Source organism: Cyprinodon tularosa, unplaced genomic scaffold (genome assembly GCF_016077235.1).
Source record: "Cyprinodon tularosa strain WSP-4 unplaced genomic scaffold, ASM1607723v1 ctg731, whole genome shotgun sequence".
NCBI classification, from domain to species: domain Eukaryota; kingdom Metazoa; phylum Chordata; class Actinopteri; order Cyprinodontiformes; family Cyprinodontidae; genus Cyprinodon; species Cyprinodon tularosa.
Genome location: NW_024039487.1, coordinates 1,741 through 132,183, shown reverse-complemented (window position 1 = coordinate 132,183; position 130,443 = coordinate 1,741). Strand labels below are relative to the sequence as shown.

The 130,443-nt window shown below is 38.9% G+C and overlaps 3 protein-coding genes across 11 annotated transcripts; 1 reads left to right on the top strand and 2 right to left on the bottom strand.

Annotated features, from left to right (window-relative positions):
• Positions 1-8,886: 8,886 nt before the first annotated feature.
• Positions 8,887-56,416, bottom strand: arhgap4b (Rho GTPase activating protein 4b). 6 transcript variants are annotated; one of them, XM_038269611.1, is made up of 25 exons: positions 56,176-56,415; positions 43,063-43,184; positions 42,868-43,016; positions 35,528-35,699; positions 35,207-35,369; positions 32,505-32,567; positions 32,226-32,399; positions 31,891-32,019; positions 31,442-31,663; positions 30,824-30,925; positions 30,465-30,650; positions 30,257-30,341; positions 29,584-29,611; positions 28,953-29,052; positions 24,944-25,004; positions 24,705-24,782; positions 21,914-22,042; positions 19,505-19,610; positions 19,167-19,394; positions 16,080-16,135; positions 15,806-15,977; positions 14,761-14,853; positions 14,402-14,512; positions 11,849-11,951; positions 8,887-10,302 (listed from the first exon to the last, which is right to left on the bottom strand). In XM_038269611.1, the coding sequence occupies exons 3-25, from the start codon at positions 42,935-42,937 to the stop codon at positions 10,099-10,101; spliced, it is 2,835 nt and encodes a 944-aa protein (XP_038125539.1). In that variant the 5' UTR covers positions 42,938-43,016; positions 43,063-43,184; positions 56,176-56,415; the 3' UTR covers positions 8,887-10,098. The 6 variants fall into 6 exon arrangements, with proteins under 6 accessions (XP_038125539.1, XP_038125538.1, XP_038125540.1 ...); XM_038269610.1 differs by having other exon boundaries at positions 42,868-43,184; XM_038269612.1 differs by having other exon boundaries at positions 29,584-29,608; positions 42,868-43,184.
• Positions 56,417-59,145: 2,729 nt separating this feature from the next.
• Positions 59,146-68,736, bottom strand: zgc:103759 (U8 snoRNA-decapping enzyme). 4 transcript variants are annotated; one of them, XM_038269617.1, is made up of 5 exons: positions 68,625-68,736; positions 64,171-64,302; positions 63,947-63,987; positions 59,834-60,086; positions 59,146-59,758 (listed from the first exon to the last, which is right to left on the bottom strand). In XM_038269617.1, the coding sequence occupies exons 2-5, from the start codon at positions 64,300-64,302 to the stop codon at positions 59,513-59,515; spliced, it is 672 nt and encodes a 223-aa protein (XP_038125545.1). In that variant the 5' UTR covers positions 68,625-68,736; the 3' UTR covers positions 59,146-59,512. The 4 variants fall into 4 exon arrangements, with proteins under 4 accessions (XP_038125545.1, XP_038125549.1, XP_038125546.1 ...); XM_038269621.1 differs by having other exon boundaries at positions 59,834-60,077; XM_038269618.1 differs by lacking the exon at positions 68,625-68,736 and adding an exon at positions 64,434-64,538.
• A 260-nt stretch (positions 68,737-68,996) lies between these two features.
• gss (glutathione synthetase) lies at positions 68,997-93,672 on the top strand. Its single transcript, XM_038269616.1, has 13 exons — positions 68,997-69,130; positions 72,089-72,221; positions 72,665-72,810; positions 72,930-73,005; positions 74,292-74,431; positions 74,683-74,799; positions 78,126-78,206; positions 81,048-81,125; positions 81,533-81,602; positions 88,559-88,753; positions 89,230-89,311; positions 89,908-90,097; positions 92,485-93,672. Exons 2-13 carry the CDS (start codon positions 72,090-72,092, stop codon positions 92,606-92,608), a joined length of 1,431 nt encoding a protein of 476 aa, XP_038125544.1. The 5' UTR covers positions 68,997-69,130; position 72,089; the 3' UTR covers positions 92,609-93,672.
• The last annotated feature ends 36,771 nt before the right edge of the window (positions 93,673-130,443 follow it).

Sequence of the window (130,443 nt, the reverse complement as noted above, 5' to 3'; positions counted from 1 at the left end):
ATTAGTAATTCTACCAAGAAGTCAGAGGATAACCTGGAATTTCTAATGTCTTACATGGAGAGGGTTCTGCTGGTTCATAGTCAGAGGCAGGATAGGGCGAGAGGCAGGATAGCCTAATATAGAGTCATACATAAAAGTAATTACATCAAAAAAAAAAAATGAAATTAAAAGAAGTTTTCTCCACATCTGTTGGAATATTAAAGTATAAAGTGAAAAATCAAAAGAAAAAATCTGATTTACAACAAAGATTTAACTTTCCATTTTAAAAACAGATGCTTATATAATTGGCAAAATGTGTTTATAGAATAAAAAAATAAGAAAATACTTCTAAATAGAAGCACTCTGCCTCCCATTCTCCCCTTTCTTACTCCAAATATTTTGTTTTTACTCTTACATTCATACAGTGTCTTTGTCTTTCTTTCAATCATAGTCGCTGTTTGACAGTGAGACGGAGATCTGAGTATAGCAGAGAGCCAGAGACATACAGAAAGGAGAGATGAAGATGTTTACAGCACACAAGAACATGGAATGCAAGCAGGGCTGGAAGGTGTTGCTGAGTTATATGCAGGGAACCAAAAAAAAAAAAAGCTTTAGAAAAAAAAATCATAGTTTAAGCTACTTTCACCCCAGCTCACTTTCAATGTTGTACAGTTTGCCTCCTAGAATAGCTTCTTTAATTAAGCCAGGTTTAATTGCCTATCTAAACGTCAGATGTGGAAACTCAGGTGTGCCTGGAGACACGTGTCTCTGTTCAAAAGTGTATTCTGTTTGGATTTCAGGATAAATACAATTGGACACACCTTCCACACCTTAAGTTTTCTTTATTTTCATGACTATGAAAATTGTAGATTCACACTGAAGGCATCAAAACTATGAATTAATACATGTGGAATTATAGACTTAACAAAAAAGTGTGAAACATCTGAAAATATGTCTTATATTCTAGGTTCTTCAAAGAACCTAGAATATAAGACACATTCTCTTGATGAGTTTTAAGAGGTAGTCCAGGGGTTGACGTTAAGGATTTCGGGCAAGTGGCTTTCATATTTAATTTGCCCAGAAACAATTTTTACTTACCCAGAATAATGTTTGATAAATATAGTTCCTAATATTCATTTTTGTATATATATCAATGAAACATGTTTGTTTTTTAAATGTTTTTTTGTAATTCTGTAAGTTTACATGTTCCTAGTTTGTATATGCATGCATCAGATAATGAACTCAAGCCTACATTACCGTGTTAACATGCTTTTCCGTCCTTCCTGCACATTCTTTTCAAACTAAACTTTGCTTTAAACTGTTGTGTGATTGGAAAAATATAAATTGTAATATTAAAAATCTAAAAAAAAACTTGACAGGTTAAAAACTTAAGATAAATCACAAGACAGAAATCAATGTCACAAATGAATAACTTTTATTTTAGAGTCACGGTATGTTTATACAAAATAATACTATTAATATCATTATACATAGTTATTTTATACAGGGTTTCCACAGTCTTACATGATTTCAGAATTCCCTGACTTTTAACTGACTCAGGATTAGTTTTCCCAGACAAAATAAATGCAGCCGTTTGTCGTTTTGGTAACTACATCAAAATTACCGCTAGGTGGACAAAAATCACGCCATCTGGCCGAAAATCACTCATCCCTTTTTCAAGTCACGTGCCTTTTTCAAATCATGCGAGAATATGTACAAAACAACAAAAATGGCGCCGGCATGCTTCTGGGTCGTTTCCAGCAAATGTCGGTGATTCTAAAGTAATTTTAAGTGATAAATAATTTTTCTTTGCGATCATTGCACTTGCCCGCGGACAAATGCAATGAAATTTGTACTCTCCCCACAATAAAAACTACTTGCCCCAGGCGATCGGGCAATGGTTTACATCGAGCCCTGTAGTCACATGAAAGGGTCTTCCAACAATCTTGAAGGAGTTCCCTGAGATGCTTAGCACTTGTTGGCCGTTTTGCTTTCACTCTGCGGTTCAGCTCACCCCAAACCATCTCGATTGGGTTCAGGTGATTGTGGAGGCCAGGTCATGTGGCGGGCACCCTATCACTCTCCTTCTTGGTCAAATAGCCCTTACACAGCCTGGAGGTGTGTTTGGGGTCCTGTTCCTGTTGAAAAATAAATGATGGTCCAACTAAGCACAAATCGGATGGAATGGCATTCCGCTGCAAGATGCGGGGTTAGTAATGGTGGCACAGTATGCCTTCAATTTTGAATAAATCCCCAACAGTGTCACCAGCACAACACCGCAACACCATCCCACCTCCTGCTACATGCTTCATGGTGGGAACCAGGCATGTGGAGTCCATCCGTTCACCTCTTTAGCCCAAGCAAGTCTATTCAAGTCTCTTCTTCTTTGGTTGTTGCTTGTCCTTAGCAGTGGTTTCCTAGCAGCTATTTTACTATGAATGCCCGATTCACACAGTCTCCTTTTAACAGTTGTTCTAGAACTGTGTCTACTACTAGAACTCTGTGTGGCACTGACTTGGTCTTGAATCTGAGCTTAATGCCCCATCTGTATCTACCTCATAGATACAGGTAGATTTTCCTATTTGACCTTTTAACATTAAATCAGATGAGTGTATGCTCTACCCATCACTAAAACTTGGCATTCTTATCCCACTGGCCTAGCGAGAGCATAAAAAAAAAAGAAGCATTAATTTTGCCCTTGAGCACATTGCCTGTTTGTTTGCCCTTGCTCTTTGATAATTTTCCATTGTCCCTCTGATCTGAGAAATACATTGTTCAGGAAATTCTAATTCAGATAATATAATGCTGGGAATGTTTGCAAATGTCGCTAGTATTTTAAGAAATCAAAGCCTTTGGACAAGGTGCATGAGGTATCCATATAATTGAGTTCAGCAAGATTTAAGGAGATGCCCCAGATAGCTATAGTATTTCCTCATAAGTTTATTAAAATTGAATTGAACTGCACACTTTCAATTAACTGTTTCACATGGTACCAAGTACAGTATATAGCTTTGAGGTACAACACATTGGACAGGTTTAGGAAATCATGAAAACACCATTGTGACAGATGAATGAGACTGAGACATTTATTTCTTGTAAGAAAATGCTTTGTCAAAACATGAAATAAAATGCATAAATTAGAATAAAATAAAATTAATAACAATCTGTCATTTTTTAAGTCAATGCACGTCGAAGTTCTCCTCATAACACAAGCTGAGACAATGTTAACTGATAACTGACAGGATCAGTGTTATGGTGAAGAAAGGTGAGTCTTAACGAATAAATAAAAAACAACAACACTTTAAGGTGTTTGTTGATTCCATGTGGGTCTCTGTTGAGAGGGTGAGTTGGGGCAGGAGTCGGGGGGTTTGCAGAAGGGGTTGGAGTTTTTGATGCAAATTCTGAAGGAGGAGGAGGAGGAGGAGGAGGAGGAGGAGGAGGAGTATTCATCTGTTCCTCAGCATCATCATCTTTGCAGGAGAAAAACATACATTGCATACATACATACATTAAACAACAAAAACCAAAAGAGACCATGGGAAACACTTCATTCGCTGAGAAGAACCATGGATACACACACTTCTCCAGAAGACTGCAGTCATGTACGCTGTAACAGCAATCTCAGCCCTGCTCTACCACCTGTTCTTCAGCCCCCAAAAAGATGTCATAACAAAATCTGTAAATAGCAGCTAGTGATTTTAGAATGGATTTCTTTAGATGACTCATGTACGCTAAAGTGCTTCACATCCCAAGCAAAATAGGAAAGATTTAAAAAATGTTCTCATTTTAGTTACAAACATTAAGGGTCCCACCAGCTTTGTATAACATGCAAACATTTTATAAAATATGTCTGCAATAACACAGTAAGTTTTTGCAAAAAGATAATATGCACTTTCTTGACTTGTGGACTAGTCACTAAATATAGGTGGATCAAATCTTACTTACCTCACTCAAAGAGCATTTTAATCCTGTATAAGTAAAAGCAGTATTTTTGCAGGTGGATATGATGGAATGCAAAAAGTTAATTGAAAATAACAGTAAGATCATAAGATTAATTACCAAGTCCCTCAAAGATTATATACCCAACACAAAGACATTAGCAGTGATGTTTTGTCTTAGAGCGACAGAAGTGCTAACGTGGTGCCATATGACTTAATTCTTATAGGTCTTGGTTAGCCGTAGGGAAAAGGGGTTATTTTAGGAGGAGGAAGGGTGGATGCGACCAAAAGATCACATTGCAGTGGGGGAGCTGTCTTCACAGAGAATCGGACACAATGTCACATGTACCCCGACATTTTAACACAGTTTAGGTCATCTAATCAGGACAGCCTTCGGTGTCTTTAAAAATACATAGGATAAGGGCACAACTTGGAGCCGGACTGATAAAGGAGAGCTATCTGGCAAGATGCATGAAGGTCAGGGCATGGATGGCGTGTCAGTTTCTGATATGGACAGCTAAGCATTCACCTGATGCAACACATAGACTCATGGTGTTAGAAAAATGTATATGTTATCATTTTATTTCAAGTTACAGGTATCTGCTCCAGGAATGTTAAGTGTTGCTCTAAATGAGGAGAGGAAATATTTTCTCTCAGGGCCTGATATTATTCAGCTATGCAGCCGTAGGTGACTGATAACTTATGACCCTCCTGATAACATCAGACCCCTCCTGGTAACTTTTGACCATTCCTGTAATTCCTTTTGAAGTCCAATAATAAAAGCAGCAGAAAAGCGAGTTTGGGTAGAGTTGAGTACAGACTTTTCAAGGGGTCTCACCCTTGGTCTGTCCTCTCTCTCACTTTTCTGCAGAAAAGAAATGAATACTTGCTCTGTTTGGTTTTTATTTCGAGGACAATAAGTGTTTATGATTATTAACCCTATCACATGGGGTATAAGAAAGAGGAGATGACCTTGTTCGGGGCTCAATATTTGCCGGACGCTCGCTGACATTTTTTGAGCCCACAGCTGTGCCAACTCCAAGCAATTTCTCTGTCCTGTAACGACCTGATCTGGAATAAACAGTTACTTTTTTACACATGTTTTATAGTTTTTTTAATATGGTTTTACCCAGTTTGAGTTAAGAGTAGTAAATAACTTGCTCCAAGGAAAAGAACCGGAAGGGAAGTTCCGAGGCGCAGCCGCTTTCAGGGGGACCTAACTTCCATATTCAACAACTTGTACTTCCTGCTGAGGACGAGGAAAGCCCACCTGCCCCGATCCATCCCCATTCTGAAAAGCTGTCTCAATCTGTGCTGTGGTGGCCGTGGCACCTAAAAACTGTAGGAACTCAAGAAGAGCAGAGAAGATCATCAGGGCTCTTCTTCCCTCAGTAAAGACATTTCCTCCAAGCGCTGCGTGTCCTGAGGCCGTAACATCAGCGTCAGCAGTTAGCTTTTCAAAACACCTCAAAATCCAGTTTCACATTTATGTGCTACTTTGTGTTAATCTTTTAATGATAGTTCCAACAAAATTATGTATTGATATTTATACTGCAGAGTTAATACAACAGACATTTGACATTTAAGGTACATTCATTCACTGTCATGATCGATTTAAGAGATCTGACCCACATGCAGAGAACCACTAAGAGAACCAGGGGAAAAGTTTGACAGGTTTATTGAGAAGACTGTACAGGTGTTGAATCAGGAACTCAGAGACCTGGTGAACCGGAACTGGAAAGTCTGGAGAGGAGATCACAGTGATCAGTTCAGGGGCCGTCGGAAAAATCGACTGAGTCTTTAGTACTGTGGAAGCGGGACTCACGTTTGAGGGGGTTCTTGTTTTTCCTTGATCCAGTTGGTGTGGGTTTATCCAGAGAAGAGGGAACTCGGAGAGCGGACAGGTAGACATTCGTTGGACCCTGAGGAGCAATGGAGCGGACTGTCACTTGGATTTCTGAAAGGGACTTGAACGGCTCGTGTGGATGTTTTCCCCTGCTCAGTGTGAACTCAGTTAATCCTTCCAGGGGGAGAAGGCCAGGCATCCAGTTACACAGGAAGGCTTCCTGCCAAAAAGGCAAAGACAAAAACATAGTTAGACTCAGAGAAACAAAGGCTCAAATTAGACTCAGCTAAACTCAGCTTGGCTAGAGTACGCAAAACTAGCAAACACTCTGGGGTCGAGGTAGTGACAGTCCGCCGCTCAAATACTGCAGGAAGGCCAATGACAACAGGGCACCACCTGGTGGTGGAAGGACAGAAAAACACACAAACAACCCACACAAACTGGATTCCTAACATTCACGGTTACGTTATTCACTAATGTGACCAAGTGCTGCCAATACATCCCCATATTGGTAGGTTTGCAGCTTTGTAATGTAGTCCTTGCCTTGGGAGGATGGGTTAAAGAGTAGTTCTGAAGATCTTTAGAGTTTTAATCTTCTCTGTAACCTTCTTCCTAATCTGTTTGTTGTGAGCCTTGGTTTCCATTATGCTGTATTTTAACTAATGTTCTGCTCCACCTTGGTATAAAACATAGTTTACTGGTATCACTGAGGTATAAGAACTTGCTAGAAATGTTTTTCATGCTTTTATTCCAGCAATGACTTCCAGAGATTCAGCCCAGCATTGTATCTGTACAATTCCTCTGCATGACAAATTGTACCATAATTGAAGTCCTGTTTAAAAGTTGTTTACCATAATAAGAAGTGTTATTCAAAGTATTATTCAAAGAGTGATTCTTCCAGGCAAAATAATTGGAATAAACCCAGAGGTATTAGCACCTTCACCGGGCAGTACATTCTTTACCACTCGAACAAACCTGTGGATGGATGGACGGACTGATTCACAATTAACGTTACACACTAATAGCTGAATTTTTCACAGACACAAGTCATACTATAGTGTGGGACCTGAAGTAATTTTTCCATGGTGAAATGGATTAGTATGTTTTGCTCCCCCTTATGGGACATAGTAACTACATGGGGTTTTTTTTTAGATTCCAAAACTTGTTTTTACATTTGCAAATACTACTGTATTCCCAGCAGCTGTTAGACTTTATAGTCATCAGTGCTCCAAAGATTTAAGTCAGTGTTTACATCCCGTTTTTCTCGTTTTTAATTTATTGTGACTAGTTATTTTTTGTGCATAAATACACATTCAGGATTCACCCTACTGTTTTTTATTTTTAATCACTGTGCAGTTTTTTTTTTTATAGTGACCTTGTATGGTTTCTCTTTATTTGTATGTATTGTACCTATGTGTGCATCTTGATGATTCCCTCGACAATAAAGGCTACTTCTATTCCATGCTGTAAAAACATGCAGAAACTTTATCAATTTATTTATCTTTATTGTTTTCATAATTCTTACCCACATATACATTTTAACACAGTAAAGTTAACATCATTAAACAGTGATCCAAAATACCAATGTGTTTAACCAAAGATGCAGAATCATTAAAAACAAAGACTCTATTTTCACATTTCTGTAAAAAGACAGTACATAAATTACACACGTAAAAATGGTTCTAATGATTGTTATGAATAACACTGCAAAAATTTAGAAGTACGTTTAAGTTGAACCAGTGGATTGGACTATTTTAAATATCAAGAGGGACCAAAATGAGCAATGGATATAAGAAAGAAACAGATTTTATCATGGCTCCATGATGCCACTATTGGTTTCACAGTTTAATCCAGATCAAGTTACTTACACCTCGGAGACACAGGGACCATTTTGGCTCTTTAGACAAGGGCACAGTTTCAGGTTGAAAGGGTAATGGTGCATTCCATTTGACTTGAAAGTTGAAAAAAGAAAAAAAAAAACAGATTGCAGCCAAAGGCAAATGATCAAATCTGACCCCACCTCAAGCCTGAAAATCTGGGGGCTTTTGCAATTTATGTTGAGTAAACATAGGTGATGCTACGACTGGATTGTATTAACTTTACATAAAAAGTCAATATAAGATGTTTATGAATGTAAAAGACCAAAGAAAATCAGACTGCAATTGTTTCTTTATGCACAGCACTACGATCCTGGATATCATCCTTGAGAGCTGTTAAATTTCTGCTATAAAACGTTTTAGTAACATTTTTCAGCTGGGTAACCCAGATTTCAAAGTCCAAATGGAAGTCACCACAAGTCAACCAAAGACCTGAGAGAGGAACTTGTACTTATCTTTCAAAGCTAAACCTGAGTTAGCCTATCTTATCTCTGCAAAAGCCCTGAGTAGGCCTCATATTGAGGCCTTTCATCACATATAAAGGGGGATAGTTTTTCAGTGTGTACGTTCCAGGATAAGATGCTGCTTTGAAAAAACAATACTATAAACCTTCTAAACAAAAGGAATCTAAAGTTGCAATTTACCTAATGACCCATAAATTGACTGCATGGTAGGTGTTAAATGATGGTTGTGTTTCAGCCTCCAGTGTTACCTTCCTAATTCCTGACTTAGCAAACCCAACAGTTGCTTAAAACATTTATACTTGCCGTCAACAACAGTGATAAAATAAAACCCCTTGATATACATTATTACATTACATGACTACAAAAAAGGAATTTCAGATACCAAAACTAAAGAATTTTGAATTTACTGTACAGCAATAGCATAAAGATTCTTTGTTAGCAAGGTAGCTTTAGTAAACTAGCTGGTTTTGCACTGGATGATGCTAAAAATGCTTTGAAGAAAACAATGAGTTTGGCTGAGTGGCAAGTACAGAGGATTAAGGTTCAAGGGAAAAAAAAAAGGTCTTACATTTCCTCAGCACAAGACTTTGACGTTCACATCTCAACCTAAATAACCTTAAAGGTATTGTGGTGGATCTTTGGGAATTTTTGAAAAGACACGCCCTCTCCACTTTAGAAAAAAAAAACAGATGCACAACCCTGTACCTGCTCCCGAGAGAGAACGTCCATTTAAACGCGTGCAAGAGCATGCACAAGCACAATTCTCCTCGTGCACTCTGTTTAAAAGTTACTGTTTGCATCACTCACACAAACTTTCTTTCCGAAAGAAGATTTGCAATTTTTCCACCGTCAGACTCACCACCGGTAACTGAAAATTGGGACGAGCACGTAGGACGGCCTTACGTAACCCTATCACCGGAATGATTGACGATTAGGAGAAACACTTATTTTGATGAGCCACCCGGAAAAAGAACATCCTCCACTATATCATCAACTAAAAAAAAAATATGAATTGGACAATATAAACAAAAGTGAGTTTATTTTTTACGGAAGAAGCACTCAGGTCTCATGGTTGATATATATGTGTCAGTCATTTAAAGCTAAGGTTTACTTCTGCTTTTGAAAAAGTTTCACAAAATCCTTAAATCATTTTTATTCCTAAAACCCTGTAACATTTTTTCATGAACATAAAAGAAGCAACATCTTTTGGGAATTCTACAAGCATGGCTCCATTTGAAGGCACCATTTAAAACCTAAGTTACACAATAAAAAGTAGCAAAAGTCCAGTGGCTTACTGGCAATAAGGAACTAACTGACATTTTGAATGCGCGTCTTTAAAGAAAAGATGATCACTATTGTACCATTAAAAAATTATAACACTCTTTACTACATTAGCTCAGGTTCACATGACTTCTGATATTTTGTAGATCTTAATTTAACTCTCAAAACGTTTGAGCCCATTGAAAATTTAGAGGTAAATATTTTAACTTCTTACACGCAATTGTAATATCTCAGTTTTGTTTCTTTTTAAGTGAAATAAACGTTCACAAAGACGTGAAGGCACTCCTAGGCACAGGACCCAGATCAGTTTTCAAGAGGAATTAATTCAGGTGAGCTGATCTCAGACCTGCCCTAGGGGCAGTTTAGATATTTTATGGTTTGTCTACACCTAGTGCTGTACTAAGCTGTTTTTCTGGTGATATCACTGACGGATAAGATCATTGATTCCTGTAAAGTTGCAAAAATCCTGTTGAGAAAAACTGACTACAACAAAACCATTTGAAAAACAGGTACACTGGACATACACCTATACGGCACCAAGACTAGTGGCACTATGAGATGGCAAATGCAACTATTGTACACTTTTGCATAAAACAGAAAAAGAAGAAAAAAACCCCCAAAAACTCAAGAATTTCAACAAATGCCTGATTGGCAACAGCTAAATGATCATCACTGGGGAATAATAACCCAAACGTTCCGCTTGTCTCCATGTTTCATCTCTGTCCACCAGACTGAAAAGGGTTTGCCCTTCTAATACCAAATCCTTTTTTAGTTGAGGGGGGAGCTTGAGCAATTGATGAAGACGAGGAGGAAGAAGGAGTCATAGAGACAGCGGCAGGGAAGGTGGATGATGGCAGGGGAGGCTGACGGGAGAGAAGCTCCTTAAACACAGAGTTCATCTGACGGCTGATTATCTCCTGTGTGACAGCAAGAGGAGGCAGAGAAAATAAAAAGAGGACTTTTAAAAAAAGTAATAATGTGTAAGCATTTCAGTTTAGGTTTTACATGAGACAAATATAAAAATAGTTAAAAATAGTTGTTGATGAACAGGAAAATGTTTTGGGCAACTTCAAGGATATATGGTTTGAATCCGATTGGTCAAATTTCCATCAGTTGCAGTTACTGCCGTAGGGAAAGCAAAACAGGATTATTATTTGTCTCAGACCACAAAATGTCTAAATAACCCAATGAGATTTTGGCCAATTTTCAAGACCCTCGTAGGAAACCATCATTCCTATGAATTATCTTTTTCATTAACTATAAACTCCACTCTTAACATTTCATTGCGTTTGGAGTCTAATTTGATGCAGTCTCTGATGTTCAAACTCTTGCTTCCTCATGAATCACCTCCTAAACAGAAACCAACTAGCAAATGTACAAACTTATGACAATTATCTTGCCACGTTTATAAAACTCCTCACACATTAAAGAAATATTTGCTTTAAATAACAAAACACATAAAACTACTTAAAATCCAGTGAGATATGCTGTGACCTTAGACTGTAAAGTATAAGGAAGTTATATCCCTGTTAATTATTGTATGGATATTGAATTATTGTTCACCCCTACTCAAACATCAGAAAAGTTGTTCCACAGGGTTCCATTTTCGGTCCAACTCTCTTTTGTATTTATGGAAGTGACATCAGTAATAGTTAAACGCCTTGCTGAAATGGTTGCTGCTGTGTTTGGGTGTCCGCAGTCTGTGTTTCACGCTGTTCAGTCTAAATTTCTTTATATGAGACTAGTCCAAAAATGCTGTTAAAACTATGGTAAATCTCTAAACTATTCTTTAGAGATTAATCTAGTATTTCATTAAAATATGTTTATAATTATCTATAATTTATAAATAATGATTTCTTAGTGTTAGAAAAATCTCATTTTGATGATCTTCCTAACTCTGTTAATGCCATCTTTTCTATATGAATGTACCTGTCACCTCTGAATATGTTGGCTGGTGTCTATTATGAAGCATTACGGTTCAAAACAGGAAATAGATTTCTTACTAAGAACTGTCATTTATATTCTTGGCTGAGCTGGCCATCTTTATTTAGTCATGACTCATGCATATTAAAATTCTCATCTGTAAAACTGTGCATTACAGTAAAAGTAGACATAAAGAAAGCAATGCCTCCTTATACTAAGTACTGATATGTCGTGTATAAACCTTTGAGGCTTTTTGTATCAAACTGAAAGCAAAACAAGATATCAAAATATCACAGGAATTAACATTTTTACCTTAAAAGCTTAAAGACTTAAAGGAGTGGTAGGTGTTAGGACATAACACAACTTAAAGTGAGGCTGTCAGAACAAATTATTTTTATCAGGCATATATCATCTTAAAATGAACCCCTTCACCCTAAAAACCACAGTCCCATTGGATATTGTTCCTAACCTGGGAACTAAAATAAAAATATATGATTTGCAGAATTATACCAAAACATCTTGCTTAACACAATATATTACCTTGTCAATTGTTGGTCTTTCTGCTTGGGCAAATGGTGGTTTATCTGGGATTCTGCCGATGCCCTGTCTTAGAGTGTCCAAAGTGTGTCTTCGCTCTTGAGACCTTGAGGACAAGTAAAAAAATAACCTTTACCATCAGTTACCATAGAACAGTAAACACTTGGATGATTCAGAGAGGAGCATTTCAATGTTTAGCATTTCAATCTGTCAAATTAAGCCATTGGATCATGACAATCACCTTAGTATTATTTTTCCTTTCAGTGCTTATATTTTTTTGTTTGTTTTTCGTTTCTAACAGTTGCAGGGAGAAGTTTCTTTTTTTTGAGTACTGAATTGCCAGAAGGAGAGGACCAAAACTAACCTGAACTAAACTAACTGTAGAGCCCTGCCTCAAAAAAATGAACTGAAACAAAAAAAAAATGAACTGTGGCTTTATAAGCTCTTATGCTTATAAAGCCACAGAATTTCACATTTCACACCATCACATTTTGGTACGTTACAGAGGAATTTGGAGTGACACACATATAGTAGCTTGGCTTGATCTTAAATGTCTTCCTGGAAACTAAACCTCTGCCCTTGTATCACTTTTTACTTTACTCAGTATTTCCAGCAACTTAAACCCATTGTCCCATGAAAAATATTCACCCAGCATGATTCTGCTACCATGTTTCACATGATAGTGCATTTAAGTTGTTTGCACAAAGAAAAAAAAATTAAAATAATACAAAAAATAAACAAAGTTGTAGGAGCAGGAATACTTTCGCAAGGTAATGTGTGTGATGCAGATCTATTTTAAAACAACTTTGTAGCTATTAAATACGTAAATGTCATAGCTATTTATCTTAGACCAGGTACAAAGAGTGTGGCTGTTGGACTGATTTTGTGATGCTCCAAACTGCAAGCCAAAGTTGGCCAAAATTGGTACAAAAACATTGTAAAACATGTCCAGTACTAAGATTTATGTTTTTTTTCTTTGGTTTCCCAATAATTAGAGGGAAATTTGTCCAAGGGTTATAATCCAAAAGCTGACTTTGAGGTATGCAAATAAGCTTCTGATTACTTTATCTAAATTTCAGTAAATGGAAGAAGCTTTGATAAAAAATACTTTTTTTCAGTTCAGAATGAAATAACTCATAAGCTGAAGACATATTTTAATACAGCAAAAAAGCGTAACCCTTAATTTTTTTCATAAACAGTAATTGACAAGTTTCATTCTTATGAAAAACCATGTTTAATTTTGCTTGCTTCGCTTATTTTTGAGCAGGTAAAAAAAAGCATGAATTTCTTAAAGTCTTATTGCAACAAACCCATAAATCAGCGACCACTGTAAGTGATCTTAACCCCCCCCCCCCAAGTTCCCTGATGTGTTTGCAGCCTGCTATGACTCTAGACAGAGAGGAGTAGCAATTTTAATCCACAAAAACGTCAGTTTTACTTTAGACAAAATTATTGATCCTGAAGGCAGATTCATCAAAATTAAAATATCTATTCATAACCAAAAGTTATGTATTGTCAGCATATATGGACCAAATGTTGACAACCCCTCATTCTTCCACAAGCACTATTGAGCATTTTTTCTATGGATAAACTTTACATGCACAAGTGCACTTTCACAAACAACTTCAGGTGCTTGCTTCCAGGTACTTAGAGATTCACTTCCATACAGAAAGCCCGTATTCTTATCTTCAGGTAACACAGAGTACATGTCAGAATAAATAATACTACTTATACTGCAGAGATAGTATCAATTAGTTACTTTATTGTATGTCTTGTACCATGTCCGTTGGTTGTGCTGTTCTTTTTACATCTCTTTGCAGGTGATGAAGGAGACTGAAAAGGTTTTATCATTGTCTACATTTTATCTCCTCTTTCATCTTTCCTCCTTTTTCTTATGTTTTTCCTTTCCTGTTCTACTTAAATTGCAGTGTCCATATAATCTGCAAATCTCCCTGCATAATTATAATAAAGTAATTTATATGCATAAAACAAGCGGCAATAGCCGCACTGCTCCTCTTGTGAAAGTAAAATCTGTTGGGCTCTTTTTGGCATCAATACAGTTATTCTTATTGCCACATTGCCACTTTGCCAGACAGGACACTGTATATAAAACAAAAAAAACAAAAAAACGCATGAATTAGGATTACCTCGAAAACCTATAAAGGAACCCCAATCAAAATTTACATTTACTATTAATACACTGTGCAGTATGAATCACTAATCCCAAATCCCTCAGTTCCAATCATTATCAATGTGGATGGCACAATGATGGCGACACAACTCTACCAGCTCAAGTTAAGACAAGAACCAGTCTACACTACTCCTTTCTGCATCCTGCACCTTTGTGATCAGCTTTGCCCGAGCCACTTAAATCCAGAATGCTACATAAGCCAGACAGATGTGACCGAATTGGCCAAAACTGACTCAGTGTCTGCTGACTTTTAGGTTTTTCTTCAGAAAAACTTGAATCTATCTTGGTGGCATCCTTCTGTAAACATTTTAAATCTTACTAAATATCCCCAGAGTTTGCCGTGAGCCTGAGGTGTGCAGCCTTACACGGGTATTTGTTGTCTTGTAGCAGGGGAAGCTTGTGGCTTTCGACTCGGGCTTCCCTCACTTCCTCTCTGTCTCCCTGGCAACGAAGCACTATCGCTGTTTACCCGCATCCTGTTGAGACACGCCGAAATGTTAGGACTTTGGTTAGTAACTGTTACTGTTTGTGGGCTTGAAAGCAAGTCTTTGTCACACTGTATTTTCTCGGTTGTGAGGTCAAATTTTAATTCATGCCGCATGTTCTTAAGGTTGACCAAATAGTTTTACTCGTCCCTCTAAACTGCACATGGCAAACTCTCTGTGAATGTGTTCATGTACATTTGAGTGTGTACAGTTGCTTGTTCGTGCATTTGTGTGAAGACCTTGTTGTGTTTTCTGTGTGTGCATCTTCTGCCGTTAGGTTTCCAGTGCTGCCTCCACCTACTCTACCGTCATCTCTTTTTCCTCGCTCTGACCTGGAGGAGGAGAAGCAGAGGATTAAATGAAGCATGTGTTTCATGAGAAAAAAGATAAAACAGTACCAGTTTGAGTGTGGGATTAAGACTGACCAAGAGAATATATTGGTGTGGAAAAACTTAAGAGATAGGCAAATCTATAGTCACTGCTTTAGTCTGGAACTGATTTAAAGTCTCTTCCTTTAAAGAAAGTTTAAAATAGCTTGAAAACATATTAATCTGATTCTGCATTCGTTTTAAAACTGGGGCTGTCAGTTTCTTTCTCAGATGTTCAGCCACTCACAATTTATATAAAAGAAAGCATGATGACATTCCCAAGTTCCCTAACATGCTAAGGATTCAGTGACAGACATCATGGTTAGTTTATTATATTGTTTAACACATTATCATTTTTAATGCCCTGTTCTGAAGATAAATAATTGTGTGACAAACAAACAAGATTACTCTTTTGATACATTTCTATTACTATTAATTTAATTTCAATGTTCCTAAATTAATTCAACTAAAACCTCACTGGTGCGGTGGTGTTTAAGAAGTAGCCCAGGTCATGTCACAGTATGTTGGGTTTTCAGCTGGTGGATTATGACTGCATCACTGTAATGTCTTTTTAACTCTGATTGCTTAAAGTTCAACCATTTGGATACTACAGTATCTCCAGATATCATATTTTATAGAATATAGCTACCTTGGCAGATGTGGATTGCCAGAACTAGTTAAAAAAAAATAATCTTTTAAACTATTAATAAGTTATCAAGTTTGATGCATCTTGAAATGAGTACCTGTTTTATGTTTTATAGGATGAGCTTTTTTTTAGGGAATTGCGCAGGAGAAATATCAATTCATATATGGAACAGGTTTGATTTTTCATTTAGGTGAGGTACAATCTCTTTTGAGGTTCAATCTCAAATATAATCATGCCCGAAGTACTTATGCATAAAAATGTACAACTTACCCTTCAAGTACACTGATGTACTTGTGAGGAACGAGACCCTTAACTCCTCCAACTTCGCCCCTCCACCAGTCACAAGAAGCCTTGCTGTAGAGAATAATAGGATCTCCCTGCTTTAAGGAAAGCTCTGCTGGAGATCTGGCCACATAGTCAAACAATGCTACTGCCTCCCATTCTGCAAGTCAAAATTTACAGCACATTTATTGTTTTAACTATTCTCACATTTATAAGAAATAAGATGTTTGATGATTAGTGTGCTGTTGGCGTTAACACTGACCATCCTCACTGGGTAGCTGCTCGGACTCTCCATCTCCCTCCTCTGTTATTGGTTCACTGGGCGCAAGCAGAAAAAAAGAAAGTTGGTGGTCACTTTCAATTCCTCTTTTGTTTGACACACAAACCAGAAATGCAACACCAGTCTCCAAACAACATGCTTTAGTAGCGCTACATGCAAGACCTCATTCTGCTACAAAAAACATTCATCTGTCACAGATGAAAGATCCATGAGGGAAAAACAATGTTTTAGTCAGAGTTTAAGTTCTTTTGTCACAGTTGTTGTGCCATATGCCATGATAGTGATTTTTGGACATTGGGAACCAGCGTCCATATTTTATTGCGACATGATGACCAGAGAACACAAGTTTGTGGAACAACCAGCTATAAGATCTCTCCAACCCCCCCTTTTCAGCCAACTCCTCCACAGGACCTTTCACAGAGGTGTGACTTGCCAAGCCCCTCTCTGTGAGGACAAGAAAACCACAGAAAACACAGGACTGCTTTCTCTTTCTGTGCCTCCTCTCTTGCCCATGAAGCTAGGGTGCAGGTCCACTGGTTCTCTAGAATGGACAGCCGGGGCCAAAACACCCAGATTTTCAGAATCATCAAGGATAAGTCATGGTGACCTTTCAGAACAAAACTGCAGCAAAAACAAAACTTTTGCAAAACATTTCTCTTGAGTTTTAGAGCTTATAGAGCCAGACTGGATGAGAAGGACCCCTGGTGTAAGCCAATGAGACAAAGCAAACCCTGCCTTGCTGTTATTCTGAGCTGCTGCTGGATAAAAATCAAGCCTTCCAATGGACATTGACTAAAAGGTTTGCAAGTCTGGCATGATTAGGGACACAACAAACAATATGTCTTATGATGGTGTTGATCCTTTCATGTGTTTACTGATGAGTAAAGATGAAGCTAACAGGATGGACTGCATGCTATGCTATAGTAACATCTGTTGAGCCGTTGTTAAAGCGTGGACAAGCTTTATTTCACCAAGGGTTCAAACACTGATATAACATTAGTGTTTATGTGTTCCTCATTGGCTCATTACATTTCAATTGCCAAGTACTGTATGACCAAGAGTCAATTAGTGGGATCCTGATGTCTATTCGGTGCTAGTTAATTTGAAGAGGGTAAGGAATCATTTGACTAAAGGTTATTGGTTCTTGATTTGGCAAATCATTCAATAAAACATTATTTGGCCAAATAATGTTTTATTCACCTCATGGATTTGCATTGAGAATTGATCTGAAAACATTCCAATTTCTCTAAATTAGTGAAAAGCTAATTTGATCATATCCCAAATTCTTCCAGATAAACTTTGGGTCCAAACACAAGATCCCTCTTAAACTGTAATATGGTTTTCAACCATGCTTCCCTTCCTCTTTGTACATCGTAGTTTAGTTTGTTCAGTTTTACTAGACTTAGTTGAGAGTGTTAAACTGAAATATGTTTGCCTTGCAGCTGAATGATTTTTTATTAATAAACTTCTATTTTGAACAGAAGTTGTTCTGAATTTATGTGCAGAATTAACTGTTTGACCATGATTAGTGCTCGAATTACTCATTTAGTGTTCTAAAACAGCTAGTAGGGCATGTGTTCATAAAGAATATATACCAGCCGAAATAATATCTGATTAGATATTTACCATCTTAAAGTATCAGAAATATAAATTCCCAGCTGGCTGGGAATTTAATAGAATATAAATCCACAACATTAATGTGGCATCTTACCTGGATGGGCATTGAACATAAAATCACAACACAGTTACTGTTAATGGGCTGCAGGCTCATGTTCAGACTGAGTAACAAACATTTGCACAAACCTATATGAGTGAAACCAAAATCCCTTTTTAGTTTCACTCAGCGTAAAAACCTGTTTAAAGGTGAGGAACCATCAAAGAGACTAAAGGTTTATACAATTGGGCTGCTACATCCACTTACAGGGGTAAATAACTAAATCTCTTTTAAATCTAAATGAATTATACAGAGTTAAGAATTAATAAAAAAAGTCTGCCCTAAAAGATAGGACATGTCTCTAACAAGTCCCTACAATACAAATTTTTTAAAATATTTATGTGTAAATCTGTGTCATTTATGTATAAAACTGGCTGAAATCTGTACAAAACAAAGTTTTGTTTCGTATACACTGTCTATACAAAATGGCAATAAAAGTTGTCTGAGTGTAAAATGTCCTCATTCAAAAATATGTAAATTAGCAGGTATATGGTTGTATCCAGGTTGACCAAAGTTGCATGGGGCCTTACCCCAGGCTCACGCCGACTCCGGTCTTATCGTTGCGGTGCGGTGGGTGCGGCGCCGCAGTGATTCCAAGTCATTAAAAAGACGTAAACCTCTCTCACCGGCTGCTGAGCTGTTCGGCTGCGGTTACCGAGACACTCCGGTGCTGCAGAAAATTCCGCAAGAAAGCTATCCTTGCAGTGTGCTGGAGCCCTCCGCAACAAGCTCTCGCAAATATCCTTATTTGGGCCTTGTTATCGCGTGAAGTTACGTGAACTCAAGTGAACTTCTGTTAAATCTCCAGACCTGTTGCCGGAGCCGCAGAGCCGCACCGCACCGTAGTCAAAAGGGCGGTGTGAGAGGGGGTGTGCGGGAGTTGCGGTCTCCGTCGGCTCGGTAACCGCACCGGAGCCAGTGTGAGCAAGGGGTTAGGCTAACTTTGAGCCGGGGCACAACTTCCTGTTATCAATATCATTAACAGCATTTTATACAATATTGATGGAATCTGTGCAAGTTAAATCAGTTGAATTTAACAGCAACCACAGATAATTGATTCTTATTTGGTTAGGTGTACTTGTGACAAAACTGAGCAAATAAAAAAGCCATGAAGCATATACAGCCAAGATGGTCCAAAGCCCACTGGGATATCTAATCTATACACAAGGTAAAGATCCTTTTCACATTGTCAGTTTTGGTTTATCTGCCTTATGTTAGTTTGTGAATAACTGATATTTTAACAACACAGATACATTTACACAGGTGCTTAACTTGTCTTAACTTGTTGTTCAGTACGCCCCATCTTTAGATGCACAGCAATGATCCAACATTTGCTAGAATAACTTGGAGCTTACCAGTACTCCTGCTCCAGTGTCATGTGCTTCTCATAGACGGGACCTGGCAGTTCAGATTGGCCAGGGAAGATGATGTCATGCTGAAGGATCATAGTTTTAACAAGGTCGTTAACCTGTGGCTGCCTAGCAACAGCATCATCAGACTCCAACCCCCTCAGGAGGCTTGGCCCGAAGCACACGGCCAAGTTGTATGGCTGCATCATGTTTTCGTCGCTGTACTGAGACACACTGTAGAAAAACAAAAACACAGGGGCTAGGTCTTCATTTTAGCTGGGCACGTCCTTTCTAAACATTAGCAGATACTAGTTCTAGGACATGAACTCTTCATTTCAGCTTACTGGTTGAGGAAAGCGAAAAGGTAGCGCATCACCATGAGAAGAGGCCGTGGGAAAGTGGAAACAATTGCTTTGACCTGGACAGCTTTGTCAGTCTCCTCTTCAATTTCTGGGCAAAAAGGAAATAAATCAGGTCAGGGGAAAAAAAAGCAGATTGTTGTGAGTTATTAAGTTTCAGCTTCTTTCAGTGTCGGAAGGAAAAGCTGACTCAAATGCAAAACAAATTGGACTTTTATAAATGCAGCAACAAACCCTTTAGGCATCCATTTAAGATGGCCACAGATAAAAATCCTAAGCACGTGATGCAAGAAATATCTGTCTTTACTTTTGGAGAACAAATTCGAACAGTATCTGCCTGACCAAGTAGAATGTATGCAAAAGTGGGATGATCCCTTCAAAATCATCCAGAGCATCATCTTGGATGACCCATGACAACTGCAAGATCTACTGGTGCATTCAATTGTCAGTGGATTTCATAATTAATCAGTTGGAAGGACATGATTTCAGAGTTAAATGTATTCTAGTTTTCAGGCCCTGGTTATCTTCAAGGCTGCTATAGCGAACGGTTACAGTCATAGTTACAAAAAAACTCCATTCTACAAGTAATCTGTGGATATACACAGCTTTGAAACATATTGTTCTTTAAACACTAGCAGCCAGTGCCGGAAATACTGCATAAATAGGGTTGTACTGTGCTCTGTCTAGTGGAGCTGAACTGGACTTTCAGGGGCAAGCTAATGCACCAATGTTAATTTGCTAACTATGCTTACACAGTTGATCAATTTTACCACTGGGAAACTAAGATTCACACCCTAGTGCATCTATGAAGACTCTTTGGATGTTGAGAGGAAAATATTGTTTATAAAAATGTGCATAATATGATAATCTCCAGCCTGTTTGTTGGTGAAATATTCATCACTCAAGTTGTCAGCACTAAAATAAGTTTCCAGAGTTCTGACTGGAGTCATCTGACCCCTCCTACCGGTACAAATATGGTTTAGTCGAAGTTTTTTCTTCTCCGCCTGGAGATCTGTAGCCAGGTCATCATTGTTAATAACTTTGGCATTTTCTCTGGCAAATTCATTATCACCTTCAGTGTGATCCTTTTAATGTGCAGAATTAAACATTGTCTATAGGCATCTATGGGCTTTTTGTGCAGAGCAAATAAACAGTTATTATTTCATGACATTTTCCAGTACAGCTTGTAGTCTGAGGAGAAACATGATCCTGTCACTGGCAATAAAACCAAGAGCCAAAGGTATTTTGTAAAATCTTGATTCAGGTGGGTGCTGACCTACAGTAGTGATATGACAAAAATTCTTATTTAAAAATACACTAATCAAACACAGATTCAACAGAAATAAATTCTAATTTCTAAGAAATTCTGAGTTTATCTTATAGAATATTTAGGTTTCAATGTTGGGTCTCAGACACTTTTCCATATCCAGCTCTTCTAAACTTAACATTTTAGACACTTCAAGACAAACATGAGAATTGTTTGCAACATTCATGCCAGGAAATTTCATCTATATTAGGGAATATTGATGCAGAGCAAGGATTGATTCACACTTTTCTCTGGAGGATACCTATACTACAAAACAATAATTTAAAGCACATCCTTTCTTTACATAAACCGAGAGGCTAACAAGATAATAACCATTGATTATCTAGTGAATTAACCCTTCATAGGGCAGTCAGTGAAATACGTTGAAAATCAAAATTTCAAGCCAATAGTGTCATTGGAATCCAGGACAAGACCTTATTACCTTTGTAACATTAAAAATACATGGATATTTTGATGGCAAAAAACAATGTCAGTGTAATAACAATAAATGCCAACTTGCCAGAATATATATAGAAAAATAACAAAAGTTCTTCTATAAGAAATTAATGAAAATTACTCTCAGAGCGAAAGAACAATTTTTTTTTGGTACAACATAATCTTAGAGGCATTAATACTGATACTGGCACTTATATTTTTGTAGTTTATAAACCTTAAAATAATTAACTTTTTAACTTGACTTTTTAACTTTTGAATCAGCTTTTTACCTTTTATTGTTGACTTGTGTTTTCAACTTAATTTACAGTAGGTAATAATTCTTTCAAAGGCTCATTTAATTGGTATAATGCTAAAATAAGATGTACAGCCATGTAGCAGTATCTTTGCTGAATGGCTCAATATAGATCAAAAACGCCAACTTGCCCAAGAAAGGGTTAATAATGTTTTCAATTTCTTTTTAAGGTTGACAAGCTATAGATACTCTTTTAAATAAATTAAGGTACATCTGATAACAAAACAATGCAAATGTTTATGTTTAGCACCAAACAGCTAAACACAGATTTAGCCAAAACAAGATGAACTATGAAATTGTACGAAAACAAAGAAACAGAGATGATAAAAAGGCGTCTTACGGACACACTCCAGCAGAGGAGAGTAACACTCGTAGGGGAACAGAGGAGGCTCAAGTCCCCTGAAATACAGCTTCAGAACACCAGCCACAGAGTCCAGGTCACATTCATTGTCTGACAGAGGATCCTCACCTTCAGGAAATTGAAACAGGTACACAGGATGAGATTATGGTAGGAGTGAAAACTCAGTCTACTTGTATTGTGTCAAACCTGATCCAACTACTCTTGATGACGACAGAGCCAAAAAGGCCAAAAACTAGAAAGACCTTTATAGTGCTAAAAAAAAAGATATGATACGCTTAAAAGTATTTATAACCCTTCTTCCCATTCAGTCACATTAAACATTTAAACTGGATTTTATTCAATAGACCAAAACAAAGTAGAACATAATTGTAAAGTGATGTGAAAATGTGTTTTTTGGCAAACAGCCAGTCCCCATTTACTATGACTCTCATAGATAACATTCAGGATGTCACAGTGGGGGTGGAGGTTTGACAGGACGCAAATGCAGACACAAGAGCTTGAGGTGGTTATTTGAATATTTAATTTACCAAAAGTACATCAAACGCAAAAATCCAAAAACATAAATCCACAAAAATCCTGAAAACCAAGAATACTCACAAGAAGAACGGGACAAAGTAATGACGACAAACCAGCAAAGAGTGACTGAACAGGAGGACATTATATGGGAGAGAGAAACAAAGACCAGGCTAATTAGCAGATTGGGAGCAGGTATGAACAGAGGCAAGAAGGGAGCAAGGGAAAAGGAGACTGACACAAGGGGGCAAACAGGAAATATCCAAGAACTCAAATACAATCAAAAATACCTAGAACACAAGAATCGAAATAAGAGCAATGAAAACAAAAAATAAAACTTAAACAAAACCAAAACCATTTTTTTAAAGTATCATGACATTTTCATGCTGTAGGGCTGCTCGTCTTTGAAAAGAAATGACACATTCACACTGCAGCCTGAAGTGATGCAAATCAGATTTTTTTTGCCCATATGTGACCTGGTTCTGATCTTTTCATGGCGGTCTGAACAACACAGATCCGATTTTTATCAATCCGACCCAGGCAACTTGGCTATGTGGTCCTGAATCCGATACGAATCTGATCTTGCGACCTGTGTCTGAACGGCCAGGTCGGATTCATCCGACCCAAACCACATTAATACCCGACAAAGGTCACTATTATGCGTCTTGATATGCAGAAGCGGCAAGAAAAACAACAACCATGGCAGATGATGATGCAGAGCGCAGTATTTATGTTTAACCATATTGAAAAGATTGTGTTTTAATGGTTTGAAAAGATCGGTACATGTGCGCCGGCACTACCATCCATTACCCCATTTACACTACCCTAGAAAAACCGATCCATGCCGAGACCGGTCCGAACTCAGATCAGTTAACCAGGCCGAGCTTGGTTCTGACGACCGTTTACACATCACACTATGTCGGTTCCTCGACTCCTCGCCTCCTAGTGACGATCTGCGGTATTACTGCCAGTATTGAAGGAGGAAACCAAGCAGTTGGTGGCGGTAATGCACCAAAAGTTGTTTGCCAACCGCCATAAAGCACAAGAAAAAGAAGACGAAGAAGGAGGGAATCAAGCAAATCAAAATGGCGGTGCCCGTCACATTCAGAAAGTTATGCTTGATTATTATTGCTGTGCTTCGGTGTTTGCGGAGGGTCAGGTGAAGACTGCAACCTTTTATGGATGTTTATAGTTGTTTATAGTTGTGCTTCTTCTTCTGTTTTGTGTTGGTTGGCAAGCAACTTCCGGAGGGGCATTACCGCCAACTACTGGAATGGAGTGTGAATCGGGATGTGCAGCCAGACGGTGATGACGCGTTCTGCTCATGAACTCTTGCTATCAGAGAATTGAGCCAGGGAAAAACCTAGCCGAGCCCACCTCTGGAACTGGTCTACAGTTAGCTCGGTTCGGTGGTGTCTAGCTCGGTTCAGTTCAGTTTGCTTTCCATTTACTCACAATAAGTTATCTCAGTTACTGAGCTCAGACCGGTCTTGGCATGGTTTTTCAAGGGTAGTGTAAATGGGGTACATATTAACGTCTGTAAACACAGAGCACGCTGGCCTGTGACGTCATTGCATCCTCTACTGCGCATGCAGGACACTTGCGTTGTATGACTTCAGTTCACACAGGAGATCACATACAAGTCGCATATATTTGGAAATATGAACGGTAACGCAAAAAAAATTGGATTTCACAAAAAAATCGGAATTGAGCATCAAGGCCTGCAGTGTGAACGTAGCCAATAGAAACCTGGAAGACATCTCTTTTAGACTCCAAAAGATTTAAGACAGTGGCTAACGTTCACATTCCAGCATAACAACAAAACTAGACAACAAAGACCAAATTAACCAAAACTTGTAGATGTTGCTGTAAAAAGTGGCAAATTTTGTGGGGGCCATGTATGTGAGCTTCGTTTTAAATGTATTGTTCTGTCCATTTGTTTTCAAAGAAATCATTTTCAGACATGTCTACTACTCTAGAAATAAATTCTACAAATTTAAAAAAGAGTTTTTGTGAAAATGCACACCTCAAATTTTTACTTTTATCAATAAAAGCCTTTATTCTCAGTCCGATTTATCACTGACCTGTTTAAAGCTTTTTTTTTTTTCAAATGCTGGATTTTGCAACAGTACAAGAAACTCCAGGTCAGAGATTTTGGAGAAATTTACAATTTCATTTATAATCTGAGGGGTTATCTTATTCAATTTGAATGTATTAGGAGCAACTAATTATCTTTAATCACTTTGCATACTCTTACCTCTCTCAAATGCATCTCTGATGAGGTTCACCTCCCTCTGTGAGCCGGGAACTCGGAAAATTCCTTCATGGTGGAGGCCTGTAACAAACACCATGACAAAGAAGCACCTCTTTACTGAAGCCATAATTCTGCACCTGAAGGTCTGGATGGACATGGATCAAAGGTAAGAGCCTTTGCTCCTACTCATAAACCCTTCATCTCCTACTGCAGCTGCCTGCTACATCAGAAAATTAACTCACCATGGAGGTTTATAAAACGAATGCAGCTCTCAACCACCACTGGAATCTGCTGCCCAGAGCTCTAGAGAAGAAAGACGGGCAGGTGGAGAGAAAAAATAAAGTCAGATATTGAGGAGAGGAGATAAAATGTGAAACAAAAGAGTGCAAAAAAATTGAAGATGGAAAAAAAAGTCTGAAAGCACGAAGAGGTTTTAGCAGGTTGGGCGACAAAGGAATGCCACTAATATAAAAAAAAAAAAAGAAAGGTCCTTTTATAAGGAAATCATTTTTTTTTTTTATAAAATGACATGTAACTTTCATATTCTATAAAAACAGCAATCTTTTTTAACAAAATAAAGCTCTTAAAAAAAGTTATTTATGTAATCCTTTAAACAAAATTTCCAACCCAAAACAAGGCTTTGTTTTTGGTCCACTCTATGAAACCTCAACATTTTGTATTGATAAAGCTTCCTGGATGGGAAGCGAAACGTCTTCAAACTTGGAAACAAAGTCTAGTGAATTTTTTTTTTAAACTTTTTTTGGAAAGTTTGGGTGAAAGTGCATTTAAGGAAATAGCAAAAGGAAATAAGCTGAATAATACAAGTAGAGCTTGCTGGTGATGCAATACATTTTTTTTCGCAACACTGACAAAAATGAGCAAAACAACAACAAGAAAATCAGACTGAATTTCTAAACTTTCAGCGACTCTTTAATATGCAGAAGTGATTGAAAGTTTAAACCATTTCTGGCAAGTTGTGTTTACGACACTGACTTTTAAAAATCTTTGACACATGTCACCCAGTCATAGATCTTTCAATTTTTTTTTTTGCCCCGGATCTTCTCAATAGTAATTTTTTCCCCCTGTGACATGAATATGGTTAAGATTTTAGAATACAATCTGGTCTCAGGATATAAGTTATCGGGTCCTAAGAAAAAAGCTTGTTTGGTTTAATGTTTCACAGAATTGTTTTCAGCTCCTAGAAAGAGAATTGTCAGAAAAAAAAGTTTCTAGGTCTCAGGAAAAAAAGAAGTCAGGTCTGAGGCATAAAGTAATCAGTTCTCATATCTTAGGTCTCAGGAACAAACATATCTTTTAAATTCAATAAAATCTTGACAAACTAAACAGATAATTGAATTTAACTAAGCTTCATTCTCATCTATAAACATCTTCAAAGATTTGTTTTGGGTCAAAGAAAGACTAATACATAATTCTTTTTAAGCACAATTTTCTGGGTGGTCTGTAATCGATCTCCGAGCTTAATCAATCCGCTTGACCTGCAATCAGACATGGGTAGGGTACCCTACTATTTTTTTACTCTAGTCTACTGAACCCACCGGGTCGCCGGCGACCCGTTTTATGTGTTTTGATCTAACGATTCAGAATGCATGAAAATGACAAAAGTACATTTTTTTTTTTACCAAAATAGACAGTTAGACATCATTTAAAAAATCGTTAAAACTTTCCACTCTCCACAATTCAACCACCAAGTTCATTTTATGGACACAGCAAGAACCAAAGCACAATTAACTTCACTGAATTTAAAAAAAGAGCTCTGTCTTTTCCTGAGTCCTAAAATCTGATAAAGCTAATTTCCACAAACTGAAAACATTTTACTCTGAGACAATTTTTTCCGAAAACCTAATTTTTGGAGACTTGAATTTTTTTTTTAAATTTAGACCCTACGTATAGCAACACACATTTTACAGGTCTCAGTTTTGTATTTAATTTGATTAATATACTGTCAACATGTCTGAAAACCATGTAGATTTAATGAGCACCAAACTACTGCAATTTATCAGTATTACATGTTTGATCCATATATTATTATAATAAATAAACTGGCTAAAACACACATTGTTGTATTACTAGGCATTGTTGTACATTTCTTTCTATTTTGTTGATAATCAGGCTTTGAACATGTTTCAATTTCAATTCCAATTAATTATTGACAAACAACACCTGAAAAAATTTGTTTAGCCTGCTTCATAAACCTATTACTTTACTCCAGGCCATTTAAGACCATACAAAAGGTGCTTTTGGTATGCTTGGAGGATGCTTCCAGTGTTTACTCATTTTCGATCCTTAAATGTTTCAGTTCAGCAAACAAATTTGAATGTCTAAGATAACCTGAGTAAAAACAAAAATGATAAAAGGATATTTCCTTCATTAAAAGGAAAAGCAAATAATCCTGACCCAAGCCCAGAATAGAGATGAACCTTCCCTGGAGTAGCCCGCCTACAAAATTTACTCTGGGAGAGTCAGAAACTCATATACAGGAGGTCAAAAAAGGACCCAGAACACCTTACACCCAGCCCACACAGGAAAAAAATCCAAATCTAGATAAGTCACTTTTTATTAAAATAAGTGCATTTGTTTTTGGATTGAGGAGGTAAAAGAGACATTTTGCCAATGGAGCAAGACAATTTACATTTAAAATAAGAAAACACAATTGCATTGTCCTATTTCAAGTGTAGGTTATCTAATTATTTTATTTTAAGTGTAAAAATACTTATTCTGTTGGCAATCTCATTTACCTACTCAAATTAAATAAATAAATAAAATAAATTGATTTGAACATTATTGATCTCACATTGGAGAATTTTTATCTCTGCATTTAACCCATCCCCTTGGGGAGCAGTGGGCTGCCATTGTACGGCGCCCGGGAAGAAGAGTGGGGTTAAGGGTCTTGCTCAGGGACCCAGAGTGGCAGTCTGTGGGGTGGGGGATCGGACTCCCAATCTCAGGATTCAAAGCCCTATGCCCTAACCACTAGGCCGCCACTCCCCCCTTAAATTAAGGGTAAATACACTTAATTAAAGGAATTTTAACTTATTTCTAGATAATTTTTCCAGTGCACCTCACTTAATTTATTTAAGGTCAATGTTAATTTTTCAACAATAACAACAAAGATAGGGCAAAATGTCCTCAAAGGCCAAAAGGAGCATAAAGGCTTGTCACATTTTCCCAAACACACATAGATCCTAAAGTCTTTTTGGTAACTACTCTGTGGACTGATGAAAAAAGGTAAACTGTTTGGAAACATTGACAGCCTTTCAGAAACCATGACATTAATTTAAGGGGCTACAGTTTCTATCAGAAGACAATGACATGGAGGCTCGTAAAAACATTTGTGGTAGTCGCTGTTTATATTTTCTGATGTTATAGATATCAAAGTAAATTCAAATGTCAAAGCTGTTAAGAAAATAATATAAAGAAAGGAAATCACCTTAATTGGTTCTTAAGCATCTAAACCATTTGAGAAAACATTTTAGTTTTTTTACTGTTCTTGAAGTTGTAATAAAATGCTGCACATAACCTCTTAATGTCAACCTGAAGTCATAACCAATGGACGTTTGATTATCAGCACCTTCTCTCTCATCTCTTCTGCTTGCTTACACTGTTACAGATACAGTTTGATACAGCATGAAATTCACTCTCCCTTAACAGTTTCTCAGATAACAGATTTGATTTTAGTGTTGTTGGAGCTGTCCATGTGCGACCTACGAGATGCAACTGACTCTGCTGTCTGTGTACCTGTGTCCGAGACATTCTCCTTCTTCTTCTGCACCAGGCCAAGCACAGCAAAGCGGGGACACAGAAAGAGCAAAGAATAGAAGAGAGGGGGAAAAATAAAAACACAGAGGGTCAAGATTTAGAGGCAGTGGGGACTGAGTAAGCCCAGACACACACACACACACTCAATAGAGGAGTTGAGAGAAGGAAGCAAAGAGGCAAGCGTGTTTGTCATCCTTTCACAAGCAAGGAGGGGGAGAGATTAGAGCAATTTCGGCTGAAAGAGGAGAAAGCCACTAGCAATAAGCTGTAAGCATGACCATACTAGATGACAACACTGAGGGTGGGACCTTTGTGCACTCAGGAGCCCCCCACCTCCACCACCATCCTTGGATCCTCAGCATCATGATTCTCTCAGCGATTTTTTTTTGAAGAGTTTAGCAGCAGTTCAGCAAAGTGCAGCAAACAGAAAAGGGGACTGCAAAGAAGCCTTTGTGTGCTGTTCCAGTGTGTTACCTCAATATAGGAGAGTATGTCTGTGGTGAAGAGTGTGTGGCAGAATTGGGAAACTGGTCTGGACTTCCGCATGCGGACTGACCGAGTAGTACATTGCATTCTGGGAAATATAACAAATAAAATGCATAATCCTGCTTCATGTAGTTACAAATATCTAATAATTCTTGATCTTTTTAATAGTATATATAATAGTAGTATATAATAGTATATATATATCATGTAAAACTGTAACTAGAGCGTGTAACAAAAGTAATTTCCCTCTGGGATTATTAAAGTATTTCTGATTCTGATAGTAGTGAAAACAAACACCTTTCAAACATCCCCCATATTTGTTTACATTTTCCTTCCAATAAACCAGACTTTCTTGAAAAACCTCCAGTTTCTGTTCTGAATTCAGTTTAGATTGTCTTAAAGTATCTTCTACATCCATAATGATGGAAAGCAAAGTAAAAAAGAAAAAATAGAAACAGACTTCTGCCAAATAATGACAAGAAATATGACTATGAGTGTAAAGATTCCTCTTAATTTGCTCTTTTCTTTCCTCCTCCCCTCCCCTCGACTCCTCTGGTCTCTCCAAGTCACTCAGTCACACACTTGCTTTAGTCTCAACATGCACTCAAACTCCATTTACCTGGAAGGGTCGCTGTCAACGGCTTCTGCTGGAAGGAAGACAGGAGATGTGTGAAAAAGGGACATCTGTTAAAGTGCGTAGCAGCATATAATCCGTATTAATCTAAGTGCCTTGAAAAATATTCTTGGCCCTTTGCTTTTTTATGACATTTTGCCACAGAAAGGTTTAAAAAGTTTCATTACTAAATGGAATTAAATGTGAAAACATTTAATTCCACATTTCTTCCACATTAAAATTAAGAAGAAAAGGAAGAAAAGTTATACATAATTTATACACCATACCACCTTTATTTACAAAGCACTTTTTAATAACAAATTTAATCAAAATAACAGATTGAAATATCAGATCAAATAGTCATATTGTATAGCATATTTGGAGACAAATGAATGTAATTTTAAATAAAAGTTACTAAGCTGGGCCCTTTTTTCCCCCGCAAAATTACTGTCAAGGTGTTTGAGAGGTTAGAAACAACTTCAAACCAGGACTAAACACCATGAGAAAAAAAAAATATTCATGATTGTTTGTATGATAAAAAATCCTCACAACTGTGAAAGGCATTTATAATTATCTGTTTCATCATTTTTGCCTGAGGAGGTCATGAAAGCAAACACAGATTCCTGGTAACTCAACATTGGTATAAACTGCTTCTAAACTACCGATATATAAAGAGCACCTTTCTGTATGGCATCTTGTAGAAGATCGTGTTTGGCTTGAAGTTTTGAGGCCAGGGAGCTGCTGTTGAGGAACTCCTTTACTTTCTAAAATACAAATAAAAATTAAAAAAGCGATGAAAAAACTTTACTGTTGGAATAACTGGAATTCTTTAAATGGGATAAAGGGTCTCATCATCTTTATTTCAATCTGAAATACACCCAACTCACTGTAAAATAGTAAGTCTCTGTCTCCTGCTGATTGGCTCGACGCTTGGCAAGGCTAAGTTTTGGGGCGGTGCTTCCACCCAAGGACTCGTGTGATAGACTGGTGGACACGTCAGGGGAGGGATTGCAATCACCATCACACATGGAATCCAGCAGGGCAGCAAGTGTGGCTTTAAGCGTTTTACTAATCTAAAAAGATGGCAGAAACGGTCACATTGTACTTTTGCCTGTTTTACAAGTCATTTCTGTTTAAGTACATGTTTCAGTTGTATGTCAAAACTAGGCTGCTAATGCTGTCCAAGTTGTTGACCAGTTTTTGCAAACTCAACATTATGATATATGCTGTGAAAGTAACGACTGACCTCTTCTGTTTCCAAGGTGACGGCCGTGAGCCGAGACTGAAGCTGTTGGAACCTGGTTTCAAGCTCATACCTTACCTGGCTCTCCGCGCTCACCTCACACACCTGGAAATATGCAAATATATAATGTACATAAAAAAAGTTTGTGGAACTCAAAGTGATAGGAAGATGTTTGGACAGACAGATTGTGCAGATAAATGGCCTTAATGTTGCTTCCAATCAATTAGAAGTAAGGAAATACTTAAAAACTAATAATTAAATAAAATAAGCTGATGATAAAAGACCAAACCCACCCATTTTGCTTGCTAAGATTTACTGATTGTAGCTGTGATTATTCTGCCCAGCATAGCATTCCAAGGGCAGTTTAAGTTTTAAACCCCCACACACCAATTTAAAACAAAAAGAAAATCTAAAGTCATTACAAATGATTCCTCCACTTGGCAATGATACACTCCCCGTCTAGTTAGAGACCCATAACATCTTAGAAGAATACACCAAAACTTGTTGCAGTAACCTGACTTTTCAAATGTTTACGTGGGTTCAAATACTTTGAGTAAATGTTGGAAATACAAGATGTGTCTCTTAGTGTAGAAATCCACCTGCTTGTCACCGTAAATGTACCTGGTCTCCCTCATGTGGGTGATAGCTGAATCTGAATGGAAGGCAAAAAGCTGCGTCATGCTGCTGTAGCAATGCATCCCTGTCTCCACTCTGGTCCAGGGACGTCACAGCCGTTTCCAACTGCTTTAGCCCTGTCTCCTCTGCCTTCTGAATGCGCCACCTACTGGCGAGGTAGCACTTCATCACTCTCTCAACAGAAAGATGGAAACCAAGGTCACAGCACTACCAGGAAGGAAGGAGAGGAAAGAAAAGATGGATTTAGAATTGGCTGAAGAGGAAAACCTTCATGTTGGAAAATAAAGAGAAGCAGTATGAATTGTAAAAGTTTCTTTATTATGTGGTATTTTCTACAACTTTATAATGAAACAATAACTTAATACTAACTTAAACTTCTTAGTGGTTTTATAAACTGGGCTTAAGATCTGAAATATTAATGTGGGGTTCCTTACGTCAATGAGGGTGCTGACATCCTGCAGGTAGTACTTGTTCATGGCTGCATTTGCTGCAGCTAGATTCAACAGATAGTCATTTCGAGCCTTTGTACACTTCAGCTGGGTCTCCTGCACTCTTCCATGCCTCTGTGCAAACACAGCAGATGTAGAAAGAAATAACTACAAAAACTAAGGGAACAGCCAAAAACAGTCCAATTCTGGTTTTTTTTTAAACACCTGAGCTCATTTAAATTAACAATAAGGAAGAGGAAGTGGTTTCTGCTGCAGAAACCTCACATCTAAACTTCCTGTGGGTTTGCTCACTGTTTCTGTCTCAACAAATGCTCACACACCTTCTCCATTAACCGCTCCATCTTCTTCACAGAGCTTCGCCTCTGTCCTGGCAATTGGCTGGGACCAAGCTCTGTTGATTTGCCAGTGTGCCTTTCTTCCAGACGCTCTGCTTCTTTTAGTTTCCCCTCAGCTATCAAGCAGTCTGTGTGGTACTGGTTGTATGTCTTCAGTGCCTTCATTAACACAAGGAAAAATAAAATCCAGGAGAAAACTTTGCAGAACTGCACAGCTAATTTTATTAGATTTTAAACTTTCATCAAAGATCTAGGTTTTCTTACTGTTTGCAGTTCAGTGGTGACCTTAAGCAGCTCATCCTGCATATGAACCCCCACCTCTTTGCTCTGCAATAGGAACAATTATATTTTTTTGATAAACATCTGTGTTCAAGGTTCAGCTACATTGTATATTGTCATTGTTTCTTTTGGTATGTTGTACATAACAGGGGAAAATATAAAGAAATCCCACTCAAATGTAACATTTTAAGAGAGAAAACATGCCTGCCACAATAACTAGTACAACATGGACCAACCCTTGAACTTTACCTATTAAGGTTGACAGAGAAAAAAGAAACCCCCCCAGACCTAAGATGAGCTGAGTGGTGTCTGCAGTTCAATGCAGTGAGGAATGCTCTGATCTTTATATTAGAGAAACCAAACAACCTCTCCATAGACGCATGGCTCCACACAGGAGAGCTACCTCCTCAGGACAAGACTCGACTGTACATCTGCATCTTATAGACAAAGGACATTCTTTTTAAGGACCACAATGTTCACATTTTGGACAGAGAAGACAGGTGGTTTGAAAATGATGTAAAGGAAGCCGACTCAGGTTTCAGCTCTCAAAAACCTACAACGCAGCAAAAGAGCTGATTCCTTCCTGCTATCAAAATCCTCATCACCATGCAGGGGACCAAGAAATCCTGCCTGGTCACCCAGGCCAACAATTTTCTCTAACGACTCCCCCTTTCAGGGGCATAGACCAGTATCGGGTATTGCCGCCTAAAAGAGAACCCAAACAACTACCGATTACTAATGGCGGACCTGTTCTTCCTGTTCAATTTGCATGTTTTCTGAGCCAAAACAAGTTTTTTTGTCTATTCTATAATGTTAGGAATCCAGTTTGTGTGGGTTGTGTTTGTGTTTGTCTTTCCTCCTCCACCAGGCGGCACCGGGTTCTGGTTGGCCTCCTCACACACCTGCGGATGGTTACCTCATTAATGGAGTACTCTTAAGCTGCTTAGGAGTGTTTGCAAGTTTTCGGTACTCTAGCCAACCTGAGTTTTGCTGAGTCAAACTGAGTTTTTGTCTACCTGAGTTTTAATCTCGCTGTTTTTGTCTTTGCCTCTTGGCAGGAAGTCATCCTGCAAACTGGATGTTTTGGACCTTCTCCCCTCGGAAGGATTCTCTGAGCACCAAACTGAGCTGAGGATTCAAGTTTGTGTTTTGGATCAACTTTCCCCCCAAGGATTGTTTGGGGCTTCTCTCTGAGGAGGGGATTCATCTCCACTATAACCCATTCAAGTACCGCAGGAAAACTAAGTGGCAGTCAGCTTCTCCGTTCACCAAGGAACAACCGCATTCTGGGTAAACCCTGTCCGCCCTCCAACGAACCAGACATTCACTGGAACAACCCACACCGACTGGATTTAATAAGAGACACTTTTTTCTGGAAACGTGAGTCTGCAACCTAAATCCTCTTCTTCAAGTCAAAGACACTAATTTCCCACTGAGCCTGAACTAACCACAGTATCTTCCCCTTCACTTTCCAATTCCGGTTCGATAGTGTTCAGAGCAGCACTGGATTCATCTCATTCACTCTCAATAAAAACCTGTTAAACTTTTCCCTGGTCTCTCTATTTGGTCTTCTGCATGTGGGTCAGAGCTCTAGATAAAATTATGACATATGAACTTATAATGAACTTAACACTAATTCTGACTTTTTGAATTGAAAAAGGTTCCTGGACGGGAAGTGAAACGTCTTCAAAGTTGGAGACAAAGTCCAGTGGATTGTTGTTGTTTTTTTACTTTTTTGGAAGGACTATGACCTAGATGGCTGAGAATCTTCACCAGCAAAAAGTGGTTGGTTTTGTTCTTTATGTGGCTTATAATGTATGCTTCCACACCAAAAGAAGAATAATTAAAAGCATCATGATTTCAATTTAAACCTGATTAATGATATCTGTGAAGAATCTCAGTCATCCAGGTCTTGGTCAAGCTTTAAAAAGTTCAGTCTAGGCAACTTTACATTAAGTTTTTTAGAGGACATTTCACCTCGCATCCAAGAGGGTTCTTCAGTTCTAACTAGCGGTGAGTGAGCACTGAGATTAAAATCTCAGTGTTACCTGACGAGGAATCCATTCGGTGGTCAGATGTGAATTCCTTCAATTTTCTGAACTTGGAAGTCACAAATATGTCTTTATAAATATAACTGAATCAAATAGAAACCCGTCTTCTTCAGGAAAGATGAAAGCTGTTTTGCAAAGTTACTCAGTCCCTTAATTTTTTTTAACCCTGGGTCACATTGTCAATTTTCTTTTTTGTTTATGTCATATTTGGAAAAAGACAGAAGATTCTTTCAAGAATATATTTTTCTTTGAGAAAGCTGCATATCTTTCCTTAAGTGGCCAGTGATCTGTTGTGCACCTTTGCTTTTTAATATTTATGGATAATATCAGAAAGTGAAAAGAGTTTGAAAGCTAAAAGGCTTTGCTCTGATTGGAGTTAGTCAAAAAAAAAATCAGTTACTGTTGCCTAATTAAGATTCTACTCAAATTTTAACTGGAAAAAGCTTCAGAGATCATCAACAATAATTCTAATTTTTAAAGAGCATGCTGTGCCCTTTATAAAAGAATACTAATTTCACTGTTAGAACAAATGAATAAAGGGATACTTGTAACTTCTATGTTAAGTCTCTTTACATCTAATGTTCTGTCCATGATGGAGTCCTCACTCACATGTAAAAACAGCAAACATCATTTCACCTTTTTGTGCAGGCGGTGTGTGTCCTCCGTGCTGTGAGTCAGGCTCTGAGTGAGGGTGTTGAAGCAGGTGTCCCCCAGCGCTGCATGCTCCCGACTCTCCAGACGGGTCTGAGTCAGCAAAACTGACCAGACCTGACAAACAGACTGACCCCACTGCTCCTTTCTGCAGATGGAAGAAAATCAACATACCGTAATAATTGCATGACCTGCTGGAGCAAGTAATCCTTTAATAATGCCTGTCTGACAACATTAAGTAATCACAATAGATCAATCTTCAAAAGACATAACTTTTGGAAGCCGAAGATTAAAACACATGCTTACTTTTTAGTCTTGTGAGTGAACCTTTCAGTTAGTTTGTCGAGGGCTCGTGCATATTCGCTCTCAATGTCGCCCCGACGCCGGAGAAACTCGGACAGGTCTGAGAGCTGCTGCTGTTTCACCTCAACCTGGGAGTCTAAAATCTTTAGCTGGTCTGTCAACTGGGCCCGCAAATCTAACAAGTTAGAGAGAGGGAGAAAGTGCTTCCAGTTAGAAAATACATATTCATGATCCTGGAAGCATGCTCACAGAAAACAGAAGAAAAAAATCATTTTAAAGCAATTAGTGAGTAATTATTTATCTTATCCTTTTAAAATCCTAAGAATATAAATATATTTTCATGTTTTCTGCAGTATGAATGATTTTTATACCAATTTTTCCCTGATACATGATAATTACAAAGTGCAATAGGACTGTTTTTGTAGAACAAACAACCATACATGTTATTTAAGGAAGTGTGCCTTTATAATTACCCTCACCATTAAAAATATTATTGATCCATACTAATGCCTTATACTTCATAAATGGATTTGGGCCAGAGACATTATTAAGGAAACTGCCCCTTGATCAATATGACTTGAAATAAATTACAAATCTATATCTAATCATCTTTAATTCTTAAGAAAATAGTTGATAATAACAAGAGTTCTGTGTCAAAGACACCGCGTTTACTTTCACTGTTAAACTAAAAAGGTTGCTGTTTGATACATTTTATAGTTGGAGGGACTGAGGTTATCCCGAGCTCTTTGGCTGCTGAAGGACAACAACTTATTTTGACTTCCTATAAGCTCAACTAGGAGGAATAGAGGATGCACCTGAATGAGTTGATGCAATCTCTATGGGTTCCTTAGATAGAAAACGTTTGACTGAATCTGATCTTGATTTTAATTGGTTTTTGGAGCAATTTGTAATGTTTGTATTTTACTTGGAATCTCTCTGTATGATCGGGTAGCACTGATTATTCTTGTATATTTAAGTTTGTAGTTGTTGTTTTTTTCTTTCTTATTATTTAGGAAATTGCCTGCTTTTCCTTTTTCATGCCTGCCCCCTGCCCTCAACTTGAGGTCTTGGCTTACATAAACATTAGATGTATCCCTGTAGGAATCTATCAACAACAGCACAATGCAGAGATCTCTTTTTTATTTTTGAGTTACTGTATGTTTTAAAAGAAAAAGAAAATTTTAGACCTCTCAGGGGACATATCATAACAATAGCTTTCTTCTCTGTGTAAACAATTATTGTACCTGTTTCTGAATGTTGACCTGCAAAAAGTTAGATTGAAAACAAAATATGAATTGTTACCAAGAAAAGTGAAATACACCGCATTTCCAAGAACCTGCAAAGCTCTGTATTTGTCTCCAACCCCCCTGAGATTTCCTTTGCTTCAATCCCTTTTTTTAAAGATTGACATAAAACAAGTTTGGTTATCAAATGTAAACTGATTGAAAATATGCTGTTTAGGGGGAAAAGCTAGGCAGCGCTATGCGAAAACATATTTTCTTGGGAAGATGTGTTTTTACAAAGTGCTGCATTAAAGCTCCTGTCACACCTTGATGATTTATACAGCTTATACCTGATGTACAAAAAATCTGGCAAAAACACTAGCATACGTTAAGTTATGGGTACGTTGAGTAGAGATGTCCCGATCCAGGTTTTTGCACTTCCGATCCGATATTGTTTTTGGACTTCCGATCCGATACCGATACTGGCCGATACCAGCCTATCCGAGCATGTATTTAAGTTTAAGTTAAAGTATTTAGCCTTAGTTGTAAGACTCCTGTTGAAAAGGGTTTTAGTACTCTTGATAACATCTAGCCAGCTAAATTAGGTGAGATTGAATAAAACACAATGATTGGTAACAACAAACTTACCTGTTTATTAAGAGATAAACACAAACTGGACAAAATTATGAATAGCAATCTGAAATTGCACAGTGAACAGTAAAGCCGTAAACAGTTAAAGGTGCAAGTATTACTGTAAGTTTTAATAAAAATGCAAAACAGGGAACACTGGCGCAAAATAGTGGAATGGATCGTTTCAATCGGAGAAACTGGAAAATACGGACCGGATAAAAAAAAAAAAAACTGGATCGGCAGTCTGGATCGGCATTTTACATACTTTGCCGATACGCATTTTTTTGCCAATATCGGCGTCCCGATCCGATCCACGTATCGGATCGGGACAAGCCTAACGTTGAGCTCACTGGAGAACGCTGAACAACACTTAAACAAGCTGGCACACGTCGAGAAATTTTAAGCAAGCTCAAAATTTGCCAGCATATGTTCATAATGAATAATGCTCTGAATGAGGAAAAGGAGAAACTGATGACAGTTCTGGAAGACCAAGTGGATGACTTGGAAAAGTACATCAGAATGAATGATGTGATCATCACTGGACTGCGCATCAAGCCCCGCTGCAGTTGCAGGGCCCTGTCCGGTTGGTGAGCCATCACCCGACGAAACAAAGTCGACGGAGGAACAGGTGGCCTCTTTCCTCTTATCAAAGGGGAGAAAGCTGGACTGTGACTGATTTCAAGTGTGCCACCCGCTCCAGAGATGAGGGAACAACAACAGACCGGTGATCATCATGAGGTTCAGTAACCGCAAGCAAAAAACTGCTCTGCAGAAACAGGGCAGTTTGCTAAAGAGGTCAGACATGTACATTAATGAGCAGCTGACCAAGAAGAATGCCGACCCCGCGAGGAAGGTCGGTTTCCTTAGGAAGCAGGAGAAGATCCATGTGGACCAGGAACTGTAAGGTCTTGATCAAGCTAAATGGAAAACTGGAGGAGGCAAAGGTTTTGGTCATTCGAGACATCACAGAGCTGGATAAATATAACAGAACTCTTTGAGAAACATTTGGAGCACAGGTGATATCACGCAAGACTCCCTATCACCATGTCACAAGTTGGAACTGTTTCTTTGTCCCTTATGGACAACGCTAACGCCAACAACTGTTAGTGCAAATAACCTGGAACTGAAAACATTCAGCTATACAGATTATAAAAGTCAGAACATGGAAGACAATGTGGATCCAGATAAAACTTATTCTATGACACTGTTGATAACTGCTGCTACTACACAGTTGATTAATGCAACAGGGCAGTTCAAGTAGATAATACGTTTTCTATCATACACTTCAACAGCAGAAGTTTGCTAACTGCAACAACATCAAATACTGTCTAAACCAGTTTAAACAGCCGTTCAGCATTATAGCCATTTCGGAAACATGGATCACTCATGAGAGAGGGGCTGATTTTGAGCTGGAGGGTTATGAGTCCAATTACATCATTAGAGAAGGGAGAACTGGGGGAAAGCTGTTGTGTATGTTAACAAAAAACTGATTATAGTATAAAGTATAAGTATAAAATAGTAGAAAACATGACTAGAGTGACTTAAGATGCATTTGAGTGTTTAACAGTTGAAATATATATGGAAAAGTCAAAAAATTTCATTTCTATTTTTATATACAGAGCTTCTGATTCCAATATGGAAATATGTAGAGAATGGTTTGGGCAAACATACACAGCAACATCTCAGAAGGTCTTCTTCATCTTTGGGGACTTTAATATTGATCTACTTAACTTACATAACCATAAACCTACTGAAGAGTTCATTATTACCATGTACAGTTTGAGCCTTTTCCCCCAAAATCAACAGACCCAGGATCACATTTAACTGTGCCACATTAATATATAATATATTTACTAACATCTTAGATAATAATACATTAAGCAGATTTTTAGTTCAGCATATTAGCTATCATCTTCCAGTCTTTGTTGTCAGCAACAATTTCTATATAAAGAATAAGTAAATATTAATCCACAGTTTAAAAGAGGCTGAACAGAGGAAAAACTAAAATCTTTCAAAGAGGACACATTGAAACATAACTGGCAAGAAGATAGTGTCAATATAGCAAATTATAATTTTCTTAACATATTTAAAGTATTGTACGAAAAAACTGTCCATCAATAATGTTCTCTAAAAAAAATGGATTACAAAGGGTTTGCAAAATGCCTACACAATATAAATATAGAAATATAGGTATAAATTAACTGCTATCCTATGAACAGCTAAACAGGGTCGTTAGAGTAAATGTTTTTGATATAAATAAGAAAAATATCAAAGAGAGAGTGGGACCTAAACTGGCAAAAAAGAAAAAAAAAATCCCGGATCCTACAACAACTGGAGCTGTGAATGAAACAATAATCAACAGAAATCCTTATTCAATGTTTCTGATTGCTGCGGGAGAAAGAGAATTTATAGATATTATGAATAAATGTAAAAACATGAGGTCAAATGACTGTAATGGCATTGATATGACAGTAATTAAGAGGGTATTCGAGGAAATTATTTAGCCTCTGACTTATATCTAGAATCTGTAATTTCAGTCTGGTGAATTTCCAGAAAAGAAGAAAATTGCCAAAATGATTCCACTTTATAAATCTGGGGACAGCCATCATTTCACAAACCATAGGCCTGTTTCTCTACTCCCACAGTGTTCCAAATTTTTGGGAGCAATTATTTGTGGATAGATTAGCTACATTCATTAATAAACATAAAATGCTTTCTGAAAATCAGGTATGGATTTAGATCACAAAGATCTACAGCAATGGCCATCATCGAATTGATAGAAGAAGTCACCAGTGCCTTAGATAATAAGAAATCTGCAGTTGGTGTATTTCCTGATCTCAAAAAAATTTTGACACAATAAATCTAAAATTAAGAATTTGGAACGTTATGGCATCCGGGGAGCACTGTAGTACTACTATAGATGAAAAGCTATCTAAAGAACAGGCAACAATTTATGCAAATGGTTTAGTGCCAGTCATCATCCTTGGACATTGTTTGTGGTGTCCCCTCAAGGGTCAGTATTGGGGCCAAAATTATTTATCTTTTATATTAATCAGCTTATGGATGATATCAACTTGTAATTTCGACTTAAGATATGCTTGGACATTAATAAATTAGGGAGTGGTAGCTTAGGTCGTAGGGCATTGAACTTGGATTCCAGAGGATCTGAGTTCGGTGACGAAGCAGGACCTCTGGAGAACAGCCGTGAGGAAGGTGCAGCAGGAACCTTGGAGGCCGGCGTCTCTGCAGCATACCCACGAAGAGACGGCACAGCCTGACTCTAGAGGGGAAACACCTACAGCTTCTGACTATAGAGGGCCTGTACTCATGGACTGGCTGGCTAAAGGGCCCTGTCTCAGAGAGTGGCTCACTAAGGGGCTCTGGCTCGGGAACTGGCCTACTAAGGGGTTCAGGCTTGGGAACTGGCCTACTAAGGGGCTCTGGCTCGGGAACTGGCCTACTAAGGGGCTCTGGCTTGGGAACTGGCCTACTAAGGGGCTCTAGCTCGGGAACTGGCCTACTAAGGGGCTCTGGCTCGGGAACTGGCCTACTAAGGGGCTCAGGCTCGGGAACTGGCCTACTAAGGGGCTCTGGCTTGGGAACTGGCCTGCTAAGGGGTTCAGGCTCGGGAACTGGCCCGCTGAGGAGCTTTGGCTTGGGAACTGGCCCTGCTAACCAAAACTGTCTTAAATTGTCTGAAATAAATTCCTTTTAAATTCATTCATTCTACTTTTAATTTATGATGTGCTAAAAACACATTGTGATTCAATAAACATTTTTAAACAATTTAATAAAGAAACTGTAAGGTACAGTAACTGCTTATGTGAGTGGTTTTAAATTAATGTGGTGATATGAAGAAAATCACATGAAAATACAAGTTCACACTTATGAAGTCAGTGATCGTTGGTCCCAGGTGCCAATGCCAATGCTCTGGTGCCATGGCAGGTCATGGAAATCAGTGGTAGGGTGCTGTGGCAAGTCATGGAAATCAGTGGCAGGTGCCACTACTGCCGCTCCTGTGCCACGGCAGGTCACGAACACATGAGTCATATAAAAGACTAATTTTTGGGGAGCAAAAAGTACTCTTTTATCATCATATTGAGCAGCAGTCTCAGCAGAATGGCCAAGATTTTCCTCTCCCCAGATACCTCCTCCAGCTCCCCTGGGGGACACCTAGGGACACCTCCTTCTAATGGAGCTTACCTACAACATCATTTGAGGGAGGCGTCCAAGGAGGCCTCCGAATCAGATATCAGAGCAGCCTCAGCTAATTCCTCTCCCAGATGGCTGGGCTTCCCACTCTATCTCTAGGAAAGTGCTCTGCTCCATAACCATCTCCCCGACCCGTCTGCTGTGATAATTGGTCTTTACAATGGTGTTTATTTACAAATGTTCTCTGATGCCTTTGCAGAAAATCTGCATTTATTCTCGGATTAGGATCTAATTAGCTCAATCCAAAAGGAATTAGCTGTACTTGATTCATTTTTGGGATCAAGATGAACTGAATCCAAACCCATACCTAATTTTTTGCATTGTGTTTATAAACAGTATGTCATACTTCAAACCCTGCACCTTCACCTACACAGATTTTACTCATCTGTTAGTATAGCACATAAAAACCAAATGTAATACATTGAGGTTTGTGGTTGCACAATGACATAATGTGAAAATGTTAAAGGGACTAATGGTTACAATGTTCTGTTAGCCTTGAATTATTATTTGGCAAAGGAAGACTTTTCTTTGCTGTCACTGAGAGGGTAAATATCCTTGCTGTTTCATTGTACTGTGAGGACAATTTTGGATCATAGCTGCTGAATTCTAGCATAGCATTACATAATATGCACAAGCTTATAACCAAACACAGCAGAATCACCAAGTTCCTTGTCTCTATGTTGCACTGTAATATGAAAAGGTCAAAACATCACCTTCTGAGCTATCCTTGTTTCAATTTGCCCCCTGACCTCTCTCTGTTTTCTCTTTATTCTTTCTCTTTTTAAACCTCTATCACATCGCTTCCTTCTTGCTCTCTTTTCATCTTTTTGTGAGCACTCTGCCCCAGACTGACTGAATGTGTGGAGACAACATCACTAATATTAACTATAAATACCCCCCGCTGAGGTACAGTACATAGAGCCAGCCGGTTAAAACACGCACATAGGAGAACCTCGAATTTGCCAAGACTAGCCAGGTTCTGCTCCATATCATAGCCTAAAAAATATAATTCTTTCCCAATGCAGGGAACAATAAAGTTCCTCTTATTCTACATAATAGGTTTTCATTGACCCACTGCTTCTTGGATTGCTCCATACAGTGGTTTTTATTTTGGATAAAAATGAATGAATTGTATGCAGGATAGCTGATGCTGCTGCATACTAGTATATGCATGAATGCCTGTGCAGAGCAACTGCATACATTCCTGCATCACTGCCTTTTTAACTCTTTCATTGACATATGCGCGCAGACACATTGTATATGTACATTGACACTTACCCTTCATCTGAGATTCATACTCTGCTAGGCTGCCCTTCTCCCTCCTCAGTTTTCCATGTGAAGTCATCATCTTTGATCTTATGACTCTTGACCTTCCCTCCCAAAACGTCTGCTCCTTAATTCTCTCTGCTGCAGCTTCCGCAGCAGCTCTGTGGTCTGCAACTTTTCACCCCTGACCCCTTTTTCTCCCACTTTTGCTTTCCTGGTCTACAGCTACAAGTGGTGCTTTGGCATCAGAGTTGATAGACGGTTCTCAGCTGTTTACTGGGTCGATTTTTCCATGGAATCCAGTTGCACTGATCCAAAAGTAAACGAACCTGAGAAGAAACATTAATAGAAAGAGCATAATCAGAGAGGGAGCTGACATGATGACAAGATGACCACAACGGACCAAGGAATTATTCAGATCAGAGGTCAGAGGAAGAGCGCAAATTAGATCAGGGTGATAGGGAAGGAAAAGGACAGTGACACCAGAGCAGAGAGCATTCAGCGCGCCGAATAGACAGTAATAGATCAGAGTGATGAAAATGAAGGATGAGGGGATGGGGTAATGAGAGGTGATGAATAACAGCAGTAATAAATGCCACTCATTGCCTTCAGGTCAGTGGCTGAGGATGCCCATAAAAGATATGCTTAAAAAAAAAAAAAAAAAAAAAAAAAAAACAACCAAAGAAACCTAGAAATTGGTATTTATTTGATTTATAATGAAAGAATTAGTAATATAGCAGAAACTGAGGCCAGCAAAAAATAGGAAATGGCCTCATATACCTGTGGGGTTGAAAGTGAAAACAATGCTGCTCTGAATCAAAATTGACAAGGAAATCAACTCTTGGGAAAAAGAATCTGCACATCTCTCAATTCACTGGTCGGTACCCTTACCTATGGTCATGAAATTTTGATCATGATTGAACGAAGGAAATTATTAACAATACAAGCGGCTTTTTCTCCCAACCTCACGATTCTTTGTCGGGAGGTAGTCGTGAGAGGCTGATCGCCCCTCGTTATCCCCTGTACACTACCCATAGCACAATCAGGCTGAAAGTCGACCAGATCGAAAAATTCTTGCACACACAGTGTAAGCCCGGATTCAGATGACCCCCGAACGCCTTCCACAGGAGGTGTTCTAGGCATGTCTAACCAGGAGGAGGCACAGGGAATGGCCCTGGGTATGTTGGAGTGACTATGTATCTCAACTGGCCCTGGAACACCTCAGGGTTCCCTCAGAGAAAATGTAGGTGTCTGGTGAAGGACTACTGTGTTTTGCTCCCCTGAAGCATTTATGCAGGTCATCAGTCACCACAACTGCTTCTTTGGCCAATCCTGGGTTTGTTTATTTTTCTCTGCCCTTCTTCCTTCTTCATCTATATTTCTATGGCAGCTGATGAAGAAAATGAGAAAACAAGTGACATTTCCTTCTCCAAGTGACCCAGGATTTTCTCAGGTTAATAATAGTTACGGTGGCCAATGACTCTGGCATGGTCCAGGGATGGGAGGAGGAATGGGTTGCTGCTGCCTATTTCTAGGGGTGTAAAGGCTGCATGCAATCTGGACAGGATATTCTATCACAGGGTTAGCCATTCAAAAATCTGAGAAAATCATCAACAAGTAAAGGTTCGGAGACATTTTTAATTATAATCCGTTACTTTAAACAAAACTGAACACTGAAATAAAATCAGGAGTTTATGCACCCATGTTATAAATGTACTTTTTAAATAAAAAATATTTAAGAAAATATAACATTTTTACATTTTTAAATCTAAAGTGTTTTTTGAAGTAGAGAGAGTATACCCTAGGGTTAGGGTTAGCTAACCCTAACCCTAACCATTCAGTTTGGTAAATAGACAATTTCCTGATTTCCATATTCTATAAAACACCTTTTTTTATGGGTTTTAATGGGGACAAAGCCATTCTCAAGCACATATCAAGGTGCTCATTTGTGAGCCAGGATCAATATTTATTTTTGATTATGTTCATTATTATGTTTCTGCTTCACATTAGTAGGTTGAGCCGAACAAACTCAAAAAGTCCAGGGTCATCTTTGAGCACACCATTTCACTTTTCTTTCACCAGTTCACTGCAGTTCTTCCAGCAGTCTACACTTGATATACTTTCTTATTCTCATCATATTCTCCTTCTTTCCCATTGCCCAGCTTTCCACAGGTTTGCCTGCTGTGTCTAAAAGTGGCTAGTAGCAGTGACCCAGACTGACACAGCTCATTGACTGATTTGTAACACATGTAGCCTGGTGCCGGACGCTCCGGAGTGCTTTACTATACTAACAGGAGAAGTGGCGCAAGTGAAATTAGACCCTGCCGTCAGACAACATGCAGTAATTTATAATTGTTTTAAATCAGGTTGGGTACGGATTAGCCAGCAGGTGGGTTGGGGTCCGGATCGTGGTTCGCTAATCTATGACATCTGGTCTATCAGTTGACAGCATAGAAACAAACAGAGCTGTGGAAATGGATTGTATATCTGCAGGGGCAACATAAGAATTCCATGCAAAAAGTGTCCATTATGGTCCAATTTGTATTCAGATCAATGAAACCCACTTCAATATCCTCAGCCCATGCAGTCTGATTACCTTCGGTCTAACTGAATCCATATTAACCGTTTATGTCAGACTGATCTTTTGGTTAAAGTTTGACTAAGAAATTTCAGACAATTATCACACATTGTCTTACTTTCAAGAAATATATCCTCCATTCAATCAAGTGAAGATTGAATAGGGAAAAACCCTAAAGACAAGAAGAAACATCCAGCAGAATCCGATTTAGCATGAGCAGCTATCTAGTCATGCTCACAATACACAGACACTAGGTGAATACAGTCAAGTTGTATGTTGCCTTTTATCTGGATAATGTCAAGAGAGAAAAGGGGATTGTAAGAAGTGAAGTGCAATATAAATGTTTAGTATGTTTAGTATCTACAAGAGTTCTCCCTATTTCTGGCCCTAGAGCTGTTGAAATTTGGACAGAGGGAAGGTCAGCCAAGTTATTGTGGATGACTTAAACCATGCAGTGATAGAAAAACAGGACAGACTGATTGGTGGCAGTGTAGAAAATCAGCAGGCTGCAGTTTTTTGAAGTACCGCAGGAAGTAGCTTTGCTAGGTCTTATTCCTAGGGTGATACTTTCAATTCAATTTCAATTGAATTCAGTTTATTTTTCTGGTGTCAATTGCCATCGCATGTCACCTCAAGGTACTTGACAGAGACAACTCAATGAAATCATACAGTCAGATTGGTTCAAAGTTTTCTATTTAAGGAAACCAAACTAATTGCATCCAGTCAATAAGTTAGTTACTAGAATTTTGTGGTTTATGCTGCAGCAACCCCTCATACCTATCAAACATGCAGTGACAGTGGAGAGGAAGTACCGTATTTTCACGACTATAAGGCGCACTTAAACGTCTTTTTTTTCCCTCAAAATGTGCGGTGCGCCCTATGGTGCGGTGCGCCTTATGTGTGTTGTAACTGCGACTTTTGAGACCACCTCATTGAGGAGATGATGAAAGAGTGGCTGAATGTAAGGAGGCCAGGTGTTTTTTTTCCACCCCTCACCATCGCTGTTAATATGTAACTCCATGCGTGCCCATCTCACAGCTGATGTGAAAAACATGGGGAAACAAATTAACGCTGCTCGACATCGGTGTGAACCGGACCCAGCAGGTGCAGCAGAAGCAGCGAGTTTACATGCAAAGTCAATGGTTGACGCGCATATAGGCACAGCAAAAGGTCCCGCAGCGCATTTTGGTGCAGCACGTCGGGAGCGTTTAAGCATCTGAAGCACCGCCAACGCGCTGCTGCTGCTCAGATGGAAAAATTGAAGTTTTGCTGCTGGACGCGCCGCATCAACCAATCAGAGAAGCTGATCTGGGAGCTGCCAGCGAGACAGACACAGCGCTCTGATGACATATGATATTAACGCAAATGGAAAAGGCTGGGTGGGTGCGTGGCTGAGGCAGGTGTATGTGAGAAGACTAGGTGGTTTTTTCCACGCATCACCATCGCTGCGTGCCCATCTCACAGCCGATGTGAAAAAAAGTGAATCAATGAACGCTGTGCTCGCCGTTATTCCGGGGGTCTGACAAAGGAGCTTCAACCGCTCGACATCGGTGCCCAGCCTGTAGGCTGGGCAGCCTGGGGTTCACCGCGGCTGCTGGCAGGTGTTTTTCATCTAAATAATTTTAGCTGCAGGCACCAGGATACCGGCAATAAAAGCGAACATATTCCGTCAGCAGGTTTCAGGATTTTAAGTTAATTTAGGAGTGATCACAGCGCTGTGTCATCTGCGATGTGTTTGTCTCACGGCCAGCTCCCAGGTTTGATTAATACTTTGTAATAAATACATGAATAAAGCACAGTCATACTCAGTTTTGCCCCCGCTGTATTTTTAAATACGCAGTAGAGGTATTTAAAGGTACTAGAGGACTTGTACCTGTATATAAAAAACGCGCCCTATAGTCCGGTGCGCCTTATGTGTGTGTTAAATACAGAAATGGGACACATAACTGAGAGTGCGCCTTTTAGTCCGGTGCGCCTTATGGTCGTGAAAATACGGTACTCCTTTTTAACAGGAAGGAACCTGTAGCAGAACCATGCCCAATGTGAGCATCCTTTTCTCAAGCTGACTGGCTATTGAAGTGGTCAGAGGTAGACATTCAATTCAATTCAGTTTGTTTATATAGCGCAAATTCACAACACATGTAATCTCAAGGCACTTTACAGTTTACCAGATCTTAAAGTCAAATTGATTCAAAGTTTTCTATCTAAGGAAAACCAGTTGATTGCATCGACTCATTTACTCGAATGCAATCCTTTACACTAAGCATGCTGGTAGTGAGAGCGGAGAGGAAAAACTCCCTTTTAACAGGAAAAAAAACTCCAGCAGAACCAGGCTCAGTGTGAGCGGCCCTCTGCTGAGGCCGACTGGGGCTCAAGGAGACAGAAACAGAGATACAAAAAGCAGCTGTAAAAGGTGTCCTGTCCAGGAAACACACAGCCAGGCAGACGAGTTCCGAGCCAGCTCCCATGTCAGAGGATGAAGAGAGCACATCCAGCCAGTCACAGTCAGAGAAACAGGACTACACTGGAAAAACAGGCAAATCTCCAATATCTATAAACAAAGGTGTTGATGGCAGCAGCACAGCTGACATTTCTCTCCATTTAAAGGGAACACAGAAGCAATAATGTATAAATGCCTTCTGTTGTAAACAGAACAATAAAATAGCTCCATGGCTCTATTTAGGATTGAAACAGTCAAGCAGATGAGTTCTGAGTTGGTTTTAATGTCAAAAAGGACAAGAGAGGGCAATAGCTGTCAAAAAAAACGCACACACTGCACTCTGCACCCCATTGTGGGCCACATGGAGTTGTAATAAACAGTTTGTAATTTGTAATAATCAGTACAAGTATATAACAGATCTATATTTCAGACATGTATACACTACTATTTTTAAAGAGTGACAATGTGTTTTTAGATCTAATCTGACATTCCCTTTAAAATGAATGCATGACTTAGACAACTTTCGTTTTGTACAGCTTTCATGACATTTCTATTCCTTAAAGTGCAGCAGTGATGAAATGTAAACAGTGCGGTAGGAAAAAAAATGTTGCAAAAAAAGTGCATTGATATGGAAGTTAAGAGCATTAATATATATGGTGCAAATATGAAGTATTTTGGTTTGGTGTTGTCAGTGTGATGCAGAGTCTGACATGTGATTTAGAGTTCTCTCAAAGCCTCATTCCAGAGGGCAGCAGGGAGAACAGTCCATGGTGGGGGTGTGAGGGTTCATTGATGATGTTACAGGCTCGGGACACGCAGAGCTGGGCATGAAATGTCTTTTGTTTGCTGTTCTCACATCTCTTCTCGCTTTCTTGCAGTCTGAGGCAGTGCAGCTTCCACACCACATATACAGTAAGTAAACAGCATTAATAAATACCCTTGAAAGCAAACATACATTTTTATGTCTCACATCCTGTGTTACTGCTCACTTTGATGGGTGTCAAAATGTACTACTTTTAAAGACAGACACATTTTGAATTATTTTTGTGGCTGAGGAAATGTCTGGCGACTTTAACATCAAACAGTTTTAATCCCTCCTACTTTAGACTGAGAGGAGGTATGTTAAACTGCTATAGCACAAAGTGGAAAATGAAGATAAAGATGGTCTCAGACATCAGCACACCTCAAGTCGCTGGTGTAACTGAAGACGACCACGCATTCTTTAAGTAATCTGTGAACTGTTTTCTCATTTCCTGTTCCAGAGCAGTGCGGTAGATGTGAGTCAGACACGTTTCAGTGACAGTTTCAGACGGAAGCAGAGAGTAAATGCAGAAGCAGCACAAAAACACACAAAAGAGTTTTCTGCAAATGAGACAACAAGGCCCTGAGACTTCTAAAGTCTGCATCGAGACTTTGTCGGTGTGTGACCCCAATCTGTGAAGAACAAGGCGGATGTAAATGATCTGAAGAAGACACAGGAGGAGGTTGTAGTAGAGAAAGATGAAGGGGAAAAAGAAGCAGCTCGAAGCTAAAAGGCCAGTGATGACAGAGAAATGGAGGTTATTGTAAAGAAGCTTTTTATAGTTAAAATCATGGTTAATGAAGGAGGGAATTCATATGGCGTTAACTGATGACAAGAGAGGAAGTATAAGCTTTTTATTGCCTAGGGATTTTCTACCAATTTCTTCATAGGAAGAAAATATGCATACTAAGAATTAGTGAAACAAACAGGACATTGTGCTAACTACTTCAGATAGTCAGGGGATTTCCTAATGCTGCTGACAGCAGACAACATTCTGCTTTGTTGACCCCTTACTGTATTTTATAGTCTGGCTTTTCTTCCCTTTTTTTTTACAGAAAATGTTACAATTTTGTGCAGTCCTTCCAGATCTCTTGTCTCGTATAAGCTTTCCATAAGAAGAAGGTCCTTCATGAGTTCTCCAAGCTTCTGATAAAGCTGAAGGCTGAGCAAGATATAATACACCAAGACAAATTTCTATAAGCTTCAAGGGCTCCTTCTCCAAAAAGCCACACATTTGGTAGAAAAGTAATAGAAGCAGATGCTTATATATCTTCATGTATTATATATCTATATCCACTTGAGTTGTGAATATCTGCTGCTCCTCTACAGTTACCTTTGCTACCTCACAGCTTCTCTGATTAAAGGCCTCATTATGCTCTAGATATTTACATTTGGGAACTTTGGGTCAAGCAAAAAATGCAATTTAAACATTTTCCTATAGGTGCTGCAGGCAGAGAAGCCAAAATTATGGAAGCCCAAAAGGACATTTTGATGCACGGAACTCGCAGACGCATAAAGTGTTAACCAAGCTTAATTATTCCAGCACTCAGTTTATATAGAAGACCATATCAATTCATGGGTTTTCATAATTAGTGAGCTTTGGTCCTCATGAGCTGCGATGGACTAGAGACCTGTTCAGGGTGAACACCGCCTCTCGCCCGTAGACAGCTGGAGATGGGAACCAGCACCCCTCGTGACCGCACTTTGGATTAAGCGTGTCAGAAAATGGATGGATGGATGGTCCTCATGAGGCTGTTTGTTTAGAAATGTTGAATCCTTATCACAAATCCAGCTTACAATATCCCACACAGACAGAAAAGATGTCTTTCATTCTAAGCAAATATTGCAGATAGACTGCAACACCATATTACTTCATTTTTATGTTCAAGCATCACAGCCGAATAAAATCACCCCATGCTGGAGTCCAGAGATCTGTTCTGCCTTACCCGTCCTGTGCCTCAATGGTAAGGAATGATGTGCAAGGCATTATGCTGAGGCCTATCCTAGTGTTGACTGTAAATCAGCCAGCCAGCTGCCTGTTGGTAATCACAACATCACACCTTTGAACTGGGAAGATGATTTATCTTTGCTTAAGTCATCCAATTGGATGGCTATGACTATAGTGATATATAGTATATAACTTAGTGGCTGAGGAACACCAGTAGTGAGTTATAGTTAAGGTCAAAGACCATAGCTCTAAAGGGCTGGTTATACTCCCCGCAGCAGTGTGTCGCAGTGGCTTGACTAAGACATTTTTGATTTATGCTCAAGAGAATCAGGAACTAGCTGTTCCTAACTAGGGTCTAGATATGGCCGAGGCGGTGAGGAAGTGGGCAGAGTTTGTCTGACAATGGAGGGACATAAGGGCGAAAAAGAGCGGGGATCCAGGTGGAAAATGGGTCCCAGCGTTCTTGCGCACTTCGCTCTTGTAGCTGGTCCATCTTCACGAGTCATTTTCCGCAACTGTGTTCATAAAAACAAAACAAGCCGGACTCCTGTCCGTGGCACTGTCTGCTGTAACCTACAATTTGGGAGATGTGAAGCAGAGTGTCTGCGGAGGGGGCGGGGACGTCTTTTTGTTCACTGCAACATCTACGCAGACGACCTAGTTTCGAAGTATAAATCAGCCTTAAGGGTTTTGTGGAGTAATATCGGTTCAAAAAGACATTGGAAAGATGAGATGATTTACATACAGACAACATCTTCAATGGGTTATAAAGTGAACGGTGAAAAGCTGTAATTTTCAGATCGTTTCAAAGATATTGAAAACTGACTTTGAAATGCCTTTTAAATATTGTATTATTGGACTAAGGTGGGGCAAAATCAGATCCAACAAACAGCCCTTCTTTCAGCAGACTGCAATGCAACAAGTAGTGCCTCCTTAAACAGACCCCACCACAAGTTTCTTTGACAGCACACCTGGGTTCACCTTCTACAAGTGGGTTTGAAAACATCAATACGCAGCATTTGTCTCCGGAAATAGGAAACTCTATAGTCTTATGCCACCATAGGCTTTGACTCCTGCACAATCAGCAGAGAATTATTCTGTTCCTTCACGCTTTCAGAAGCAGCTTAATTCTTTCATCACTGATAAAAGACGCACACTGCAGGGAAGAAGACTTGTTTCAGAGCAAGATATAAATGTAGTTACATAAGACACATTCATGATGAGTAGGCATGGCACAAATTGTAAAATACTGTATATTTTAAATAAAAATGTAAGTCTTTACTGGATCAAACTCAGGACATTAACTGCTTATTAGAGCTGGAATAGGTCCCTGTCTACCAAAGGAAAAACCGAAGCTAAACCCCTCCAAAACAAAAAAGTACTTTTGCATTCCATGTTTATGGAATGCATACCTAATGGTCTAAGTAGAAGTCAAAAATGAGAAGAAAAGGAAAAACATGAAAAAGAGAATCAGTTTATAACAGGGTAGGCTAGCACACTGGATACATCTGTCTTTAAGACGCTCAAAGCTCAGATTCCTCTCAAAAAGATTTACTTTCTCAGAAGACAGCTAAAATACAGAGCTTGATATTATCTGGATATCCTTTATGTTTGGATCCTCATGAATACAGCTCAGGGGGATGAGTCAGTATCTCTCAACCTGATATGGACACAGTGTACTATCAAGTCTTTAATACTAGAAATACGCTGTTTTTGTGCTGCTGGCTGAAATCTAACTATAGAGTTAAATTGCATTCACTTGGCACACTACACTGTCAGAATTATTCTCTCATCTGCCTTGACTCCTTAAGTGACATCCATTCCTACTCCATAGAGGTTTAATATGACCTTGGTCCATCCTTTTTAACTAGAGCAGCTTCATATCTTCTGGGAAACTATCCATAAGGTTTAGGAGTATGTTTATGGGATTGTTTTTTACCATTTTTAAAGAAGCACATATAAGAGGTCACATACTGATGTTGGATAACAAGGCCTGGCTCTCAGTATCCACTTTAGTTCTTTCCAAAGGTATTCTTTCTGGTTATGATCAGAACCCTGCGCAGAGCAGTTAAGTTAATCCACATCAGACTCTGCTATCAATGTCTTAATGTGCACGCTTTGTGCAATGATGAACAGTGAATTTGGAAGAGGAAGGGGTTCAGCTCCAAGCTGTTCTCACACAGTTGGGAGCATGGAGATATCCAAAATGTCTTGGGATCCTGAAGAATTCAAGGTTCATTTCACTGGAGATAGGGGGCTGAGCCCAGCTCCTGAAAAATAACCTCACACCATAACCACCCCCTCCACTAAAATATCCATTTTGCACAATGCATCAGACAAGTAGCATTCCCTTGGCAGCCACCAAACCCAGATTCTTCCATCAGATTTTCAGATGGAAATGTGCAATACATCAATCTAGAGAATGTCTCTCCACTGCACTGGTGTCCAGTGGTGGCATGCTTTAAACCACTGCATTTTGCATTGCACTTTGTGATCTATGGCTTGAATGCAGCTGCTGTTCTTGAGCTAATCTGAAGCCCACATGAAGTTTGGAGGTCTGTAGAAATTGACTGCAAATAATTAGCAACCTTTTAAACTATGCGGTTCAGCATCTGCTGATCCTGATCACACCCATTAGTGGATGAGGTGCTGTTGCTCCCAAACACTTCTATTTTCTTATAAAACAGCTGACAGTTGACTATTGAAAATTTAGGAACGACAATATATTAGACTGTATTTGTTGCACAAGTTAATCCATGACAGTTCCACACTGGAGTCCTCTGAGCTCCTGGTAGTGACCATTTCTTTCACAAATGTAAGTGGATAAGAGCCAGGACATGAACTATGGAACTTTAAACTAGCTCCCTCCACTGAGCCAAAAAAGAAACAGGGTACGCTCAGTGGACAAGAGCCAGGACATGATCAGGAAACAATAAGCCACTAGCCTCCGAGAACGAGAACATTAACTTAGGAAATATGCCAGGATTATCTGTCAAGTATCTGGCCCCGATAGCTGGGCTGAGCCGCATATAAGGCAGTAGGAGCAAGAGGATAAGATGAGTGATAATTAACAACTGGGAAGAGTTGTGAGTGAAATGAGCAATTAGGTCAGCTATCAGGGCAGTGATAATGACACTTGGCAATAAAGAGTAGCTTTACAGGCTTACAATTATTTAAAAAATGGCAATTTTGGCAATTTTATTTACCTAATCCCATTATTTATCTATGCCATTGCATTGTGTTAGCTCAGCATACCTATTTGTTGCTTTTTTGTATCATAAATCTTGCTTACTTGTTGCACGATGGTCTTTGAGGACAGACATTTTATTTAGTATAACATATATAAAAATAGCAGAATTTGTATATCATTTTTTAGGACCTTTAGTGTTTGGTAAAAGTATTCACACCTCTTAAACTTTTTCACACTTTATTATGTTACCATCAAAAAGAGGATACTTTATTAATTAAGAATATTACTGAAAGTCAGAGCATTTCATGCAAATATTTTAATCTAAAAAAAAAATGGTTTGCATTTTCCTTCAGCCTTTTCAGTCTTGAATAAAATTCTGTGTAATTATGACCAATATCAGACGTGAAATATCCACTGAACAGAGTTAACCTGTATATCATTTAACCTGTATATCATTTAAACATCAACCTACAGATAAGTAATGGAAAGGGTTGGGAAGAAGTTTAAAGCCAAGTAAGTTTAATAGAACGACATCTCAAGATTCTTTACATCTCCAATGTTTAATCTAGCATTTGAAAATGGTAAGAATAGGTCCCAGCTGCACACCTATCGAGACATGACATTGTGCCTACAAAAAAACAGCTGGCATTGATCAGAGAAGCAACTGAGAGGCAGATAGTAACTCTGGAGGAGCAACAGATATCAAAAAGCTCATGTAGCTGCGTTTATTGACAGGCTATGATTTTATGATAAAGGAGATTGTTGATACAAGTAATGATATGTACCACTGGTAGTTTGCTTTAGCCATGTAGAGGGGGACATGCAGAAAGGAGCTCTAGTCTGATGAGACCTAAATGGAACTTCCTGGTCTACAAGCAAAACCATGTGCGACGGAAAACTAACCCAGCATCACTCTGAAAACATGGTAGTGGAACATTTATGCTGGACAGAGTTAGTGGACACCTACATGAAGCTAAATACAAGATGATAAGGGAAGAAACCCTGTTGGAAGTTGCAAAAAAGTGGATAGAGGTGAAGATTATCCTTCCAGCAAGACAGTAATCCTTAAAGAGATCATAGAGGTAAAATTAAACTATTTAGTTTAAAGCAAAATGACTTGTTAGAATGGGCTAGTCAACTGGCAAGGTTGAACAACAGATGTGAGTAGATGCTTAAATTCTACTCGGGCTGAGTTTAAGCCATGTGTCAAAGTAGAGGCAAAGATGTCCATCAGTGCAAGTTGACTTTTCCCAAAACATTAGCAGCTGTAAATGCAGTCAAAAGATGGTATTTACCAAGTATTGAATGGGAAAGTCAATATTCTTAACATTTTCTTTGAAAAAATCACTTCCACTCAAAGATGCACTTCTTGTTATCATTTCATAACACTGAATTTCATTTGTGATTTGGCAAAACATTAAGGTAAAGCTACTCAAGACTTTACAGTGAATGACACCAAGTATGTTGCAGCTTCTGATCCAAATTTTAGTATAAATGAAATGAAAAGCTTTACCTCAGGTTATGTCACAGACACAACCAACAGCTCACAGGCAAACCGCCTGAAGAAGGAAGTGGGGCAGCAAATAAGTAACACACAATGCACTTCATACCAGGGCATCAAAAGAGGCGCATGCTGCACAAAAATAAGGCTCACAAAAAGAGAGCTCGACACAGAGAGACAGAACAATGTAATGTACAAGTCAAAAAATGGGACAGCACCTTTTTGCCTTTTTCTCTTTCATGTCAGGGAGGTGAAAATTATTTCAGTTGCTTTTCAGCCTGTAATCTGCTCCGCATTTTTTTTTGTATGAAATCAATGTGGACCATGACCATGCTAAATCAGGACTTCCTCGATTGAACTCACTCAAAAATAGTGAAGAAGAAACAAAAGAGTTGAATCTTGCAGCCTTTCTCATTATCAGCACAGTTGCACTGTTGCACAGTGAGGCAGATTTATAACGTGCATTGCTTATCTGCATCATTTCAATGCACAGTATTGCCGATGAGGACGGAGATGTATTAGGGAATTAAAGCTCTGCAGAAATGACAACAACAAAGTGTTGAGCTATATTTGCAGTTTTCAGTAAATAAGTAAATATGGTTAAGGCACTTTGGAGGGGCTCCACACAATGGCTTAAAAACACGTCAGGATAATTACACAAGCATGTAAACATGGTGCACACAAATTACATAATTGATCTTTAAACAGTGAGTGAGTGCAAAAAGGAAAAGTTATCATATGCTCTATTTACTAGGACTTCACTATGAATAAACATCTCTCACTCTCTGGTGCTCACAGACGCGCACGCACACACACACAGGTTGTTATCATATTCAAAAGCAGCATGACAGCTGTACATACCTCAGTTTGTGAATTTCCTGTCTGCTTCTATATGTTCCTCTGTTCTTCTCATCTCTCGTTTATTTTGCATCATCCAGCCTCTCTCTCTCTCGCACACACTTTGTGTGTTTGAATCTGACAGATTTCCCTCAGTTCAGTATTCTTCTCCCTCTCATTTCTCTCAAACAGACGCACACACGCTCACACACAAACAGCCCTCCCCCTCCATCTTTCAAAATATGCCAGATAGCCTCTCCACTCACGCCAGAGCAGCATCTCTCCTCCCACTGCCCTCCCACCTTTCCTCCATCCTCTGCCGTACGCAGCAGAAGAGAAAGCCCAGCCCAAGTCACGCCCCCCCGCCCCCCTCTCTCCTATCCTCTCCTTTGGGTGGCTATAAATACGGCTGCTGCTATGAATACACCGTCTTCCTCCCTCAGCATCCCTCACACTCTCCCTCTGCTCCATCCATCTATCCATCCATTGCTTCTCCTGCTCTAAACCTGCTTCTGATGACCTTGTGTTATAGTCGTGCTACACCATCACATGACAGCATCCCCTCTCATCACTCTTTGGTGTGCAAGATGCAAGTGGTGAAGAATCAAATCAAAACGACAACAGAGGATATGTGTTTAGCTGCCCTTCTCCCGGGCTTCCTGTCTGTTACAGCGGATCTGTTCCCTTTTTTTCTATCTACAGGCAGCTGAGAAAAAAACACTCTTACTGAGATATGTGAAGTAGATTGCACTCATGCCCTCACAAATCTCACATTTTTATAATAATAATCCAATTCGTACATATGGTTAATGGTTCTACCTGTCCTTATGAAGGTTGATCTCAGGGTGAACTAGTATTGGCTAACCATTTTTCCTAAAATGTGTCGTTTTCCCTGCAGACTCTGCCTTGGTGTGCTGCTCTCTCTGCCTGCCCATTTGCTACTGGTTTTCATAGCAATACAAGAATATGGAGGCAGAACCATTTGTGATAAAACAACAAAAGTGAGTGGACAAAGAGTGCAATTTCTGCACAATAAGTATCAAAAGGCTTGGCAATATTATGTCTCGTTTCTGCTCAGTGCCAGCAGGGAATGAGGTTAACCAACATCTGGTATGAGCAAGTTATGCGCACCCAGGGTGCACTTAAACGGAATCAAATCTTCAGCTGCAGGCCGTATAGTATGTCATGGAGATAATTAATCCTAGGATTCAAGCGGTGATGTGCAGCAATAACTTCATAAGTGCAACATAGAAGCAGCGCAAAGACAAAGACTTGTACCTGGCTGTAGAAAAAGAATGTTTATGCTGAATTGTGCCACTCTGATCCTAGCAGATATAGAAAACCACAAGGCTGCCATGCAGAACCTTATAGGGTAACACAGACTGCATCTTCTATACCGGTCTTTCCGTTAGTCATATTTGGCTTTTTTTTATGTTACGGAATTGAAGACATTGAACTTGCAGCAACTGAATAATGTTTTATTGTCACTATCCTAATCAATTGCCAGGCATAGATTCCAAGCCACTGGATTTATTTCACATTTCATCCCATCAATATATTTTATGAGAACTTAATAAGATATCTTGACAAGAGGCCCACAACCACCTTTAAATCTCAACCAGCATTTTTTATTTGTTTGTTTTAGAACTATGTAATAAAAGGAATTATATGCAAATACTAGTATTCAAAAATATTATGTTTAAGAATCAGTCTCCACCATATAAAGCGTTGGATTGTATCTTGGAACATGTTGGGTTAAAATGTTTATTTCAGTGAGCGAACAGAGCTGGAAGGGCCAGCCAAAAGCAACATACATTCAAGATCTGCACTGTGGTGCAGAGGGCAGCACTGTTGATTTGCAGGAAGAAGGTTCTCTATTCAAATCTCTCAGAGTGCAGTTTGCCTTTGAAATTAAATTTAAATTAATTTTATTTATATTGCACCAATTCACAACACATGTCATCTCAAGATACTTTACCAGATCATACAGTCAAATTGATTCAAAGTTTTCTATCTAAAGAAAAACAATTGATTACATCGACTTCTTGACTCGAATGCAATCCCTCACACTAAGCATGCTTGTAGCAACAGTGGAGAGAAAAAACTCCCTTTTTACAGGAAGAAACCTCCAGCAGAACCAGGCTGAGTGTGAGCGGCCATCTGCCGAGTACGACCGGAGAGTCCTGCACGGGTCGAGTTTTACCAACCCCCACCCGCCCAAACCCGTTAGGATGACCACCGAACCCGACCAGTCACCTGCGGATATCTTCAATTCAAATACGAACCCGACCCCTTGATATTTAACCCGCAACCCGACCCGTTAACACATCAAGTAATAGGCTATAGTACGCTGCGCTGCAGAACAGCGCCATTAACACTGCAGCAGACGTGTATGCACTGACTGTGGCCTTTTTGGAGGGAAGCCCACACTGCTGGTAGGGCTTTAAGCTACAACAAGGGTGACCCCAGTGCCTGATTAATATAAAATTTCTGATGTCCATAACAACACACACGCATAAAAAAAAAATCACCAACTACCCGCCCGCACTAAAAAAATATCCGCCCAACCCCCGACCCGTTTATTTTTATTTATGTATTTTTCACCCGCAAAAGAGCATTTTAGCGGGTGACCCGTCGGGGATCCGCCGGTACCCGACCCGTTGCAGAACTCTACCGGGGTTTAAGGCGAAGAAGTAGAAATACAATAAGCAACTGTAAAAGGCGGCCCTGTCCAGGAAATACACAGCTAGACAGTCAAGCTCCGATTCAACTCCCATGTCAGAGGATGAACAGAACATTCATAGGTCCACTCTGAGGTATTTGGCTCCTTCTTTTAACCAGTAAAGATGATCTATTAAGTTAACTGGTGTCTCTAAATTGCCCTGAGGTATAAATGTGTTTATGCATTATATGTATGTTGTCCTGTGATCGACTGGCAGCCTGTCAAACTCTTTAGCAATGACACACTACAAGAAATACAAATGCACAACACACTTTCATTTAGAACTTTAATCTCTAAAAATATATAAACACCATTTACACAATTTTCTCCATGCCAAGGTTTCGTGCTCCTATATCCTGGTAGAAACCAATCCCTTCATGAATATTTGTAACAATAAATGCAGCTGAGACATTTAAGTCAAATCAAGAATATACCAATGATACAAGGCAACTAAAAGATTGAAATAGCTTGAAAACCAGAGTGGGGATTTGTTTCCAGTAGTGATAAAGGCTGAAATGAAGTGTTGCCTAAAAATGCCTATGTATATAGTACCAGAGTTATTTATATGTTTAGGAGTAATTTTAGGGTCAAACTGGTCTGATGAGGGTTTATGTTACAACATTAACCAGCAGAAATGTTTTACAGACACTTCCTCTGCTCCTCTGTAAGCTCCAGGGCGACCTGCAGGTCTTGCACAGTCTGCTCTTGCATCCTCTGAGAGCTTTGGATAGCCCTCCGTATATCCTTAGGGGACACCAGGTGAAGGCGCAGCAGAGAGTCGATAAGCTGGGAGCGAGCGTTGCCAATGAAAGAGTGCGACAGAAAACACGAGAGCCCTCCTCCAGATTCAAAGGTGTAAAGAGGAACTCGGACCATTCCCAGCACCTGGAGGGAGAGAGGAGAGGTTATGCAGAGCTGAGCATTAGCAACTGTAAATCACTGCCATTTATCACTTGTCACCTCAAGACCGTGATCCGATGCGATGGACGAGGCTGCTTTCTCTACCTCCCGAATCTGCTCCTCCTCCATCTTTTTCACATAGAAGTGAAGGATGAGCTTGTTGGACGAAGAAGAGGCTGAAGGAGATGTGCTAAAGCGAGACTCCACATGATCTTCAATGGAAACTGGGACAGCAATACCAAGCTCCTCCAACAATTCCCTGGTAAGGCCCTCCTCCAGTGTCTCTTCTGAGGGGTCAACAAAACTCATGTGCCCAAGAAAGAGAATTATTTATTTAAAATACTTCTGTGAGACACCCCAGCATTAAAGAATACAACTGAATGATTAACATATAAACCTTGAAAGGGGCCTCCTACTACTAGTCATGTCATGATTACAAGTGGGGGGCAGAAAGGAAAAATAATATTTCAAGTAATGCAAAGATTAAAGTGGGATAATCAGACAAAAAATGCTTTAAAAATAAGACACAATTTTAGCAATTTACTCCTAGAGAACCCGATTTCCACTTTCTGGTCATCTAACCATCAAATGCAGTCTTTTAGACAGCATGTAGCAGCTAATGCCTTGATTAGAGGACTTTGTTGGGATAGGATGGATAAATAAACAGCTGTGCCTCATCAGCATAATCATAAATGAAGATCAACAGTTTACTCTGAAGAGGGGAGGTTATAAAAAACAATATATGTGGATCAAATAAGGTGCAATTGACATACAGATTAAAAATTGTGATCGTTACAATTAAGCTTTTACTGTTTTATTGTTTGTTTTAAATGTAATTTCAATAAATTTCTGTTTTTTTAAATAGTGTCAACACCAACTAAAATCATATGGGAATGAACGTTCCTGAAATATATCTTTTAAAAGGAGAATGTAGAAAAACACAGACATTTTTTGGAGTATTTTTTTTGCAAATATATTTCAATGCGTTACAAGTCCAACAGGAGTTTGGACATTTTTAGCTTTTCCAAGCCTCCCCTGTGTGGATTTAGACGGCCTCAAAACCCTCCATTCACAGACAACTTCAAGTGATAGGTAATCTTATGGATCACCTTTCACATTGTTCATAATTTTATATTTTCATTTACTTAGTATATAATGTTTGGTTATTAACATACTTCAAACTTTAGTACAATATAATGCAGGTTTTTGGTAGGTTAATAAAAAAAAAGATTAAAACACAAGTATGTGACGAAATATGATTTCAACAGAAATATGTATACAAGTGTAAGAAAAATAAATGTAATATTGGCTAAAATAAGTATGACCCAAATAGCATCTAGCACACTTCCTGTTTCTTTTAATGTCCTTCCTTGGGTTATTATAATTCATGGGGAGTGTAGAGTTAAAGAAAATTCAAAATTAAAGTATGTACTATTATTCTGTTTATACAGAAAATGAATTTGAGCTCAAAATTAGACGGTAAATGTAATATTGGCTAAAATAAGTATGGCCCAAATGGCATCCGGCACACTTCCTGTTTCTTTTAATGTCCTTCCTTGGGTAATTATAATTCATGGAGAGTGTAGAGTTAAAGAAAATTCAAAATTAAAGTATGTACTATTATTCTGTTTATACAGAATATAAATTTGAGCTCAAAATTAGACGTTAAAGTCCATAAGTTTTGTATTATTTGAGATTTCAATTTTGTGGATTGACCTATTGAGGGTGTACCCTGCATTTGCCCATAGAATGCTGGAGATCACACCCCCTCCCCACCCTGACCTATTAAGTGGGTAAAGATGGATGGATGGTTGATGGATGGATGGACGAACAGATAAAAAGATGTATTTTAATTTTGTTGCAAAGATAGGAGATGCATGGTTGGGTTTAAACAACTTTTTAATTGCTGAAAAATACCTAAAATTAGTGTTTTTCATTTATCTTGTGCACATCTCATTTTCCTCATAGTGTTACATAATGTTGGTGAATGATGCGCCAGCTATTCTGGCAGAGACTTGTGTAATTCATAGATAAAAAGGCACAAGTGATTCATATCTAGCAGAATGATAATGCTAATCAGTTTGATAAAAACAATTTGTTAAAACAAGCTATATTAAGAGCCTCTTTGTTTAAAGGGAATCATCTTACATGTTTTCATATAATTTACAGGTCCTCCTTCTATGGCTGAAGGGGCCTTATCTACAGAAGATTTGCACGTCTTAAAACACGTCCAAACATGTTTGTAGTCACAGTACGGATCTTCAAAGAAAGTGAGAAGAAAGAAGTAAATTCTATTCTGTACAAAACTTTTTTTCTGTGTCGTTCTTCATCAAACTAAAAGTCAATTGACAAAACTAGCTTTCATCCTCTGACATGGAAGCTGGCTCAGAGCTTGTCGGTCTGACTGTGTGTTTTTTGTATTTTCTGTGCATGTTTCATGGACAGGGCCGTCTGTGGAGCTGATTGACATTTGCCTTTTGTATCTCTGCTTTTTTTTCTACATCTGCTTCTGTCTCCTTGAACCCCAGTCGGCCTCAGCAGATGGCCGCTCACACTGAGCCTCGTTCTGCTGGAGTTTTCTTCCTGTTAAAAGGGAGATTTCCTCTCCACTATCCCTACAAGCATGCTTAGTGTGAGGAATTGCTTAAGAGTCAATGAGTCGATGCAATCAGCTTAGATAGAATGTGACTCTATGATCTGGTTCAATTGTCTCTTTAAAGTGCCTTGAGATGACAAGCGTTGTTAATTGGCGTCATATGAAAAAACTGAATTTATTTAAATGGTTTTTATTCATGGATGGAAAACTATAAATGTAAACATCACAGAGCAAAGACACTTTCCAAATCAGAAGCTCAACTGTTGCCACAGTTTTTAAAATTGTGCATCTTTTACTTGTCATAAGAGGGATTTTTTTTCTCTCTCTCTATTTAATAAAACAGAACTGTGGACAAAGGATGGTTACGTTTTACATTTTTGTAAAACTTTTCAGACTTAGAAACCTTGGGGGAGGTGGGAACCAATAGACAAAGGCCACTGGTTGATATGTTGTTTATATTTATGTTTTTCCATTATTAAGTTAAGTCTTAAGTTCCATTCATATTTAGTTTTTTTTTATCATTTTTTTTTAGTTTTGTTCATAGTACTAACATATAGGCTAGCTTTTAAGTGCTATATAAATATAATTCAATAGAAAAGTTAGTATTTTTAAAATAACTTAGCTTTATGAACTCCATGAACATGGCTTAGACAAGGTATGTCCAAAGTTGGCCTTCGAGGGCTACCCTCCTGCACGTTTTAGAGGTTTCCTTACTTTAGTACACCCAGTTCTGATGATTACAGCTCAGCAGCAGCCTATAACCAGCAAACAACGGAAATCATCTGTGCTGAAACAGAGAAGCCTCAAAACTGTGCAGGACAGAGACCCTTGAGTGCCAACTTTGGGTATCTTTCTTTAAGGACACCCTCTAAAACTGTGAGTAGAGAGCTTAATCTGCTTATTTTAATGAGTGGAACAAAACTGGCTCACAAGTCTTAATATTTGTCCAGCAAACTTTATAAATCAACCTCAACACGCCCACTTATTGCATTTACTAAAAAAAGGGCCGCAATTATTTTGCTTTCTACCTTCTAACAGGTTTTTAACGTCAGATTTCCTTTGGAACAAGTTCCTTTCATCTTTTCATAATTTCAAGCAAAGCATAGGAATGTCCGAAACAGTATTTTACAATTAGGCTAAAAAGTTCAGTTAACATCTTTATAATCAGATCACCTTCTATGCATTTACTGTGTACTTTTCAAGCCTTGTGGGGAAATAAACACACCAGACTTTGTAATGTGTTCTTTTAAAAAATGCCTTTATTCTTCCCAGGCTTTCCACAAAGAAAATATTTGTGGCGTGTTGGATGGATAGTTGTCTAGTCAACATATTCTTCAAGCTTAGCTGTGGATCGAGATCTATAGTTTTTCCCTAATCTGGCTTAACCTTATTATTTTCAGATGATAGAACCAAGTCTTTCCCAGCTTGACCTCTTTCAAAACAGATTTATATGATTCAGAAAATTGGTGAGTGGTGTTGCAGGGTTTTATTCAGGGGGTTCAGATGCATGCAAATGGATATGAGTAAAGGTTGGAGAACTTGCTAAAATAAAAAAAATAAATAAATAAAAAACTCACCCACCAGGGAAGCCCAAGAGACCGTCAAAACGCATCTGCATCTGTTCAGGTGGACAGGGGCTGTTAAATACGGGCACAATCATATGTCAAGATGAAGAAACACATAGATATGTAGGGACTTTCTACACAAAACAAGGTGATGATTTTGTCTATGAGACTTTGAATCAGGCACCAGGCTGTTTAATAAACCTCTGTGGATGTGGAAAGTCACCAACCAAACTCACCAGTACAATGTGCCTGATTGGAATTTTGCCAAACAGCTTAGATGCTGTGTTAGAGTAGAGCATCACGTGGCATGCATGCCTGCACTGAGAGCATTCCAGCGCTTCGTCCCTGGACAGCTGTCCACTCGCCATCTACAAGCAGACCCAGGAAATAGAAACAAAATATCACATGCAATCACAGTTCAGTGACTCCTGATCATCATATTAAAGCCAAATTCTTAATAAATAATGCAAGTGCACTTCATCTTTGTATCTGTTCTCCCCTGTTCATATGCTGTCCCAAGAGTCTTGACTAGAACCAGAAGAATAGCCTGGAGAAAGGTCTGGATTCAAGAGGAGTTATAAAACGGAGGAAGTCTACAGGAAGATCACGCTCACTTGATAATAAACATTTTGGCTCCCTCTATCTGTCTGGAGCAGCTAGGTTCAAAAATTTCTGAAATTACATTTAGAATTCAATAGTTTTGCTTTTGTAAATGTTATTGCTGAATAAATGTGACTATATTATCTCTGTCAGGGGCAGATTTAAGAAATTTGGGGCCCTAGGCAAAAACAGGTATGGGGCAAGACAACACATAAAACTGACCCATGATACGGATTCAGGCATTTTAATTGAATAGACATACATTATTTGTTCTCTTTTTTTATCACTCTCTTTTTGTCCCTTTTCTTGTTGTTTTCCTCTCTATGTTTTGTACTCAGCTGACTTTTCATGCTGTCTCAAAAGAAATGAAAGATTTTTTCCAATCACTAAGCTCACTTAGCTGATTGCTCCTTCCTGTGTTCCCAAAAAGGCAACTGCAAAAGTAAATAACCCAGTCCTTCTCTTCACTGCAGACAAACCATGATCTGCTCATCTGTTTTCCATTTTTCATTTGGATGAAATAATAGCTGCATGAATTATGACAGCAGACAATAGAGGAGAGCAGGAGGCGGGGTTACCAATCTACTTGCTCTGGAGAGCAGAGTTCGGTGCTTTTATATGTTGTCACCAAAGTCTCCACTAGCAGAAATAAAGTCACTAGATTTGGCACTAGGTGCTTTTTTAAAAATAAAAGTGCCAGAAGGGTCTAAAAAGTCGCTAAATATAGCAACATGTGTAGCAAATGGACTGATCCAATATGGTGGACACTGAAGGGGGGGGCTGAGACACACTTATTATAAGCATTCTTATGGCAAGGATTTTTTTATCAAAAACATATGTGCACAAGTAAGGAATAGTTGTATTAACAGAGTTTTATGGGACCCACAGAAACTTGGGACCCTAGGCAACTGTCTAGCATTGCCTAGCCCCCCTAATCATAGTGTGATTACACACTATGCAGTTATCATTTCTGTTTACTTTCAATACAGCTTAATATTTTAAATCTACCAAAACCCTCATCCTCAAAGATCTATTCAATTCTAATTCAAATCAGTTTATCTATATAGTATCAATTTACAATACATGTCAAGGCACTTGACAGAGACAATTTACCAGATCATACAGTTGGTCTGGTTCAAAGTTTTCTATCTAAGGAAAACCAGCTGATTGCATCAACTCACTGACTCGAAAGCAATCCCTCACACCAAGAATGCTTGTAGGGGAGTGGAGGGGAAAACTCCCTTTTAACAAGAAGAAACCTCCAGCAGAACCAGGCTGCGATTGGAACAGTGGGATGCTCGGAGAGGTTGCATGTTCAGATGGCGTGTGTTTAAGTCGTTTGTGGAGAAATGTCCTGGGCAGTGAGTAGCGATGAAACAGAAAGCGATTCTTTTGGGATGGAAGAGGGAAATAGTGAAAACGAAGAAGATTGGGTGAGAGTAGCGTCATAAAATGAAAAAAAAGGGGAAAAAGCAGAGATTAACTGAAGGGGGGTCTAGTTCATAACAGTCAAGTGATGAACAATCGAGAAATTCAACAGGAAAACAAAATGAGTACAAAGTCATATTCAAACTAGTCAATCAAAAAGACTCTTTTTCAGATTGGAATCCGGTTCAATTAACAAAATTGATAAATAAACTCGTAGGAGAAGTACAAAGTGCCAAAATCCTGTATAGTGGAGACGTATTAATCAACTGCAGAGACAGCGCTCAACAAAGCAAAGCAATACGAATTAACCAGATTGAGGGGAAAAGAGTTTAGTGCAGCTCGGTGGAAAACAAAAAGATTATGAGGGGAGTCATTGGAGGAGTTCCTCTAAAAGTTTCTGAAAAAGAGATTCTAGAAAACATAAGTGGTGCAAAAGTAAAGAAGTGAAACGGTTAAAAACTAAGAGAAATGGAGAAAGGTGTGAAAGCTTGTCTGTGTTAATTAGATTTGAAGGAGAGCAGTTACCCAGCAAGGTTTTCATTGGACACATGAGTTACAATGTCAAAATTTACAATCCTCCGCCTCTGAGATGCTTCAAATGCCAAAAATTTGGACATATAGCAGCAGTATGCAAAGGAAAACAGTGATGTGGAAGGTGTGCTCGAGAGCAAGAATACAGAAAATATGGGAAAGAAGCTAAGATCAAATGCTGTAACTGTGGTGGAGAACATGCTGCATATCATGGCTGTGAAGTGAGTAAAAGATCTGAAGAAATTTAAAATATTTGAGCTCTGAATAACTTATGCCGAAGCTGCAAAAAGGATCCCATCCCAGCACATGGCAAATTCAAAACCTCTGGAGAAATGTCCCAAAATTTAAGATTCACTGATTGTGAAAAAGAAAGATTTTGTTCTTTTCATGGTTGAATGATCAATTGTAGTGCACAGACAATGAGAAAAACTGAAAAAAAAAAATCAAAATAATAGTTAAAGCTCAAGAAAAGTATCTAGAAGTTAAAGATTTAAACTGGAAAATGGTGGAAGGCATGATAGGAAAACCAGTAGGACCATCAGAAACTGGCAGAGTGATGAAGACCTAAAGATAAATTAGAAATTATGAGGTCAAATTTAATTATTTATTAAATTGGGTTCAGTTAAACAGTTTGGAAATTATTATTATGATTATTCTTTTTTTTGTTCTGGCTGTGAGTCGTTTCCTGTTTCCTTGCTTAACTTATCAGTTGGTAGCGGTAATGCACTTTTAACTAGTTGCCAACTACCATAAAATCTCACAAGAAGAAGAAGAAGAAGAAGCAAAACCAGGCTCAGTGTGAGCGGCCATCTGCCAAGGCTGACTGGGGTTCAAGGAGACAGAAGCACAGGCACAGAAAGAAGCAGAGCTATAAAAGATAACAGTCAACCAGCTCCAGAGGAAGCGCCTTCCAGGAAGCACACAGCCAGGTAAAAAAGCTCTGAGACAGCTCCCATGTCAAGAGGATCACAGAGATAACATCCAGCCAGTCCCAGTTAGAGAAACAGAACAACCCTGAAAAACAAGCCAAGCTCCAATGTCTATAAACAAAGGTGTTGATGGCAGACTTAGAAATTAAACTAACAAATATTGCAGAATGGGAAAATAATGAGAGAATAAAGCAGAATGATGAAAAGGGGTCCCTATGTCTTCCAGCAGTCTAAGCCTATAGTAGCATAATTTTAGAGATACCTCAGGGAAACCTGAACCATTTTAACTATAAGCTTTATCAACAAGGAAAGTTTTAAGCCTACTCTTAAAAGTAGACAGGGTCTCTGCTTCACAGGCTAAAACTATAAGTTTTTTGCACAGGAGAGGAGCCTGATAACTAAAAGATCTGCCTCCCATTCTAATTTGAGAAATTCTAGGAACCATTACTGATATTAATTACTTTTCAAACGTTTTTCATAAACTGTTGCTTTGATATTTATGGGTTAAATCAAATGTCTCTAGATGTTTACACAGTGGAGAGTACATATTGCAATATTCGGCTTTAAACAGTATGCTAAAAAGGCTTTAAAAACAGGTATTTTGTCAGATAAAATCACTGAAGACCTCAGTAATCCCAGGTCAACGAAACACCCTGTTTTTAGCTGCATCAATAGATAAAACCAAATGTTTTCAAACACTGTAAAAGGCATTATAACAATTTTTCTTGTTTACTAATGAAACATCAGGATCAACTTAACTGAAAAAGATGACTTTTAGTAATTTGGATGTCGCCACAAATCTCCTTAATATTTGATTTAATTGTTTTTTACACTGTATAGTTTGAACAAAACATTTCAATGATCCTCACAACAGTTTACTGGGATTCTGGGCTATTGTCTTCTGTCATGTCATGTTTTTGGCTACCTAGCTCAAACATTCCTCTTCAGCTCATTTAAAAATCTCTTTGAGAGTATTTCTTATGGCCACTCAAAGACCATTTCTTTTCATTTCTTTAAAAAATTGTTCGTGTCATTACTGTCAGATTGAGCAAGTACAAGTAGTATTGTTACTTCATAAGGTAAATAAGGAAAATCTCAGTCAAATGTAAAGTCAGAATTTAGTACCTCTAATGTAAGCGAATACTTAATTTTAAAACAATGTATCTACAAGATCAGATAACACATCAACACATATGAGTCACCTTCGTCACGCTTAGCCGACTTTCTTCTTGTCATACAAACGAAACTGCTATTTCATCTTTCGTCAGCAATATTCAGCCATACTTTGCACTTTATACTACGTTCGTTACGTCAAGACTTGTGATTGGTTGAAAGGTTTTACTTTAACCAATCACCTTTGGCTGATGCATTCGAAGGAGATTGTAAAAATCGTTTATTCTTTAAAGGTATATGAAAATTTATTGTAAGACTGTTATATTATTATACGTATTTTTGGTATTTTATAACTACTCTGTATCTTTACTAACCACATATATATCCTTGGCCTTTGGTTACCTAACGTAAAAAGGACACGAAGTAACAAGAGCAAAGATCTAGAATACTTTACTTCGGAATACTTTCAATAATCCGAGGTACATTGAATGCAGCGTTAAGCTATCCAACGAATCAGATGAAACATGCATTTTGCTCCATCTTGCTGTCTGCATTCATTTCAAAGAACTTCCATGCATTGAACTTAAATACTGAAGTAAGTAAACATTTGGTTTAGCTATTGCTCTGAAATCTAAGAAATCTCAGAGGCGACGTGTGATGTGTTTAAATGTAATTTGTGAATACATTTCCCATGTAACAACCTGTCGCTCTACAGCAACCCGTTACGCTATTTGGCGGATCCTGTATTTCAGAGTCGTGTTTTTTATGCAGGTTTAACATTTTGAAAGCAACTAAAGACACGGTCCCTGTACCCTGATACAGGCTCTACTTTTTGTGTTTAACGCGTAAACACTCTAGCTATAGCTAGCTAAGGTAGGAGGCTATGAGCTACAAGAACCACCCATCACAGACCCGTTCTACAGTAGCTAGGATTTAATGATTTATAAATATGAAGGTGTCATATGGATTTTTTTTTTATTATTACCTTGTCGTTTTGTTCTACCTCTGCTAATTGCGTTCTAGTGATAGCAAGGAGATGGTAATATATTTTTTTTAATATATTGTTTGTTGTTTTAGTTATTTTGATGCTGTCTTTAAGGAATCAGACATTTATCTTTATCAATGCGTTGTTTTGTTTTTGTTTCAGGCTGTAAGCTGAGAGATCTATAATCACTTATCTGATAGAATCAGTCTAATTTGATTTTGTGTGTGCTAACAGTTGGGGGGTGTGTACACTGTGAGCAGAAGTATTTGGCAAGTTGTATTTTTAGGGATAATTTTTATTATTGGGCCACAATTGTGTTCTCTATCAACCCAAAGACTCCTTAATATAAAAACTCAAATTTCAGAACTAAACATTTCAATAGACATTCAAAAAAAAAAAAAAAAATTGTGACCAATACAGCCACCTTTCTTCACCATGACACTCCTTCCATCCATAGATTCTGTCCGTTGATCTGTTTGCGATCCACATTGCGTGAAGCAGCCATCACGGCCTCCCAGACACTGTTCAGAGAGCTGTACTGTTTCCCCTCCATGTAGATCTCACATTTCAAGGACCACAGGTTCTCCATGGGGTTCAGATCAGGTGAACAAGGGGGCCATGTCATTTTTTCCCCCTTTTAGACTTTTTCTGGCCAGCCACGCTGTGGTGTATTTTGATGCGTTTGACAGAGCATTGTTCGGCATGAATATCAGGTTTTTCTTGACTGAATCTTCTACCACTGTTTGAAGAAGGTGTCTTCCAGAAACTGGCAGTAGGTCTGGGAGTTGATCTTGACTCCATCATCAACCCGAAAAGGTCCCACCAGCTCATCTTTGATGATAACAGCCCATACCAGTACCCCACCTCCACCTTGCTGGTGTCTGAGTCTATAAGGAACTTGCTGCCTTTTACTGATCCAGCCTTGTGGCCATCCATCTGGCCCATCAAGACTCACTCTTATTTCATCAGACCAAAACACCTTGAAGAAATCAGTCTTCAGATATTTCTTGGCCCAATATTGACATTTTGTTCAAAGGTGGCCTTTTTTCCGCTTTCCTTACCTTGGCCAGGTACTGAGTAATGAGCACCTTATGCAGCTTTGAAATATGGCACATCTGGTGGCTAATGCTGCGTTCACACCGGACGCAGCAGGCGCGACAGAAGCACCGCGTTTACATGCAAAGTCAATGGTTGACGCGTGTCAAGGCGCAGCAAAACGTCCCGCAGTGCGTTTTGAGCAGCAGGCGCAGCGCATCGGGAGCGTTTAAGCATCTGATGCGCCGCAAACGCGCTGCTGCTCGAGATGGAAAAATGTAACTTTTGCTGCTCGACGCGCCGCGTCAACCAATCAGAGAAGCTAATCTGGGAGCTGGCCTTGAGACAGACACATCGCTGATGACACAGAGCGCTGTGATCACTCCTCTGAAACAGTTTATTAACGCCTAAATTAACTTAAAATGCTGAAACCTGCCGGCAGAATATGTTCGCTTTTATTATCCTGGTGCCTGCAGTTTAGATTATTTAGATGAAAAACACCTACCAGCCGCCGCGGTGAACCGTGAGGAGGCGACCCGGCCAGAGGCTGCTGCTGAATGGGGCCTTCCATACAGCGCACCGCCGGTATGTGGGGGTCTGAGCAGCTCCGACAGAAATAATATTATTTCAGGTGGTTTTTCTCACTTAAAAACATATTAAAACTACTTTATTCCCACTGATCACAGCAAATACAGATGCAAGGCAACGAAAGAATAGAGTAGCTATCCTTTCGTTTGACAGTTCTGAACTGGACTCCCCTTCAACTGATTTCTGGTTTTTCCATTTTTTTTTTCTCATTTGTTGACACTACTCTCTTCCAGTCTTCTTCTTTGTCACTATTTCCCTCTTCGAACCCCCAAGAATTTCTTCCTGTTTCCTCGCTACTTACTCGCCATGCACCCAAGCCCCTCTTCTCTTGCGAAAACTGTCAAGGTTTAAGCACACCTTATATAGGATGTTTATGTCATTAGGCCACACCCCTTCTCATTACAGAGATCCATAAGACCTGATTTACTTAATTGGAAGTTGGCTTTCAATCCTATAAAGCTTGGAGTAGGACAACGTGTATGAAAAGGATGATGTGGTCGAAATACTCATTTGCCTAATAATTCTGCACACAGTGTAATTAAATAGTACAAGAACATTACTTTACTATGGCATCTTACACTTCACACTTTTGTTGAATAATTATTCATAATCGTTTCTTCTAGCTCTGTAAATAAGTATTGCCATTTAAAACTAAAGCAGAACCAGAGCTTACTTTGATAAATCCGGTTAACCTAAAACACTGTTATGTTCTTTTGACTGTTTTTAAACATTGAAAGCATCTAAAAAAGTATAGGAATGATTATCATTTTATTTCTTTTTAAACATTTAGTTACATTCTTCTCTACAAACTTAATTATGGAAAATTTCATAGCTTGTGTATTTTGTCACTTAAATATGATACTTTACTTGCAAATTCAGCTATACCAACATTTAGTGGCTTGTATAAATCTTTTGGCTTTTTCTAATGTCTTATTTTTTTACCAGAATGGCCTCCAGTGTCCCAGATGAGCTGATGATGAACTCTACTCTGATCAAAGAATTAGCAGACGTGGCAAAAGATGAAGCACTTCTGCAGGGAGTATTAATGAGAACCAAGGAAACTCCAAACTCATCTGAGGTGCACTTTTTTAAACATGTTTGTTTTTTGGTTTTTTGCTGCCCTGAAATTCAAAGACTATGTTTTTAGGCTGTTGATATCGATGTAGCTTGAAAAGGCTCCCCTTGCTTTGGATATTTAAATGTATAAACACTGAATCTTCATGCAAGAGAATTGTGAAACATAGAGTGCAAAAAGTATGCCATCAGTGACTTAAAACTCGTAGCCTTGGAAACTGGAAATGTTCAGTAGGAGTCTGTCTGCATGTACTGTTTATGAATTAGAAGTGCAATCATGTCAGGAATTTGCTTTGCTTTGCTTTACGAGTCGGGATTTAAGATGGCTCAGTTTTAATCCTGTTTAAAATAACAAAGTTGTTATTTTAGCACCAATGGAGTTTTTCTTCTCAGTCATCTCCTGAAAGACCTGCTGATAGTTTTTCATACATTTTTCTTCCCCTGCAGTTGGTTACATATGCTCCATTCACCCTCTTCCCCTCGCCCATGCCCAAATCCGTGTTCATCCAGGCTCTTGCAGTGCAGACTCACTTCAACACAATGGTGGACAAGATAAGCCAGGACACAGAGTTCCTGCAAAAGGCTTTAGCCAGGTCGGAGCCATTAAACATTTTTTTGTTTCTGTTTTTTATTTGATATTATGATAGACTGGAATCAAAAAGACTATTCGTCAGGATTGTGATGTTTTTAAAGCTGGTCCTGAATTTTACAGCACTATTGAAGTGGATGATTTCACTGCAAGGTTGTTCAAGATCCACCAGCAAATCCTCAAAGAAGGAAGGTCCCAGGTGGGTTGATGTGAGGAAGATTCATTTGCTTACATTCATACAGCTTCTAGATTTTTATCATAGCTTCAGTGTAAGAAGTGATGTTGCACAATGTTTTCAGATTTTGGGTCAAACGATCATATTTGGATCCTCCATTGAGATCCTTTGGACAATTTTCCAAACTTAAATGGAGAAGCAAACCAAGACAAAAACAAAAGGGTCATCATTAGTCAGGATGTGACCCAGAAATTGATATCATATGATATGAGGGGTTCCTTTCCAGTCAAGGAGTCGATGCAATCAGCTGGTTTTCCTTAGAAAACTTTAAACCAAAACCTTTGATAACTTTTCCGTTAGGCTTAGGAAATATATTCAACTTATATATTATTCTAATTTGTTGTTTATGAAGATTACATGTTTTAGAAAATCTCAATTTTGTTCGTCACCCTTGCTGCAGTGATCTGAGGCCACCACTGTTTGCTCTTATATACTCATATTTGATAAACAAGCTGATTGTGTCAAACCACTAGCTGCTTGCAATGGCAGAGCCTGCCAACCTGACTTAAAAACATGTTTTACAGCTTTTAATTTGTTTCACTTTAAGTTCAAGTTTGCTCCCAGAGGGGATGATTAATAAGAATAAAGCAAAACTTTAAAATTAATTGTGCTGTAATTTCAAATTAGTTATTTTTTTATGAAAAGAAAGGAAGGGAAACAAAATGAAAATCAGGGATTATTAATCAAACCATATTCTCCAGCCTTAATTTAGTTAAGCAATGCATAAAAAACGCTTGGTTATAATTAACGCTGGAATTAAAACAGGGTGTTTTTGTTTTTAAAACATCAAGTTAAAAGTTGAATGATTAAGAATATTTATAGTAACTTTTCAGCCAATGAGGCATGTTTACAGGTTCTTTGTTGCATTGATGTGTTTAAAAACCTGTTGAAATTTATTTCTGTCTGCTTTGATAATTTATAAAGTCTCTGGCGTTAAATTATTGATCAGATAAGATTCTTGCTTGCGGGGAGAAATAGAGCTAACAGGAGGTCTACCTAGATTTACATGTTTGAAGCGTTTTATTTACTCAGTTCAGTTTTCTCTGAAGATTTTAGGAATATAGGTTGCCAGTTGAATTATGTCAACAGTACAATTAAGCACGGTAGGTCTGTGAATTATGTTTGGTGTTTCAAAGAAGTTCTTATAAAATAATGTAAAGATCTAGGTTTGTGCTGAAAGTTTTTAAGTTAAACTCAGTCAGTTCTTTCATCTTTTGGCTTCTCTTTCTTTTCTCCTTTTTTGATTTCAGTCTGTTGTTCTGGGTCTTAATCGTTCCGACTACATGTTGGACCAGAGAGAGGACGGCACGTCTTCTCTGAAGCAGATAGAGATCAACACGATTGCTGCAAGCTTTGGGGGCCTCTCCTCACGCACACCTCAAGTACACAAGTGAGTCTATCAGCAACACATCCCACAGATTTAAACACTCGTAAAAAAGAAATATTAGTGCATATAAAAAAAGTTAAATTAAGTGACAGAAATTAAATTCTTGATTATTATATTTTTTCGAAATGTATTATGTCATTTATTCAAATTTGTCAGCAAAGTTTAATAGTGTTGGTGGTTTAATGACTGTTTGAACATGGAAAAGAAGACAGAACCAAAGTATAAGGTCTATTAAAGGTGCTCTGGCCTCACAGACATGTCCTGAAGGTGGCTGGTAGACCAGAGGAGAGCCAGCGAATCCTAGACAACAACCCTGCCGCTGGTTTGGCCAGGGGACTCGCCAAAGCCTGGGAGCTGTATGGATCAGAGAGGTAGTTAAAGAATAAATCTAACATAGGTTTCCTCTACATCTACATTTATGGATTAATTTGCATGTTTTCTAAGCCAAAAACAGTTTTTGGGCTAGTATATAAAGCTTCAAACTCAACGCTATCGTCTAAACGTCTTCAAACTTGGAAAACAACGTCCAGTGGATTGCTTTTTTTTTTCTTTTTTTGGAATGACTATGACCTGGATGACTGGGAATCTTCACCAGCATACATCACTAATATGAGTTCATGTTCTCTTTGGCCTTTGATTTGGAATTTTTGGGCCAGGACTTTAACGCAATAATTTCAATGAATTGATTATATATATTTGAATGGGTCAAACAAATTCCTCATTTAATAAAAATGTTTTTTTTTTTTTAAACATTCTAAAATCCGGAGCTCAAACTTTTTTTTTTAAATAATTTTTGCTGTAAATCTCACACTAAAGTACAATCACAAGTGTTTGTCCACTGGAGTCTTCAAGCTTTTAAACCATCTCATTGTTGCTGCCACTAATATCAGCGTCCCACTGGTAAAGTAGGTCGCATCATGGATAATTTGTAAATGGCTTAAGGAGAAAAAGGAGCCCCACATATGTTTTAGTTGCACTAAATGTTGCATGTTGGATAGAAACGTTTCACTGAGGGACAATGCTTTATGTAAAGCTCTACTGTTGAATTGAATTGCAATTTAAACTTCTGTTTACTGCATAATGTTTGCAGTAAACCATTAGAATCCATTAGACCATTAGGAAAAATTATTCTTAGGTTTTGTTCTACCACAGGTAGGGGTGTCTCGAAAACTAAAGCCTTTATTGATTTATACTTCCTTAAGCGGCATGATGACCTCTAACGCCTGACTCTTTAGAAACATTGTTAAAGGGTAGACGCCCACAGATTTGATTAGCAACTATTAACCCTATAATTTACAAAATCTTTTCAATGGATGACTTAATTTTAATTGCAAAAGCAAAGCAACCCATAATGCCCTGTATGTGACTCCTTTAAATACCTGGTTGCTGAGTCTTCCATCAATCGCCATTTGTTAGTATAATCATGGAGATGCTAATATTAAGAAACTTGCTCTGCCTGTTTTGCTGTATTATCATCATCCAGATCCTATAGTCTGCATTGTTAAATCTATCTAAACTTTGTCAGAGCTTTCCCTTTCGTTGGTGCAGTAAATTGTTTACCTGCATCAGAGTCCAACTCTTTCACCAATTTGAACTCTGCTTTTGGTTCCTTATTCTTAATGCTTGTTACCTCTGAAAAAGTGTTTATTATGTTCTAATCTTCTTTCTGTTCCTATGTCTGACAGCAGACATAAAACCTGCATTTCTTTGTTCTGATTTTCCATTATAGTGCCTCATGTTGAGCCCAAACACAGCCGGTGGTGGGACTTGTGTTGCCCGATTCTCAGCACCAGAATTACCCATAATGCAGCAGCACTTTTCTGCTAGAATAATGACTTGCAAGCTTGCAACCGAAATATAGCAACGGTGCAATAAAATGAAGAGCATAATTGAGAGCTAACCTTATAATCTCAGATTTCTTTTAAGAAAGGGAAGAAATTATTCACTAGAGAATTTCTTGAAAAATGTTTTTAAAATTTGAAGAAAAAAAAAAGAGCGCTTAACTTTTTAACTAATGAGATTTTGCTGTAGTTATCTGATCTGTTAGACCTGCCTTTGCCGTTGCAATCTAACAGCTCTTTACCAGATTAATACATCATCTGTATGCAGTATCAGTCTGGCTGGCCCAGCTACTTAATGTATCCACTAAACTCCTCTCTGCTGACTCAGTCCAGCCATTTGAGGTCAGTGCTGGGAAGCTGGTGATTACGCCGCTTCATTCATTTCTAAACCAGCTCCTATGTGTGCTTGAGATATTTGTTCTGTAGGAACACAAAGTAGATGCACCAAATCCTCAGCAGAATTATGTTTGGTTTGGAGTTAAATTATTGTAACATTAAAGCATGCTTAAACATAAAACAAAAACATAAAAGCATTTTATTTAAAAAGAAACACTAAAAAAACAATGGTATGTTCCTTTTTTTGAACTGCAGTTTTTTGTGTGTTTTCACTGAAATGAACTCACAAACACCTTGATGAATCATCTCCCTAAATAACACGAATAAAAAAAAAAAAAGGAAAGATATGCTGGTGAAGATTCTCAGTCATCTAGTTCACAGTCATTCTAGAAAGGTAAAAAAAAAACAATCCACTGGATTTTGTTTCCAAGTTTGAAGACGTTTCGCTTCCCATCCAGGAAGCTTTTTTAATTCAAAATGTCAGATATCATCACAACCCCCACCCACTTACAGGGGAACAGAAGACCTTGCCTGTTCAGCTAGGCCAGCAATTCCCTTTAACGACCCCGCGTTCAGAGACATAGGCCCCGTCCACACGAAGTCAAAACGAACACGAAACGCTAATATTTTCCATAACGTTTGTCGTAAAGACGGAGACTAAAAATAAATGTGATCGTCCACACGAATGCATGAAAACGCTGCAAAATGTATGCCAGGCCTGTAAGTGGTGCTGTGGTGCCAAAGCAACAATAAGCGACGAAATGTTGGGCATGCGCACTAATATTTATACATGGTTGCCCGGGTCCATTTTCGTGGTTAAGTCAAATTCAGGTGCTGAACTATGTCGTCGATATTGCTCTGTTCTTCCTGGAGATATTCCAGAAGAAGAAGATTCTGTTGTAAGCCCGACAGCAGGGTGAGTAGCATTAGCAGCAACCATTCAACACAGTACGGCGCCATTGTTGTTGTGATACTGTGTCGCGCATGCGTGTTTAGAGGCGACGCTATGACGCATGCGTGTAAAAAAAAAATGCGGTTAGAGCTTAAAGATGGAAACGCGAAAACGGCGTTTCAAAATCTTCCCACTCTGAAGGCTGAATGAAAAAAAGATCGTTTACAGACCCCCGAAACGCCGGCTTCGTATGGATGAGAGGCTGGTTTGGTGAAAAATTGTGCGTTTAGGCCAGGGTTCGTCTTCGTGTGGACGGGGCCATAGACAGGTATGGGGCATTGCAAGCTAACAAAGAAGCCAAACGACCCCCATTCACCTGTTTTTCTGGTTCAATTTGCATGTTTTCTAAACAAAAACATGGCTTTGGTTCAAGTCCACTCTATAAAGCCTCAAACTCTATGCTATTTCTTACATTTTGAATTGAAAACGTTTCCTGGATGGGAAGCGAAACGTCTTCAAACTTGGAAACCAGTCCAGTAAGTCCAGTGGATTAAAAAAGGAAGAATACTTTGTTATGTTTCCTATAAGAAGGAGAGCATGGTAGCATGAGTGTTTCTTGTCATTTCAGGGCAGTTGTCTTGTTCTTGGTAGAGGACGTTCAGAGGAACATTTTTGATCACCGCTACATTGAAAGTGAACTCTGGAAGAGGTAAGGATCATAGAGAAGCACAGATCCAACACCATCTTTCTCACTCGGTTCTCATTGCCAGTTAAACTTATCTCTTTCCCATGGAGGATCTGCCTCCACTGGGGATATGTTTTATCTTTGAATGAATATCTCTACTTTACCTTGTTTTAATATAAACAATCGCACTGAAATGGTTAGCTTGAAGTTTTATTCTGTGAAAGGTCAACACTGGTACTGCACAGTATGTGGGATCTCTGTCATCATGGCAATTAAAACGTGAACAGAATCGCCCTCACAAGGAAGTTTATTGATGAAACAGATGTCTGTCTGTTGCATAGATTATTACTGCCTCTAAAGCTTATAGTGGATGTATGTCTTTAGTTGCCAAAATGCTAATGATTGCAAAGGGTGGTGGGGACCTTGTGATAATCAAAATCAGCTTCATCAAGATTGGTGAACAAATGTGACCCTGCCTATGAAAACCCAGCTAAAGTCATTTTTTGGTGAATCTCAACTTAATGTATAAAACCATTCTACACAATGTTAAGAATGTATTCTGAAAAATTCAGATTGATATCTCTAAAATTCACAGAGTAGGGCCATATCAAAGATTGTGCTGCATACGGGTTCAGAAAAACTGACTTTTGAGAAATTCCAATGTAAAGATTTGGAACTCAAAATTCTAAACTAAAAATACTTTCAACACTGATGCATCTTGGAATCACAATTATCCTGGCAGTGTGTCATACACCAAATTCAAGTTTAGATTCTGCTTTTTCAAGTAATATCCAACAGATGTTTATAAAAATGTTCATGTTTAATAAAAATGGATCTATTTAGTATGATGATCATGGCGAAAAAGCATACAAATTACACTAAATGAATGTCTAGGTGGTACCAGATGAAGCTGATTATGTAAGCAGTTGCATAACACAAATCATAAATAACACAACAAATCATGTCAATAGTTCTGAGAAATGCAACATTAAATATATTTATGAAAATAGACTATGTTTTTAACTTTAAATTAAGACCATTTAGTTTTTAATTATCATAAAAAAATGCATCAAAAAACGTATTAACGCATTTTAACCGAAGCAGATTTATGGAGGTTATTTAACTCCATAGATTACATGAATTCTTAAATAGCAATAATAAATAACCAGTGAGTGATTTTTAGTTTGTTTTAAATATGCATAACATAGACTATGAAATTTCATTTTAACTGTTAGAAGTCTATTTTAATCACACACAGAAGGAAGATGCAAAAATTAGGCCTATCCCGTGCAACAGTTTAACAAACACATTAATTTGGATTGTTCAACCGCAATGTTAAATCACTGAAAAAAAAAGTTACACCAGCATTTTTCCAACCAAATAAAGCAAGCAAGCAAGACTTACAAGCCAAAATTTTCATGACGTACCGTGTGAGTATTTATAAGCTTAAAACTACAAACAAACATTTCCCGCACGTCTCAACGCCTCATCAGCGCGGCGCATACATTCTTTTCGCAACAGAAATGCAAGCTTACCGGCTGTCTGTTCAGTCCTTTGCTTCCTTAATACACATTTTGCACAGCTTCTTCCACTGCCCGAGTAAACGGGGGCTTTTTATTTTCATGCTGCAATCCTCTGCTTGAACTAGGAAGTTTGTCTCACCTTTTGATTGACTGATTGATTGCACACAGGTAAACTGCGCGCTCACGCTTAAACAGCTGATGTAAACAAAAGGGGCGTTCGCCGCAACAGTAGTAGTCGTAGTAGTAGTAGTAGTAGTAGTAGTAATTTAATAGTATCACATAATGTCACTTTGCATTTTGCTCAAGTCATGGAGAGTCATAAGATGGGGTCAGGGGAAAACACGAGCAGAGGAATGGAAGCAGGGAGTAGACAGTGACTTCCTCTTCATGAAACATCGTAACAGATGCGCATTGATCTCAAAGTTTGTACACTTTTTAATGATAGAAAACACAAGTCTTTCGATAGAAATGCAGTGCCTAAACCAAACCACACCCAATTTAACCGTTGTTTGTACACATAAAGTAATCCCAAAGATCACAGAAAAAGCAGCGCGAATGCATCAAACTTCCGGAGATTTTTAGCAAAAACAACACGATGTAAGGTTTATAAAATCACAAAATACGCTATTTATCATGTTAGAAATTGACTTTTAAACAAGCCATCCATAAACCTCAGTACTTAATCTATCATTTACAGCAATAATCTCATATAGCACAGCTTTGACGACCTTTATTGAATAATTAGACGTTGCGACTTTAGCCGGGTTCTCATGGGCGGGGTCACAAATAAGGAATCTAACTTGTTTTATTGCTCATATTGTACCAACAGAAGTAAAATTTGTAAAAAAAAAAAAAAAAAAAAAAAAGAAACTTAAAAGCATCAAAAATGATGCGGCTGCTGCAAAGAAAGTGATGGTTAATCATAATCAATACTAGAAAACACTCTGAGAGCGCAGAACTCCACCAAGCAGCAAATTTTGTCCAGAATGGTGACTTACAACTCACACATGATCTGGATCTTTACCAAATTTAAACGAATCGTTCCTTGGCATGAGACAGATCTCTGGTAAAAACATTTCATTAAAATCTGTTCATTAGTTTTCATTGGATCCTGCTAACAAACCAACAACTTTCCCTTTCCCGTCCAGTGCTAAGGCTGTCAATAGTCACTGCTGCCCCCCACTGGTTTAGTGGGGAACTGCTTATTCCAGTATTCCAGATAACCAGTGTTAGGGTCTTTCTTAGTGCTTCCATCCTAAATAGCATGAACATAATCTACTAAAACAGAGCAATTGTTTGTACTGACATTGGTGTTTAAAAACTTTTTTTTTTTCTGTTTTAGAAACATTCCCACAGTAAGAAAACGGTTTGATGACGTCCTTGAAACAGGATCTCTTGATCTAGACAAGAGGCTGTTTGTGTAAGTTTTCAAATATTTAAATGTATGTATATATAGATCTATATATTTTACATCGTGTGTATATATATATATATATATATATATATATCCATCCATCCATCCATACACTTTTTCGTCACGCTTAATCCTCGCTGGGATCGCAAGGGGTGCTGGTGCCTATCTCCAGCTGTCTACGGGTGAGAGGTGAGGAACACCCGGGACAGGTCCTCAGTCCATCGCAGGGCAAAACGGAGACAAACAGCCATTCTCAGACACACTCGACCTAAAGGAGAAGTGAGAGAAGCCAATTAACTTAACAGTCATGTTTTTGGACTGTGGGAGGAAGCTGGAGTACCTGGAGAGAACCCACACCTGCTCAGGGAGAACATGCATACTCCATGCCTAATGGATTTTCATTTTAATTTCAGGGATGGAAAGGAGGTTGCAGTGGTATACTTCAGGAATGGTTATATGCCACAGAACTACACTAATGAGCAGGTATTGAATTTTTCTTCATACAAAAGGAGAAACTGCAGTTTTATTTGTAAAAGATGTTTTAACCCCAGCTGCTACGTGACCTCGTACTTTTACCAAACCCCCAGTATTGATGTAAAAAACATATTTGACACAGTTTGGTGACATTTATGGATAAATGTGCCACAATGGCCTCTCCGCATAAGAAATTTCTCACTAATACCATTCTAAAATAAATATGCTTCATCTGATTGAGTCCAAATTTGGTATATTTTTACACAACATTTAGATTTGAAAGTCTGTACTACTTTTTTGTGCTATAAATAATATTTTGGTAGTGTTTTTCAATGTTTATTTCAAAGAAAATTTTGGCGAGGTTCAAAAAATGCAAAATATTTTGTATTTTGTCCCTAATATTTCAGGCAAGGTCAAAGCTACAATGGTGCTGACACCAGAAAACCATTCTATGACATCTTACCTTTACAGACGTACCAAAAGTTTCTTCTTAAATCTAATAGCTTTGAGGCTATAAGTTATTTACTTTTGTGTGTTTTTGTCAGGCAGAAATTTATTTATACCCCCTTAGGGTGTAAGAGGATAAGGGTAAAACTGATAGATAGATTACATAAAAATTGTTTTTTGTCTAACAAAAGAACTAATTTCCTTAATTAGTCTGTCATCTACCAGACATTTAATCCTCCTTTGTTAGGTAGCAGTCTGATAATAAACTTTAAAATTCTTATATTAACCTCTTTTTAGCCCTTCAAGCCAGTATGGAACTGGTTGACAGTTCCTTTGTATCTTATTTCTGCTTCTGTCTCCTTGAACCCCAGTCGGCCTCTGCAGATGGCCGCTCACACTGAGCCTGGTTCTGCTGGAGGTTTCTTCCTGTTAAAAGGGAGTTTTTCCTCTCCACTTTCACTACAAGCATGCTTGGTGTGAGGGATTGCTGAAATCAATGAGTTAATGCAATCAGCTGATTTTTCTCAAATAAAAAAAAACACGTTGACTACATGATCTGGTTGAATTATCTCTATAAAGTGCCTTGATATGACGTGTAGTGAATTGGCGCTATATAAATAAACTAAATTGAATTTTAAATGACAGGGAGGGGCTGCTTCTTAGACAGCAGAAGTTATTATGATTACAGAGAGATGAACAAATTAAGCAAAAAAAAATTTTTGTAGATAATTTTCAAAAAGATTTTGGATTATAACAGTTTTAAAAGCTTTTTAAAGTTGATTTTCCATTGCCTATGCCCTTTAACTCCAAAAGACACGGCAGACTCATCAGATGGAAAATCTGCCAGCCATAAATTGGCTTTAATGGCACATAGATTTGGCAATCATCTGCATTGCAGTGGAAAGAGATGGAATAAAACTAAACCCTAGAGGAAGAAGTTAAAAAGAAAAGAGCAAAGGTCTTCAAATTGAGCCACCGCATGACACTGGAGCAGAGGAGGAAATAAACCTGCGGTTTTTACTGAGAACGTTCTGCCTGTCATGATGGAGCTAAACCGCTCCAGAGCAGTGCCATCGATTACTACTTGGTTCTGTAACGCTAACAATATGATGTTGTGATCAACTGTTTTAAAAGCAGTGGTAGGTCTGATTAAACAAAATCTCAAAAACTCACATGCCAAGAGAATTACATTATGAACTCCCAGCAGTGCTGACTCTGTTTGAAGAGATTTAAAGCCAACCATCATTTTATGTTAATCCGGGAACGATTATAATTGAAAATTTACAAATTTCTATATAAACCGGTGTTAGCCTGTTTATACAAATCACTGATTCTTGAAACTTTGGCAAAAACCCACTAAGAAAAGTGCTAATTCTGTTGGAAATAAATAACAGTAACTGTAAGTTTTCTATTTTCTCTTTAATTTGTTCATATCTTTCAACACTGCTAATGTCACAACCATAACATGTCAACACCGTCTTTATGTATAAAAAATATTAGATTAGATTATGACATAAATATTAGATTAGACAACCCAGTCTCATGGGAAAATGTACCCCCACTACGTTGGTCCACACTGCAAAACGTAGTGGAGGTACATTAATGGCCATTTTTTTGTGGTACTGACGAGGGAAAGGGGAAGGAAAATCATTTATTAAGAGGAAAGAAATTGAAAAATGGCAAAAAAAAGGTGGAATGAAGATAAAAAAGGAAGGTTATATAAAGTACAAAAGTCAGTATTAAATAGAAATATTAATGAGAGAAACCGAAGGGAAGAAATAATAATGATCAGATTAAGAGTAGGTCATACTTATTTAAATGACAATTTATACTTAATAGGGAGGAAAAATAATGATAAATGTGAAGGATGTGGAGAGATAGAAAATGTAGAACACGTATTGATGAACTGTAAAACATCTGGACCTGAAAGGAAGAAATTGAAAAGAGTTGAAAGGACAGGCCAAGAATGGAGTCTTAAAGGATTATTGGGAAATAAAGGAAATATAAAAGATATTTATAGATTAAGGAAAGCATTATTTATTTATCTTCAGAATACAAAATTAAAAAATAGAATTTAATAGATGTAAAACAATGTTGCTACACACTCATGAACAGTAGGTGGCGGTATGCACGCCCCTTCCCTAGAGCCCGGTGGGAGCGAAAACATTTTGAATGGAAATCAATGTGGAGAAATTAATAAACTTCTGGTCCCAGTCGCTCTCTGTAACTGATTCCAGATATGCTGGTTGTGTATTTAAATAGTTTTTTTTTTTTTTTTTTTTGAGTTCCTCTTTGGTCAAAATCTGGTCAAAATCCATCAATGAGATCGCACCAAACAGGAAGTTAAATGCACAAAGGATCCGGTAGATTTCCAAATAAAACACATCCGATCTTAACCCATGATCCTTTTTTTAACTAGTTTAATTAGTTTCTCCCGTATGCCACGACGTAATGCATTGATCTGAAAATCAACCTCAGACGCAACGCACGCAGTGGCGAGGGTTTGATCCGTCAGATGGAGTTAAATCACAAAGAATTCAATGTTGAATTGGGGCGGCAGCTAAATGCTAGGTGATGGGTAGCAGCCAAAACGTTGCAATTTCACATAATCCTGACTAGGCTTGTCCCGATCCGATCCACGTATCGGATCGGGATGCCGATATTGGCAAAAAAATGCGTATCGGCAAAGCATGTAAAATGCCGATCCAGACTGCCGATCCAGTTTTAAAAAAAAAATCCGGTCCGTATTTTCCAGTTTCGCTGATTAAAACGATCCTGTTTTGCATTTTTATTAAAACTTACAGTAATACTTGCACCTTTAACTGTTTACGGTTTTACTGCTCACTGTGCAATTTCAGATTGCTATTCATAATTTTGTCCAGTTTGTGTTTATCTCTTAATAAACAGGTAAGTTTGTTGTTACCAAGCATTGTGTTTTATTCAATCTCACCTAATTTAGCTGGCTAGATGTTATCAAGAGTACTAAAACCCTTTTCAACATGAGTCCTACAACTAAGGCTAAATACTTTAACTTAAACTTAAATACATGCTCGGATAGGCTGGTATCGGCCAGTATCGGTATCCGATCGGAAGTCCAAAAACAATATCGGTATCGGATCGGAAGTGCAAAAACCTGGATCGGGACATCTCTAATCCTGACGAGATCCGAAAACCCGTAGCAAAAACTAGCAAGCGGGTGATTATGTATGTTCACTAAGTAAATATTATGTAAATAAACCCTACACTTCTTGCTATAAATGTAATCAAAACCCATTTAAATGCAGAAACTGATTGAAATTATTGATTTTCCCACTAAAAGTTAGAGAAATCTCAGCCATGTGTATACCAAAACGTTTCAGTTTCACATTATCTTGAAAAATCTTTGCAAGAAACGAACAAGCAAGTGAATATGTACATTCCCTGAGTAAATATTCTGGCAACAAACTATACATTTCTCACTAGAAATGTAATCAAAACTCATTTTAATGCAAAAACAAACTCAAGTTATTAATCTTTCCACAAAAAAATGAGTGAATGTCGGCCATCTATATATATTTTTTTCTTCTCCCAGCTGGAATCTTGAAAGTCACGTGACTAGGACGTAAAACAATAGAAAGCGTATTGGCAGAAGAAATGTAACAGTACCACAAAAAAATGGCCATTAATGTACCTCCACTACGTTTTGCAGTGTGGACCAACGTAGTGGGGGTACATTTTCCCATGAGACTGGATGACATAAATGATTACTTTTTAAGAAGAAGTGTAAAGTAGATAGAAACATATGAAGGTAGATTTGTTTCTTTATTATTCAATCAAAAAAAAGGTCAGATAGCGTTCCCCTGTCTAACATGGGGGGAACGCTGTCTGACGCGGTGTAGATATCAGGATGCATGACCGATACTCTAATCTGTCAATCAAACATGTCTGACCAATAGAGAAGCACCCGCCTACTGCGGAACATTTGTGTCAAAATTATTCAATCAAAAAAATTTGAACTGCAAAACTTTTTGCACTTCCAAAAAAAATTCATTCAAATAAAACAAATTGAATTTCAAATTTTTTTTCACTTCAAAAAAAAAATTTATTATTTACTTATGGGGTAATTTTATTTTTATTTTGCATTTGCACAGTTTTTTCTTTGATTTTTTTTTTTTTTTTTTTTGATTGAAACAACTTTTTGGGAACTGAAAGATTAAGACATAAATGTCCTTCCCATGTATGACCCAAACACAAACTAGATCCTTTCAACCAAAGAGAACATTTTCAACAATAAAAAAAAAAAAAGTGTTCGAATGCAATTTTTTGAGTTTCAAATATTTTTTTTGCATTCAAAAACTATTTTCTATGATTGAAAACGTTTATCTTTTCATTGAAGTTACTTTTTTTATTGATACTGTTGTTTGTTTGTTTGTTTGTTTGTTTGAAGCAACTTCTTTTTTAATTGAATAATAAAGACACCAATGTCCTACCATTATATGGTCCAATCAAAAAACAATGTTACTTCGATTAAAAAAGTTGCTTTAAACAAAAAAAGACTGTACTTCTATCAAAAAAAACATTTTCAATCATAGAAAAGCAGTGTTCAAATGTAGTTTTTTTGAGTCTCAAATATATTTTTGCATTCAAATACCTTTTTTCTTTGATTGAAATTTTTTTTTCATTGAAGTGAAGATTTTTTTTTAATGAAAAAGAACTTTTTTTTGATTGAATAATAAAGAAACAAATTTACCTTCATGGAAACAGAGGGGAAACAAGATGGCTGATGTGAACAACCCATGCATATCATGTGAAAGAGTAGTTTTTTGTCACCACCGTCAGACGTGGTGGTGACAAAAACCCTACAAATGGTCCTCAACAAAGGCTAGAGTCGATCTGTAATGTTTTCATTACAGATCATTATTTATGTTTATGTATGTAAGGGATGAGCTGTGCCTTCCCTCTCTCTGAATTCACTATTATGCCATGTTAGTTTGGCATAGCACATAGTATACAATATCCATTGTAAGCTTTGCATCTCCTATGACTAAAGCCTAATAAAAATGGCATGGCAACATTTAACCAAATCTAACATTTACTGTATTTACCCCCAATTTCATAGTCATACACTCAACTTTGACTTTATGTATTTTAGAAAGTTATGGCTAGGGACCAGCTATTTTTGGAAGAGAGAAGAAGAAGAAACAGGGAATATAAAAAAAAAAGCATAGTGAGAAAAAATATAGTGATGCAGAGTTAAAGCTACAGTGTGTAATTTTTAGCGACATCTAACGTCCAGACTGCAGACCGCAGCAACATGAACATCTCCCCCCCACCGCTTCTCCCCCCCAACAGTACGGCGAGCGTTACGGGACAAAATGTCTTCCACGACGTCCGCATCACCTACCTTCTCAAGTGATGAGGTTTGTTTACATAGATAATTTTACAGATAGTATTCCTAGGCATAATACTGCCATCTATTGTTCAGTACCGTCTTCGTTTATCTCTCTCAACTTGCCGTAGTTACTTTCGAGCGTAATGGGCAATCTCGCAATGGCTAGTTTGTTGGCTCTGCGCTGCCGTAGCGCAAAGATGTCTGCCTCCATGGCTGCGAAACCCGCTCCTATGTAATTATAAATAACGAATTCTAAGGCAATTTCTGACTGTATATCCCTGTAATTATTACACACTGTAGCTTTAAAGGAGGAATACCTCAGAACGGAAAGGCAAAGATGGAAGAAGGTGAAGGAAAGGAAAAAAAAAATAAAAAATCAGTCACCACCGTCAGAGGGCTTTTTATTTGTTTTAAATTGATATGCTTACAATATGTTTCTTTATTGTTGTTCTGTCATTAAAGTGATAGTCTATTTTAATACAAAAATATGTTTGTTGAATAAAAAAACATGACCTTTTCTATTTAGGCTTAAAGTAAACATTGTATGATGTTAGATCTTTTAAAGGACTACTTGTGACAGTGTAGAAAATTAACAAAAGTAAATATTTAACAGCACATATGTGTACTAACAATGCCAGATAATGATTTAAAAACTCTAAAGACATATTTGACCAAATAAATAAAAAAATAATGTGCTCTTTATTTTGTCTGATGGTGTTGACAAAAACAGTAATAACTGGAAAACACCTATTTTATGAAAAAAAAATACAAAGCAAGGAGGTTGCACCGGTACATTGCTGAACAGCTAAGGCCTTGGTCTATAACAATATACCTTCAGATTTTGTAATTTAACTACCTTTTTTTTTTTTTTTTTCAAATAAAATCCGTTTTATCCATATTTCCAAGAATCAGTGAAATGTGATTGATTTGGTATCGAATCAATGACATTTACCACAGTTTTAATCCATTTAAGCTGTGGAAATATCAGAAGGGTTTGGGTTAGTCAGCATCTTTGAAAGCTGCCTACACTTCAGCTTCATTAGGATCTTCATGGCTAAGGTGCTGTGAATACTTTCAGGATCTGTAATGACCCTGTTCTCCACATTTAGAAGTTTAGAATACATTTTTTGTGATTTGTGAATTGCAGTCCTGGGACGTTCGTCTCATGATGGAGCGCTCTCTGGCAATAAAGTGTCCAGATATCAGCACTCACCTGGCAGGAACCAAGAAGGTCCAGCAAGTGTTGGCCAGACCTGGAGTTCTGGAGAAGTTTTTCCCAGACCAGCCTGAGGTGGTGAAGCAAATGAGGGCAACTTTTGCAGGCCTCTATTCTCTAGACATGGTGAGGGCAGTTTATTTTTTATCAAACTACTTTTCCATTCCATTTCCTTACGCTTTATCTGGGGCTGGGTCGCAAAGGGAAGCAGTCTAAGCAGAGATGCCCAGACTTCCCGATACACACACACACCTCCTCCAGCTGCTCTGGAGGGACCCCAAGGCGACACCAGGCCAGCACAGAGGCATTGTCCCTCCAGCACATTGTCCTGGGCCTTACATGAGGCCTCCTCCCCATAGGACATGCCTGGAATGTATCCATAGGGAGGCGACCAGGAGGCACCTCAGCTGGCTCCTTGACGTGGAGGAGCAACGACTCTGAGCTCATCCCGGGTAACTGAGCTCCTCACCCGATGTCTAAGTGTGCACCCAGCCACCCTGCAAAGGGAACTCATTACAAATTACTTTGCCAATTGAAGAAAAACATAAAAATCCAAACTGGAACATTTTCCTAATTGATTTCTGCTTTGTTTTGGTGATCAGGAACATGAGGGTGACGAAACTGTAGCAATGGCTTTGGCAGAACCGGACCGGTTTGTTCTGAAACCTCAGCGAGAGGGAGGAGGTACAAAAGACACCTGTTGATTGAGAAAGAAAACAGGGAACATCTGGATTTAAAACCACTGATGTGCCGTTGAATGTTCTCAAACGGTCCATTGATGGAAAATCCCCCAGTGTCCCTTTAATTCAGCTTTTCTGCTAACTATTTAATAGACATCTTAATTTGATCCTAGTTGTATTTATTTTTGTTTTGTTGTATTAAAACAGCACAACATACAGTAGAAAGCTGACCAAGACCCCTCACCCCTGCTACGATAACTGTTGCCATACAACCAGTTATAGTGTTCTTTGTATTTTCCTCCTTGATCCAGGTCAGTTGGGTTAGCTTTTATAGAAGCTATCAACATTTTAAAACTGTTTTTGATGATTTTTAAGGTCATCTTTGTCTGATATCATAATATATCTCAGAAGGAATCTATAAAAGGGCCAAAATCTTCCAGAGCACTTCCTTAAAATGTTCTTTAATTATTAAGGAATATAAATATTGAAGCAGATGAGTGTAGTCCTATCTACGCTCCTAGTGTCAATCCTTTATGAACCACTGTGTTATAAAGTGGTTTGAACTTTAATCCATGCCTAATTTTGATCCTATCTCTCTAGGTAACAACATCTATGGCTCCGAGATTACCCGGGTCTTAGGGGAAGTGAAGGAGAGCACAGAGCGGACAGCTTATATCCTCATGGATAAAATTAATCCCACTCCCATACGGAACTACTTACTAAGAGAAGACACTCCCCTCACAATCAGCAACTGTCTTAGTGAACTGGGAGTGTTTGGAGCATATGTAAGGTACATACAATTTATTGTCTTAAGTCAAATAATTTCTTTTAAGGAAGATAAAGTGTCAGTCATTCTGCTGTGCTTCAAATCTGTTATTTAAAATGACTTAACCCTCTTGATCAAATCATTTTAGATAAGTTTTCTTTTTCAGTCTTACTTCTACATTCTGTCTCCCGCTGCTTTGTCTCCACCTGCAAATCGCTACTGCTGTTGCGTTTTTTTGTTGTTGTTGTTTTATCTTAAAACTGGTAAAACACATCCATTCCTTTTTGCTTTTTTCATTACTGCTCATTGCAAAGTCAAATAAGAAGTTATTAAAATAAGGAACTCTTATACAAAGTCTTTAAAAAAGTGTTCATTCATTCTTTAATGTTTTTTTTTCACATCTGGAACTTCATTGTGTTTCATTTAGATTTTGTGTCATAGAGCAGAAGTATACCCCATTTACACTACCCTTAAAAAACCGTGCTGAGACTGATCCGAGCTCAGTAACTGAGATAACTTATCGTGTGTAAATGGAAAGCAACCTGAACCGAGCTAACTGCAGACCAGTTCCAGAGGTGGGCTCGGCTCGGTTTTTCCCTGGCTTGGTTCTCTGATAACATGAGTGCATGAGCAGAACGCGTCATCTCCGTCTGGCTGCACATCCCGATTCACACTCCAATCCAGTAGTTGGCGGTAATGCCCCTCCGGAAGTTGCTTGCCAACCACCACAAGACAGAAGAAGAAGAACTATGAACAACAATCGAAATCTTCTCCGCGCAACATTTTAAATAATGGCATTTTAAATAACACCGAAGTACAGCAATAATAATCAAGCATAACTTTCTGAATGTGACGGGCGCCGCCATTTTGGCTTGCTTGATTCCTCCTTCTTCCTCTTCTTCTTGTGTTTTTTGGCGGTTGGCAAACAACTTTTGGTGCATTACTGCCACCAACTGCTTGATATCCTCCTTCAATACTGGCAGCAATACCGCAGATCGTCACTAGGAGGCGAGGAGTCGAGGAACCGAGATAGCGTGATGTGTAAACGGTCGTCAGAACCGAGCTCGGCCTGGTTAACTGGTCTCGGCATAGATCGGTTTTTCAAGGGTAGTTTAAATTGGGTAGTAGAAAAAGGGCCGGTAATGAATCATTCAATGGATTCTGGTTTGTTGAACAACAGGTGCGTCCAAATACTAATTGCTCCTGTCAACTGACAAGCAACTATTTTGCAGGTTGCTCCAGCTGTATGGCAGACTATTCCTGCCAAAAATGAAGAGCAAACATTTTCTTTTGGAAAGCAGGAATACCTCCACTTGCTCTCAATACTCCTTATGCTCACATTCAAAACTCCTGCTCTCTCTCAAATATATTTTGTTCTTCATCAAATCTTAATTTCTGCTCTCAGATCTAATGCTTCTTGCACAGATATTTTCTCTTTGAATTCCTTTTTCCTCAAGTGCAAACCCATCAACTCTATTTGTGCATGTTTATAATAGAATGACAGCTTTAGAAAGGGTGCACTTGCTTTCTTCTACTGAGTTTGCCTGTTACTGTCATTTGGAGGAACTCTATATGAAAAGGAACTTTGCAAAGGAATATGAAATCGGCCTCAGTTAAATACTATTGGAGAACAAAAAAAATAGTTTTATTTTATTTGAAACATTTAAAAAAAGAAAACTAATACAAGAAAAAAACTTAGCATAAGCCACAGCATACAATTTCGAAGAGAGTATTCTGTTCACTAAAACAGGGTGTTGAAAAAAAGGAGGAGGAAGAAGCAATGGCTTGTAAAGTGCCTTGGGATGACATGTGTTGTGAATTTCGCTGTATATCTGAGCTGAAGTTGAATTGAGTAAAATAGAATTGAAAAGAGTAGAATAAAATTGAATAGAACCCATGTCCCCCCTGAGCAGAAGGAATATATTCCCATGGTGCTTATACTTCAATATTATTTTTGGAACAGATTGATGTTGGAACTTCATGCATCAGGAAATGATACCCAAGGAAGAATCAGACTAGAGAAGGTTCACAATTCTCTTCCCTTATATCTTATGTGTCAAACTTTAGACCCGTGTCGAATCCGGTGTCCCAAGGCAAATTATATGACCTTTAAGAGCAAAAAAATGGATATAATGTCACAAATTGGAGGTGTCTGCTCATTTGAAAGTGTGCAAAGTGGCTAAAACTGCAAAATAAATGGGATCAATGATAACTAAAGTATTGAGCTCTTTATAAAGGAAGGGATAAACTCCAAAGTTTTATTTATACAGCTGCAACTAGCCATTATAAGTGTTTGAATTTAGTTAAAATTAGTTTGCTACCCTTTAGTTATCATCTCATCTTTGCATATTTCTTTACAATATCAGACAAAAAAAGCTGTGTTAATTCTCCTCTTATATGTTTCCCAACAGGCAGGGTGAGCACATGGTGTTGAATGAGTGTGTGGGTCATCTACTGAGGACCAAGAGTTCAGAGCATGCAGACGGGGGTGTCGCTGCTGGTGTGGCCGTTCTGGACAATCCTCTGCTCGTCTAACAAGCCATTACTCAAAGGCTGAATACAACACAGCTTAGCTACGACTGAAAAAACACCCGGAAGAAATCCTCAAAGTTTATGTTCATTTTACCTCATAGCACCGAAGGTTAAAGCATCCTTCTAATCATTAGATGGTGACTGATTTTTTTCATTATGTGTAACCTGTTATTTTGCAGTAATTTATACAAACCATTTCAGCAGTTTTTGAAGCATGGAATCTTGTTGGAAAGAATATTTCTGCTCAGACTCTCGTCAAAGTAGAACATTTAAACCCAGCAAGGGTTTGAAATGCACACATTTGAAGAGCACACTTTACTTGGTTGACTAAAAGAGACTTTATTTCTTCTTCTTCGTAGATTAAGTTGTGCTTCATGTATTTTTATTTTTTGGTCCTCCTTGTAGGGAAATGGAAATATGTAAATATGTTTCATATATATATTCCTCAGGTTGCTATCATAGATTGATTTCTTGTGACATTGAAGCATCATTACGCTACTTGAACAGCTGACTAAGATATAATGTGAAATTAAGGCTTATCTCAACTTGATTTACTAAATACAGTGAAGGCTGAGGGTGGTTTGTTTTTTTGGATTGGATTTAATTTCTATCTGAATAAAAATATACGTTGAAGGAAACTTGTTTAACTCATTTCATCATCAAATGAAATCTCTGAAAAGGAAGAAAGTGGCTGTTAAATTATCCAGTGGGTATTCTTATCTTTCTATTAACTGGGTTTACCTTTTGATTGATTTATTTACATTTAAGATGCTGAGACATTTTCTGTAGGCTAAAAATCACAGAAGAAAATAATAATAAATGTGGAAATAAGTGCTGCTTTGTTAGTAGAAAAAGGATATTTTTTGTACATGGTGTTGTTATTTTATGTTCTTTTCTATTCCCAGCCAGCTGGGAATTTATATGTCTGATACTTTAATATGTTTATTGCCCCCGGTAGGGGGGATAAAATATGTTATTTAATCAGATATTGTTTCAGCTGTTATATATTGTTTATGACACACAGTCCTACTAACTGTGTGTTAGAACAATAAATGAAAGAGTGATTCGAGCACTAATCATGGTCAGTTATTTCTGCACATACATGGAATAAATTCACCACAACTTCTGTTCAAAATATAAGAGTTTATTAACAAAAATCATTCAGCTCCAAGTCAAACATATTCCAGTTTAACACTCTCAACTAAGAATAGTTAAACTAAACTACTATGTACAAAGAGGAAGGGGGAAACGGTTGAAAAACATATTACAGTTTAAGAAGGATTTTGTGTCTGAAACCAAAGTTTATCTCAAAGAATTTGGGATATGATCAAATTAGCTTTTCATTAATTTTAAAGAAATTGGAATGTTTTCAGACCAATTCACAATGCAAATCCATGAGGTGAATAAAACATTATTTGGCCAAATAATGTTTTATTGAATGGTTTGCTTAATCAAGAACAAAAAAACTTTAGTCAAATAATTCTTTACCCTCTTTGAAATAGCTAGCAGCTAATAGACATCAGGATTCCACTAAATGATTCTTGGTCATACTTGCTAATGGAAATGTAATGAGCATCTGAGGAACAATGTCTATAAATCCAGATGAAGCTAACCCATTACAGAAATTACAGGCATGTCTTGAAGACATAAAAACCTGGATGACTCTTAACTTTCTCCTTCTGAATGCAGACAAAACAAAAGTTATAGTCTTTGGACCAAAGTCTTTGAAAAAGAATCTGATTAGTCAGTCACTTTATTTGGATGGGATTAAACTGATTTCAGATAATAAAATAAAAAATCTTGGTGTTGTTTTTGATCAGGACCTGTCATTTAAATCCCAGATCAAAGAGGTTTCTAGAATGTCCTTCTTTCATCTGAGGAATATTTCAAAAAATTAGAAATATCCTGTCCAGGGGTGATGCTGAGAAACTAGTCCATGCATTTGTTACTTCAAAGCTGGACTATTGTAATTGTTTACTATCAGGAAGTCCACAAACTGTAGTTAAAAGCCTTCAGCTGATCCAAAATGCTGCAGCCAGAGTTCTGATGAAAATTACAGAGGCCCCCCCAGCTGTTATTCACCAAAGCTGCGTGTTCTCTGGTCATCCTATCGATGAAATATGGACACTGGTTCCCAATGTCCAAAAAGTATGATTTTTTTTTTTTTTATTCCTTTATTTAACAAGGAAAAGTCCCATTGAGATTAACAATCTCTTTTTCAAGGCGAGTCCAGGCCAAGACAGCGGCAAATGATTACATTACAAATTACATTACAGTTTACAATTACATCTATCTATAATTAGAAATTCGTAAAACAGTTACAAACCATAGATCTCATTTTCAAACCTTTGAGCAATCGTTTAAAATGTCCGATTGGAAACAAATCCTTCAACTTCCAGTCTTTCTGAAGATTGTTCCCTGCTGTGGGGGCAGAGTACTGAAAAGCTGTCTTTCCAGCTTCAGTGCGGACACTAGGTACAGACAGAAGCAAAGACGCTTGAGAACGTAGAGAATACAGTCCAGCCGCTCTTGGTTGAATGATAATGGCATATGGCGCAACAATGGCAACAGTTTTATTTATTCCATAATAATATTATCCCCATATAATCAGTTTTAAAAAATCAAATAGTAAGAAATTTTAGATGTATGGTTCACACCCAGGAAATAAGAGGAACTTCAGCTGCCTGAGGCTGAAAACCACCCACATGAAAAAAACGTACTAAATAGACTGAATGGTTAGAGCTTCATTAGTGCATGTTTGTGCACTTATAATGATCAGTTGTAAAAAAAAAAAATAATAATAATTTAAATTAAAAAAATTAAAGATCACAAGTGTTACTTTTGATTCAGAGATATTATAGATGACTTACTGTATTTAGGTTATCCAGAGGTCAACCACATTCCTGTCTTCATGTTTACCTAATTTAGTGAGTGGAAAGATTGTTTAATCTTTAGTAATCATCCTGTCAAGGTCTCGCTTTCGGCATTTCACATTAAAAGCACAAATGAAATGTAACATCACATACTGCTGCTAAATTGTTCTCTTGAATCGTCTCGGAAGTACTATAAACGTTTAGAAAAGTGCAGAAAACACTGAAAAAAAAGTCCACTTTGTGTGATCCTCAGCTGTCTCTGGACTGTGGTCTATGCTGGAGCTAATGAAGGACGACAAGCAATCCTAGAAAATATCTTTTTTTAAAGCCACTTAAAAACCTCTCCAAAGCACTCCTTATGTCATAATTTTTTAAATTTTAACTGAAGAAAGTTTTGCCTCGACTGCACTTTTTAATCTATGTCACAACTACACGTAATTTCAAGCTCAGATTTTTAAACTTCAGTAATCAGCACTGTTTGACAACACCTCTGTTCAATCAAGTAGAAAGAGGTGAGAGTGGAGTGGTGAACACCATCACCATGTGGCATTCACCACTGGCCGCTTCTTCACACTTTCACACACAATTTGCATGGGTACTATGCAAATAGTCTGAATGCACCTTTCACAGGAACATTATGGTGTAGCAATGCACCTAGCAACTAACTGCAGAGATATTGTCTTTTTTTTCTATGACTCTGTGGTGACAGCAGCCCTGCTCTACGCTGTTGTCTGCTGGACCCCTGGCAGCACAGAGCGGGACAGAAAGACAACAAACTAGTGAGAAAGGCCGCTTCTGTCCTAGGCTGTGCTCTGGACTCAGTGGAAAAAGTGGCTGAGAGGAGGGTGCTTTCCAAGCTTACTTCTATCATGGACAACACCTTTCACCCTCTGCACCAGATGTAGAGGAGCTGAGCCGCTCCTTTAGTGAAAGACTTTTACACTGTTTGTAAAAAGGAGCGGTACCGCAGGCCATTCATCCCTGCTGCAACCACTCTCTACAATGCAACACTATTATGGCAATAATTTGTGCAATGTATAATGTGCAATTTACTATTTGATACACTGTGCAATGACCCATTTCTCTATATTTGACACCCAGTGCAATGACAATATATATACACTGCTCAAAAAAATTAAAGGAACACTTTGAAAACACATCAGATCTCAATGGGGCAAAAACCATGCTGTTTATTTATACTGATATGGACTGGGTGATGTGCTAGGAACAAAAGGATGCCACATCATTTGATGGAAATTATAATTATCAACCTACAGAGGGCTGATTTCAAAGAAACCCCAAAAATTACAGTGAAAAAATGTTGCGGCTAGTCCATTTTGCTGAAATTTCATTGCAGAAACTCAAAATTGTATTCAGTAATTTGTATGGCCCCCACCAGCACGTATGCATGCCTGACAACGTTGAGGCATACTCCTAATGAGACGACGGATGGCGACATGGGGTATCTCCTAACAGATCTGGACCAGGGCATCACTGAGCTCCTGGACAGTCTGAGGTGCAACCTGGCAGCGTCGTATGGATCGAAACATGTCCCAGAGGTGTTAAACTGGATTTAGGGTAGGCGAGCGTGGTGGCCAATCAATGGTATCAATTCCTTCCTCCATGAACTGCCTGCATACTCTCGCCACATGAGACCAGGCATTGTCGTGCACCAGGAGGAGCCCAGGACCCACTGCACTAGCATAGGGTCTGACAATGGGTGCAAGGATTTCATCTCGATACGTAATGGCAGTCAGGGTGCCGTTGTCTAGCCTGTATAGGTCTGTGCGTCCCTCCATGGATATGCCTCCCCAGACCATCACTGACCCACCACCAAACCGGTCATGCTGAACGATGTTACAGGAAGCATAACATTCTCCACGGCTTCTCCAGACCCTTTCACGTCTGTCACATGTGCTCAGGGTGAACCTGCTCTCATCTGTGAAAAGCTCAGGGCGCCAGTGGCGGACTTGCCAATTCAGTGGCAAATGCCAATCAAGCTCCACGGTGCTGGGCAGTGAGCACTGGGACCACTAGAGGACGTCGGACCCTCAGGCCACCCTTGTGAAGTCTGTTTCTGATTGTTTGGTCAGAGACATTCACACCAGGGGCCTGCTAGAGGTCCTTTTGTAGGACTCTGGCAGTGCTCCTCCTGCTCCTCCTTGCACAAAGGAGCAGATAGCGGTCCTGCTTATGGGTTGTTGACCTTCTACGGCCCTGTCCAGCTCTGCTGGAGTAACTGCCTGTCTCCTGGAATCTCCTCCATGCTTTTGAGATTGTGTTGGGAGACACAGCAAACCTTCTGGCAATGGCACGTATTGATGTGCAGTCCTGCAGAAGTTGGACTGCCAGTGCAGTCTCTGTAGGGTCCAGGTAGCGCCTCATGCTAACAGTAGTGACAGTGACCCTAGCCAAATGCACAACTGGTGTGGCCTCCATCTGTTAAACCATTTCTGTGTGGATGGTCATCTTGTTGTTGCCCCTGTAGTGCACCTGTTGTTAATTTTATTAACACCAAAGCAGCTGAAACTGATTAACAACCCTCTCTGCTACTTACCTGACCAAATCAATATCCCAGAAGTTTAATTAACTTGATGTTATACTCTGATTACAAAGTGTTCCTTTATTTTTTTGAGTATTATATATATATATATATATATCTCACAGTGGAGAAATAGCTATATATATATATATATATATATATATATATAGCTATTTCTCCACTGTGAGATCAATACAGTCGATTAATCAAATGTTTCACTGTTGTGTTTAAGGAGAACGCACTTTAAAATTTATTAATTCCACTGTCACATGTAAAGAGCACCTAAATGAATTCTCTGCATTTAACCCATCCCCTTGGGGAGCAGTGGGCTGCCATTGTGGGGCGCCCGGGGAGCAGTGTGGGGTTAAGGGTCTTGCTCATGGAGCCAAATTGGCCATCTGTTGGAGTGGGTGTTCGAACTCAGAACCTCAGGATTCCAAGATCTATGCCCTAACCACTAGTCCACCACTCCCCCTTTTCTTCACAAACTGACTTTTTTTAGTTGGTGTGTAAAATTATTTTGATAAAACAAAAGTCTAAAAATAAAACCACTCTGAAATGTTCAAACCTGCTTGCAGTTCAATATATCAACCCTTAGATGGCACCAGAGCAAAACGTGTTTCCCTCAGGTTCATTTTCACCATTCTTCAAACCTGTGTGGAAGATGCTTCCTGCTTATGTATTTAAATTCCAGATATAATGATACCAAAATTAACTGCAGAAAAAAATCTCACATAAGAAAAAAAAAAAAAGGAAATCTAGAGCTGCTGCAAAACAGGCCCTATATTTAGGGACACCATAATTCTCTGACAATCAGAAATTTGATTTCTTTCTGTGAATTAAATATAAGAAAAATATTTTGAAGAAGAAAAATCATTTGAAATAGTCCACCAGTTTCCAAACACTTTGATACCAAAGGAACACTCGGGAGCAGTGGGTTGGATCAAAAAGCACATGCAGTACAGTTCAAATATCTTATGACATCTGATATTTCATCATACATGTTATATGTCAGACTTTCCTTGCTGTACACTTTCTGAGGGTCATCAGAGTTTTTCTTTTCTTTGCTTCCTTAACCTGTTGGTGAGTTATGCTTGGGAGCAGTAGATGATTCATCTGTCAGGTTGCTTTTCTGGTCTTAACTATGCTGATTTGTGAAACAGGAGGGGAGGGGCTTTGCTTAGTGAGATCATATTTCTTCTCTTCATTGGCTTCCTGTAAAATCCAGAACAAGGAGAAAATGGATGGATGGATCCCCCTTCTCACATATAAATCCTTAAATGGCCAAGCTACATCTTATATCAGAGATCAGATCATTCCTTATGTTCCTAACAGAGCACTTCACTCTCAATCTGCAGTTTTACTAGTGGTTCCTAGAATTTCTAAAATAACAATGGGAGGCAGATCTTTAAGTTATCAGGCTCATTTTCTATGCAAGCAACGACCAGTTTTAGTCCATGAGGCAGACACCCTGTCTACTTTTAAGGCAAGGCTTAAAACTTTTTTTTGATAAAGCTTATTTTTTGAGGGGCTCAGGTTAGCCTGAGCTAACTCTGTAGTTATGCTGCTATAGGTTTAAACTGATGGATGGTATAGGTACCACTTTTTATCATTCTGCTTCATTCTTTCTCTATTCTCCCATTCTGCAGTATTTTTTTATTCAATATCTGACGTCACGCTCCCTGTTTCATCTCATCATAGTAGCTTCATCTGGGCTCCTCCTGTTTGGCTGTGATACTATCCGGGAGAGAAATATCAGCTGTGCTGCTGCCATCAACACCTTTGTTTATAGATGTTGGAGTGGCTAACTATATGTGCTCTTTTCATCGTATGACATGGGAGCTGGCTTGGAGCTTGCCTGCCTGGCTGTGTGTTTCCTGAAAGGGGCCGCATGTGGAGCTGGTTTTGTATCTCTGTCAAGTTGTGGTTGTAGTTTTGGACCCAAAGGCAGAGGCAGAGGGGCAAGGGTGAGTTTCTTGAAGATTTAATGGAATAAACACAGGTAACAAAGGCAGGAACGCAACAAATCTAAAAATCCAACTTAAAAATGTAAAACAAACCAGAACCATGGAGACATCAGGGGAAAATAATCACAAGGAGCCAGGGTAACACGAGGTAGGACAAAATAAGACTATGTTAGATAAGGAACCAGCACTAACGAACTGCACAAGGAGAGTATATATGGTAGACTGAACAAAGAGAGCACTAATGAGCAGATTGGGAGCAGGAGTGAAGAGAGCAGTCAAGGAAGGAGCTAGGGAAAAGAAGACCAACACAAGAGGTCAACAAATAAAAACCTTAGAACTCAAATATTTTCAGAAAATACAACAAAATAGGAACCAAACCAATAAAACAAGAAATCATGGAGCAAAGTAAAGCATAGCAGAAGCAAGACCGTGACACCTTCTGATGTGTGCTTCTGTCTTCTTGAACCCCAGTCGGCTTCGGAAGATAGTTCTGCTGGAGGTTTCCTTCTGTTAAAAGGGAGTTTCCCTCTCCAAATGCATGCTTGGTTTGAAGGATTGCTTTCAAGTCAATGAGTCAATGCAATCAGGTGGTTGACTGAATGATCTGGTTGAATTGTCTGTAATGTGCCTTGAGATGACATGTATTGTGAATTGGCGATACATAATTAAACTGAATTTAATTTAATTGAACCGGTATTACCAAGTGACCAGTCCATCACAGGGCAGAAACATAAAACCACAAATACACGTCTCACTTGTGGCGACTTTCCACTGACTTACATACATATAGCATCAGGATTTGTGCAGAAAAGCTTTATGAGATCCTCAGCCACATCTACAACCTGACCTTCAGCCTGGGGAAGACCTCCTGTGTGGTCCCGGTTCTCAAAACACTACACGCCAAGGAATTGGCCCACTTAAGAATAGTCCCGGTGACCTCCCTCCTGATGAAGACCATGAAGTGCAAAAACTTTATACACCCCCTGAGTAAAAAGGAGAGCTACTTCAGATATATATATGTTGTGAGAGTTTCCCTAAAGATTATGAATATATTAAATAACTAGAACTAAGTGGAAATTCAATTCAGTTTATCTATATATAGCGCCAATTCACAACACATGTCATCTGAAAGGGACTTTACAGTTCACCAGATAATACAGTCAATTGATTCCAAGTTTTCTGTCTAAGGAAAACCAGTTGATTGCATCGACTCATTGACTCGAATGCAATCCCTCACACTAAGCATGCTTGTAGCAACAGTGGAGAGAAAAAACTCCCTTTTAACAGGAAGAAACCTCCAGCAGAACCAGGCTCAGTGTGAGCGGCCATCTGCCGAGGCCGACTGGGGTTCAAGGAGACAGAAGCAGAGACACAAAAAGCAGCTGTAAAAGGTGGCCCCGTCCAGGAAACACACAGCCAGGCAGACGAGCTCCGAGCCAGCCCCCATGTCAGAGGATGAAGAGAGCACATCCAGCCAGTCACAGTCAGAGAAACAGGACCACACTGGAAAACAGGCCGATTTCCAACATCTATAAACAAAGGTGTTGATGGCAGCAACACAGCTGATATTTCTCTCCAGGATGGTGTCATAGCCAAACAGGAACAGATGAGGCAAAGCTACTATGAGAAAATGCAGAGAGAGCAGAGAGATTGAACTAACAGATTCTGCAGAGTAGGAGAATAGAGACAGAATTAAGCAGAATGATGAAATGGGGGTCCCTATGTCCTCCAGAAGTCTAAGCCTATAGCAGGATAACTATAGGGATAGCTCAGAATAACCTGAGCCACTCTAACTGTAAGCTTTATCAAAACGGAAAGTTTTAAGGCTACCCTTAAAAGTAGACAGGGTGTCTGCCTCACAGACTAAAACTGGTAGTTGGTTCCACAGGAGAGGAGCCTGATAACTAAAAGATCTGCCTCCCATTCTATTTTTTAGAAATTCTAGGAACCACTAGTAAACCTGCAGATTGAGAGCGAAGTGCTCTGTTAGGAACATAAGGAACAATCAGATCTCTGATATAAGACAGAGCTTGGCCATTTAAGGCTTTATATGTGAGAAGGAGGATTTTAAATTCTATTCTGGATTTAACAGGAAGCAATTAAGAGAAGCCAGGATAGGAGAAATATGATCTCTCTTTTCAATTTTCATCAGAACTCTGGCTGCAGCATTGTGGATCAGCTGAAGGCTTTTAACTACAGTTTGTGGACTTCTTGATAGTAAAAAATTACAATAGTCTAGCATTGAAGTTGTGGCACCCGAGAGGTGAGATCGTCTTAAAAAAAAAACCCCATAAAAACCAAACAGACTGCGGCGATTGTGAGCAGGGCTTCAAAAAGTTTAATAGATTAAAAGTTCAATAATTACTTAAAAAGACGAGCTCGCTAAAAATGTTCAATAAAATACGTTAAAAGGAAAAAGATAAAAAAAGATAGATAAAAGAGAAAAGATTAAAAAGAAAGATAAAAATCCAGATGGTGGAGAGCAGCAGAGTCAATGGGCAAGTCTGTTAAAAGACGCACTCTTGGCGGGTATAATGGAGGGCACCGTCCACCCCAGCGCTGGATCCTAGTTTCGGTACGCTGCGCGTGTGGGCCTCTCCAGCATAGCTGGCCTTAGCGAGGTCACCTCCAACACGCGCCTCCACCCCAGCGCTGGGTCCTCGTTTCGGCACGCTGCGCGTGTGGGCCTCTCCAGCGTAGCTGGCCTGCGAGGTCTCCTCCAACACGCGCCTCTCCCAGCGTGCCTCTGCGCCTCGCTCCATGACGGGCCTCTATGCACCCCGCTCCGGTGCGCGTCTCTCCGGCGTGCGTCCTTGCACTGCACCTCGCTCCGGTGCGCGTCCCTGCACCTCGCTCGCTCCGGTGCGCGTCTCTCCGGCGCGCTCCTCTCCGGTGCGCATCTCTCTCTCCGGTGCGCGTCTCTCTCTCCGGTGCGCGTCTCTCGCTCCGGTGCGCGTCCCTGCACCTCGCTCGCTCCGGTGCGCGTCTCTCCGGTGCGCGTCCCTGCACCTCGCTCGCTCCGGTGCGCGTCTCTCTCTCCTCGCTCCGGTGCGCGTCTCTCCGGTGCGCGTCACTCCGGTGCGCGTCTCTGCACCTCGCTCCAGCGGGCCTCCTGCCGTCAGTCCCCAAACCTCTCCCGCTGCTTCACTCTTTCACCCGCTCCGTCCGGCTCCCTCCATGATCGGCCTTCCCCAACCACCTTCCCATGTCCGGTGTGTGTGTGTGTCCCCCAACCAAACAGCTGCCTTTTTAAATCAGCGTCCCAGTCGGCACGCTGCTTGATTGGGAACACCTGTGCTGTTGCTGTGGGCGTGTCCAGGTGTGAGTGGCAATGTGGCCTCCAAACAAAATCCCAAAAAAACATGCAACACACAAAATTAAAAACAAGCAAACAAGTTCAAAAACAAACAAAATCCAAAATTAGAAAACATGCAACTAAACAAAAAGGCCACATTACCACAAAGTAACAAATGCATGGACTAGTTTCTCAGCATCACCCCTGGACAGGATATTACTAATTTTTGCAATATTCCGCAGATGAAAGAAGGAAATTCTAGAAACCTCTTTGAAATGGGATTTAAAGGTACACTATGCAACCGGTGTTGATTTTCCAGTGAGGCTCCCTCCAGAGGGCGAAAATAAAAGTGCACTGTCGTATATATGCACAGCTGTTCTCCTGGTTTCTCCGTCAAGCCAGGCGCGGTTGTTTTGAGCTTAGCAGCGAATGACTAACGCTGCGTTCACACTGGACGTAGCTGGTGCGACAGAAGCAGCGAGTTTACATGCAAAGTCAATGGTTGACGCGCATCAAGGCGCAGCAAAATGTCCCGTGGCGCGTTTTGAGCACCAGGCGCAGCACGTCTGAGCAGCTGAAGCAGCGCGTCGGGTGCGTTTAACGCAGGGAGAGAGACACAGCGCTGATGATCACTCCTCTTAAACAGTTTATTGACGCCTAAATTAACTTAAAATGCAGAAATCTGCCGGCAGAATATGCAGTTTGGATTATTTAGATGAAATACACCTACCAGCTGCCGCGGTGAACCGCTGCTGATGAAGGGATCCATACTGTCGGCGCATCCCTGGTATGTGGGGGTCTGAGCGGCTCCGACAGAAAAAATATTGAAGGCAGGATAATAATCTGAATGAACTGACTGCACTGATTACGTTTTCAGGTGTATTTTCCCACTTAAACACATATTAAAACTACTTTATTCCCACTGATCACAGCAAATATAGCTGCAAGGCAGAGAAAGGATAGTGAAGCTCCGCCCAACGCACGTCAGACACACTTTTGCACCACGCAGCCAGCAGCAAAGCTGCTTCAGCCGCGCGTCAGAACTAACTGGTACAAGCAGCAAAAAGAAAGCAGCAGACGCGATTTTGCTGCGTGAACGTAGCATAACTGCACAAAGATTGCCACTGTGCTAGCAACGAGAATGCTTTTAACTGGGGGGGTGTAGCAGTTCTCGCCGTAAAGCAAGACTGACTCTCACGAGACTTCTGAGCCTGTGGGTGCGGGTCGGTGCTCCTGCAGTTGCAAGTGCAGTATTTCCCCCACATACCTTTGTTCAACCTGAAATGACTCATTTAGTCATCCATAACGTTATGGAACATATTAATTAACTGAAAAATGTTGCATGGATGCAGCATGGATGCAGCACCATCCATAATATCATCTCTGAACTACAGACCCATCATCCCAATGCCCTCATCATCATGTCGGGAGACTTTAACCATGTCACCATGAACAAAGTTCTACCGACCTTCAAACAATATGTGAGCTGCCCTACCAGAGATGTGAGGACCCTGGACCTGATGTATGCTAACATTAAGGATGCATACATCTCCTCTCCTCTCCCCCCTCTGGGCAGGTCAGATCACAACCTGGTTTATCTCAAACCCTGTTATGTGCCTCTGGTGAGGAGGAAGCCAACGACCACAAGAACTGTGAGGAGGTGGTCGGAGGAGGCTTGTGAGGCACTGCAGGCCTGCTTTGAGGTGACCGACTGGCCTGCACTCTGTGAGCCCCACGGGGAGGACATTGATGGGCTCACAGAGTGCATCACGGATTATATAAACTTCTGTGTGGACTGCAATGTTCCAGCTCGGACTGTCACCTGTTACCCCAACAACAAACCTTGGATCACCAAGAAAATAAAGGCCATCCTGAATGAGAAGAAGAGAGCATTCAGAGATGGCAACCGTGAGGAGGTGAGGAGAGTGCAGGGGGTACTCAAACGAAAAATCAAGGAGGCTAAGGACAAATACAGGAGAAAGCTGGAGAATAAACTCATGACCAACAACATGAGGGATGTGTGGAGTGGGATGAAAACCATCACAGGGTTCCAGAAGTCCACTGTTGTGGGGTTGGAAGGGTGCGTGGACCGGGCCAATGAACTGAACTTATTTTTTAATAGGTTTGATACTGCGGCCCATCCCCCACAACCCTCCACTGCTGGCCTCCCTCCAACGAGCACTCCACCTTCTTCCACTCCTCCTCCATACAGACCCCCTGTCTGCTCTTCACCACTGCAATCCACATCCACCGTCTCCACCCCTCCCCCCTGCTTCACATCCTGTCCTACAGAACATGAGGACCTCACCCCTCCCCCTACAGTCACCTCTACAGTGTCCTTCACTCCTGACCTAGTGAGAAGACAGCTAACCAGACTCCACTCTGGCAAAGCTGCGGGCCCCGATGGTGTACTCCCCTGGGTGCTCAAAGCTTGTTCCAACCAGCTGTGTGGAATATTTAGCCTAGTCTTCAGCCTGAGCATGCTCCTCCAGAGAGTACCCGTGCTGTGGAAGACGTCCTGCCTCGTTCCGGTGCCAAAGACTTCGCGCCCTAGCGACCCTCAGGACTACAGACCAGTAGCACTGACGTCCCATATCATGAAGACCTTTGAGAGGCTTGTCCTGGAGCAGCTAAGGCCCATGGTCAGGCCCCTCACTGATCCACTACAGTTCGCCTACCAGCCCCGCCTGGGAGTGGAGGACAGCATTATCTTCCTGCTGAACAGAGTCTACAATCACCTGGACAAGCCGGCGAGCACTGTGAGAATCATGTTCTTTGACTTCTCCAGCGCCTTCAACACCATCCGCCCGGCTCTACTAGGTGAGAAGATGACTGCGATGCAGGTGGAGGCCCCCATCGTGTCCTGGATTGTTGATTACCTGACGGGCAGACCACAGTATGTACGCCTACAGAACTGTGTGTCTGACAGGGTGGTCAGCAACACTGGGGCGCCTCAGGGGACTGTCCTCTCCCCCTTCCTCTTCACCCTTTTCACCTCGGACTTCAGCTATTGCTCTGAGTCCTGCCACCTTCAGAAGTTTTCTGATGACTCAGCAATTGTTGGCTGCATTGAAAAGGGTGAGGAGAGTGAATACAGGACCGTGGTGGGCAACTTTGTCACTTGGAGTGAGCTGAACCACCTGCAGCTCAATGTGACAAAGACTAAGGAGCTCATAGTGGATCTGAGGAGGACAAAAACACCTGTGACCCCTGTTTCCATCCAGGGGGTTCCTGTTGTGATGTTGTGGGGGAGCAGCTGGACACCCTGACCACCGTGGCAGAGAGGAGGATGCTGTCCAGGTTTCAGTCTATCTTAGACAATGACTCACATCCTCTCCACAACACACTGGTCCAGCAGACGAGCTCCTTCAGCAGAAGACTCCTCCTACCCAGATGCTCCACAGAGCGCCACAGGAAATCATTCCTACCTGTGGTCATCAACCTATATAACGCCTCCCTCAAGTGATTCAGCCCCCCCCCCCATCCGTAATTGACATTTATGCACTATTTTTGCACGCCACATATCACTTTACTTGGATTTATTCACTTTAATTGGACTTTTCACTTTATTTGGATTTAGTTTTTACATATACATAGATATACATACAGATATATGTACAGGAGAGCTATATGTGTATATATATTTTATCTCTTTTTATTCTTATTTTTTATCTGATTATATTGTATAGTTGGATGTGTGTATATATCATGTAAAACTGTAACTAGAGCGTGTAACAAAAGTAATTTCCCTCTGGGATTATTAAAGTATTTCTGATTCTGATTCTGATAGTGTCCCTTTAAATAACAGGTTCTGATCAAAAATAACACCAATATTTTTTTTACTTTATCTGAAATCAGTTTAATCCCATCCAAATGAAGTGACTGGCTAATCAGCTTATTTTTCATAGACTGGTCCAAAGAGTATAACTTCTGTTTTGTCTGCATTTAGAAGCAGAAAGTTAAGAGTCATCCAGGTTTTTATGTCTTCGAGACATGCCTGTAATGTATGTAAGGGGTTAGCTTCATCTGGATTTATAGCAGTAATAGCTGGGTATCTTCTAACCTGACAACAGCCAGATGCATATCTTCAGCATAACATTGAAAATTTATCCCATGCTGTCTAATAACTCTACTAATTGGGAGCTTATATATTGTAAAGATAATTGGTCGTAGCACTGATTCCGTGGGTACTCCACAGGTAACCTTTGAGCATGAGGAAGATTTGTCATTAAATTAAACAAATTGAAATATCAGATAGATAAGAAGTCTTTGTAAAAGAATATTATGGTCAACTGTATCAAATGCTGCACCGAAATCTAACAGGACAAGCACATATACATATAATTTGATGAAGTCATCTGGGTCAAGAGACGGTTTCTTAAGCAAAGGTTTAATTACAGTCACCTTAAAAGCCTTTGGTACATATCCCTGTAACAGAGATATATTAATCACATCTAAAACAGAGGAGAACATCAAAGGGAATACTTCCTTAAATAACCTGGTTGGAAATGGATCTAACATACAAGTTGAAGGCTTAGATGAAGACAATAGTTTTGCTAACTCTGAAAGTTCAACTGGATCAAAGCAGTCTAAACCCGGTTCAGATTCTATAGCCCCATTTACACTACCCTTGAAAAACCGATCCAGGCCGAGACCGGTCCGAGCTTGGATCGGTAACCAGGCCAAGCTCAGTTTTGACGACCGTTCACACGTCACACTTATCTCGGTTATCTCGACGCCTCGACTCCTCGCCTCCTAGTGACGATGTGCGGTATTACTGCTAGGATTGAAGGAGGGACTCAAGCAGCTGGTGGCGGTAATGCACCAAACGCTGTTTGTCAACCGCCGTAAAACCCAAGAAGAAGAAGACGAAGGAGGGGGGAATCAAGCAAATCAAAATGGCGGCGCCCGTCACATTCAGAAAGTTATGCTTGATTATTATTGCTGTACTTCCGTGTTTGCGGTGGGTCAGGCGAAGACGGCAACCTTGCGCGAATGTATTTGAGAAAGTCGGCTTTTGGGAAGCCGACTTTCTGGAATGGAGTGTGAATCGGCATGTTCAGCCAGTCGGCGATGACGCGTTCTGCTCATGCGCTCTTGTTATCAGAGAACCGAGCCAGGAAAAAACCGAGCCGAACCCACCTCGGGAACTGGTCTGCAGTTAGCGCGGTCCGGTTATGTTTATCTCGGTTCAGTTCAGGTTGTTTCCGTTCACACACGACAAGTTATCTCAGTTACTGAGCTCGGACCGGTCTCGGCTCAGTTTTTTAAGGGTAGTGTAAACGGGGTATATGACTACCTCAGATGCTGCCCCACCCTCCAGAGACAAACCAATCGCGGATAAAGGAGTGCTAATTATCTTATTTTTAATAAAGATCAATTTTACTTATAAAGAATCCCTTAAAATCATTACTGTTAAGGGCAGGTGGAATGGACAGTTCAACAGAGCTATGGCTCTGGGTGAGTTGGGCAATTGTATTAAAAAGATATCTATTATTATTCTTATTCTCTTCTATTGATGAGGATAAATATGCTGCTCTTGCTTTACAAAGGGTCCTCTTTTACAGTAGTAACCTATTTTAGGATTCCTGTAGGCCTGTGCAGCAATATTTTCTCTCCAGTTTCCTATCATTTTGCTTCAAAGTTTGCAGCTCTGCATCAAACCAAGGAGCAAGCTTTCTATTTTTAACGGCTTTCATTTTCAAAGGGGCTGCGTTGTCTAAGGCAGTATGCAGAGAACTAGCAACCCCAACAACAAAATCATCAACCTGTGAAGGGCAATAAACTAAGCTTTTGAGCAAAGCCAATAGTGTCTAAGGTAGCATTAAAGGCTGCTCTTAAGCTATCACCTTCAATGCCAGCATGAATGTTAAAATCTCCCACTATGATGACCCTTTCAGTATTTAATAACAAATCTGAAAGGAACTCCGAAAACTCATCTAAAAATTCAGAATAAGGACCTGGTGGATGATACAAAGTTACAAAAAGAAGAGTTTTTCTTTCTTTGCAATTTGGATGAGGGAAATTAAGGGTTACCGGTAAATGTTCAAAAGAGTTTTAAGTATTAACTGCCTTTGGAGTAATCTGTAAGTCAGACTGAAAGATTGTTGCTACTCCTCCTCCTCGCCCTGAACTTCTGGGTATGTGAAAATGTAAATAGCTTGAAGGAGTTGCCTCATTTATTCTCACATAATCCTCTTGCTGCAGCCAGGTTTTTGTAAGGCAACATAAATCAGTGTGACCATCACAAATCAAATCATTAACTAGCAGACTTTTAGAGGAAAGAGATCTTATGTTAAACAGACATAATATAATTGTTTTAACTTTTTCCCCAATTGGAGTTGTATTGATTTTAATTAGATTATCATGATTTACTCCTTTGGGAATCTTTGCTAATTAATTAGATTTTGGTCGTGGGCAAGACACTGTCTGGATGGAGTAAAGAGTGGGTAACAGTAGAGAAGCTGGAGAGATGTGTGTTAAACTACGACTCGGCTTCCTGGTCTGCACCCTGGGTAGTCAGGGTTTTGGAGGACTAATACATTTGGCCAGATTCCTAGAAAGAAGATCTGCACCATCCAAAGTGGGATGGATGCCGTCTCTCCGAATCAGACCATGCTTTCCCAAAAGGATTGGTCAAGTGAGGGAGAGAGAGAAGCTATAGTGATGCTAAGCTAGCGCTCCTTATTACCAAAACTAAAACCGTGTGAAACTGACAAGTGCTAAGTAGAAAAGTGCAGCAGAAGGCGCTATGTTTTAAAATGGTTCTGGACAGTAAGAGTTACTTAGATACAGAGATATCACAGAAAAAATAACTTAATTCAGACGGAGATAGCCAGGACAGCAACAGCACTGCTCACTAATCCAAACAGGAAGTGAACACAATAAGTCTCACCAACAGCAGCAGTTATAGTTAATTAATTGGTCATTCAAATTAAGGGTAAAACTAATTAATTATTATCACTCTAATGATTATAACTGCAATTTTCTTACTGACCAGGGTTTTTAGTCTCTTACATAAACGGTTGGACTGCTTAATCCGGCTGAACCTCCTCTACTATGCCTTTAAGATACGGCATACTTGAGGAAAGGATTCTCACATTCTGGCTATGGCTTCGTTCCTAAATTTATTTTTATAGTTTAACCTCCTGAATGACCCCAGTGGTAGACATTTCTAAATGACTTCTTTACTGGAAACCAGCTTCCTTCAAAATCTGCATTTCTGGTCTATCTGCTATTTGATTTATCTTTAATCAGCCTTTTTGTTGCTGTTCTGTGTTTTATTTGCATTCCAACTTGATAATCTGATAGCAAAGTCTGGCTACAGTCATGTATCTAGTTAGAAATCAGCTCTAAGCTTCAGTTACTTACTTTAGCTAAAACAACTGGTTAGGGCTGAAATCTTTCTATAATAATGGAGTCAGACCAGAGAATGATCTCAAAGTTGGCATTTTATTCCCTGAAGAGAATTTCCTGGATAAAGATACAAATGTCCTGGAAGGATCTTCAAAAACTCATCTATCAAAGTGTCTATCTATAGTCAAACTAATTACTTCAGCACAGTCTTCCCAGGTCTGCCTAAAAATGATTAAGACAGCTGCAGTTAATCTGGAATGTTGCTGCCATTGTCCTAACTAATTCTGAGAAAGTAGAGCACATTACCTCAGTTCTAAAGTCCTGCCAGTGGCTTTTGTGGAATCATATTTTACCTTGGCCTGTTTGTGAGATAAAATGTTTAAAAGGGTGCCTTATCTCTGCCTGAATATGGTGATTATTTAGTTCTCCTCTGCAGAATAAAATAAAACCTTTTCTTCCTTGCATATCAACTCTCAGAGCTCATTTTTACTTCACAATTTGGCGTCATGAGAACAGGGTCCTTCGCTGATCCATCCGCTCGGTGGATTCTAGAAGAAGGGCTAATCACCAAAAACATATGGGTTTTTCCTCTACCTCTAATAGGCCATTTCAGAGAAGGAGGACTCTTCTGATGCTCCACCGAGTCGATCGATCTCGACAGGACAATAACTTCAGGAGACTGTGAGAGGCAGAAAACTAACAAACTCCTTTAAAGGTAAAAAAATACTAAAAATATTTTTAAAACATTAAGTAGGTAGTCAAAAGACTGACTGAGGTAGGCCTCTCATAGGCCTTTTCAGAATGCATAAAATTCCACCGGTAAAATTTTTAACAGCAGGTGGAGCCATTGCGCGCAGCTCCAAGCTGACCCCACAGCCTTGGAACTATTATAGCTAGAGGTCTGAAATTTTCTGCATTTGTGGTTGACATGATGTAGAACAAATATAATACAATAAAACCTGCCTTTACTCAAGAATGTCTTAATTATTGCTGTTCAAAAAAGACCTATAATTTCCTAGAATAAAACCACCCAACTTTGAGTCATGTTTGAACTGATGCAGGTTGTTCTGTGTTCTAGTCACCCAATTTTAATGTATATTTCAGGAAACTAGAGGGTGTTAGCTTTCAAATAATGTAATCCACATGTAATTTCGGCTCACAGTTCCTAAGTTATTTGCTTTTCCATTTGGGTATGCAAAATAGGCGAGGATTACCTAAAATAAGTTGGATGTTAAGAGGTTAAAGTGTTGTTATTTTTTTACTATCCTTTGTAATACCACCACAATGTGTTTATATTTTTGTCATGTGAAGCACTTTATTTGTCTTTCTGTAAAAATGTGCTCTTCAAATAAACTTTCCTTTACTTGTCATGTGTGTCAATAGCTTTGCTGTGCATGTATGCTTCGTCTGAAAGTAATAATCCTGTCCAACTTTTTCAGCATTATGTGATGTTCAATTCCTGCTTCCTCGTGTTCCTGATTCCAGGAACACGGCAGAGAATGATAGACCATGTCAGCACCAAGGAGCCTCCATTACTCCCATGTACATTCCAGTTATATTACAAGCTTTGTCCACCTTTACAGGCAAGGAGGAAACAAAAATGTTTCCCTGCACTCACTTACAGCTCAAATTTAACAGGCCACAGGAAGAGTCAAGGTTAATTCCTGTTTTTGTGCCTTGTTCAGTTCTTCATTACTGTAACCTGCGGATTGCACAATCCCCAGTTTCCTCTGCTGAAAACATCCAATTCCTCAACAGGTTCCTGGACAATGTATGGGAGACATTCAGGGGGAAGCTTTAAATAACTGAGGGTCAGCATTTACTGACAGCCTGTCAGCAGGTTACTATCAGCCTGGAGCAGGAAAGGTTGTTTGGCTGGCTGTGTGTCAGCAAGAAAGTCATTGCATTGTTTCATTTACAGCTAGGAGGTTTAAAGCAGGAACAAAAGAAGGGGTGAAAATAGAAAAAAAAGAACACAGAGAAGACTACACAACTGTTTTATTTCAATTTCCCGGTTGGCAAATTCTTTAAAGTATAAATATTCAATCAAATAGTCTCTGTGTGACTTTAGTGGCCTTATAAGAAGATGACACACTATTGATCTAATAGAATTCGTACAATATGCACATCGAACTATAAGCATTTACAACTTAATCGGTTATGGAAATAAGGAACAAACTTATATGAAGAACACAGCCTTTGTAGATGAGGATTTTATGTTAATTGAAATAAATATAAAGAAAAGGACCGAGGAGATAGATGTATTAGACATTTTTTTTATCTAATAGCGACTAGTTGGCTACTAATCTAGAAGCAAGACTGAAGCCACAGTCATTATTTTTGACAATCTTAAAGATTTGTCTTATGAACTTTATTAAAAAAAAGAGCTGTGTCTTCAAAAAGAAATCTCCATCCATTGTCCATACTTTCAACCTTCTCAGGGTCTTTGCCCATCTTAAGGTCAGAGTTGTTATTATGGTTTGTGGGAGTATGTGGAGAAAAAAAATCCATGCATAAAGAGATCCTGCAGAAACGCCTTGGCACAATATTTTCTCCATATTCTTTTTAGTGCTATTTGATAATTATATTATTATTATTATTAACAGTTTTTGCTTCTTCTTCATGACTTAAACAAAATTATTAGTGCTGTACTGAACAAGCCAACAGGAGCCAAATCTGTAAATTTCCTGGAATGAAAAAAATAATTACAAAAAACCCCCCTGCAGAAACAGGCTTTGGTATTAAAATAATAGGCAAACTGAAACAAGTATAGGATAATCAATTTATCATTTCTGGACTACATTTATTGAAACTGCTGTGTTTTGTTTTTTATTTCTTATTTCTGTATGAGATTTAAGAGGGATGTTGGCCCTGGATAAGCAACCATGCACATATACTCAGACCTAAAGGCAATTTGCTGTAACCATTTGTCCAACAGTCATGTTTGCGGACCACTGGAGAAAGCTGAACCCTATGCAGGATTCAAACCTGGGACCTTCTTGCTAAAAAAGTATGATGGCCACCAGCAGAACGTCTACTTAGCTCTGATAGATTCCTTTGTAACATGAGATCCTTTTCATCCTTCCAGCCTTGCTGCAAGCTGTGGCTATAGATAAAAAATGCAAATAAAAGAATACGCAAGAAAGTCCCACTTAGAAATCTAACAGCTGAAGCAGACCTAGCTGCTTCAGGATTGCACCCAAGAATGCTGCAAATGAACCTAAAGGGTGTTCCTGAACTTATGCAAAGATTATATAGATTTCTTTTCCCTCTAAAAATGTTTTTATTTTGATTTCTGTTAGATTTGAATTATGTAGTTCTCAATAAACGTTAAAAAGATCTGAAGTGCCTATTTTTTATTTGTTGCTGAACTGCTGTTTGGCTTTTATATGCACTGCATGTGTTTGACTGCATAAGATACTATCTAACTCGATTCAAACTTGTTTCCTTGGTATTGTGTTTCAGTTGGAACTATAAACCGATTTGAACTAAAGCCAATTTCTACTATGTATATGCTCCAAAGATGCTGCAAATGTTGATACCGAGAGCATCTCAAACCGTGGGAATGACATCCTGTGGAATTGTAGGATTCTTAGGAAAAGAAAATGATCAGGCACTTGTTTTTCATGTTTTTATTACTATTCAAACAAGATTGCACCTGCCTATGCATTTCTCTGTAATTCATACAGGAACTGTGACGCACTTGCTCATGTGAACCTGTTTATTTGACTGTATCCCCTTTTTTCTTTGCACACTGCAGTTGTTAATCATAAATAAAAAATGAGCCATCAGTTTGACAATTAAGAACAAGAAGTTGAAAAGGCCAATTTATCGAATTTTCCAAGTAGCTCATCTCTTAAAACTGGCGATCATTGCCCCTGCATGCTGCTGTTGCAGGGCGAAGTTGAGCATTGCCACATCACTGTGTTTTATTAAGTTTTCAGGAATGAGGAAGTGTGTGAGGCAGAATCTTTACGGGAAGACCGTCGGACTGGGAGGGGGTGGATATGCATGTGGGTGGGGAGGCTATGACAAGTATTTGTTAAGACACACAAGAAGAGCCGGATGGAGAAAAAAAAGGTGCAGAGGTGGAAAGATTTAATTACATTTGAGCCTGGCTAATCACATTTCTCAGCCTGCTTACTGTGCCATTGGTCTCTGTTTACCCACCCAGCTTTGTCATCATCATCATCATCAACAACATCATAATCTTCTTCACTGCTACTACTTGCAAGCTTTTGGCAAGACAATAACCACTGCTTATTGTGAAAGGAATTCTATTTGGCAAAAAAATGATTGTGGGAATTATTGTAGCTCTAGGCAGTAATACATAGTGTTCCCTTTCACAACAAGATCTAAAGACCTAAAAATCTAAATATGTTTCACTTTTCAGCAGCAGACAAATAACCTTACACAGAAAACACAGTATGACAGATAATTTACCAACAGGCACGTTTGGAGGAAATGATCATTCCGTATTTTCTTGCTTCCCCCCCCCCCCCCCCCCCCCCCAGTCCAGATCCTGTCTCACTAGGACTGTTTTTCCCAGGATGACAGGGAGTGGAAGCAGGTTTACATGTTTTGGCTAACAGATCGTGGTGGCAGCCGGCACAGTGTGTAATGTGGTGAGTCAGACTGGGAGGAATGTGGCACTCCTTCAGAACCCAGCAAGTTTCTAACCAAGGATGGACAGTGAAGAGAAGCTTAAAGAGGTCTAACCCTTACCATATTTCTCCTTCTAATCCCACGTGGATTATTAACTGGCAACTAATTTAGTTCTAAGAGATCCTGCCTTTCAGAAAATTAATGAGCTTCTTAATTAATCCAGTTGTATTATTTTCAACCCTCAGTTTATTGACCCTCAAACATAACATACGTCATTTTGAAGTTGTTGAAAGGTCCTTTATCTGGTTGTAAAGATATGTTTTACCCTCTGTATCACAAATAATGTCGGAGTTTTTAACATATTGTCCCTCCTAACCAACTTTTCCACTGGATTTTCTTTTAACTGATTTAAATATATGCTTACCATTGCCTATTGTAGACAAAAAATGTTTTATTGAGATTTTATGTGATTGACCGTCATGGCATTGTATTAAACTGAAGTATAATTACTGAATAACTTGCAGTAGTTTTGATGTTATTTTACAAGAACCTTTTCTTACAGTTACAGATACAGTATTTTGGTGCATTAATGCTTTTAGCATTAATAAAGCTCATTCTTTTGTTATGTTTACAACATGTATTGTAGACTATATGTATTTTATATTAGGTGATATTTTTTCCACTTACAATCACTAACATTGCTTTTCCTTTTTAGATAATCCATAACCATCACATGACCAAACAAATAACACATGACCAACCCAGTCTCTCTGTCAGAAGGTCTTTAATACACTTACAGGTTGAATCAGGCTAACTTAGCTAGGAGAGCTTGTCTTGCAACAGGTGTCGCAGGTATCGCCATCTATGTTGCTTTCACTGCTTGGCCAAGTAGGTTTGGTTTAGTTTTAGCTGACAGACAGAGTCCTGGATAGGTGTAAACAATTGTTTAGAAAAGACTAAGCAAAATTCAGATTATCTCCAGTTTAAACCTGTTTTATTCATAGGTTTTTACACAACATAGCTTTGTGAATATAGGTGTTGTCATCTTATCAGAACATCAAGTGCCTCTTCTCTGGTTTTAACTGAAACCACTCTCAAGGTCTGATTGTCAACCTGGTATTTTTTTGTAACCTGGTACTAACCAGCCCCTGGACTGGTTCACAGCCCTTGTTTTGGGATCTCTGCCTGTCAAGACTATTTCTGTATAAATTTGTCTATACAGGTGCTGGTCATAAAATTAGAATATCATGAAAAAGTAGATTGATTTCAGTAATTCCATTTAAAAAGTGAAACTTGTATATTATATTCATACATTACATACAAACTCATATATTTCAGATGTTTATTTTGTTTAATTTTGATGATTACAAATGACAACAAATGAAAATCTCAAATTCATCATATCAGAAAATTAGAATATTACTGAAGACCAATAAAAACAAAGGATTTATAGAAATGTTAGCCAACTGAAAAGTATGAACATGAAAAGTATGAGCATGTACAGCACTCAGTATTTAGTTGGGCCTCCTTTGGCCTGTATTACTGCAGCAATGCGGCGTGGCATGGAGTCGATCAGTCTGTGGCACTGCTCAGGTGTTATGATAGCCCAGGTTGCTCTAATAGTGGCTTTTAGCTCTTCTGAATTGTTGGGTCTGGTGTATTGCATCTTCTTCTTCACAATACCCCATAGATTTTCTATGGGGTTAAGGTCAGGAGAGTTTGCTGGCCAATTAAGAACAGGGATACCATGGTCCTTCAACCAGGTACTGGTAGCTTTGGCACTGTGTGCAGGTGCCAAGTCCTGTTGGAAAATGAAATCTGCATCTCCAAAAAGTTGGTCAGCTGCAGGAAGCATGAAGTGCTCTAAAACTTCCTGGTATGTGGCTGCGTTGACCCTGGACCTCAGAAAACACAATGGACCAACACCAGCAGATGACATGGCACCCCAAACCATCACTGACTGTGGAAACTTTACACTGGACTTCAAGCAACGTGGATGAAGTGCCTCTCTTCTTTTCCTCCAGACTCTGGGACCTTGATTTCCAAAGGAAATGCAAAATTTACTTTCATCAGAGAACATGACTTTGGACCACTCACCAGCAGTCCAGTCCTGTTTCTCTTTAGCCCAGGCAAGACGCTTCTGACGCTGTCTGTGGTTCAAGAGTGGCTTGACACAAGGAATGCGACAGCAGAAACCCATGTCTTTCATACGTCTGTGTGTGGTGGTTCTTGAAGCACTCACTCCAGCTGCAGACCACTCTTTGTGAATCTCCCCCACATTTTTGAATGGGTTTTGTTTCACAATCCTCTCCAGGGTGCGGTTATCTCTCTTGCTTGTACACTTTTTTCGACCACATCTTTTCCTTCCCTTCGCCTCTCTATTAATGTGCTTGGACACTGAGCTCTGTGAACAGCCAGCCTCTTTAGCGATGACCTTTTGTGTCTTGCCCTCCTTGTGCAAGGTGTCGATGGTCGTCTTTTGGACAACTGTCAAGTCAGCAGTCTTCCCCATGATTGTGTAGCCTATAGAACTAGACTGAAAGACCATTTAAAGGCTTTTGCAGGTGGTTTGAGTTAATTAGCTGATTAGAGTGTGGCACCAGGGGCCATCAATTTTGAACCTTTTCACAATATTCTAATTTTCTGATATGATGAATTTGAGATTTTCATTTGTTGTCATTTGTAATCATCAAAATTAAACAAAATAAACATCTGATATATATGAGTTTGTATGTAATGTATGAATATAATATACAAGTTTCCCTTTTTAAATGGAATTACTGAAATCAATCTACTTTTTCATGATATTCTAATTTTATGACCAGCACCTGTAAATTTGACTTCTCATGTTCTCTTTCTAAAATGCCTCATGCTCCTGCCATTCTTCAATTAAGGCCATCTATTTGGAATAAATAGCTAAGAGTTGTTCTGTCTACTGAATTCTTTCTTGAGCTGTGTATACCTATTTTTCCTCTTCCCCAATTAAATGCTTTATTTGCTTGTCAGTTTAGATGGACATCCATGTTGGTAGATTTAAAATTGTGCCCAAATCTGCCCTTTCCACTTATTACTGATGAGTCTCTCAGCAGTGTGCGGAATGATGTTCAAGATTTGGGATGACCTTCTTTTAAACTTCTTCCTTACAGTTCTCTGACTATAAATAATCGCCTTTTGGAATGCAATGCTTTCCATTATGAAAGGTTTAACAAACTGAATATATATTTTTTTCATTTAAAGAGATGTTTGCTTGGAAGAAATTCCAAATAGGCTGAATTAAACTTCTCAAATTTTAGCATCGGATTTGTTAACTTTTGTACAATGAACAATACTAAATAAAAAATATATTTTTTTTCAACCATAAGATATAAGTTTAAGCTAAACAGTTGGTAATGAAGTCAAAAGACACAAGACTAATGAACTGCAATGTCTAACCCCTTTTTTGGGGGATTCTGTCCGGAACTTATTCAAGCACCATCAACCTTCCCTTCCCATAACCTTTCAGTTTTAAGGATCTGCTCCCTCCCCCCTCCACAGCCTATCAGCTGCTCAGGGAACTATCACAGAGAAAGTCAGGGTCACCCCTAGTGCAGACAAGTTACTCCCACTACCCTGGAAACCCACCAAGCATCCTCGAGACAAACACACAGCCGCTGAGTAACCACAGTCAGATTTTGGACTCCCACAGTTCCAAGCCAGGCCTGGGAAAAATACTCACGGAAAATAACAAAGACAAATAAAGGAGAAGAGGATGCTGGACAGTGTTTGATGAAAAGCGTCAGTTATAAAAGTCCTCATCTCATTCTGGGTTTAAAAGTTCCTTTTTATTTGCTCTCCTCAGGCAGACAGAAAAAGGAGTGTTGAGCTCTACAAAGCCTGAAGTTATTCTGGCCCATATTCACTTGAAGACTGTTCACAGTGTTATCCATCAGCAGGGGTTTGTATAACTGCCAACATATGCAGTAAAGGCTGCTGATTTTTTACACATTGGACATTTTAATCTAATTGTTCTAAGTTCTGAGGGGAACAGTTAAGGCTCCCCAGCAAATGGTAAATGAGTATTCTATTTTTCAAACTGCAACACACATTTGGTGTTGTTGCCATTGTTAACTGGTTTATTTATTAGCATTGAAAATGAATACAAGATCGCAGTAAATGCAGTGCTCATATTTGAAGTGACTACAGAAGTAGTAGAAACAACACAAGTACAACTAAATGTGCAACACCTCTGGTGTGAAGTAGTTCAGAATGATCACATGTCAACTTTTTCACCCCCTACTACCTTACAATGAGTTGATTCTATTTGTTATCGCCAGCAAGTTTTCTTAGATATGAGAGGAAATATTTTCCTCTTAAGGAATATCAATAATACAAACAGCTAAGTTCAATAGTCTTTTAATAAGCTTGCAAATCAAATTGGTTTTGTCTTTATGGGAACAGCTTTGTGAATGGAGACAGCTGTGAAGCTCATACAATAGTAGATAGATTTGAAATTATGTAAATGTTTCTGTAAAAAACGAAAAACCCTTGTTAAGCATTTGGGAATACACCTTGGGACACTGATTGAGGCACATTATTGCAGATACCTTCTTCCAGCAGCTGTTAGACGCGTAACTATCACAAATCCCAACAAGTTCAATACAACTCTTCTATACTTGGAGAGTTTTTTTCTGTTTTATCTATTATTAATTACACAGATCATATCAATTAGAGTTGTTTTTTTATTTTTCAGTTTACAGAATCAGTTCCGTAAAATAATTCAGAACCAAACCAAACTTCCAGCAGAACTAGGCTCTGCGATGAGGGTTTGAACAGACAAAAAATACATACAAAAGAAACACAAAAGCATTGATTTGTGATGGGAGGGATTAGTCGAAGTTTGGTTGCAGCAGTATCTCCTGTAGTGACTTAATCAAAAAATTGTCCCGAGCATTAAACCATGTAGGACTCCACTTGTTATCTTTAACAAATAAAATATAAACCAACCTACTCTCTAAGTAACCTGGTTCTTATGAAGTAAATCAAAACATTTTTAGAAGAGTTAATATATCCTGTTTTATGAATTTAGTAGAGATTTTAGAAAATCTTGTCTTGGGAAATTGTCTTGCAGGATGGAGCAATAATTTTGCTTTGATTTAAGCCCTTTTGAGCCTTTTAATATGAAAATTATAAACTAAATAAATTATAAGTGGTAAATTTAGACTTGTTACCTGACATATTTTTTTGTTTGGGATTGTTTTGTTTTTAAAGATACCTTATATTAACTATTGCAGGTAATGCGTTTTTGAAGCCTGCAAATTTAAAGAGTTATTCGTGGTCCGAACTTTCATCTGACAGAGATTATACGTTACCAATGAAACAGTAACAGAAAAATACCCTTTTAAATATGCATGCATTTTTAATAGGCCTGCGTTATAATCACAGTTCTAAGGTGTGCTATAATCACAACAGGAGAGGTCACACACAGATATGTCAAAATGACAATATGTACTCAAGTATGAACTTTTATCTGCAATCATGTAATCTGTGTGGGAAAGGAAATTGCAACAGGTCCAGTTGCCCAATATGGTTGTATACCTTGTGCTTACATACCCTACTTGTGCCTCTCTGTTCAAGCTTGTTAAGCATGTAGGAGCAATTCGACCAAAGATAGCCTCAATACCGTGGGATCCCTTTTAACTATTGAGAGGACTGAGGTGGGGCAGAAAGCTACCAAGCCCCACCCTTTGCCGTTTTATTAGAGAGCTGAGTCATTCACAAAAATGTGAAAACAAAGTAAACAACAAAACTAACTTCATGTGATGGCAAGCTGAGTAATAGTAACTGGTGGCTTTAGAGACATGCTTTCACACTTGAGAGAATTCCAATTCAATGAAGCAGTTGAATAAGGAAATGTGTGAATCCTCCTTTGTAATTACTCAGAGCAGAAGGACCAAGTATTCAGGCAAGACAGACAGTGAGATAACTTAAAAAGTGTTTATGTAAAATAATGGGCTGCAAGTCTGCAGTAGCAGCAGTTAGGGTGTCTAAGGTAGAAACGGGTTAGTGACCATGATAATCTGACGTTTGATGAGGCAGATCCAAGGTAGTAAGCAGACAGAATCCTACAGGAAAACATATCATAAAAGGGAACATAGAGTCTGGTGTGCTATTGTTTGGTTGGAAAGTAAACCTGCAGCCACACAGCCCTTTCTGGAACCAGTTTGATACCTGTGCTCTACGTCATTTGTTTTGCAGTACGATTACGGTTGGAAAACCATTGCTAAGAGTGAAAGAAAGTTCTTTTGGGATGTGATTTTACAAAATTCTACCATTAAAATTGAAAAAAAAGTAAAGCATGATAATAATTTAATTTCTCTTACATTTCTTATGGTGTGTAGAATAATACAAATGAGTCCTCTGAGATATATTGGTTTTCATTGCTACCTTTTAGTAAATAAGTTCTGATTTTGAATCTTTTTTTCTGTTGTCTTTGATTAAACTCATTGTTACACTTAGACTGTAGTAGGATGCAGTAGCTTACCCAATCCAAAAAATGTAGGTTAGTTCACCTTGTACCTTCAAACAAATTTGGCTTTTAATAAGCATTTTCTGTTTTCAACTTCAGAAAATAATATAAATGTCCATGCTTATCTTCAAGGTTGCAGATTTAAAAAAATCATAAAGTAAGGTAAAATTTCACCCAGTAAGGTGAGGTTGGACCAGAAGTGTTAGGATTCCAGTTTGTGTGGGTTTGTTTTTTGTGTTTTCCTACTCCATCGCCAGGCGCTGCCGTGTCCTCGTTGGGCCTCCCTGCACACCTGCGGTTTGTTGGGTCATTACCAGAGGAGTACTTGAGCAGCGGGCTGTCACAAACCTAGACACCAGTATTGGGTACTCTAGCCAAACTGAGATTAGCAGAGTCTAACCTTAGCATTGTTTCTCTGAGTCTGAACTTGTTTTTTGTCTTTGTTCTTCGGCAGGAAGACTTCCTGTGTAACTGGATAAGCCTGGACCTTCTACCCCTTGGAGGATTTACTGAGTCTCACTGAGCAAGAGGAAACCCTCCACATGATCCGTTCAAGTCCACTCCTGGAAAACCAAGTGACAGTCCGCTCCTTTACTCCTCTGGGTCCAATGTATGTCTGCCTGTCCGCTCTCTAACAAGTTCCCTCTTCTGTGGATTAAACCCCCACAAGCTGGATCCAAGAATAAACCAAGAGCCCCCCAAAAAGTTTCCGGTTCTGGTTCACCAGTCCGCTGTTGAACTTTTACAAAAATGTTTTTAAACAGTAGGATTTATACTTCTACTAGTAATAAATATGAATACTTTTGACACTTCTGTTGTTTACTGAAAACTTTACTTTACAATCTGATACTTTTTTCTAAAACAATGAACTTTAGTTTAGGATTGATAGAGCTTTTGAAGTGCTCAGTTTTACTAGATTAAGGATACATAGAATAAAGACATAAAGAAAATATCCCATTGCCCTTTATTTTTAATATTTTTAGCAGGTTATGCTATCTGTTGTTTTTTATTTATTATATATATATTTTTTTCCATTCCCACAGAATTATATGGAGAGAAAAAAAAAACATAGGAGAAAAACTTTAGGAGAAGATACAGTAACTTTAGGAGAAGCAGAAGCACTTGGAGAAAACAATTTTTACAAATCAAGATGTAAATTATATAAGCTAACGTGGCTATGAAATAAATAAAATTAAATTACTCTGCCCTTTTTATTCCACAGTCCTTATTCTTCTGGCCGAGCTGTTCAGCTCCTTCTGGAAAGGCTTTATAGGCTCCTGGACTCCATCTTTGAACTCCCTGCCTGAAGTCTTAGTCCTTTGATACGCTCAAATCCTGATGTATTGTTTTAGAACCCAACCCGACAACAACATTCTCCACAAAGTTCTGCAGAAGAGTTCAACTGCTATGTTCCCTGTATTACATTATGCTCTGTTTCAACTAATGTTCTTTTACAAACCTCTAAGGCCAGAAACAAAGGAAACTTATTTAATTATACCAAAATACAAACAACTGGATATTTGACTTTCCTTATGTCAGTCCTGACGGCATAAATACATCATTTATTTAGGGTTATAAGAGGGAAGGGGGCTGTACGCAGCACATTTTTTAACGTAAAAACTTAATTTTACTTTCATAAAATACTTTGGGTATTTTGTTGGATTCACCTATGAAAATTTCACAACTTTTTGGGGGGAATTTATTGGTGATTTTCTGATGTTTTAAACTTAGTCCTACACAATTTATTTGTTATGGAATTGATAACTATGAATTCTTCTGCAAAGGAAATCTATAATGACATGAAATGTGGTTAAATATTTTGGATTGGTAGACAGATCCTTAATTTAACATTTACAGCTAAATAGTGGCTGACCGTAGCTGAAATGTCAGCTTGACATCCTGACCACCCCGCCTCACCCCCTACCCCCATTCACACATAAAAACACACACACACTGACAGGATGACTAAACAGTTGGACAGAAAGAGAAAAAATGTGGGCTGAAGCCAAGCAGTGACATCAGGAACACTGTGTAACTTTATGAGGAGGTAGTTCATCTTGACCATCCTGGATCACCGTACCCTTAGTTCTGTTGGAACAAATGATATGACTGCTAAAGAACCTGCATCAATAGGCAACTAATACCGACATGTGTTCCATTTATAAGGTTGAACTGACCCTAAAGAGACTTAAATGATCCAAGAAATTGAAGCTTGTAGCTGAACTGATCGTTTCATAAGGATTTTTGTTTTCTAGACAAAGTCTCCTAGTTTGCGGTGTTTTGACTTGGAGAAGAATTAGTTGGTAGTTCAAGGCAGGCTGCATGGCTCATTAGTATTTTATGTTAGTATGTTAGTATTGGTTTTAAACCAACATATTATGAAATAGATCTATCTCTCTTTTTTCCCCCACAAAAATTACACTCTCTTGTTGGAGTATAATCTGATTCAATCATGCACCAAATGTTTTGCTAGTTATTAGCAAATATATTTTCAAAAGAATCCAACTTATTTGTTACGTTTCATTTTCACTTTCCAGAAAATGTGTAAATTTTAGGCACTTGTCTACTTCTTCTCTACCCTTAAACCAACAGCTTCCTCCTATCCTTTAGATAGAAACTTCCTCTCTTCATCAGAGAAAAAAAGTGAATTATAATAATGTAAATAAAGATAATATACTCATTTAACTGTTATTTAGAGAGAAGTGTAATTAATGAAGTTAGCTCTTTGTTTTGGTGTGCCTCTGTTTATTTCTGCTAGACAACATGGAGGATAATTTATCCGGGTAATTAAATGTATGATATCAAATCAGTGCATTTGCTGTATTGTATTCATTTTTGCAACAGAAACATTTACACATAAAATCCAGTTATTTACGCTAAGATTGACAAATTTTAGTTGACATTTGCTTGCACTGTGTCACTGAATCTGCAGCAATCCCTCAAAACCAGCATGCATGCAGGAGCAGTGGAGAGGAAACACTCCCCTTTCATTGGAAAAATGTTTCAGCAGAACAATCTGACTTTATGATCAGGTTGAATTGTCTCTGTTAAGGATCCTGAGATGACATGTGTTGTGAATTGGGACTATAAAAATAAACTGAGTTGAAATGAATTTAATGTTTAGTGTGAGCGACTGTCTGCTGAGGCAGACTGTGGGTTGCTGTCCGCAAATCATCAGCTATCAGGTTAAATATGAAAAACACAAGTTAAAAATGTTAAGCATATGCTACTAAAGGTAATTACCGCTGAAGAAGTTGCAGGGAAAGCAATTTGCAATAAAACAAAATTCCAAATAAGCAGTTTCGTTCTCATCAACGATGACGTATTGAAATCACCTTGTTGACGATCCTTTTTTTCATGAGGATAATGAAAACTGATGAGCTAAACGTGGATCTTTGATGACTAAAACATGGCAAGCCATAGGTTTGAATTTTCGTCAATGTGACGAGACTAAATAAAAAATAGCGGGTCGTCGGTCAGACATTTAAACTGCATCATTGTGCTGTAATCACGGAGCCGTGCTGCTGCGTCCTGTTTTATGCTGCCTCCCACCTGCCTATGCTGCAGGAGCACAGATGGATCATGGCAGCAGCGGTACTGCACACTGAACACTGACAAACTTTGCTCTGATCTTCCATCTGTGCTTGAGCAGAAATGCGTCTTTGCGCAGGGAGCTTCAAGTCTGCGTTTCACGCTCCACTAATGGTTCGCTCTCAGCAGTAATAATAATAATAATAGTAATACATTTTATTTAAAAAGACGCCTTTCTGGACACTCAAGGTCACCGTACAAAAGCATAAAAACAGTGTCAGAAAAAATAAAAATAAAACATTTAAAAACATTTAAAAAATACAGAGGCTGTGACAGTGAAATTGTTGGGGTCTGGAGGTCTGTCCACTTTCTCCACCAGAGGGCGTACTGGATATCCTGGAGCCGGAGGTGATATATAACGAGGCAGAGGACATCACTCTGGTGCCAGAGTGTTTGCCAGTTATGGTTAGCAAGCCTGAGCCAACCTGCCTGTCTGAATCTTTGACTCCCTGAAAACCTGAACCTGATCTGTTTTGTCTTCTCTGCTTCCCAGGTTGAACCTGTCTGAAACCAGAAACCCTGAAGAGTTTCTCTGTTGGAAATCTGTCTGTCTGATCTCTGAAGAACCCTGGAGAATCAAACCAGTCAAAGACCTGCCTGCCCGCTCTCTGAAGAATCTGGAAGGGAAACTCAATTCTGTGATCTGCAAGCACTCAAGCCAAGCTCTGCCTCCACCAAGCCCTCAGCCTGCCTACAGCCTCTGGACCCCCCTGGTTCCCCCCTCTGCCGCTCTGCTCAAACTCCAGAACAGGTACAGACCTGCTCAGTCACATTCTGCAAATTACCTGGACATCTGCTAACTCCTCTGTCCCCCCTCTGCAGTATACCCAGTCCTGACCAGTCCTGAATCTGATAACCCTGGATCTGTTTATTGATTGTGTTTTTTAAATAAACCTTTGAACTTTTTCCCTGTCTGATGATTGTTCTGCATGTGGGTTAGGAACCTGAAACCAAACATGACAGAAATTGATGTTTAAAGAGAATAAGCAGTCTTGAACAGATGGGTTTTGAGTTGCATACTATTTTTACTATTTTCACAGTATGGCTCTTCCATCGCTACTTGATAAATTATGTGGCTGATCCTCCTCTGCCATCCTCTGCTGATCATCCTCTGCCAAGTGTAAAAAAACCTTTGTCTAACTATCAACATTTTATTTTATCCAGCTCACAAGAGGTGATGCTAAACTTTCTTTCATTTCTACCAAAAGGAATCCCCTAGTTTTATCCAAATAAAATTAATTAAACTATTACTATTTCTGGATAAAGAGCCAGATGAAACGAATATGTCTCTCTCATAGTTCTAGTTTCTATTTATAGAAAAAAATTATGTTAGAACTGTAAATATACAGTCATATGTTTCTAATACTTTTTTTTAAAATCTATTTATTACTGTTTTCAAGGCTGCACCTAAAAAAAATGAAATTGTCTAGAGCGTTTTTAAACCACATTTCTTTTGTATACACTTGTGTATACAAAATGACAAAATAAATCTGCCAAGTCTATTTATTTAAATATGATGTAAATGTTTCCTTGTACCTCATTAAAATATTTTATCTGTTTCCTTTAAATATTACAACATTTTATTTAACATATTCATTTAATTTAGATCTTTGTATTTTTATATCAAAACCCGGCAAATTTAAATCTACTTTGACCCATGAGCAGCAGAAACTGAGAGTTAAATTCTCAGAAAAAGCCAAAATTGCCAAAGTAGAAATGCTTTTGTACTTTTTTGGAACAGTGTAGATTTTGTGTAATGCATAATTCATAGTAGATCAGGAAGTGTTTGCTTTGGGATGGAAACCTTGTTTGTCTAAAACCATTCCTTTATTGTACATTTTGGTAGCTTGTCTGCTATAATAACCAATCTAGTTGAACTAGATCTGCTATTTTCACAGCTTTTATTAAAGTAGGGCATTCATTCATAAAAAAGTTTATTTAAATACTATAAGTCAAAGTTTTCTTCCCAGCAGCAATGATGAACTGCACCGCAGCATTCTATACCCAGCAATTCTAGTATCTAGGCAAGAACTGTCAGTCTGGTAAAAATCTGGTTGTTATTAGAAATTGTAAAGGTTAACTTTTTTTGCAACATAAAACTGACTAAAACTAGACTCAAACCTTTTCAGTTTTAGTTGACTAAAACCAACTAAAACTATCACATATCGTAATGGCTAAAATGTGACTAAAACTATTAACAGTTTTCGTCCTGAAGACTAAGACTAAATTTAAGATGAAAGTTAAAAACTACTTTTACTTACCGTATTTTCACGACTATAAGACGCACTTAAACGTCTTTTTTTCCCCTCAAAATGTGCGGTGCGCCCTATGGTGCGGTGCGCCCTATGTGTGTTGTAACTGCGACTTTTGAGACCACCTCATTGAGGAGATGATGAAAGAGGGGCTGAATGTAAGGAGACCAGCTGTTTTTTTTCCACTCATCACCATTAATCTGTAACTCCATGCGTGCCCATCTCACAGCTGATGTGAAAAACATGGGGAAACAAATTAACCCTGTGCTCGCTGTTCAACCGCTCAACATCGGTGTGAACCGGACCCAGCAGGTGCAGCAGAAGCAGCGAGGAATAACGTGTCTGCTGGCTCTGTTCTTCAAGCTTTTGCAAAAGCCGGCATTATTTCTGAGGAGCCGCGCTGCACGGAAAGTGACTCTGACAGCGCAGAAGGGGAAACTGGCATGTCGGATTTAGCGCAGCTGTTTAATTCAGAAACAGAGGATGATGACTTTGATGGGTTTGATTAATACTTTGTAATAAATACATGAATAAAGCACAATCATACTCAGTTTTGCTCCCGCTCTATTTTTCTACCTGAAAACTTAATTCAACAGCAGGCTCTTGTCCGCGGCGCATCCGGACTCACCTCGGCAGGTGTTTTTTCATCTAAATCAGTGGTCTCCAACCCTGGTCCTCAAGATCTACTGTCCTACAGATTTTCCCTGCTTCAACACAGCTGAATCAAATGATTGATTACCTTTTCAAGCCATTCATTTGATTCAGCTGTGTTGAAGCAGGGATGCATCTAAAATCTGTAGGACAGTAGATCTTGAGGACCAGGGTTGGAGACCACTGATCTAAATAATCTAAATCTTTTTAAGTGAGAAAGTCCACCTGAAAATTTAATCATTGCAGTCAGCTCATCCAGATTATTATCCTGCCTATGTTTTAAGTTAATTTATGCGTCAATAAACGAAGAAGAAGGGGAAACTGGCATGTCGGATTTAGCGCAGCTGTTTAATTCAGAAACAGAGGATGAGGACTTTGAGGGGTTTGATTAATACTTTGTAATAAATACATGAATAAAGCACAGTCATACTCAGTTTTGCTCCCGCTCTATTTTTCTACCTAAAAAACTTAATTCAACAGCAGGCTCTGGGCCGCGGCGCATCCGGACTCACCTCGGCAGGTGTTTTTTCATCTAAATAATCTAAATCTTTTTAAGTGAGAAAGTCCACTTGAAAATTTAATCATTGCAGTCAGTTCATCCAGATTATTATCCTATGTTTTAAGTTAATGTATGCGTCAATAAACGAAGAAGAAGGGGAAACCGGCATGTCGGATTTAGCGCAGCTGTTTAATTCAGAAACAGAGGATGAGGACTTTGAGGGGTTTGATTAATACTTTGTAATAAATACTTGAACAAAGCACAATCATACTCAGTTTTGCTCCCGCTCTATTTTTCTACCTGAAAACTTAATTCAACAGCAGGCTCTGGGCCGCGGCGCATCCGGACTCACCTCGGCAGGTGTTTTTTCATCTAAATAATCTAAATCTTTTTAAGTGAGAAAGTCCACCTGAAAATTTAATCATTGCAGTCAGTTCATCCAGATTATTATCCATCCTATGTTTTAAGTTAATTTATGCGTCAATAAACTGTATCAGAGGAGTAATCACAGCCCTGTGTCATCAGCGATGTGTCTCTCATGGCCAGCTCCCAGGTTTGAATAATACTTTGTAATAAATACACCTTGCAGCTTTATTTGCTGTGATCAGTGGGAATAAAGTAGTTTTAATATGTTTTTAAGTGGGAAAATCCACCTGAGAGGATATGTACCTGTATATAAAAAACGCGCCCTAGAGTCCGGTGCGCCTTATGTGTGTGTTAAATACAGAAATGGGACACATAACTGAGAGTGCGCCTTTTAGTCCGGTGCGCCTTATGGTCGTGAAAATACGGTAATATGAATATTTGTGATATGCACTATTTTGTTGTTCCTGCAACTGAGCTGCCTTTAGAGTAAATAGTTATTTTCTGACACATTATCACATATGGGGTCTTCTTGTGGGCAGACAAATGTGATATTAAAAGAGTTTTTCTTCAGAAAGCTAAACATGGTGCTGCTGTATAAATACTCACTCAGAGCTCACTCTGTAGTCTGTGTTCACAGTGATTCAATGCTGGACCAAGGCAGTCAAATGTGCTCTGAAGGCCAATAATGACTCACTATGCAAATCCCCAGCTGCAAAATATTTCTTACTCATGGAGATTTGCCTTCATGGCCCTTCACATGAACACTAACACAGAGGAATGCAATATGTATCTAGATGCAGCACAATGGAGACCATTTCACAGAAACTAGTTTGACAATTTAAGGAAATATAGCATATTTAAAGATGTTTATGATGCTCCTGGCCCATTAAGGGCAGATTAGCTTAAGAATTTAAGACCAGGGAAGATGTTCACCACTGGCTGGAAAAATCAATGGTTAGATCAAAATATTTAAACATTTTCAAGTATGGTGATACACTCGAAATCTAGACCTAAATCCATATAAAAATATAGTAACTAATCTAAACAATGTATTGTTATAAATGAGCTCTGTTAGGATAATTAACATTGATGATGTGTGAGTTCATTACACCTTAATATTAGCTGCCTGTTGCATGTCAGAACTGATGTTTTCCCCAGTTTTTTATCTAATTAGGACACTTCCTCTGTCCGGATATACAGTTAAAATCATTATTCTGTGCATGGCAAAAATTTGGGAATGGAATGAGAGCGGTGTTAAGCTAAGAACAAATGTTGTGATACGGCTGGAACTCATCTGCAAACGTGTTTAACGTAATGATGTGATGATGTGGCAGAC

Coding starts and splice junctions, on each gene's coding strand:
- arhgap4b (XM_038269610.1), bottom strand. CDS start 42,937: ATGATGACTTCACATGGAAAACTGAGGAGGGAGAAGGGCAGCCTAGCA. Junction 30,926..31,441: donor ACCCACATGAGGGAGACCAG/GTACATTTACGG, acceptor GCATATTTCCAG/GTGTGTGAGGTGAGCGCGGA. Junction 29,612..30,256: donor ACAAGATGCCATACAGAAAG/GTGCTCTTTATA, acceptor TCTTCCTTCCAG/CAGAAGCCGTTGACAGCGAC.
- zgc:103759 (XM_038269617.1), bottom strand. CDS start 64,302: ATGGCGAGTGGACAGCTGTCCAGGGACGAAGCGCTGGAATGCTCTCAG. Junction 63,988..64,170: donor CAATCAGGCACATTGTACTG/GTGAGTTTGGTT, acceptor CCACCTGAACAG/ATGCAGATGCGTTTTGACGG. Junction 60,087..63,946: donor CTCTTGGGCTTCCCTGGTGG/GTGAGTTTTTTA, acceptor TCTCTTTCTTGG/GCACATGAGTTTTGTTGACC.
- gss (XM_038269616.1), top strand. CDS start 72,090: ATGGCCTCCAGTGTCCCAGATGAGCTGATGATGAACTCTACTCTGATC. Junction 72,811..72,929: donor CTGCAAAAGGCTTTAGCCAG/GTCGGAGCCATT, acceptor TGAATTTTACAG/CACTATTGAAGTGGATGATT. Junction 74,800..78,125: donor GAGCTGTATGGATCAGAGAG/GTAGTTAAAGAA, acceptor TTGTCATTTCAG/GGCAGTTGTCTTGTTCTTGG.